The sequence below is a fragment of the Vigna umbellata genome, chromosome 5, assembly GCF_029865625.1.
Source record: "Vigna umbellata cultivar VRB3 chromosome 5, Vumbellata_1.0, whole genome shotgun sequence".
In the NCBI taxonomy this organism is placed as follows: Eukaryota; Viridiplantae; Streptophyta; class Magnoliopsida; order Fabales; family Fabaceae; genus Vigna; species Vigna umbellata.
Window position 1 is genome coordinate 27,317,539 of NC_142169.1, and position 121,896 is coordinate 27,439,434.

Sequence of the window (121,896 nt, forward strand, 5' to 3'; positions counted from 1 at the left end):
ATTTTTCAATTATTCCAAAAAAATATAATATTATAATTTTTTTTGTACTTTTTATACAATGGCCAAAGTAATATTACATATAATTAAACTTAAAAATAATATCATATAAAAACATATGTATTAAATTATCAAAAATTTAAAAATGGAGATAAAAAATTATAAATTTTATAAAAGAAAGGACGAAAAATTACTTCGAAATATCACACGAGGCAAAAAAAAAATCTTGAAGGATGTAGTTTTCGTTCTTTATTTTTAATTTCCACAAAAAGCCCAAGTTCAGGCCCAATTAACAAAAAAAAATCTACAAAGATATGTGGCAGAGGTCCTGTATAAATTAATCATCCGAGAGGAGCAGATCCACTTTGAAGGGTTAGGTTTGGACAGAAACACCAATCCGTTCCAAGGTGCGGTATGGTTTCCCTACTTTCTTTTTTCAATTGTTAGATTCGCCTTTTTCTACTTTTGGTTATCGTCTCTATGAGATTTTCTCTCTAGATGCTTCTTTTCGTCTTTCACAGCAATTTCTGATGTAATAATTTACAGATTTGTTTGTTTTCTGCGATTTAGGTTTTGAAATTGACTGCATGTTTGAAATTCAAATAGTTTTCCATGATCTAATCCCTTTTATTTCAATCTCAATTTTTGTTTGTGTGGCCGTTTTCATAAGTACTTTAAAAATTTCATTTGTTTATATTGTAGAGCTTGAAACAAAAACGATGCCTCGCCATGATGATAAATACAATACACGCCTCTACGTGGGACGCTTGTCTCACAATACCCGTTCCCGTGATCTGGAGCGTGCTTTCAGCAGATATGGAAGGTAATTTTCCTTTTTTAATTATTAATTCTTATCTTTCAAAATATATAGAGAATCATAAACTTGATTATTAAGCAACTCGATCCTTTTAGAAAGGAATGTTATTTGCATGCAAGTTTTGAAATTGCCGTTGTGGATTGGTTGTGGATTCATAGCGATTCTTTATGTTAAAGATTTCAGATGAATAAGTTATGTTGCACTTTTGAGGCCGAAATCACCGATAGGGACAGTCTTGTAAATACAATGTTTACTTGTAAATGACCTATTTGCCTTTTTAATGTGGAACATGTTTTTCTTAGTATTTCATGTCTGCTTATGTGTTTGTCTATGTGGATGATTGTCTTTGTTCTTTGGTACTTCATTTCTTGATCAGAATCGGCAGATGCTATCCGTTGTTCTGTCCTATCATTTCAATGTCTAAATTATTTGACTTTTTCTAATATATGTTTGGAATTGTTTGATTCATCTTTATTGTTTACATTGGCAAGGGAGTTGAGTTAGTGATAGGTTGCCGTCCGGCTGTCGACCTTGTTTTGTGCTGAAACATGGTGATATGCAGGTTTTATCTAAGCTTTAATTTGAGCTTGGATTTGTTTTGTTATTTGTCATGTTATGCGTGGGAACCAAATCCCCTAGGTGTCATGTTTTAACATGAATAATCTTGTTGAAGGTTTCTGTGGTTTTCTCTAAACCTGGAGGTCTGTATTGGGAGGTTGGCCTTGGTGGAATTGATGGAAATTCCTGTCGAGTGTTGACTTTGGCGATTCTTTCTGTAATGTTATTGCGTGTTTTTTATGGAAATGGCAACAATCACAAACTGGTGTTTAGTCCGTCTTTGAGGGGCGTTGTATACAGTTCCAGTAGTTAAGTAATGATGGCCTTACTGTTTCTGGAAACCATTTCCGCAGAGTTCGAGGTGTGGATATGAAGAACGATTTCGCCTTTGTTGTAAGTTTTCATTCCATTCTTTGTCTTTTATCTATTTTTTTTGACTTCCATTTCTCCTCAATGCCTTTGCTCTAAGGTGGCTTTTAGTGTCTGCTCAGAGGATTCGGTTGTAAATGATGGTAAGATTCTGTTACTTTAGTGGATTGTTACTGACAGATTTTGAACAGGAATTTAGTGATCCTCGAGATGCGGATGATGCCAGATTTAACTTGGATGGCCGTGACTTTGAAGGAAGTCGTATTATTGTTGAATTTGCCAAGGGGGTAGGTCAAACATCAAAGTCTCTAATAATATTTTTTTAAAGATTTGCGCTTCTTAATTTTAGTAGACTATTTAAGGGATGTTTTTCTAGTATCTATAGTGTTTGTTGAAAGCACGGTGGTTTGATTTTATTGTGGCATGTATGGATTTATTCCGTTGAGTCTACAATCTAATAATTGGGCTATTATATGTCCTTAGTGCTTCTATTTGTGTACATTTTTCCCTTCGTAGTTATCAGTAATGGGCAATTGGATGATGCTCTCCTTTGTCTGTCTTAAGCGTTTCCTTAAGAACCTCATACATAAATATTCAATTTCTTCTGGAGCTATGCATCTCTAATTTTATTGCTACTGTGCTTTGACTTTTTTAACTAATTTTGGTAGTTTTTTATTGTTTGTTAATTTGTTTTTCACCTGATTTCTTTATAATCAGGGTCCTCGAGGTTCCCGTGAATACTTGGGTAGGGGTCCACCACCTGGATCTGGACGATGCTTTAACTGTGGCATTGATGGTCATTGGGCCAGAGATTGCAAAGCTGGAGATTGGAAAAACAAATGCTACCGCTGTGGGGAAAGAGGTCATATAGAGAAGAACTGTAAGAACAGTCCCAAAAAGTTGAGGTAAGCCCCCGTTTTGTTTCCATACCTCTACTACATTGTGTTGATATGTCCTTAACTTTTTATTTTTTTGATGAGTTTTATGTTTTAAATATTTTATGTCTATTTGAGTTTTCTGTAGCAGCAGTAGGCGTGGGCGGAGTTTCTCACGATCACCAGTCAGGTCATATTCTCCTCGTCGTGGGAGAAGCAGGGATCGGAGCTACAGTCGTGACCGGAGCTACAGGTTGGGTTCTAATAATTTCTAATCCTATTGTTTTTGTTCTGATGCAATAATACTGCAATTTCAGTGTATTAATTAGTTGTTTCACTTGTCCGTACTACTTCTTTGATAAGCTTGTTAGCTGAGTTTTGGTGAACTATTTTTTTGGCCAGTCGATCGAGATCTCCTGTCAGAAGAGCAAGAAGCCCAGTCTCTGAAGATAGGTCACGTAGTCCTCGACCCTCCAAGATAAGGGATCATAGTGCATCACCTGACCGTGGCAGCCCACAGAAGAAAAGTGACATATCTCCCCGTAATGATGATGATAGGTTGGTCACACAGCGAGATGGGTCTGACTTCAGTGATGGTCCAAGAGGTAAAAGTAGAAGCCCTGCTAGCCCTGCAAGGAACAACAATGAGAGGGGGTATGATAGCCCAAAATCTAATGGTCGTAGCCGGAGCCCCAGCCGCAGCCCTAGGGATGACAGGAGCCCCATTGATGAAGATGATGACAACCACCGTCGCTCACAGTCACCACCTTAGATAGTGCTTTTTAAGTGGTCAGGATTGGCCCAGTTTATTATATCTGGATTAAAAATTTCACTCCACTTTAATTTTGACTTGTGCTTATCAAAACGTTTTATGTATGCATGTTATTATTCGGATTCTTGCTGTTAACTAGCTTGTGTCATAGCTAGAATATGGTGCATGACTTAGTTTCAAGGGTTGGGATATTTTAAACCATTATAAATTATTGTGAGGAATTTAAATCTTGCAGGTTTTGAAGGCCTTCAACTTGAAAACTCTCTTAAGGTTTTTTATTTTTTCATCACTTTGATGATTGTGTTAATTAGACAATCGTAACCGTTGAGGAAAAACCTTAGTCAGAGTTGGGATTTTGCACACTATTCGAGGATTGTTATTGTATTTTGAAATCGTTGTTGGGATGTGAAAAGGTTACCCTTGAAAAATTCTATTGTATTTTGACATCGTTGTTTGGATGTGAAAGGCATTACCACGTGTGAACGTTTTCACTCAAAAATCCTTATTACTTATATTGTGTTATTGTTTTTCGAGAAACAGAATTTGGAAGATTACTTTTTTATTTTTATTTCTAGCGTGCAAAGTATTGTTTTTCTATTTAATGTTCTGGTGAAATAAATATGCAAATGCTTATGGAAATCATGTTGCACCTGTGTTATCATTTAAAAAAAGTATTGTTGAATCTGACTAATGTTCTTATTTTTCACATTTTAGCCAGTGTGATTAGAAGTAATTGTTTGAAGGTCTGTTGCATTTTCTATAGTTTATAAAAAATTTACAAAAGGAAAAAATATAATGTATTTTTTAGTAAGAACTAAAATTACGAAATATGTTTTTGGTGAAAGTTACTTGAGAAGGTTTTTATTTAGAGGGTGATGGTATATTGAGTTTAGAATTTAGGGTTTTCGTTTGTATGTCGTTTTTGTTTAATCTCGTGGGGGCTTTACTTTGCACCTCCAACTTTTGTTGTATCTAAATTACTTGCGTATATGTTTTTTTTTGTCTTATAATTATTGGATAATGATACTTTGACAATATCTTTTTAACATTTTAATATCATTTACATGTCATTCTGTGATTGGTTCATGTTGGTATTTATGATTATTATTATTGATTCTGAAGTAATTTTGGATTAATCATAGAATGACACGTAGATGATGTTAAAATGTTGTCAAAAAAATGTTGTCAAAGTATCATTATCCATAATTATTTCATCTATCTATATCACTCAGTTTTTTTACATACACCAATTGAATTTGTGTAACGTCTCAGATTATATAAAACTATATAATCTAGTAGTTCACATTTTAATATAATAGAACAGTTAGAAGAAGACTTGTAGATAAAAAGTCTTAAGGTTAGAGTCATTCCAAAATGGTTGTAATTTAAAACTTTAACACAATAGTGTATTTCAAAATAAACAGAAGCCTATGGATCCTAACAAGGCTAAGCAGCGGTGTCATCTCCCTCCAAGGCCTGCTCTAGAAACACCTCATCTACCTCTGCTCACATCCAAATGGATGATCAATAGAACAGAAAACACACACAAACACAAGCAGAAGGGTGAGTTAGATATACAAAAATCATTTTATAACAATCACACCCAACATGCAAGTTTAATTCATATATATTGGGTCACTTAACACAACTTGTTACACTTTAAACTTGACTTGTCCGAACTTAGAATGATTGTCGAGCTATGGTGGGTCATGCACTCGTGGTGGCCTCTACTACTTTGCAAAGCCATTGTCAATGGGTTTCACCTACCACACTCACAAGGTTAGTCCGTTATCACTCACCTTGGGCCATACTGGAAGCACCCAAGACTAGGACCTCCTGCTACTACTCACGACATGGTTCAATCCTCTCTACTTGAGAATGATTGACCATTGTAGTTTCAGGATAACCCCCAAGACTGAGCTTCCATGCAAATCATTCTAAAACACACCAAGGGTACCACGATGGATCTTCTCCTTGAAGATCATGGAATTACGTCTAATAACATAGGGCACCACCATGTAACCTCCCTTTGAGATCCATGGAATTACGTCCAATAACATAGGGCACCACCATGTGACCTCCCTTTGAGATCCATGGAATTATGTCCATCAACCATACTGTCACTTTGAAACTTAACTCAAGACATGAACAACCAAATACCATAATATTATCACATTGAATCCAAACATATAACCTCACTGATCATACAATATCATAGATACTTTTACACCATTCTAATAATCAAAACATAGTTCAAGGTTATCATAAAACAGGAATAAAAAGAATAAAAACAGGTTCTGGGCAAGTCGTTCAGCGCACCAAACTCGCTGTGCGAATAACAAAAACAATGGGTTTTACTCACTCACATTCGCTCAGCGCACCAAGTGTGTGCGCTATGCTAAACTTCATTCACACAACGCACCAAGTCTGTGCGCTATGCTAAACTAAAAATTTTGCTACACATTATCAATCCCTAAACCCTCGCATAGCGCCCCAAATTCGCTACTTGAATTAAACTAGCATTTTCCCAGGCAACCACCAGTCGCACAGCGACAGGATTCGCAAGGCGAATCTCAAGATAGAGAGCAGCACCCTCTAGTCATTCGCACAACGCACCAGATTGCACAGCGAATGACTCAAACAGAGAACACCCTCTACAGGGACTCGCTATGCTATACAATTCGCATAGCGACTCTACATCATCTACAGAACGCAAATTATGCAGAATTATGCCCTCACACATCCCCTACCATTTCTAGGCCTTTTCTCCAACTTCTAACATCTGTAATTCATGTTTTATACTTAATTAAAGTTATCTAGATGATTATAAACGTTTCTACTACCATTCTAAAGTGGTTTAGACTCAATTTCTAATCTAGAACACCAGAATCAACAACTTAGGGACCTAAATCCAATTCTACTACTTTGAACCTATTTTAGACCAGTTTGATGCTCCTAGCAAATCACAATCAACCTCCCTGTATTGTTCCAACAGACTACAAGAGCCCTAGACTCCTAACTCTCAAATTCACTATCTCACTTCCTTCAAAAATAACTTAACACCCTACCAACACACTTAACTTTCAACATAACAACTATCCCAACCCATTATGATTATCTAACATGCTCAAATGCAATGCACATCACATTTACAACAGTTCACAAGCCTCAATTTCACATATTCACAGATGAACAGTACAATACAAACCTGCCATACACACAACTTAAAATGCAACCCAAACAGCAGAATAATGCATAAATCAATCCATACACCTTAACATATGACAAATTATAAGAAAGTATTCTAGCTCCCCTTACCTTAGAGTTGAGCTGCCCAGCTCACAAGAACGACTCAACAGTGTCGGACTCAGCAAGAACCTAGACAACACCCTACAACCACCACATTGGTGACGAAAACGGCTCTTAGAGCTCAAGATTTAGTAGAGAGTGGGAAAGGGGGAACACAATATACATGCAACCAGTAGAACTGCATGTTCTAGATTCTAAAACAGCGGAGGAGAAGGAAGGGAAACTACTTACTGGTTGGAATGAAGAACGGAGAAAGTGATCTGTTTAAAACGAAGCCCTGTACGCTGCGGGTACTGGGGCACCACCTGATCGAAAAACAAACAACTCAGTGAAGAGATTTGGTAGAGAAAAGGTAGAGAACTTGGAAGAACTGAGTTTTAGAGAGAGTAGGGCTCTGCTAATGAATCAGATGTTCTAAAATGTGTTTTTAAGAAAGAAATTTTGGTTTCATTAACTTAATACCCTATCAGCTTTCTAATCCATATTTTTTTTTTCAGGTTCTCACAATTTCAAAGTTTAAGAATTTATTAGATTTTGAAATTAAAAATTTATCAAATTTTAAAATTTGATTTAAGAATTCATTCAATTTTAAAATCCGATATAAAAACTCATTCAAATTTAACTATGAAATTTACTAGATTTTGAAATTTAATTAAGATATCTTTAAACATTCAATAAATATTTTTTTTGAATTTAAAAATTCAATAAACACTTTGTTTCAAAATCTTGTATTGATATCCCTCTTTTATTCTTACTGTATCTAGATTTGAACATAATAATTTAATATATATGTTAATATTTTAATATTTTACATGTAATTTATTATTATTATAATTTTGATAATAATAATATTATTATTAATTAGTATACTTTAATATAATATTTTAATATTTTAATGTATTATTTATTATTATTATTATTTAATATATGTTAACTAATATAATTTAATCCAATACTTTAATATAATTTATGTTAATATTTTAACATAATTTAATGTGATAATATTTTAATATTTTAACATATAATATGTAATATATCTTAATTAGTTTAATTTAATAAAATTTAATATACATTAATATTTTAATATTTTAAAACATAATATTAAACTAAAACAAGTAAAACACATTTAAAAAATTAAAAAAAAAACAAAAAAGTTCAAAAAATAAAAATAGAAAGATTAAGTGTTGAATTTCAAAATGAGAACTAAATTTGGAAATTGTTTAAAGAATTTAATATGAGATTTCAAAATTCAATTACTATATTAACTGGATTTTAAAAATTAGTGACTTTTTTAACTAAATTTCATTGATTTTCTTAATCGGATTTTAAAATTGGTGAATTCTTCATTCAGATTTTGAAATTATCGAATTTTGAAATTATTTAAGTTCTTTAATCAGATTTTGAAATTCGATAAATTTTTAGATAGATTTTAAAATTGGTAGGTTGTGAAATCTAACTACTTTTCATAACTGGATTTTGAAATTTAGTAACTTTCTAAACCAGATCTTGAAAATGCGATAATCTAAAATAATAAAAATAGATAAAAAGAAAAATAAAATTTAAAACCTTAATGAATAAACACTCTTATACCTAAAAGATGAGATGAAATAAGGAAGAAGAAGGTGAATAAAGAAAGTAAAAGGTTTTACTTTTGTGATGAAAACTCACCAAGTATCACCACATAGAGACGAGAGCGAAAGAAAAAGAAGGATGAAGCATTGAAAGTGATGACTTGAGGGTGCATGGTAGTAAGCTAACAATTGATGTGTTGATGTTTTTAACACGGGCCCACAACACTAGTTCAAGACAAAACCCCCAAGAAAGTTTGGAGTGAAATAAAGCTTTTTCATGCTTATTTTTGGTGTTTGGACATATAGCTTATGTACATACACCATATCAACAATGAGTCAAATTATAATGCAAGAGTAAAATGTGTGTTCTCCTTGGAGTGAGTGATGAATCCAAGGTTTATAGGTTGTTTGACCTAATCACTCAAAAGATCAACATTAGTATAGATGTTATATTTGAAGAAGGAAAAAGTTGGGATTGGGAGCATGACAAAACCAGTCAACACATTACTTTCAATTGGGGTAAAAATACAATACATGATAGTGACAACAAGGAGGAAACAAAACATAACAAATCAGAACTTTCAAGGCAACATATAGTAGAAAATCTGAATGAAGGTAATATTGAAATTAACATTGATAAAAATGAGTCTCATCTTCTACAGAATAATAATTCAATTCGAGGGAGGAATAAAAGATGTAGAAGAGAACCAATTTAGATTATTGATTATGAAAAGGATGTATGTTTACTAGATGAAGATGCAATGATGGATATAGAAGATGATCCAATGATATTTGAAAAAGTTTTAAAAAACAGAACTTTAGGGTTTATGAGATACAATGAATAAAGATACAAAGGCCATAAAAAAACATGTTAATTGTGAGCTTATATATGTAGATGTTTTAATATACACTAGAAATGATGAAAGCATGATGTTAGAATTTGATATTTCAAATCTAGGAAGAATGAAATATTTTCTTAGAGGAGAAATTTTGCAACATTCACATGGAATCTTTGTGTGTCAAAGGAAGTATATCTAAACCATACTGTCACAGTTCAATAAAAATGACTATAACGCAATGAAGAATTTTATTGTACCAAAATTAAAACTATCAAGAAATGATGAAGGAACAAGAGTGGTTGCCACTCTAATCAAATAAGTAGTTAAAAGTCTCTCTACTTAGCTATTATAATACAAGATCTAATGTATGAAGTAAGTATAATTAGTAGATTTATGATTAATCTTACGTAAAAATAATTCACCAGCGGCTAAAAGAATATTAAAATATTTAAAAGACACAACACAGTTTAGAATCAACTACCAGAAAAGAGAGTACTAAAATAGTTATGTAGAAATTGTAATTATACTAAGTGATAATTTGAGAGTTACGATTCTTGTAGGACTGTAGGAAGAAAAAATTTGGGTGCGAGAAGTAGCATCCATTGTTTTATTCTTTCTTTTATAATTTCCACGAAAAGCCCAATTTCTGGGCCCACTAACAAAAAAGGGTCTATGAAGATGTGTGGCAGAGGTCCTGTATAAATTAATCATCCGAGAGAAGCTGATCCACTTTGAAAGAGGTTAGGTCTGGGCAGAAGCACCAATCCGCTCCGAGGTAACGTCTCTCTACCCTCTCTTTCTTCCAGTTGTTCCATTAGCCTTTCTCAACTTTTGGTTCATGTCTCAATAGGATTTTCTCTCTTCGTCTTTCTCATCAAGTTCTGATGTAATAATTTACCGATTGGTTTGTTTTCTGCGACATAGGTTTTTGAAATTGATCGCATGTTTGAAATTTATGTATTTTTCCATAATTCATTTCAATTTCGGTTTTTCTTTCTGTTGAGAGAAGGTCTCTGCGTGTCCGATTTCATAATTACTCTCGAAATTTGATTTGTTTATATTGTAGAGCTAGAAGCAAAAACTATGCCTCGCCATGATGATAAATACAATACACGCCTTTACGTGGGACGCTTGTCCCATAATACCCGTTCCCGTGATCTGGAGCGTGCTTTCAGCAGATATGGAAGGTAATTTCCCTTTTTTTAACCGTCAGTTCTTATCTTTCGAAATATATAGAGAACCATAGATTTGATTATTTCTCTAAGGAACTCAATCCTTTTAGAAAGCAATGTAATTTACATGCACGTTTTGAAATTGTTGTTGTGGGTTCATGGCGATCCTTTATGTTACCGAAGATTTCAGACAAATAACTTCTATTGCAGTGTTGAGGCCGAAATCACCGTTTGGGACCTTCTTTTAGTACCGTGTTTACTTATAAAGATCTATTTACTCTTTTAATCTTTAACATGTTTTTCTTATTATTCCATGTCTGCTTACCTGTTTGTCTACGTGGATGATTGTCTTTGTTCTTTAGTATGTCATTTCTTGCTTATCATCGGCAGGATGTTTTCCCTTGTTTTATCCTTCCAATTCAATTTCTAAATTGTTTGACTTTTTCTAATATATGTTTGGAATTTTTTGATTCATCTTTGTTGTTTACATCGGAAAGGGAGTTGAGTTAATTATAGGTTGCCGTCGGCTGTCGACCTTGTTTTATGCTGAAACTTAGGGTGGTGATATGCATGCAGGTTTTATCTAAGCTTTTAGTTGAGCTTGGATTTATTGTTATTTGTCATGTTATGCGTGGGAACCGAATCCCCTAGGTGTCATGTTTTAACATGAATAATCTTGTTGAAGGTTTCTGTGGTTTTCTCTAAACCTGGAGGTCTGTGTTGGGAGGTTGGCCTTGGTGGAATTGATGGAAATTCCTGTCGAGTGTTGACTTTGGCGATTCTTTCTGTAATGTTATTGCGTGTTTTTTATGGAAATGGCAACAATCACAAACTGGTGTTTAGTCCGTCTTTGAGGGGCGTTGTATACAGTTCCAGTAGTTAAGTAATGATGGCCTTACTGTTTCTGGAAACCATTTCCGCAGAGTTCGAGGTGTGGATATGAAGAACGATTTCGCCTTTGTTGTAAGTTTTCATTCCATTCTTTGTCTTGTCTATTTTTTTGACTTCCGTTTGTCCTCAATGCCTTTGCTCTAAGGTGGCTTTTAGTGTCTGCTCAGAGGATTCGGTTGTAAATGATGGTAAGATTCTGTTACTTTAGTGGATTGTTACTGACAGATTTTGAACAGGAATTTAGTGATCCTCGAGATGCGGATGATGCCAGATTTAACTTGGATGGCCGTGACCTTGAAGGAAGTCGTATTATTGTTGAATTTGCTAAGGGGGTAGGAACTACTTTAATGTTTATGTATATAATATTTTTCTTAAGATTTGGTCTTCTCATTTGTAGTAGACTGTCTAAGGGATGCTTTTCGTAGTTTCTATAGTGTTTATCTATAGTGTCGTAGTTTCATTTGATCTCTTTATAATCAGGGTCCTCGTGGTTCGCGTGAATACTTGGGTCGGGGTCCACCTCCTGGATCTGGACGATGCTTTAACTGTGGCATTGATGGTCATTGGGCCCGAGATTGCAAAGCTGGGGATTGGAAAAACAAATGCTACCGATGCGGGGAAAGAGGTCATATAGAGAAGAACTGTAAGAACAGTCCCAAAAAGTTGAGGTTAGCCCTCGTTTTGTTTCCATACCTCTTCTACATCGTGTTGATATGTCCTTAACTTATTTATTTTTTTTAATGAGTTTTAAATATTTTATGTCAATTTGAGTTTTCTGTAGCAGCAGGCGTGGACGGAGTTTCTCACGATCACCAGTCAGGTCATATTCTCCTCGTCGTGGGAGAAGCAGGGATCGGAGCTACAGTCGTGACCGCAGCTACAGGTTGGGTTCTAGTAATTTCTAATCCTATTGTTCATTTTCTGATTGCAATTGTACTGCAATTTGAGTGTAATAATCTGTTGTTTCAATTGTCATTACCACTTCTTTTCTAATAAGCTTGTAAGCTGAGTTTTGGTGAACTATTTTTTTGGCCAGTCGATCGAGATCTCCTGTCAAAAGAGCAAGAAGCCCAGTCTCTGAAGATAGGTCACGGAGTCCTCGACCCTCCAAGATAAGGGATCATAGTGCATCACCTGACCGTAGTAGCCCACAGAAGAAAAGTGACATATCTCCCCGTTATGATGATAGGTTGGTCACACAGCGAGATGGGTCTGACTTCAGTGATGGTCCAAGAGGTAAAAGTAGAAGCCCTGCTAGCCCTGCAAGGAACAACAATGAGAGGGGGTATGATAGCCCCAAATCTAATGGTCGTAGCCGGAGCCCCAGCCGCAGCCCTAGGGATGACAGGAGCCCCATTGATGAAGATGATGACAACCATCGTCGCTCACGGTCACCACCTTAGATAGTGCTTTTTGATAAGAGGTCTGGATTGGCCCAGTTTATTATATCTGGATTATAAATTGCACTCCTGTTTAATTGTGATCAAGACATTTTATGTATGCATGCTATTATTCAGATTCTTGCAGTTCAACTAGCTTGTGTCATATGGTGGATGAATTAGTTTCAAGGGTTGGGATATTTTAAACCATTATAAATTATTGGTAGCAATTTAAATCATACATGTTTTGAAGCCCTTCAACACGAAAGATCTTAAGGTATGAAGGGACGCTTTTGAGTTTTTTTTTTTAAAAAGTCAATAAAATATGATTTAATTTTTTTATAATACATGATTTGAAGAATGTTTATATATATATATTTAAAAGTCAATAATATATTTTTTTGACATTTATCAATAGTTCCATTTATTAATTATGGTGAAATAATTTAATATGTAAAGATAGCTTTGAATTGATTTAAATAAAATGATTAACTAATTAATTTTTTTCTAATATATAATAAATTTTTAAATAAAAAATGAAACAAATAATTTTAGAAAAAGTCAACAATTAAGATTTTTAACTCGTTTTAATATGGTGAATTTCTTTTTTTTAGACCGATGGACTTGACTAAAATTACTTGAATCGGTACGTTTTGTCTTAAACATTTTTTAATCACGTTTCTAGGATAAAATATAAATTTCTTAATAAAGTGGGATAAATTAAAAGATAAAAAATAATGCAAGTATAATAAATAATACTATCATAACCAGATTTCGAAAATTAAGTGAGAAAACATGTTCACTAGTGTGTGTAAGTTAATATTGATTAATCATCTAAGGCAATTATCGTTGTCCTACACATGTAAATATACAAAAAAAATAGTATTGCACCACAAACCCATTACAAGCGATAAAAAGATATATAATTATGTCAAATTCACATGAGGCAAATTTGTTGCAGTAAATTGATGTTTCATAATCATGTCAACAATTTCTTTGTTCACGCATTAGATGTCATGATACGATGCAAAATGTGCTTTGTGGCAAACAAAATAGTTATCACATTGTAATGATTAATGCAAAATGTGCTATGGGAACACAAATTAGATGATCATGTGATGTTACTACTCTGGGGATCCTGGTGCATAGTTTCATTTGTATTGAAAAGAGTAATCCACATTGCATTGACCAGTGCAATAACTTTTCATACACCAATTCTCATGTCATCACTATTCATGCTCATTAGATTTTCTATTGCAGATTATCATTTTTCATTGTAGAAATGAGTGATTGATATTGCCTCGACTAATGTGATGATCACAATTGAGTGTTTGCTTATAGCATATCGATCATAGTAGAAATCCTCTTTCACTAAAGTTAACAAAATTATTGATAGAAGGACTAACTTACAGAATGGAAAATTTAAAAATTTAAATGTCTCTAAATTTCTTTTAAGGACTTACTTGATAATTCTCACTAGAAAGAATTAGTAATAAAGAAAAAGACTTTTTTTCAATTGATTCTAAACAATACATCCACTTTTATATATAGAAAACAAGAGATCTTTATAAACTTTTAACAATTTTTAGTAATTTAATATCTTATCAACAACTTTTAATAATGTATTTAATATTCAACTAACAACATTCTTCTTCAAACTGATGAATGTATATATATCATTCCAAGTTTGCATGTGAAATCATGAAATCGTCAGTGGAAAGATCTTTTACAAGTAAATCTATTATCTGAAGTCCAAATAGGATGTAGGAAGTAGCGATAAAGCGACTATCCAATTTTTTTTTTAATAAAGTGTCGTTTTATTTTTATGTATTTAATCTTATCATGCTAAGATTGTGAGTAATGTTAATAGCTAATTTATTATCACAATACAAGATCATAGATTCTTCACATGTTACTTTAAAATTAGAATAATTCTCATCTATAATAATTCACACACCCTTATGTCAGCTCAGAATTTAACTTCTGTATTAAACCTTACAACAACATTTTGATTATTACTTATCTAAGTCACCAAATTTCTACCCAAAAATATGTAATATCTTGAGATGGATTTCCTATTTAATAATCCCCTTCCTGGACTTATCTTCATTGAAAGATTTTGTTTACCACTTGTAAATTTCTTCCATTTAGATAATGCATGAACTGACTCACGATACTCACAACATAAACTATATTCGTTCTGGTATGAGGTAAGTAAATGAACTTCCTAACAAATCTTTAATATTGGCCTTATTCACATAATAAATGCCTATAGAAACCCCAGTGGTCTTGCAATCAATCATAATTGTTTGCTTGAGAAGATATTTTTTGAGAGATAAAGATTTCTTTATTTGAGTAAGCTACTTTTATCCCAAAGAAGTACTTCAACTTTCCTACATTCTTCATTTCAAATTAAGTAGCAAGTTTTTCTTCGAATTGACAAAGTGTTATAATGGTGCTCTTGAAATTGGTAATGTGATGGATTTGTCCAATGCAAAACCAAGATGCAATGGCTGTTACAAATTGCTTTTGCTGCCTATTTGTGACAGGTAATATGCTTTTTAATGTGTCACTCTGTTAGTAGAAGGGAAGATTTATGGTATGGATATTTTGAGAATGGAACAAGAAAAATATGCATAAAAGGTTAGATGAAGTGCAGCATTTGATTGGCGGGATGATAGAGTGTGGGACTGAATATTTAAATTTGTAAAAGTAATCTTAAATAATTTGATTGTTAACGTATTTCTTTCAGGTGAAGTTCAAACAGCCATACATAAATTTGTGGTAATGGTATGTACAGGTAATATGAACAATAAATTTTCTTAAACAAAATTGTGAGGTAAACCTACTGTACAAGAGGGAATTTGTTTGCTGTCATATTATAGTTCCAAGGCCGAGCTCATCCTCAATGTCATCGCCATCTTCAAATAGCTTCATAAACCGAGCCTGATCCTGCTCCCTCTTCCTCTTTTGCCAATACTTGTACACAACCAACGTTACCAGCATCAATATGGCTGAGCCCAGAATAGTTAGCAAAACGATAACTGCTACATGCATTTCTCTTTTACTGTGATCTTGATTCTTGGCCGGCGGTGCAGAGACAGAAACTACAAATGAACACATTTTTTCGCAAACATATATTAGCAAGTAATGTAGTAAAGATGCATTCATACGCGAGAAAAATAACTTGGAAAACAACATGAAAAGTTAATTAAAAAGTGCGAAGAACTGGAAGAAACTTGATTTGGGAAATCCCAATAAATCACAGACTCACAAGAACAAAATGAATGAACAATGATGAGAAAAGTATATCTCAGACATGAGATAATAATATCAACGGTAATCAAGACTTGTCCCATTAGGTAGAATCAGACCAAAGATTATATATAATACTTACCATATAAAATTGAAGTTTAAGACAATAAGTCCTACCTCGTGTTTATTAATACCACCAATTAATCCTTCGTCTAGTTGGTTAGGGTAAAAAGGTTAAGATAATTTATTTTTTTGTTTACATTCTTAGCCAAATAATCTTCTAAGCAGGTCATCAATGGTGACATAATTGAGATTACTAGCACTTTTTTAAAAATTACAAAATTGAACTGTAAGCACCATATTAGAGATTAGAAGAACCATTGACAGAAGTTGAATTTGTTTTCTTTTCATAACTTCATAATTGTTGCATTGGCATCATATAACTCACAACTATCATTACACAGTTGTCTGTGAAGTCTAATACCATGATAACTGTAAGGAGTTTTCCAAGAAAAAAGGTAGCAGGAAACTCACCACCAGTAATATTTAAGCAATCTAAGCAGAGAAAACTAGCATTGAATTCGTTTTCCTTGAAGTAGATATATCTTCCATCAGGGGCCGTAAAATCAGAAGGACACAATTCCCACTCGTCAAACACATCGTCATAAAGAATCTTGTCTTCTTCATAGAATCCACATCGTTTACACTTTTTACCAGAGAAATTAGTTAAAGGCTGGAACCACAAAGCAAAATCTCAGCAGTTGCAAATGCAAATTCATACCTAATGATTAAGTGAAATCTCATAAAGTAACGTTTGAAATTACAAAATGCAAAGTCACATGAATTTAATGATTAAGCAAACTAGTCTAACAGTTGTTTTTTGGTTAAACAAGATGAGCCGCCTGCCTAAATTAAAAATAACAGTACTTTGTACAAAGAAGCAAAGATTTCAAATAACTGATTTCTAGACCTTGTTGTTACACGAGCTACAAGATGACCAGTCTCATCATAACCCAATTAGTATCCAACCAGCTCAAATTAACAGAATAACTACCCAGCAGGTATTATTTTTGCAATTTTAACTGTACAAACAAAGAGCTATTGTTGATTTCATCTTAGTTCAGGAGTTGCCCTATGCAATTCTTTTGCCATCAAAATTCTGTACAAGTGAGATTCTTCTACAAACAAAACACACTTCCAATCAGGTCAGCCCCTCTTCTCACGTTGGCCATAAACCAAGCCAGGATCCCAATCCACCTTATAATGTCTCTGTCCTAACTTTTTTTCCGCATGTGTCAGTATTGGTTCTTGGATATTAGAATCAAATATTTTTATCTCTTGATCGGTTCAGTATTTACAACAGTATTCAGACAATCAATGTTACACTACCAAATGGAAACCATGACTGCACAGTTTGCAAGAACTTTGAATTATTCTTCCAGCTTATATCACACTAATGTTCTCTATTAACACGAATTTTCTTTCAATCTATTTCAGAGTCCAAGCTTTGTCATTTCTTCATGTGTACTGATTTTCATGAGTCAGTGAATTCTGCAGTATCTAAAATCCCAGTGGTCAATTGGCTTTGCAGATAAAGTTGAAGGGAATTGGTGATTGATATCAATCGAGCTCAAGTTCAAGCTGTACCCAATATATTTCCAATTTTATACCTAAGCCAAGACTGCATTATGACAGTTCTGCTGGGACACTTTTTACGAGGGAGAATGTTCTTACTAAGTAGTCTTTCTTCAACCTTTCATTTCAGTCAATAAGAATTCAGTATGTATGCCATTACGATTACACAAGCCAGAAGAGATTACCATAAACTCTTAATCATAAAAAAAGCTTCTAAGAGATATGGAATGCTACATTTTGACACATGGGGGACCCTTGTCCATTGTTTCTATTCTTGGATGCAAATACTTTTTACCTATATCGGATTATTTCAGTAGATCTATATGCATTACATAGGCTCAAAGCTGAGTCTCATACTTAGAATTTTGTTGTTCGGGGAACAAACTCAGCATGATGCATGAGTGAAACTGATAGGATATAATATGATAGGTTATAATGGATAATAGGTGTGCAGGAGAGAGAAAACAGTTTAGGAATTAATTGTTCAGTTTAGGAATTAATTGTTGTTAGGTAGTTAGAAGTGGGTTGCCATTATAAGAAGGCAAGGGGTCTGGTAGAGAGAAGAGTTTTTGATATCATATGTATAGGCAGGAACCTTGATCCTGTGGAGGGGGATTATGCTCCCAGTTACTAGTTGTACATGACATTGGTTGATGTGAATACATATTTTCATTCTTTTCTTACCATTTGGGTGCTATTATGTGAGTGTGTGCGCTGTGAGATAGTTAGGTTTCATACCCAGAAACCTAACAATTTGGTCCGACCTGTCGGATCTCCTTAGGAGAGGATTGCCAGATCAAGAAGTGATCAAGAAAGGGTGGAGGCATGGAAGAAAGAGACAATACCTTGGAGAGGAGGATCAGGGAACACAAAATGAGAGGGCAAAACTGAAAATGAGGATGGCAGAATGGAGAAGAAACATGCAAGAAATGAGAGAAATGCTACAAGAAATCAAGATTCACATAAAGGACTTAGAAAGAAGTGAGAAATCTGTCATGAAAGGACAGAAGAGGGTTTAGAAGAAGAGCCGGAGGAAGACAGGGGAGGAAGATAGGGGTGAACAGAATTAGAGGTAGCGGGTAGAATTGCCCAAGTTTGAGGGGCTGGACCTGTTGGAATGGATCTCTCAGGTTGAGAAGTTTTTTGACACCCAAAATGTCACAGAGAAGGAGAGGCTCAGGTTGGCTTACAACTACATAGAGGGAGGCACAATTTATTGGTTCAGGGCCTGGAAAAATAAAACCAAGAACCTTTCTTGGAAAGGGCTGAAAGAGGCATTGATAAGGGGGTTCAAAGAAAGAGATAGAGGCTCTGTTTTTGAGAAGTTAGCCCAAACTGCAGGAGTTACAAAAGATGATGCTGAGAAAGTTGCAGAAGTTTCTGCTACAAGGGTGGATAACGTGACAAAGGTTGGTAGGGAAAATACATCAGGTGAAGATAATGATGGGAAGGTTGTGACTCTTGTTTCTCCAAGTAAAGTTGCAAAAGTTGTTGTTTGTAGTGGAGATAGAGTGGTAGGTTCTGGTGGGAATGTCAAACAATAAAGAAAGGGGAAGAATTGTTGAGGCCTAGGGTTAAAACAGTGGTGTCAAAAAGCAACCTAGTGGAGTCTATTTACAAGGCAAGAGAGAACTTGCTGCAAGATATCAAGAAAGGAAAGAAACACTCAGGTGGAGGAGAAAATTCAAGCAATTGGGAGCAAAAAGAAGAGGATGCCATTGACAATAATGGAGCTAGGAAGGGTGAGGAGACACCAGTTTTTTCGTGGGTGAAAAGAGAAGAGTTGACCACTTATGAAGACACCCAAGATCAAACAACAGGGGCAGCCGATGCTTCTGCAGTTCAAAACACCAAAGGAGCAACAAAAGCACACCCAAACAGCAAAGAAAATGTAGTCCAGGGGTGCAAGACTTGGCATAAAAAATCCAAGAACCTTTCTTGGAAAAATCTGGCCACAATTCTACTAAAGATAGTTGAAGGGAATAGAAGAAGCATTCTATGGGAGAATTGGACAGCAGTAACACAGACGGGGAGTGTGGAAATTTGACATGAGAGTTTGCAAGTGGATGGAGCAGCTGCCAAAAGTGTTGTTGCTACAAGAGCTGATGAAGTCAGAGTTGAGATTTTGAGGACTTCACAAAATTGGGCTAAAAGAATCTAGGAAGAGTGGAAGTCATTGGAGGGCAGCATCCAGTGGGTTCCCTTCATATGGTAACACGATGATGAAGAGGAGCCATGAGATCAAGCTTTCCGGTTCTAACCTTGAGGACAAGGTTGTTTTGCAGCAGGGTGTAATGATAGGATATAATATGATAGGTTATAATGGGTAATAGGTGTGCAAGAGAGAGAAAACAGTTTAGGTATTAATTGTTGTTGGATAGTTAGAAGTGGGTTGCCTTTATAAGAAGGCAAGGGGAGTATGGTAGAGAGGAGAGTTTTTGATATCAATTGTATAGACAAGAACCTTGATCCTGTGGAGGGGGATTATGCTCCCAGTTACTGGTTGTACATGACATTGGTTGATGTGAATACATATTTTCATTCTTTTCTTACTATTTGAGTGCTATTGTGTGAGTGTGTGCTGTGAGACAGTTAGGTTTCATACCCAGAAACCTAACAGAAACTGATTTGTACAGATAATGGACAATATTTTCCGATTCATCAACTTCAAGTATCTGATGAAATAATTCACCAAAAATCTTACATTGAATCCCTCTTACAAAACCATAGAATTGAGAGGAAGCACCAGCATGTACTTATGTAGATAACTTTTTCATATTCCCCGTGTCAATTACATCATAAACCAGTCCCTAGTTCATAACCGCATTTTATAAGAAAAAGCTCCCCTTGACAGTTGCTACATGGTTAATTATAGTGATGCCAAAGTCTTTCAATCACTATGTTGCCAAACCTGAACCCTGAGCTAGAAAATGCCTTCTTTCTAGGTTACAAAGTGGGAACAAGGGGATATGTATCGCTAGATTTAAATAGCCGAAAAGTGTTCAAAATGCCGCAGTGTGATCTTCCACGAGACAATCTTTCCTTAAAAGGTTGACAGTGATAGCTTATCACTTCATACTTCTTGAGAACCACGTTGCTTCCCTCATGTCCTATATACTGATAATAGTGCACTAGTGTAATAGAATTTTCTCAGTTACCTAACTTTGCATAGGCTGAACCTCCACCAAGAAGATCCACACAAGCTAGACATCAGCTACATCACCTTGCTGAGTACATATTCAGCTTCTCAACTGATTCAGTAAATTCTTCTTCCTTATACTACCTTCTTTCTTGTCCTGTTTCTGATGCTAAGCTTTTCCCTCTCATTTCTTGTTTTTCACATCTGATTACCACACATGTTGCATTTTAAGTCTCTAATCCAATGCTAAGGCAAATGAATAAGAGTTTTGGAATCATTTGATGCTGGGTGAGCTCATAGCTATAGGGAGTAACGACACTTGGAAACTAGTTCATCTTGTCATTTGAAACCCATTAATAGAAAATTGAGATATAAAATAAAGCATTGAGGTGAAAGATCTATTAAGTGACTCATACCTTGACTTGTGGCCAAAGGTTGTCATAAGGTTGACGAGCTGGATTACTTTGATACATTCTTTGTGGTTGTGAAGTTTACAAATTTTTGCATGCATCCATCCAAAGTTTGATTTACATCAATTGAATGTTGTTAGAATCTTGTAGATATGTTAGAAGCCTACAGATATAGTAACTGTTGATATTAGGATCTATTTGATTGTGGTCTAAAGATACAGAGTTCATATTCGAAATCAAGAACCTAAGGAGAAGGGAACCTAATCTCCGCGCTTTCCTTGGACCCACTAATCATAGGTGTAAATTGTTTAGAAACCATGTATATTTTTTGGTTTTTGTTATTTTTTTATTGTGTTTCACAATTAGTTGGTGTCATTGTTCACTAAAAACTGTCTAGCGAGCTTTTTCTGGCTCACGATCACCACTGCTGGCATTGCCTTGCCATGCATTGTCTTTGCCAGCCACTCTCTAGTAGTAACTGCACCCTCTAACTAGTTTTTCTCTCCAGCAGCTGGCACACCTTCTGAGCCTGTTTGCTCGTTTGCAGCCACAGCTCCCTTGGAGTATTTTTCTCTAGTACTTGCTATTCTATCTGAGCATTTTTTTTCTCTTCAGCAACCACCATGCTTTTCAAGGATAATTTTGCTTTCTAATAGCCACCATGTCCTGTAAGCACTTTTTCTCTCATGCAGCTGGTGAGCTTTCCAAGAAAGTTTTGCTCTCTGACCACTGCCTCTTTGGCAATACTACTAGTACTCATTTCACAAGACTTCTAGTTGATGTGGATGATATCATCTTGCTGGAAATTTTTTGATAGAGTTCCAACACATCAAGTATGTCCCAAGGATTTGGGAGTCCTTAAGTTTTTTCTTGGTTTGAATGTTGCCAAAATATTTCATTTTGTGAGAGGAAGTAATGTTTGGACCCTGTTGCTGAATCTGGTAACTTAGGATCCAAACCAGTTCAAACTTGGCCGTTCCATTTAAGATCCGTCCAGATTGAATAAAGCCTTATGAAGACGTTCCATCGAATAGGCATCTCAGAGGGAGATTGCTTTATATCATTCTCACGAGAGACGACGATATTTTTATCATTCAGCAGCTGAAGCAGTTTATTTCTCATCCAACTTTGGTTCACTACCAAGCTGCTTGCAGGGTTCTCAAATATATGAAGGGATGCCCAGGTCGGCATTTATTCTTTCCTAGGTCTCTTACCATGCAATTGTTTGGTTTTCATAACCTGATTGGCCAGCTGGTTGTTTGGCTTCTCTACTTACTCTGTGATCTGAATGTCAATATACTTGCACCCTGCTTCTGTATTGCAACAACCAAAGTGTGCCAACACAGTCATATAATATGGATCCTGATAAAAGAGAAGGCCCTCTTGCCCATTTCTTAAGCTCAAGGAAATTTCTTCACTAAGCATCTCCCAAGCATTACATACCAAATTCAGACAGTTCAACATAAAAGAATAACTCCCAATCAGTTATTTCTATGTAATTTTCGCAGTACATTACAGCGACCTGCTATATATAGAATACATCCTAGTTCAAGGAATTGCATATTGCAACAATACCTTTCCATATAAAGATTCTAAAACCCTAATAATGAGAATTAAATTCATTTGATCACTCCTCTTTCCTGTGATCACCTTCTCATGACTTATAAAATAAAACTCAAATTAAAAATAGTGAAGGAAAAGCTCAAAAAGCAAAAGGGGACAAGGAGGAACCTGCCAAGACTCTTCACCCTTAAAAGTATAAGAAACGTTGGTTTTTTTTACATCAGGCAAGTTGGTTTTGTTGTCCCCTTTGCACCGAAAATAGACAGCTGGAGTGGCTTTTAGCCACTCGTGGGTTGTGAAGATTTCAATCGAGCTCAGAGTCACGTCCGCAGATACAACCAACCCTGTGCTACAAACAGTTAGTTTTATGTTTCATGAAACCTATAAACGAACAAATAAAGAGAAAATTGAAAATTAACCTGGGAAATCTGTGAAGAATAATATCGAAGAGAAAAGAAGGAGAAGCGAATAAGGAAGCGACATGAACATGGAGATGGAGATGAGAAGAGAGATCGATGAAGGAAGGTCGGAGAAGAATTCAGAATTCAGATACGAAGCTTAAACGACAGCGTTCAAGGTTGTACACGGATTGCAACTGCTTTATTCGTTACGGTCTGGTTGGCGGTGCGTTCCGAAGAATAATACTTGTATCATAGGTAGCGTACAACACAATAGAATGTTCCGCCACGTCATTACTTCTGAAACGGCATCGTTCTGTTAAGGTAAAGTTGATAAATTCGTAATGATCTTCAAAATAATTATTTAAACTAATCATATGAATGAGTTAATTCTGATTAACTGAAAGTTCAGCGCAAGTACTTTTTAAAAGAAAAAATGTATAAAAATAAATAAATAAATTTAAGTCATGTGCATTGAATTTTCTAGAGAATACCTTCATCTGTTTCCTGATTTTATAAAATAAAATGTTATAGTTATTATTCGTTTAAAAAAAATTATTGATTCTTAATCCACCAAAATCTAGAATAATTATTTTTAGATAAATGAATTGTGTAATTATATATATTAAAAAGATCTTTTAATCGTTCCCTCTAAAACATAAACATAAAATTCCCTTTTTTTTTAAACATTTGTGTAAGAAAAATAAATACATTTGTTTTAATAATTTAGTGGTGGAATTTTATTATTTTAGAGAAGTGGTTAATAATAGAAGGGTCTGAATTTGGATAGTCCATAAGAGAATATACAACAAATTATTTAAGGCACTGCAAGATTCATTCAGAACAAAAGAACCCTAAGGAGTTTAAATAAAGTAGCTCAAGGATCTTGAATGAATCAACCTTTGAAGAAGATGCTAATCACCATTATTATAAAATAAATCTCAATCAACTTCACAAATATTTAAATGAAAACAATGAATGTTTCAGCTGTACAAAAGATCACCCAAACATTATAATATTAGTACCTTAAGAAGGAAACACTTAATAAGGTACAATTCTTAATTTTTTTTTTCTAAGACACGATACCTTTGAATGCGATGGGAAAAACTATAATGAAAACTGAAATACACCTACTAGTTATATTCTTAATTTTAGAACATTATTAAGTGACATTTCACACATTTAGGCTATGTTCACTTGAATGAATTTGGGAGAAAGTGATTCAAGAGATTTGAAGGTAAATTTTTTTATTGTTTATTTGAGTAGATTTGGAGGTAAGTGAGAGCGAATTTGAAAGTAAATTTTTTTAATCTGTCACATCAATAAAATCCTACACAAATTCTTAAAAACTTTACTTCCAAATTCAATTTCACTTACCTCCAAATCTACTCAAATAAAGAACAAAAAAATTACCTTCAAATCCTTTTAAATCCCTTCAATCACTCTTCCCAAATCCATTTAAGTGAACAAAGTCTTAAGATTATTATTAACTTTAAAATCCTATTAAACTACATTTCAGACAATTTGAATTGACCAATATCAAATAATATAAATTGTAAACTTAAAATATCGTTTAACATAATTATCTTAAAAATAATTGTTTTAAAAAAAATTATACTTATTTATTTTTAAAGTTTAGAGACATAAATAAATTTTAATTTTAAAAAACAAATTTAAGGAGAAAATATATATACTTTATTATTGGTTTAAATACGCTTTTAGTTTCTATTTTCTGAGAGAATATCAAATTTGTTTCCTAAATTTTTTTTTCTCAATAGGTTCCAATCTTTTCAAAATTAATGTAATTTGATTATTTCCACTAATGTATCAATTACGTTACATATCACCATCACATTTCAATTTGTAATTTTTTAATTCTCTGACAAAAATGATAACAAAACCGTATTTTATCAAGTATAAATTAACTGTAAAACAAAAACTACTATAGTCTTTTATGAATTAGAATTAATAACTTCTGCATGCTCATTGGAAGTATTTGTGAACTCTGTCATTAATCATTAACGTATGATTTGTAATGTATATTTACACAATAAATCAATTTTTACGCACTGATTTAAATTACTTACAAAGTTATGTTATAAGTGAGTTATTTGCTTTAAATAAGCGATCTATCCAGATTTGAAAAGTTTAGATTTTGAAGATTTACACAAGAAGGAAGGATTGGAGTAAACATCTACTGAATTACCTTTAGGAATTGAAAATCATATATATATAATTGGATGAATTTGAAATGAAGGGTTGAAGTTAGAAATCAAGTTAAGAAGACTTTGGTTTGGAGCTGATAGGCCTTGGTGAAGAATGCTGGCCAACAGAGGTATGTGGCCATTATGCTGCTAAGAGTTGCTGCACCTATCAACATGTTCATCACCACTATCTGCAGTTGAATGGCTTCCAATGGTGAGGCACCTCCCATAATTAGACCAGTCATTGCCCCAGGAAGGGATATTAAACCTACTGTTTTCGTGTTGTCCACCACTGGTGAAAGAGCTAATATCACTGCTCTTTTCACTTGCTCCTGCGTTGCTTCTCGCGGTGTTGCACCAAGCGCCAATGCAGTCTCAACCTGCAAAACAAATTATCCTCAATAAACACTCATTCACTTCATCTAAAACAATTACAACTATTTTACTCACTAATTTAATTATAGTCACCTAACTTCACAGTGTAATCAATACATAAAGCTATATGGGAAACTCATAAATTGGCACCGATAAAGCAGCATTCATATATTTAATAGAGAAAAGTAATAGTTAAATCATGATGTTTCGAAGACGTCAGTTTGAAATATTAAAAAAACACAGAAAAAACATTATGCAAGTGTGTTTCATTTTAATAGAAAACAAATTACAATCATTTAGTCACAAAGAACTTTAGTAATACACGACTGCAAAATCAAGAACTTTAGTAATAAAATATCGACAATTGGAATTTGTGGTTGGTGTTAAAAGAGCTGGATATTTTGACTGACTTCAGTTTTTTTTTTTTTGTGCCGTGTGTGGATCTGTTCAACCTTATGCAGATTTCATCTTAGTGCAGCAGCAATAACTTGCAAGCTTGCAGCTGAATTATTCATTGTGTAATACATAATCAGAAGATGAATCGATAAGGAGGATTACAAGACATACCAAGTTCATTTGTGTTTTGATGTCCTCTCGGAGTCTTTTCATGGTAACACCAGTTACTGTCATGGCGTTTCCAACCATCATTCCAGCAATAGGTATTATATATCTGGGAGTGAAAGGGAACACGCTCAGCAACACAAGCACAAACATGGTCACCGCAGTTCCGGTGAGAATGGAAACCCCAGCCACATACTTTCCTCTAGGCACGTTTTTTGCACGTTGACCTGCAGTGTAGCCAGCAACTATTACCTGCAACAAAAAAGACAGACATTTTCTTTTGTGGGTAACTGCAACCTATACTAAAGACACAAATTTAAACCATCTTAGTTTTGTTTATCAAACTCCTAAAAAAGTTTTTTTTTTCTACCCTTTGGTTTTTCTGGATTTTGCAGACGGATTTCCTATTCAACAATGTCTAACAACCATTTGGGTTATCCCAATTATCTTACATTCGAGCCAAAACTTGTTGATACAAAATATATACATTTATTTGAGATAAACCCAATGAAAGTGACCGTTGAAATTTGTTACGTGAAATTAACCGAAAAGAACTGGATAATGGAGAAAGAACGAAGAGGGACTAACCATGAAAAGGTAAGCTAGAAGGATCCATCCAGCGTTGTCCTGGTTGAAGATGAACTGCAGCACAAAGCCAATGATAGAAAGTTGAATAAATGCCCTCAGAATGGCAACAACCATTTCCAGCTCGAGGCCAAGCTTCTGGTAGAAGGATAAGGCCACAGCGAGAAAGACCACCGCTGTAGCAGCCACCGGCTTCACCATGCCCTTGAGGAACTCCACCAGCCATGACCAATCCGTGCCCTGCTGTAATGTGTGGTTCTGAGAAGCTAGCATGGGTTTGAGGAAGAAGAAGGAATCCATGGTGATGGATATTTGATGACACATAGGGTATAGCTATGATAACATATATGTGAAGGCCAAAGCAGAAAAGACCTTCCCCAGAATGCGAGTCACCATGTGGAGTGAGAGTTCTTAGTTGCGTGACACAGCAGCAGATTCAGCACTATTTTGGCCTTATCTTAGTTTACTTAATTATTCAATTCTACTATTCTTTTCATAATTCACAGTTCTCAGCTACTATCCTTCTCTGCAATATTAATATTGCTTGCTGGGAAATTTTAATGATTTCTGTCAACTTTTACATGTAAAATCTGGTTATTATTCAGCTCAAAATTACCTGGAACAATATATATTTTATAATTTTGAAGCATGTAATAATTTGTCAACGATCCAACCATTTTCTAAATCTGCATTCAGCTGACAAATATATTTCAAAATAAAGTAAAATGGTAAAAAGTAATAAAAGTTAAAGGGAGTATTCAAGAGCATTTTTTAAAGTTGAAGAGTAAATTAAAGATTTAAATCTGAATATTCGTCCAAATTAATTTTATTACGGGTGTGTTTTGGTTTACTATGAAAATGCAAGAAAGGAAACTTTTTAGTAAACATATTTTACATGATATTAAATAAACTATCTTAATTTAAAAAAAGTGTTTTTTTTTTCTTTCAAAATCTTAATTTCAAATATTAGGAACTAAATTTTTTAAGGTGTTTTTTAGAAAAGTAACGGAACGTACGTACGACAAGTTGCTTTCGTGAGGTTTGTCCTTTGTTTTGAAGCGGTTTGGAATGTGCCGTGTTAGTGAAACTTTGACAAAATCTTATGCTTTGGCTCTTACTTTATCGATTAATTAAAATTAATGTTAAGTAAAAAATTATTATAAAGATCAATAAACTTAACAACATAGCAATAATATAAAAAGTTTTAAAAATTTTAGTGTTTTTATTTAAGATTTAAACTAAAACATTTTTTAAGATTTATTTTAAATTATTATTTACTCATAAATTATCATAATTAAATAAGAATATTAGTGTATTGTATAATTGTTTGAGGAGTTATAGATCGGTCAATTCTTATTAAGACGTACCAATAAATTATCATTCGAACAGTTAAAGAATATCAGTTAATAACAAAAACAATTAATTCTAATACTGAATAATGTAAAAGTAAAGTGTAATTCCTAACTATTGAACCGTAATTAAACTATTATTAATCAAAAATTCATTTTAAAATCTATAAATATAAATTTAATATAAAGAAATAAATGATCATAATTTACTAAACACCGAATTAACTTTACTATCAGAATACCTTTTTCATATATTCTCCAGACAAGAATGGACTAGTACCTTGTTCGTATATTCTCCAAAGGTTTAATGTCTCAATAGGTCCCTATTTTTGTTCAGAATTTGAAATAGGTCCCTCTATTTTTTGGTGTCTCAATTGGGTCCTTATTTTTGTTAATTTGATGCAAATAAATCCTTTCCGTCAATTTCATCAAACGACGTTAATGAATGTGTGACGTGGCCTGAGGACAGTATTGACACGTGTAAGGCCAGGTCACACATTCATTAACGCCGTTTGATGAAATTGACGGAAAGGATTTATTTGCATCAAATTAACAAAAATAAGGACCCAATTGAGACGCCAAAAAATAAAAAGACATATTTCAAATTCTGAACAAAAATAGAGACTTATTGAGACATTAAACCTTCTCCAAACGATGTTGGACGAAGGTTTATACTCTCCACTTTATCCCGAAACAAATATTTTATAATAATTGTTTTAATATTTCTTGTTGTTTAAATAGTACAGTGGAGCAGGTCATGCCTAATTTCATATTAAATCGTGGCTTTGAATTTGGGCGTCCATGATCTATCCACGTTCGTAGCTATGGGCGTGGTTTAGGTATTGTACGGCCACATGTGATGTCATCGTATTCTACTTTGCTTTCTTTAATCATACATAATAAAGGTATTGTATTGTGCCAATTACCAAACAATACGTGGCAGATTATTATTTTATTCTCTATTAACAATAAACTAACTCACAAGTTTTGCAATACGTCACTCTTGACATCAGTGTCAATTGTTAATTAGGTGATTAAAGGAGGCCAATTCTTATTTATTTAAATTATTTTAAAATAAATTATTACTATTTGGATTCTAATTTTTAGAATATAAACTTAACTAGAACAGCAAGAAATACTCTGTCCATGCCCTAGAGTAAAATATAAACTTAAAGTATTCCAACTTGTAATACTTTAAGAGCAAATGGATCCTAACAGGTAGTGTTATTAGTACTTGAAAAAAAATTTATAAAAATAAGTCTTTAAATTTATGGATTCACCTTCAATTAATTCTTAAATATATGCTAATATTATCAAATTTTTATGATTTTGTTGTTTCCATTCATAGTTATTGGTACTACATCATCTTAGTTGGAAAAAAAGAAAATGATACACGATACAGCTAACAAAAATTATAGAACTTAAATGAATGGAAATCTATGAAATGATAAGTTTTTGTTTTTTTTCAATAAATAATCTCAGTCATGTCGAATCTTGTTTGGATTATGGTAGATTATTTACTTCAAACATTTTTGTCAATACTAAATTGAAGAAAACTCTTTTGGTTTGTTTTTGGCATAAGTTTAACTTATGCGAAGTGAATTAATATAAGAAAAATGAACATATTGATCGTATCGTATCATACCATTAAACAATGTTGACTTATTTTGATTATGCGGAGATAAACTTTTGAGTCTCTACAATGTTTTTTAGTTCAATTGAACGAAATTTGCAAAATACATTGTTTCTTAACAAGTGATTCTCTTTACACCTCACTTATTTTATGTGCATCTCTAATTTTTATTTAATTTTCATCTCTGTCGTACTTTCAAAATTGACCATTCAAATGTCGATTGAATATCACCACATTTTGAATTTTGACTTTTATTCAGTTGCTGATTAAAAAAATGTGATAGAAACAAACAAGGACAAATCAACTTGCTAAGAAGATCATCAATTTAGTAAGTTTACTTCTAACATTTGATCTCACAGTGTTCTTGGAGCAGAACGACAAACGAAAAAGTAAATGAGGGATCTCATAGAGTGAATTTTTCATTCTTTATGTGGACATGCACATCATTTTCATTTGGATTTACAAACTCAAAATAAGTGGTGGGCAAGAAGACCAAAAGAAAAAAAATTAAAAGGATAAGGAGTAAAGAAACACGAAAGTGCAAGCCATTTAATCAATTTTCCATTTCTAAGTGAAGAAGCAGTTTGTTTAGATGTCATGACATAATTAACCTATTTCTAATTGAAAACGGCACTGACAAAAAAATGCATCGAAATAATAATCTTTCTCAGAAATAGTGTAATAATATTTGTCAGCAATATGGTGTAATAGTGCACCTGGTAATAACAACAGCAATGCCAGCTTCAGCTACATGAACCAGAGCTTTTACTTTTATCGTTATGAGATATGTGTTAGGATAGCTTTGTTTTACTGTTTCTACGAGTTTGTTTTATTTTGTTTGATATATCTTATAAAAAGAATCTACTTCAATACTTGATACTGTGAGAATCTAACTTAAAATTATAATCATATTGCTACCTAAGTATTACTATTTTGAATAGTTTCTTTTTAATACATGTTTTCTTTTTTAGCATATATTTTTATAAAGAAATATTTTTCTTGCATTGACCTAATGTACTATTCAAAATTCATTTTAAAGATTGTTACACTCATTTTCTCTTAATTTTTTCACATTATAACCATAAGTGGTGTTTTATACTTAACTGAAGCTTCCATGTGAAACAAACTATATATCAATGAGAATACAGAAAGATAACAATGGTTTGATAGATAAAGAGATTTCATATCAAATATCCTAGATAACTTAATTAGAAATAAGGTTAAATTAGTAATTGTAATCATATCATAATAAATTAGTGTAGGGTTAAATTTAGTTTAAAATTTATTTTTTAACATGATATTAAAGTTATTTTAGAATGTATTTTAATGAAATTTGTTTTTTTGTTAGGTTTATTCTTCTGTTTGTTATTGGATCCCTTATATATGTTTAATCTCATGCTTGAAGGACTTTTCTTCCTGCATTCCCTTTATTCTTCTTGCACCTTTATTAGATTTTTAATCTCAATTATACCCGTCTATTAAATAATATTAAAATTTTTAATTGATTAATCTCCATCATTCTTTCTTTTTCTTCTTCCATAAGCACAACACGACGTCTCTACCATTTCAAAATCTCCATTTTTCCTTTTTTTTTCTTCCATGATTGTGACACATAAAGTGTATTTTTCTTCTTCTCTAACTGGATTAAATATATTTTTTTTCCTAATGAAAATTGAAATTAATCAAGTTTTTGAATTACTTTAGTTCCTTATCTTTGCTTCAGACCATTTTAGTTCCTTATTTTTAGAAATACATAAATTTATTTCTTATAATCAAATTGATAAGTTTATTTAAGATTTCAAAAAACATGTTTTTTAACTGATATTAAAATAATATCATATATAAACAAATTTCGAGTCTTAAGATTTATTTTTAAGTCAGCGTTCGCCCATGAATAGGCAAAAAAAATCATATTTGAATGCATATTTCTGAACCCTCAGTTTTTAAAATAAATAATGCAAAATGGTCCAAATATTTTTATTAAAAATATGTTATTTTTTGTTGAGAGAGAAACAAAGTTGAATTTTAGGTGACAATAAAATAAAATTATTTTATATAATATAAGGTGCACTAACCAATAAATCTTGGTGGGTATTTCACGAAAATCAGTAACATTGTGTGTCTGTTTGTGTCATGAGATGATTTAAACGGGTCACACAGGTTAAGATGATTGCATACGAAATTAATAGATTTCAAAAATAAAATAATATATTCTTTATAAAATAAATAGAAAGTCTACAATATGTGCAAATAAACATTTTCTCACCATCAAAACTTAGAACCTGTTATACATAAAAATCAATTAATTGTTTCTAATACAAATTTTTTTCCGATCAATCACAATCCGCCTTTTAAAATAAAACAGAAACTACACATTTTTTATTTTATTCCTCGTAAATGAAAGTATTAAATTTCATTTTAATTAATAATAATTTTATATATCGATGTGAAATTTTTATTACATTATTATTATTTTTAAGTCGACAATTTTGTTTACATGTAGTGTGATAATAATATAATGTTGTTTTTAAACTCTGCATTGCATGACTCATTTTGTAGAACAGGAATGTTTTTCTGCTTTGAAGAGAATCATAAAATTTTTACTAGGAAAGATTTCTGAAGCGGTGATCGTTGCAGCAGCAGTACTTGTCTGCAACACACAAAGATGACAACTTGCTGCGGCCAAAGGACAGAGAACAAGCCAATAACACCTGCCACTGTCAAGCAGAATCACACATGGAGGTGGGTTTCTCAATTCTCTCTCTCACGGACCTTCTTTCAAATGGGTTATCTCACTGCCAAGAAAAATAATAAAATGGAATTCACATTGTTTCGAGTGATCAGTGGCATGAAAACGGAAGAACACGATGGTTGGAATGCTCTCGAGTGCCTCAGAGGGAGATTACTAGCAGAGAGACAGGCTTCAAAGGTTGCCAAAGAACAAGCAGAATCATTGTGCAACAAGGTCATTTTCATACATAGTTTCTTGTTTCCTTCAGATAATTTAGATCAGGGAAACAAAATGACATAACTTTCTGGTTTCTGCTTGATAAACTTTATTCTGTGATTTTATTTTTGTCTCCCTAAAAATAAAAATCTTGGATTTTAGCAGTTTAATGAGCTGGAAAAGAAGCTTAAAGAAGAGATTAAACTAAGAGACAAAGCAGAAAGAAAGCTTAAGCTTTTAAAGAAGAAGCTTGAATGTTTCAATGTGTCCACCGCCTCATTGCAAAAATGTCATTCGGGTGAGAAATGTGAACTCTTCTACGGATCATCTTTATGTAGTGAAGCTTTGTTAGAAAATGAAGTCCGCAACCACAATGTTGCACTAGAACATGCACTCGTTCATACCCACAATAGTTCATTCACCACCAAAGATGGTGATTCTCTGTTAACTGATACTTCTAGTTGTAATTCAGACCTCGGTAACTTTCTCCCTCAAATTCCAGGCAAGACGCCAAATCAGAGTTCAGATAATTTGAAGAATGGCGAAAATAGGTGTTCCATTTGAAATTGAAGTCACATTGCACTTGATGAAATTTTGGATGTTTTAGTTGAATTTGTTGGCTGATTTCGGTTGTTTCTACGTTAGGCTTTCACTATGAAGCTCAAAATCATTGGGGAAAGGTTATAATCCTCAGGGTAGCTATGGCTATTATGGCTCAAATCCAAGCCCTGCTCAAGCTTCTCACCTGAAATGATTAGTCAGAATCCAAATCCTAGATTATAGTAGCAGGTATTACATTAGAAAATGTGGAGACATTATATTAGACGAGTAGTTTTTGTCCTTCGATTTAATTTGCTTGTGTTGACTAATTACCAATTTTCAACTTAAGATGTGTTTCGGCCTTTCTGGGTTTCTAGTTTGAGCTCAAAACCACCATGGCACTGCCATTAGTTGCTGTGACTTTTCCAGCAACTTTGACATAAAACCAATCAATTAAGAGTGTTTGAAGTCATAAATGCATAAAGAACAAGTCCAACGATAAAAATTGGCCCACATTATAACTGCATATTGAGATATTAACAAAAAGTGTGAAATTTGTAATAGTGAATGGTGTGATAACTTGATTGGTGTGAGGCAGTAGCTTCCATTTACATTATAAAACTTGAACTTGCGAGCTTCGGCATACTGCTCAGATGGCAAAAAATCAGAATCATTGGCAGGCAAACTTGTCTACATCATGGATACATCTCACTCAATGTTCAAGATTATTCAAATTGATTAAATTCAAAACTTTAGTTTCCCGTGATTGTTTACTTTGCTGGATTTTTTTAAATGATATTGTATTTGTGAAAAACTTTCATTTCCTTTCTTCAAAGTTACTCTAAATGACACTCACCTGTCTAATTTCGAAGTTTTTTTTTTGTTAATTAAGTTTTAAGTATGGATAAGTTTGATTATTTTAAATTGAATCTTTATTAAATCTTTTTAGTCCATTGAGTACTCAATTTTTATGTTTTTTAATTAAATTTGTATAATTAATTTTTCTATTAACGGAGCCGTGTAACTATTATTTTGTTTATGTGCAATACAATAAAAATTACGTACGTGATTAAATTTTTTATATTGAATATATAGATATAATATTGTATTAATAATGAAAAAATATGGACTAAATTCAAAATATAAATAATAATAACAAACGATAAAAAGATAAAAATAAAATATGTATTTAATGTATGAAATAATGTGAAATAACCGAATAATTTTTATTGTTCTCACGAAGTTATTGTGTTTTTTTTATAATTTCATATAAAAAACAAATAAAAGTTATCTATTATGTTTTCAACAAAACAAATAAAAGTTATTCAGATGTTATTATTTGTAATACCACGCATATATGCATTATTTATTTAACAGTAAAAATTAAACAATAGATTTAATTAAAAATATAAAAATTTGAAGTATTTATTAAGGTGAATTTTTAATAAAATTTAAATAAAAATATTTAAATTTATTATGAATTTAAATCAAACTTTATATTTTATATATTTTTAATAAAATGTCATTCACACTATTTTTTTCCATTTTATGATTAAATTCTTAGTAAAATCAAGATAACAATACAAGATCAAAATGTGTAGACAGTAAAACATAAAACCCCTACTTAGATACATACAAGATCAAAATGTGCTCAACGTCTAATTTCTATTTAGCAACAGAAAAACTAAAAGATAGAAACTTATCAATATCAAACTAACGCCAAAACAAAATAAAACTAATCATTAAAAGGGATAGAAAGGGATTAGGGCCCTATGGAATCTACTAGATACAACAAATTAATAAATAAGAAAAGGAAAAAAAAAAGAGGGATATAGAAAGGGACTAGAAGAGCCATGGAATGTACTAGATACAATATTTAATAAATATAGGTATGGTTTTACATTTCATGGTATATTGTATGATCTCTTGTTCCTTGTTTACTGCTAAGATGGTTTGAGATATGACATTGTTATGTGGTTACATTCTCATCATTATGACTTTATTTCATGTGAACATGTTACATGTCGTAGGTCAAATGTTGGTCTTGCTTTTGTTAAGCAAGTCATCATCTTAATTACTTTATTTAGAAGTTAGTGATTATTTAAAAGTTAGTGACAATATAATGACAATATAATGCCCAATAATTGCACAACTACTTAGATATATTAAAATGTTAAGATAAGCTTGTTGGAGGAATACAACTTCTGGAGTATAAAAATTATTACAAAATTCCAACGATATGGTTCAAAATGAAGGTTTTATGGTTACAGTAAAACGACGTTGTTATCGATGTAAAATAATACGTAATTTTTATTCGTTGTAAAATGATTTTTTGTGACAACTTATCTTAATAAAAATAATATAAATTCGTTCAGTTTATGAAGTCAAAGTTAAGTTTGATTTTTCAAAGGTTTTTAATTTTCAAGTTTAAATGAAAGTTTTATCTCTTATCATTAATGTTACTGTTCGGTTGAACTAAAGTACAATAGGAAACATTTATATTAAAGTTTATATTTGTCTAACAATAAATGTGCATTCAATTTAACCAATTACCTAAATTTTAAACCTATATTTATAGATTTTTGGATGAGCTTTTGATTAGTGCGAGTAATGATCTAACTTATGGTTAATGTAATTATTTTTAATATTAATTTTGTTTGCAATTTGACCAATCGATTCACCGACCTGTTCATATGAGACCATAACTTAGTTGATCTTTCATAACTGACTAGACGGTCATACTGTACATAAATTATTTTTATTTCATATAAAATATAATATCATTTTTGTATTATTCATAAATATTCATATTCTTTTAATACATAGAGAAAACACATAATAGATGAAAAATTATAAAATATAATTTTTGTTAGTATTTAATAAATAAAAATAATAATAAGACACGATTGAGAATACTAAATTTTATAAAAAAACTTCAAACTTAATTAAATCTAAAAACTAGAACAGTGTAAAATTACTTAAAGAAATATTTTTTTTAAAATATAAATTTATATAAAAATGGATTTTAATAATAATCCCAAATAAAATTATATCATGAACATTAACATAAATAAAAACTAAATTAAAGAAAATGTACTACGAAGTTTAAATTTAAGCAAAAATTTAATTTCATAAGCTGTAATAAAAAACATAAATCAACTAATCAAATAAAAAATAATAATAATGATTTTGTCATAAATCATTTTCTTTTGTTCATTTGATTCTAGGAAAGTATTTAAATAAAAAGTTACTAATAATGTGCATTGAAATATTTTAATCTTTTTAAAAAGGAAGGAAAATAACACTAAAAAACATTTAAAAAGGCTTAAACACAAAAATATTAAATAATTATGTCATTAGTTTGATTATCCAATTGATACATTATCCACATGAGAGACATTTATAACTATATAGCAAAAATGTGATCCTTCAACAGTGAAAGAAAGCCTATGAATACTGTTTTTCAAGAAAGAAGGACAATTATCCATGGAGGTAGGACCCATTGTAGACAAAAAAAATTCACATTGCATGTCTTTTAGGAGGAAAATAGGTAACATGAACTTAGAAAAAAATGTAGTCCAACACAAAGCTTTAAGCTATGGTTGATTTTGAGATATTATAGATTAAGATTATACTCACTCACCCCAAAATATAGCACAGAGATATGTAATAACAATAAGATAATTAGTATTGCCTACAATTTAGTACAACTTAACAAAACAAAGTTGATATAGATAAAAGTAACATTTCATAAAGAAATATCAGATTATCGGTTCATAGCTTTTACATAAGTTTGTTAGATGCGTTCAATAACGAGTGTGTTTGGATAAATAATTTTAAAAGAGAATTTAAAATGTTTTATCATTATATATTTTGGATTAAAAATTTAAAAGAAATTTAAACTCTAATATTTTATTAGAGTAATCTAATTGCTTAATATTGATAATTTTAAATTTTATTTAAAGAAAATTCTTCATATTCTTAAATTCATTTTTTCATATTTTTTTCTTAATTTAATTTTAATTAGAGTGTAATTGACTTGATTAAAATTGAAACATTGTTAAAATTACTAATTTTTCATGGATGTCGGTTAGAGTATTTTTTACTGATGTTAATAGGAAATATTTTTGTTATTTAAGTTGTTAGATTTTTTTGTAGGTCTTTATTATTTTTTATTTGATATTAATTAGAGTTTTCTTAATAATTTGGGAGATACTTTTTTTCAATAGATTTTTTAATTGTTATTTGTCATGATTATTTTTTTTTATAAATGTTAGAAGTAATTTTTTATTATCAATAAAAATATTTTGTTTCAATAATTTGTTAGATTTTTTTCTATTGTTAATTGGAAAATTTTCCACAGACATTAATTATAAGAATTGTGTTTTTCCTAATCTCAATTGAAGAAAAAATTCAGCTAACGTTGATAAAAAAAAAGTCTCCAAAAGACCTTCAATAACGAACATCATAAAAAATAACACTGATGTCTGTTTAAATAACTATCATCGACAATCTTAATTGAAGTCAATCTCAAGATCTTTGCAAATACCATTAACAAAAATCATTGATAATTAATTATTTTTTATTCATTTTACCGTTTTAAAATAATTTTTACATATATTGGTAATTGAAATATTTTATTCAATTAACAAAAGTACAATTTAGTAAATTTAAATTATCTAAAACAAAATATTGAAATGAGATGATCTTAGCCTTATTTATAAATAATGATTAGAAAGAAATGGAATAGAAGATTTGGCAGTGACATTAGTAGGGGAAATAACAAATGTGGTAACATGAATGGTGTCATTTGCTATGCCTCACCTTTCACACTACAAATAGGACAACACACATAATTATTAACATGTTATATGATACACAAAATGCACCAATTTTACACTTATAGGACTTCACTCTCCACCTTTCAATTCAAATTTCCTTTATGCCTTATTTCTTTCTCTTCCCACAAACATCACCAAAATCATTACATACGTAAACATGTTATGTTTACACAAATTTGATTACCCAACATGTGAAATCATTTCGTACGTAAACTATTATGTTCTAATCATGTGAAATTTCAATACATAAATTTAACACTTCTTTAACTTATACATTAATTCTTTTCCATCTTTCAAATTTCTTGGATCGCATTGTTCTTGTCTTTTTTCCATCAATCCCTTTCTCAATTATTATCATTTTTTTCTTTCACGATATTAACAAAATCCTTCATGAAGTAAATATTGGCTTTGTTGGCCTCAAATGGAAAAGATTTACACAAATCTGAAAACCAATTATCAAGAATTATGGTTGAGGTTTCTAAAATTAAAAATTAGGGATATGAAAGTAATTTGGAGATATGGGTGTCACATAATCATTAACATCAAATCAAAACCATATTATATGAGGCAAGTTGAATGTCACTTTCACAAATAATTGAAACAATGGAAGGATTATACCGAAGTGGAAAAATGGTTCTTGACGAATTAGTTTGAAAAAATGTTAAAAACTTATATTAATTAATGAATTTATAATATATAAATGATTATAAATATTATTAGTTTATAATTAAATTAGATTTAAAATCTATTTCTTAAAATGATAATAGAGTCATCAAAAAATTTCTTTTAATAAAATTTGTTATATTATTAGACGTACTCATAAGTTTCTATCAAATTACTTATTAACGTCTATTTCGCATTCAAAATATAAATACGTGAAAACTTTATTTAAAAAATTTAATTTATAAGACTGAATTTAACTTAAAAAATATATATGATAATAAAAATATTATTGAAGGCATTGGAGTATAATAAACTAGTTAAAGAGTTGTTGGGCATTCTAGTCTTAGCACCTTGGAAATAAAGAAAGCATGATGAGTTGCTTCAGAAAGAAAGACCAAAAATTGACCCATACGAGTAACATGCGTTCTAATAATCGAGCATCCCATGTACTAGTGTTATTCTATTATTAAAAATTTCGTTGCAAAGTTTTTCCTACAAGTTCAGATCTTCCAAACTCTTAAATATGAAATTGACCTCTCACACCTTCAAATCTAAGAATAGATTGTCAATCATTTAAATTTACTTTTAATATTCTATCGGTAAATAAAATATTTCAGGAATTAATTCATATATTCTACGTTTTTTAAATAATTAATCACCTCAAATATATTTCTTCACGAATTTACAACTAGAGAAAATGGATCGTTATAAAAAATTACATGGATGGACGTGCGGCTCATTTTTTAAAGTCTTAATGCAAAATCATTTATATTTATTTTTATGGAGAGTTACATAATATAATATGAACATTTTTCACCGAATAAAATAATATGAACTTATTATTATATTAAGTTATGGTTTTGAAGTCATATGTACGATTTCATTTATGAAATCCATTATTGAAAAAGAAAACACTGTTTAATCTTGTCGTACATGCAGGATTTTAAAGATCAAGAACCATGTGTTTCTCTATCACAGTCTTAATGAATTCCGTTATCCATTGTTTCATTTTTTAATCTATTAATAAATAAATGGCTTGAATAAATTTCAGTTCTGTGACATTTTTGTTTTTAGAATTTAATATATAATTTTAGATAGTCAACATATAATAGTTTATTACTGTAAAAATACATCGAAGGACAAAAACATAAACGTAAAAGTATTAATTTTTTTATTAAAAGCATAATAATAGAAGTGAAAGAAAGAAAAATTAATAGTCTTAAACACAATTTCTATAATCTATTAGGTACCTAAATATTTGGTATGCAAAAACAAAAGTAGGTTTATATTAAACTTATTTAATATGTTTCATCCTCAAAATAATTCTCTTAATTAAATTTTTAATGATTCAATTATTATAAATTAGATTAAGAGTTAATGATTATATATATTGGACATATTAATTCAAACACTTGACTAGTTCAAAATCACAAAAGTTAATCAAAGTCAATTCTCCAAACAAACTTGTTGTGACAAATAAATCAAATCCAAAAATACAGTTATCTTAAGACACAAGTATACTATTAATTTCTTAGAAATTTAGTTCACAATAAATTTCCATAATATGTATTATGGGTAAAAAAATTAAAATTATTTTGATGATATGAGTAAGTGTAGTTAGTATTACTTACTATTTTACTGGCATAATAAAATTTTAACTATGCCATACATTTCCATTTTAATTAAAAAAATTATATTGAACGTTCAAAACTTTTATAACTTTTTAATTAATTTTACAGTTTGATTTTGTCATGATCATCATCATGTCTTCATTTTAAAAAGAAAAAAAAAACAAAATAATTAAAATATCTCGTAGGTTCTATATTTTCAATGGAATCTTTGTTAAAAAAATTATTCTATTTAATGTCTAAATCTGTTATATTTTTAATTGAGTCCCTGTTATAAACTAAAACAACAAAACAGATTTATTTTGTTGTCTAAGCATAATATCACGAACTTAGCAATAAAAAAATAAAATTCCTAAAACTAATTGTTTTACCAAATGACAATGTTTGGTTTCTACACATTGGTTGTTTGATTTTTGTTTGTATTTAATTTAAAAAGAAAAAAATCAAACAATGTAAATTTTTATAATTAAGATTCTAAGCCTTAAATGCTAAATGTAATCAGTTACGTACTTCACTTGACATCAAAATATATAAAGAATTTTGGCACTAAATGTAGTAAATTATTTTTCTAATAGAAACTTAATTGAACTGGTTTTTTTATTGTTCGTGTGGAGACACATAAATAATGACGATACAAGATAACAGCAATGCAAAATCAAACCACATCTACTCAATTTAAAATTATAAAAAATTTAAACACGAAATAAAATAAAATTTGTAATAAAAGTTGAATTGAAAATATCTAACTTTACAATTGACTTAATTCTTAATTAAAGGTGAAATTCATTAGAAAGAAAAAGGTATTAAAATTACCTGAACCCTTGCTTGAAACAGAGAACTTGATGAAATATAGTAAAAAAATAAGAAACGATAGGTCTGAATCAGTGATTCAGTTCAAACATGTCAACTTGGTCTATCTTGTATATATAAAATTTAATTTTAAAATAATTAAAAATAAATAAAATGTGAGGATATGAATTGATGTTAAAACGATGAATAATTTAATTTGGATGTATGTTTTACATGTTTCCATATTGAGTGAGGTTGAGTTGACAAGGCCACCTGCTAGCCTGACTATTCATTGAAAATCTGCTAAATACTATATATATGTTCTATCATGCGTCCTGTTTTCTAACTATTCTCTGAAGAGCACGCATCCAAATTTATTATAGGTGGAACCCATGCAAAACCATCATTCACTTTGCTACTATCCATAACCACAATATATAATCGACAAATCCTTCTATACCCACTTCTCTTTCCATAAACTATTGCTCGCTAACTAATACACCTTCACCAAATTATCATATCACCACTAATATTGAAGTTGACGGAATTTGAAAACCATACTCTGTTGTTTCATACAGTGAATGCATGCATCATTTCAAGTTCCAAGTTGTCTTCATCCGCGTATATACCTTTTCTGATGTCTACAGCTGCACTCTCTCCTCACCCTTCTCAATCATAGCTTTCAAACCTTATACACCAAAAGGGTTGTGTTTATTAGGACATGGATTAGTCTCAGCCAGTTAGGATTTAAATATCTGTTTAAGACAAGGATTAGTCTTTGCCTAACAAAGTTGTATCCAGAAAATAGTATTTATGAAATGAAAATGTTGCAGGGTTTATTAGACCATGATGTATGCTGGTAGGTGAGGTTTTTGACTGCAAAAACAAAAAGAAAATATCAGAATAATACAGATCATTATGCAGTGAGTCGGTGACAGAAAAATGAAATGACCACACAGGAGAAATTGGGTGAATGAATTTGGTACTGTATTGGCAGATACTGGATATGATAAGAGTCCATTTTTCTTTTCCTGGTTAAATTTGTTAGGTTAAAGCCAAAGTGAACTTTGCCATTTTACTTATTTGACCACCCCGGAACATGTTTGTGGAAAAAAGTGTTAAAGGACCACTTTTTGGACATATTTTATGTTGTGTTGTTCAGTTTCCAATTTTTCTTTATCACATATTTACACTTACCTAGATTTTTATGTTTTGTTACAACTCAGACGTATAGGAAAGTATTGCAGAGTTAAACAAAGTGATATGTAGCAGAAATGTGGAGATAAGTATTAGAGAGGAAAAATCAAGTGCATGAACCCATGATGGTAAAGGGTGAGAAAACCCGTGGGTCCTAGACTCTAGATTGGTAAAGTCATGCATTATCACGAAAGTTAAAGCAGGGAAAAGTCGACGTTTACCCAGAAAAATGGAAAGTGGAAGAGGTAGACAAGCAAAGTTACCTAACACTTAGGATTATACCTTTTTAATGTGATGGAACTGAAATCCTAGCCATGAAAGGCTTTTGGAAACCCACATGGCCTCAGAACATTAAAATCATGTGGGACAAATGAAAGGACATGAGTTACATTGTCAGAGTTTGTAGTTTAAATCTCTTTTCATTTTCTGATCTTAGATCTAGTCTCAGTGCTCTCAAGATCCTCTGTCAAAAACATCCAAAACCCCTTTTCTTATCCATTGCTCCCTTTTATCACTCAAATCTTAGACCAACTCTGCCATATCGAAAATTTATGTGCTTTTACAGCTAAGTCTGCTGCTGAAAATTGGCACACAGAGAAGTTCCGAATGCATGCTGCTCAGGTTCAAGGTACATACCACCAAAAGGCCTCAGTATTCTCTGAACTTGCATGAGAGTTACTTGGCTTGTCATCCCAAGGTATACTTCTCAGTTAGTTTGCCCCATACCAATTTGGCTTTTAGCTAAAATTTGTTCTTATCCTATGATGTCTGCTTTTCCTAGGTATATATATAATATAACTTCAGGATAAGAGACCGTGTGAAGCATAAGCAGCTGAAGAAAACTTCTTCGTATTTTATTACTTTAAGGGTCTGAAAAAAAAAGTATGGTTAGATTCTGCTGGAAGCCAGCTTCTGTGGGTGATGATGGAGATGTAAATGGGAGAGTTGAGGGACTGCTATGGTACAAGGATTTGGGAAACCATCTTTATGGGGAATTCTCAATGGCTGTGATTCAAGCAAATAGTTCATTGGAGGATCGTAGCCAACTTGAATCTGGACCCTTGACTTCTGACTATCTGGGTCCTCAAGGAACATTTATTGGTGTATACGATGGCCATGGTGGTTCCGCAGCCTCACAGTTTGTCAGTGACAATCTCTTCGCCAATGTCAAGAGTATGATATGCCCTCAACTTTTACTATAACCATATGTGTGTTTACTGGAAGAACAATATTTTTTTCTCTGATGCTTTTCGAATGAATTGAAGACTGTGAAAATCCATTAGTATTTTCTTGCTTGACCCCAATATTCTGAAACTAAATCCATTACTTGGACCACAACTGCAAAGTAGCATAATTTGGACCATATTTTTGGCAGTGAAAACTGAAATTGTTAATGATTTTAAACGTAAGGACCTATTTGAAAGTCAAATAGAAACAAACATCCATAGAAGTTTAATAAACTCTTTTCTGTGTAAAGCAGGTTTCGCAGCTGAGCATCAAGGCATATCAGAGAATGTTATACAAAGGGCCTTTTCTGCAACAGAAGAGGGTTTTCTGTCTGTTGTGAAGAAACAGTGGCTAAGCAAACCACAGATTGCATCTACCGGTACATGTTGTTTGGCAGGGATAATTTGCAATGGCATGCTATATGTTGCAAATGCAGGAGACTCGAGGGTGGTGCTGGGGAGAGTAGAAAGAGCAACAAGGGAAACAACAGCTATCCAATTGTCTGCAGAGCACAACGTTAACATCCAAATGGAGAGAGATGAAGTTCGGACAAGGCACCCCTATGATCCACAAATCGTGGTTAAGAAACACAATGTTTGGCGTGTGAAAGGCCTCATACAGGTAAAAATTAGAGAGATTCGTAGCATTAAGTGGTTCCTTGTTGATTGTTGAGAAGGTTATAAAAGCTACAAGAAGAAAAAAGATGAGAATTCAAAGTTAACAGATTTGGCCTTTGCAGGTTTCAAGATCCATAGGTGATGCATATCTGAAGAAACAAGAATTTAACAGGGAGCCTCTGCCGAATAAGTTTAGACTACCCGAACCCTTCTTTAAGCCAATTCTTAGCTATGAACCAGAAATATCAGTGCATAAACTTGGTCCTGAAGATCAATTTCTCGTCTTTGCTTCTGATGGTCTGTGGGAGCAACTTAGCAACCAAGAAGTTGTGAATATAGTCAGCAATAGTCCACGCAATGTAAGGTTCCTTTACTTCCAGCAAAGGATATGTGTTTGTGTTCTTTTATCATGCAAAAGTTCTTTCTGAATATTAATGGTTGGTGGTAATTGATGTTGCAGGGTATTGGTAGGCGACTAGTGAAAGCTGCACTTCGAGAAGCAGCAAGGAAGAGAGAAATGAGAGTGTCAGACCTGCAAAAGATAGAAGAAGGAGTGAGGAGACACTTCCACGATGATATTACAGTTATTGTTGTATATCTAAATCCCAAACTCATAGATAATAGCTCTCTATTGGCTTCTCCTCTTTCAATCAGAGGAGGTGGCTCGGCCAATTTTTAGTTCAAACAATCATGCTCTTCCTGTTTACAAAATTGTTACCGAAACGACATAGTCAAATAACATAACATCACACTTCCACAACTGCAGCAGCATGCTTCTCAAGTCCTTCGAGCGAAGCAGTTTGTGATTGATTATTGTTGAAGCTTAAAATATGATCAAATAAATTTCTCAAAACCTTTTCTCAAGATGCTAAAGAAAACAAGCACAAGCGTTATTTGTCTGACATTGTGCTGATACAGGAATTTAAGGAAATAGTAAAAATTTACATCTACAGTTATGACTATAAAGAAGCAAGTTGAATTTCCAACTTTTGTTCCGTTGTTGAATTGATTAACGAGAAATAAATGTGCTCAAATTCATTCCTAGATTATACTCGATCTCCCTAAACGATCATTTTGGTGGTATCTTGGATGGCGATGCTACATTAAATTAAATGCACATGTGTCTACTGCATTTCAAAAATGTCGCGCATAATCTAGTGTAATATTTTATCATGCAAACATTGGAACAAGCGAAAGGCAATGCATTAGAAACAGAGGGTGATGAAATTTCAAAAGCTTTGTTTCTGCAACGTTCATTAAGCTTTCAAGCTGTAGATTCCAAAATGAGCTACGAAGCTAACACAAGAACAAATAGAAAAAAGCTTCTTCAGATAACTTGAGTCTCTTTTATCTTATAGAGGAAGTTATCATCAAACAAATTAAAGACGTATCCAGAATTAATATTGAACTGCTAAAATCTAAATACTGCAGAAAAAGTAAGAGAAAAAATCTCATGAATGAAAATTGAATTTAACATCACAAGCCAAGCTAGAAAGGATGGCATAAGGAGCAATGGACTATTCACTTACAAGAAAAATTCCTACAATTAACTCATTCAGGTACCTCCTCTAGCTTTGCCAGCAATAGCAGCCTTCTAGTTTGAAACCAAACAAAAATAGCAGTCAAAACTATAATATTGGACTTCTTTGATTCCCTTTTCACTGGTAATTAGTACAACAGTGATGTCTATTTCCAGAATAATAGGAGGAACGGAAAAAAAAAATATGTAAAAAATCCTAACTTCATTTGTTAGAGTTACCAATATATAAAATATTATATTTATAAATAAGTATATTATTAAAATCATAAATAAGTATATTATGAAAATTATAAAATAGTCCATAATACTATTAACAAAATTCATAATTTATAAAATGTTCATATAAAAATAACTAACAAATTTACAAATTCATAAAGAATTTCATGCCAATTTTTTCAACTCTTGTCAGAACCCAGAAGACCAAAAGCAATAGAGGCGGGAAAGAAAAAAGAGTAAACAGAGCGCAGCGAGGGCGGCGAGTTCCGGTAAGTGCGAAGGCAGCAGCCGCCGGTGAGTGGGACTGCGGTTTCAAGAATGGTCGTCGTGAAGCTTGTGCCTCGTGTGGGCCTTCTCCTCTGGTTCTGATATGCGAAACAGAACCCTACCAGAAAGATCGACACGGCGCATGGTCCTCGGATCCAGCGAGCACCCTCGCATAATTGCTCCTATCTTCCAGCCTCCGCGTCAGCTCGCTTGGTGATGTAAACTCGCAGGACCGTACGAGTTTGCGAGTTTACTCGCGATTTTAACAACACTGCGCCCAGGTACTACATAATCATATGCGGTTTCTTGATATTCGTCCAATACCTGGCTTTACATAAGTGTTCCCACTGGGTTCATCTAATTATGGATTTTTTATTTCATTAATCACAAACACTCATTTGTGTCCACTTCATTATCCTGACACCACACCCAGTAAGATTCTCAACAATAAGAAGAACTTCACTTGCTTTGTCGATATCCCCTGCCAATGATCATTCCAAGCCAAATTCGATGTATATATAATTGTACAAGACCTATTGTATCAACAAGAGTAGTCTCCAGTCTCAGTACAAACTTATCAACCAACAATTACATCAACTTGATGTGCAAGCAACAGCATTACAAAGAAGCACTTGATGCATTTAATTTCAATCTAGAGAAATCGAGTATCCACCTTGAACCAAGCACGTATGCGAATCTAATACTGGCCTGTACCAACTTTAGATCTCTAAATTACGGCAAGAAAATCCATGATCACATTTCAAAATCCAAGTGTCAGCCAGACCTTGTTCTCCAAAATCATATTATTAATATGTATGCAAAATGTGGTTCTTTGAAGGATGCTAGAAAAGTTTTTGATGCTATGCAGCTGCGTAATGTGGTCTCTTGGACTATAATGATCTCCGGATACATGAAGAATGATGAAGAGAATAATGCCATCATCATGTATATTCAAATGCTGCGATCAGGTTATCTCCCAGACCAATTTACATTTGGAAGCATCATTAAGGCTTGCTGCATTGGGGCAGATATAGACTTAGGCAGACAACTACATGGTCAAGTCATTAAATCAGGGTATGATCATCACTTAATTGCACAAAACGCTCTTATATCAATGTATACGAAGTTTGGACAAATTGCACATGCCTCGGGTGTGTTTGCTATGATTTCCTCGAAGGATTTAATTTCCTGGGCTTCTATGATTACAGGGTTTACTCAACTTCGTAATGACATAGAAGCTTTATATGTTTTCAGAGATATGCTCAGGCAATCTGTTTATCAACCAAATGAGTTTATATTTGGCAGTGTATTCAGTGCTTGCGGAAGCCTTCTCGAACCAGAATTTGGACGGCAGATTCATGGAGTCTGCGCTAAATTTGGTTTAGGGAGGAACATTTTTGCCGGGTGCTCCCTCTGTGACATGTATGCAAAATTTGGATTCTTACCTTTGGCAGAAAGGGCATTTTATCAAATTGAAAGCCCGGATTTAGTGTCATGGAATGCAATTATTGCAGCATTTTCTGACAGTGGTCATGTTAATGAAGCAGTATCATTTTTTCGCCAGATGATGCATACAGGATTGCTCCCAGATGACATTACTTTTCTCTCCTTACTCTGTCCTTGTGGGAGCTTTTTGACACGTAACCAAGTCATGCAAATGCATTCTTACATTATTAAAGTAGGTTTAGATAAGGAAGCAGCTGTATGCAACTCTTTGTTGACGATGTACACAAAGTGTTCAAGTCTACATGATGCATTCAATGTTTTCACATATTTGGGTAAAAGAGCCAATTTAGTTTCCTGGAATGCAATTCTATCAGCATGCTTGCAGCACAAACATGCAGGAGAGGCTTTTAGATTATTTAAGCTAATGCTCTTTTCTGAAAATAAGCCTGATAATATCACCATAACTACCATATTAGGTACTTGTGCAGAATTGGCATCTCTAGAAGTTGGGAATCAAGTCCATTGCTTTACTGTTAAAAGTGGGCTAGTGGTTGATGTTTCCGTCCGCAATAGACTGATTGACATGTATGCTAAGTGTGGATCACTTAAACATGCCCGTGATGTTTTTGATTCAACCCAGAACCTTGATATTGTCTCGTGGAGTAGTTTAATTGTTGGCTATGCTCAGTTTGGACTTGGCCATGAAGCTCTTAATCTCTTTAGAATGATGAGGAATCTTGGTGTCCAGCCTAATGAGGTCACGTATCTGGGGGTTCTCAGTGCATGCAGTCACATTGGATTGGTGGAGGAAGGTTTGCACTTGTATAAAACCATGGAAGTGGAACTTGGTATTGCACCAACAAGAGAGCATGTTTCTTGCATGGTTGATTTGCTTGCTCGTGCTGGATGCTTGTATGAAGCAGAGAATTTTATTAAGAAAACGGGATTTGATCCTGACATTACTACATGGAAAACTCTACTCGCTTCCTGTAAAACTCATGGTAATTTTGACATAGGAAAAGAAGCTGCAGAAAATATATTAAAACTCGATCCTTGCAATTCAGCTGCTTTAGTGCTACTTTCTAATATAAATGCTTCTGCCGGCAACTGGAAAGAAGTTGCGAGACTAAGGCATTTAATGAAACAAATGGGTGTACAGAAGGTTCCTGGTCAAAGTTGGATAGAATTTAAGGATCAGATCCACGTGTTCTTCTCAGAAGACAGTTCTCATCCAGAGAGCGGCAAAATCTACACTATGCTAGAAGATTTATGGTTGCAGATGCTGGATCATGGTTATGATCCTTGCCAAAGGTTAGACATTAGCTTTTGATAGGCTCTCCCCAATGGTTATAATTCTTCCCATATATATGATGATCTTTTACTGATCCAATGAGTCAATGACACTTAATTTTTAGAGTGGAATCTGATCATCATCCCCATTTTATATTATAGTAATACTAATTAAAGGGGAACTGCAATGCAGTGAATCATTACAGATACCCCTAAATTATTCGTTTTCTTCCACTCGCCAATGGCTAAGGACTAGTCGTTTTTGATTTAGCAGTTTTCTTTTTGTGATTTATGAATTCTCATCTCTTACATTTTTGTATAGCGAGAAAATGCTGTTGATAACTTCAGAGTTGGAAAAACATGGGTTTTGATTGCTACGGATGTGGTTGCCCGGTAAATGGATTTCAAAGGTGTGAATTGTGTGATCAATTATGATTTCCCTGATTCTGCCTCCGCTTATATCAACAGAATTGGTATCAGCAGCTATGTTAATGTTGGTTTAGATATGAGAAAAGTATAAGGATTATTTATAGTTAGTATTATTCTCATGGAGACTTTTGTTTCCTATATCCACGAATTATTAATATTGGCTAACATCATGTTTAAGGACAAGTTAAATTGAAAACATAGATCTTTAGTAACCTTGCTGAAAAACAAAAATAATTTTGTTCTCCGTTAATATCGTTGTGGTGGTACATTTTTCTGTGTAAAGCAGGTTTTGCAGCTGAGCATCAAGACTAGACATATCAAAGAATGTTATACAAAGGGATAACCTTGCAATGGCATGCTATATGTTGAAAATGAAGGAGACTCAAGGGTGGTGTTGGGGAAAGTAGAGAGAGCAAGAAGGGAAACAACAGCTATCCAATTGTCTGAGATGAACTTCAGACAATGCACCCATATGATCCACAAATCATGATTAAGAAACACAATTTTTGGCGTGTGAAAGGCCTTGTACAGGTAAAAATTCGAGAGATTCATAGCACTAGTTGTTAACGAATAAGATTTTAGTAATTATTTCTTTTCTTCAAAGTTAAATTTGAGAAGTTAAAAAGCATTATATTTTCTCTGAAGATAATTGTTATCTAACGTTAGATTCAGGAACCAAACCCTTAAGCAAAAAGCCTTAAAAAATCTAGAGTTAATTTGTTTATTTACTTAAGGATAATAAGTGACAATAATTGGTTATGATTGTTGAGAATGTTATAAAAGCTACAAGAAGAAAAAAGATGAGAATTCAAAGTTAACAGATTTGGCCTTTGCAGGTTTCAAGATCCATAGGTGATGCATATCTGAAGAAACAAGAATTTAACAGGGAGCCTCTGCCGAATAAGTTTAGACTACCCGAACCCTTCTTTAAGCCAATTCTTAGCTATGAACCAGAAATATCAATGCATAAACTTGGTCCTGAAGATCAATTTCTCGTCTTTGCTTCTGATGGTCTGTGGGAGCAACTTAGCAACCAAGAAATTGTGAATATAGTCAGCAATAGTCCACGCAATGTAAGGTTCCTTTGCTTCCAGCAAAGGATATGTGTTTGTGTTCTTTTATCATGCAAAAGTTCTTTCTGAATATTAATGGTTGGTGGTAATTGATGTTGCAGGGTATTGGTAGGCGACTAGTGAAAGCTGCACTTCGAGAAGCAGCAAGGAAGAGAGAAATGAGAGTGTCAGACCTGCAAAAGATAGAAGAAGGAGTGAGGAGACACTTCCACGATGATATTACAGTTATTGTTGTATATCTAAATCCCAAACTCATAGATAATAGCTCTCTATTGGCTTCTCCTCTTTCAATCAGAGGAGGTGGCTCAGCCAATTTTTAGTTCAAACAATCATGCTCTTCCTGTTTACAAAATTGTTACCGAAACGACATAGTCAAATAACATAACATCACACTTCCACAACTGCAGCAGCATGCTTCTCAAGTCCTTCGAGCGAAGCAGTTTGTGATTGATTATTGTTGAAGCTTAAAATATGATCAAATAAGCACTGGCGTTATTAGTCCGACATTGCGCTGATAGAGGAATTTAAGGAAATAGTAAAAATTTACATCTGTGGAAGCTAAAATAAAACAGTTATGACTATAGAGAAGCAAGTTGAAATGTCCCTACTTTTGTTCCTTTGTTGAATTCATTAACGAGACATAGATGTGCTCAAGTTCAAGCAAGGGCTGATAGCAGCTAAGCTTAGTAATTCGCATACTATATTGTCCTTCTAAGCATTGCTGTGAGGTCTTTGAAAATGTGAGTAACGATTACAGTCCAACACACTACAGACACAAAATATGCACTTCACTTTAAGATAGTTGCGCAGTTCCCACTCGCATAAATTCCTATACCCACCAAACTCATCCACAAAATTGTGACTGAAGCATAAACCGCAGCTAGGAATTAAAGCTGAGTATTTCACTCTAAAAAAGATCGTTTAAGAAATTTTTATACTTTGTTACAACTTAGGATAACAACGAGTCGGTTACCGGAACTATCTATCTATTATCGATTCCGTCTAAAAAATCTATCATGTTATATGTTCTGTTACTTGTCCCTCGGATATCATAAAATATATATTTACAGGTTTTTTTATATATACGGATGTATATGAATACCTGTATATAGACTATTTAAATATATACATATTTTAAATAAAATTATTTAAAAACAATTCATTACCATATAAATTTAAATAAAAATTAATTTTAAAATATAATTCAAATAAAATTGCACACTAAAATATTAATACAAATGAATTTGGTCTAAAAAAATTAAATGAGTTACATAAAAATATAAATTTAACTTTTATCAAAGTAACTTCAATTACATCAATCTAAATAAAAATAGAGATATTTGACGTTTTTTAATAATTAATATTTTTTTACTAATTTTGATCATTTTAAATATTAAAATAAAATTAGCCAATAATTATTAATAAATTGTAGATATTTGTGATTGGATGTTGTAATACCGGTGCTCACTCGTCAACAAGAGGATAATTAAATATTCAAATTCACTATTCACATATATTTATTTAGTATCTATAGTAGATTTTACTTATGAATAATTTTTTTTTTCATTCCTAATTAATATTACCAAGCTTCACCTTGAGAGTTTCACCAAATTATGGGAGCAAATGAACACCAAATTATGTGAGAATCAACTAGGGTTACGAATAATAAGGTGAAAATTACAAAATAAATCTTAAAACAATCAAAATGAAGGAAACAACTAAACATAAAATAAATGAAGGAAAACAGCTAAAAGAGACCGAGAATGTACAACAAATTAAAAGTAGGAATAAAAGTGAAAAGAAATAGAAGGAGAAGAAAAACTATATTAACATTCGACAAATATTATTGTGTTGTCTGTTCCTTTAGAATTTAACAAATGAAACGAACCCTAATTGGTTTTGCTGCAATGAAGTTGCAATGTTCCATCAAAATTAGCTTGCACCTTCAGGACTCCAACCTCAGCTATGGGTTAGCATATGTACCCACCAAATTGCTTTGCGATCAAATTTTCAATTTAATTAATGGCGGTGTTTGAGAATTTGATAAATAAATCTTATCCTCTTTATTTATGATTTATAGGACCTAATTTAAAAATTAAATTTAATTCTTTTCATAAGATCCAATCTAAAATATCTTATGCACTAATTATTTTACTCTTAATTATAAATATTTTCTGAATTCATTAAATAATAATGAAAAAGATTACGTTTTAAGTTTGGATAGTCTAAATTTCCTGGTGTATAAATAACATGTGGAAAACCTACTTTAACTATTCATATGAATAGCAAACAAAAATTGAAACAATGAATATATTAGTGATCAAAGAGATTAAAGAATTAAAAGTAAATGAATTTTTTTTAAAAAAAATTTAAAGGTGTCTTGTATAGGAATATTTTGCAAAAGAGACCAAATATTATGAACTTTTTCTCACCTCACGAGCCAACATTGAAGAAAAAAATTGTAACGAAAATGTCTTACTAACTTGTGTTTTAAAAGTACTTACTGAAAGACTCCCACACAATATTTTGCATTTCGCCATCATACAATCATTTATACGGACACTCAACCTTCATTTCTTTTTAACAGTTGATGTTCACAATTATATAAAAACCTATTTTACTAAAATTTTAAACCATTCAAAAGATATGAAATATGATAATTATGAATTATAGATATTACAAAAATAAAATTATTAATAAAACTACTTACACGACAGTTAACTACAAACCCTAACATGCTATTATTGAATAAAACTTGAAAGCCACAACTATATTGTGATCCTTAATTTTATAACTTCTAATAAGATCTAACAAATAAAAACTGTCAACATATTTATAACTTTGGAGGCCTTTGATTGAGAATTAGAAGGAAATTCCTAGATTCTAATGGATCTCCCTAGACTATATTTTGAAGGGTATCTTAGATGGCGATGCTACATAAAATTTATTGCATTTCAAAAATGCTATGCAAAATCTGGCAAGGTCGTCTTCTAAGTGTGTGTGTGTGTGTGTATCGCACTATGTAATTGTCGTTGAATTCATTTATACTAGCTAGCATAATACTTTATCCTCCAAACATTGGAACATACGAAAAGCTCAAATATAAATTACAAGGGAGTGATATTAAAACAATATGTAAAGAGTTCCCTCCACATCCAGCCCTACAAATGTGCAACTCTAAATTATGGCAATCAAGTAAACTACTAAACATCTTCATCGGGTTGACTTATCTTAAAGCAACAACAAAGATGATAAAAATTGGAAGCCACAGCCTTCAAAATAAACCCATTTTTAAAACACCCATTAAAACGTTTACACAATCCAGCATCGCCTTCAGGGTTTCACTTCGAATATTCAGCTTACCAGTATTCACCCTCATTTTTTTTCTTGAATGCCAGAAGATAATACCAGGAACTTGAGCTTTAACATTCAGCTGATCCATTAAAGTTGTGCACTAGCTCTAGACCAAACAAATTAACATATCTACACGCACCAAAACATAATCCATTGATCCATTCTCGAGAAACATGCTTCTAATCCATGCGATGTGCATTAATAGCTACAACTCTCATAAGATCTAATCACGATGAAAATCTAAAAATGGCTAATGACGCATAAACACACATTAACAAGTTAAAGAACACTGATCCAAGAAAAGTAATTCCACACACAAGCCACAGTAGTATTCCCATGATCCCCCCCCCCTCTTCCTGGATTGAAGAGCAATTACTACTATAGCCATTGGAAAATCATAGAAGAGAAGTGAATCAAACATTACTAATGACGACATATTAACTAACTCTAGCCCCCACTTCCCCCACAATGCCCAAAAAATGTAAACAGCATATAACAAGTTTATCCAGCGCACATGCCTCTATTTGAGGGCATATTTTCTTATTCAATCATCATTACTCAACGACATATTAAGCAACATAATTTTCCTAAATAGTAGACTGGATCAGCATGATGTTGGATTTAAAAAACTACCTGGTACTACCTTCTGGCACAATGACAAAGGCAAATTTCATAAGCAATGCATTAGAAACAGAGGGTGGATGAAATTTCAAAAGCTTTGTTCCTGCATACCTTCGATCATTAGACTTTTAAGCTGTAGATTCCAAAATTCAAAACTTCCGCAAATTTTAAGATAAGTAACCCAATGAAGATGGACAAAATTACCCCAAAGCTGTCACCTATGAAGCCAATACTAAAATAGAAAACAAGTTTCTTCAGATCACTTGAATCTCTTTTATCTCATAGCTAAAGGCATCAGCAAACATATTAAAGACGTGTCCAGGATTAATACGCTGAAAAGTAGAAATGATGTGGAGGTTGGTCTGCAAATCTTGAACTGCTAAAAACTAAAAACTGCAGAAAAAGTCAAGGGAAAAATCTCATGAATAAAATTTGAATTTAACATCACAAATCAGGCTAGAATTGAACACACGCAACATACAAAAACAAAGGATGGTATAAGGAGCAAAGGATCATTCACTTACAAGAAAATTTCCTACAATTAACTACGCAACCAGTCATTCAGGTACCTCCTCCAGCTTTGCCTGCAATAGCAGCCTTCAAGTTGGAAACACAACAAAAAGAGCAATCACCACAACAATATCGGACTTCATTGATTCCCTTCTCACTGTTAATTAGAAGAAACAGTTCTCAAAGTAATTTTATTTTTCATTGCTTGGAAATCAAATCCTTCATCCAAAATCTAATAAGTTTGGAAAATTGTTTCCAGAATAAATGATATTAAAACTAAAAGAGAGAAACTAGGGTTACGTTTTCTATTGTTCTTTAGTTTTTCATTCTTTCCAACATTTTCCTCAATTACACTAAACTTCGTGTCCTGCACCATCTGTCTGAACAACCATTTATTAGTTGTGTTTTGAAAACTAAACTCTGTTTCGAAAACAGAAATTAAACAAACAAACCCGTAAATTTGTCTCTATATAACTCAAAGCATTGGAAGTGACCAAAAGTTCTTACCGGCTCAATGTTTCCTTCGCCATTACCACTAGCTATAGAAGTTGATGATGAATTCGCAAACCTGGGAACAGAAAATCGAAAGACCTAATAAGACTCCATGCATGGTCGATCTCTTAAGCAGCATGACATGGGAAAACCAAATTATGCCAAGCACCCACCTAAGTGCTCTAGCTTTCCTTTTATCTTCTTCTAGAGGATCAACTTTGGAAGCGGGTGCAAACCTAGCAAGTCGTGCTTTCTTCTTTGCCTCTTCATCTGCAGCTGTAGTAGGACTAGGCATTCCAAATCTGTGAAGCAGGATGAGTAACAGTGTTCATTTTCATTCACAGTGAAAAATAAAAGTTCGTGTCAGAAAAAAAAAGGGAAACTTAAAAGTGGAACCTCTCTGCCCTGGCCTTCCTCTTCAACTCCTCAGATTTTGACGGCTCTGATCCCTGAGAAGCGGGAGCAGTGCCAAACCTACACGTGAAAAAAACACTCAACTGAGATAAAACTAATATTTGATACAGAAAATTAGGGTATATAAATCAATATATGAACACCGACAGAAAAAAAAAAGAGGATAACAACACCGACTATAGAATGTACATTCAAAAACCAAATTGTTGAAAAGGATGGAAATTGACCTTTCGGCTCGGGAATTGCGCTTCTCTTTCTCGGAGAGCTGGACGGAAATGCCGAATCGCTCGGCGCGGCGAATCTTCTTCTGAATATCAGAGAGCGGGGCATCGTTTCCGGCTTCGGGCGGCGGAGAAGTCTTGGATTCGGCAGCCTCCGTGGCGTCGGTATCTTCGGCAGCCTCCGTGGCGACAAGAACTGGATCTGGTAAGGTGGGGTCTAGGGTTTTGTTAGGGTTTTCCGGTGCAGGGTTGGCGTTATTGTTGTCAGTGACTGTTGCCATTGGAAGGGAAAGATCAATCGAATAATCAAGGGAACGAACGGGGAAGCTGAGAATGAAACGCAGCGAAACAGAGTTACAGCTGGCAAGGGATTCCTTTCTCTTCCGAAGACAAAGGGAAATTGTTCTGTCGTTCCTTTTCTAAGTTGCGAAAATCAGCCAAATGATTTTCTATTTATTATTAGAGCCGAGGAGCACGATATATACTTACCTACGCCTACATTTTCATTTGTGTGGGCTACTGGGCCTGGGCTGGAGTAATAAATGCAAAACAATGTCTTTTTTCTTCCTGCACCCCATAATTTCTTAGAGCACCTCATTATTTTAAAAGATGTTGTGTTTTAGTTATTTTTTATTTCAAACAAAAGTCTTTGTATGGGACCATCGAATTGTTTAATCTGTAGCTTTAAGGCGTATTTGACTTTTGTGATTTGATTTTTTGTGCTCATCTCAAAATAAACTGAGTAAGAATTAATTTATAAAATTTATGATTAATGGCATAATCTCTGGTTTTCACTCTAAGTGGGATTTTTTCTTATCTCTAAAGGATTCATCTAAACGAGACGTGGAGTTGCAAGAAATACGAGACTCTAATCAATTCTTTATTAACATACACAAAATAAAACTACATAGGTGCTAAAAAAATTATGATGACTAGTTTTAATTCTTAAATTTGTCTAACGAATTAATTATATATTTATAGGAATTAAAATACCTGTTAGTCATTATTTTAACTTGTTTATATTTTTGTTGTATTTTAATCTTATCTATTGAATGTTTTGATTAAAGATATTTGAACATTTTTTTTAATTTAATTTTTCATTCTTATTTAGTAATATATACAAACAAGTATACCTTTTTTATGCACTTAACTCTATTATTTCATATCATTCATTTCATTCATTGTATATATACTACTAAAAACTTAAGGTGATAATGTAATAATGTATTAAAATTTTCAAATCAAAAATAAATAAATATAAGTAAAATATTATTATTTTTATAATTTCCCAATTTAGTAGTATAAAACTACTAAAATATGACGTACATAAATGAAAACTTACAAGAAACTTTGATCTACTAAAATAAGATATCGTATTCTTCACATACCAAAGATTGTCTGTTGGTTTTTCTCTCAATTAAACGTTGAACCCCCTTAAGGATGTCCTCCCTAAGCTCACATCGTTTAGGTTATCATCGCAAAATAGAAAACATACACAAAGATAGACAACACATATGCAAGATAAGGTAGTGGATAAACAATTCATCTTAATCAAAGAAAGTTCCATCATACATTATATTACACCCACAAGATAAACATTCATCCTAAACATGTCACAAGCTTAGACTTAACCATCCAGATACAGTATGAATGTCGAGCTACGGTAGTTCATGCACTTGTGATGGCCTCCAACAAGACCCATTAAAATCCAAATACAAACACCAACATATGTCATCCACAAGATTAATCCGTCAACACCTATGTTCCTAATCGTTGACCATAGACTAGGACTTCCTGCTACTCTCTATCACATAACAATTCATCTCTACTTGATATTGAGGTTATTGAGAGCGTCACGATAAATCTCAAATTAACATCATACATTCATACAATAACAACAATACAAGGAACCACCATGTAACTCCTCTACGACGATCATGGAATTACGTTCATCAACACCATTCAACTCATTCACAAACTACTCAGCACAATATTCATATGTAAAATTTTCATTCACACAGTGTACCAATACATGAGACGGTTGATAATACATCAAAGAACTAGAAACACGCTTACAAGCCATAAAAAATCACAAAACAACACAATTTTCTTTATAGCACCTTGATACCCATATTAGGCAAGGAAAATGGCTTCAAAACCCTTACCAACATTTCCTGAAGGGTCAAAAACCCCCCAAAATAACCTAAAGAACATCCAAAACAGATATCTAGAATCCTGAAAACCTCCTAAAACTAGTGCAGTGACTCTTAGGGCGTCCAAGCACGGGCCGCATTGGAACAAGGGGTGCTCAGGCGACATGACAACACACAGAACACTTCAAAATTGACTTTTGATGCACTTGAGACTTGTTCTATTGATCAAAGGGATTCTCTAAACATTATAATTATGGAAAAACACATTTATAAGTAGAAATAAACATCCATTTGATCATTAGATTCAATACTAGTGCATCAAACTATTTTTGACACTCCAAAAACACCTAAACTCGTATTTTCACATTCTACACCGAATTTCTAATTAACCAAATAACATATTACAAAATATAACATATAACCCATAACTTCAAATTTAAAATCTAACTAGTTAAAATTCCAAAAATTGAAACTAAACCTATACAAAACTCAACATTTTAACTACTAATTCATTTTATCTTATATTTCTGTTAACTAAGAACCTAATCAAGTTTCAAATGACCATAACATATCCAAAAAAAAACGCAATTTCTCTAGTTTGATCCCCATAATTTGATCATTCAATTAATCATATGTCATGTGAATATTTTTTGTAGCTAGAAAACAAGAAATTATCATGTGTGAATTTGATACTTCATAAACATCGGAATACAATCAAATGTAAAGTGCTAATAAGAAATTTTCCTAAGACGACCAAAATTAGCAAAGAGTGAAGAGATTTTTGCTTTCAATCACTTCAAGTTCAAAGAAATGAAATGTGAAAGTGATCGGTAATGAGTCATTTCCTTTTTAATATTCTACTTTTATTAATAATTATGTACCGTCCCAATTATGGGTACGGCTTCTTCTAAGTAGAAGCCCGAACAAGATATATCTTTTATTGGTTTAACTTTTGGTATTGCTTTTAAGAAGTAGAAGCATGAACAGTTACCCTTAAATTTGAATATATGTTATTTTGTGTTTCGTTAATTGTGTCATTTTTTTGGGTTGACATTCTATCATCAATACATAGCTCATCTTATGAAATCATGCCATGCTCTAAAATATTATGTTTTTTCTTTATCTAATTTGATCGAGTTCCTATTCTACTGAGTAATCAACGTGTGTTCATTTTGTGAACATAAATATTATCACAGCTACAAGTCTGTTTTTAATTAATGTTGTATGGTCTTGTTTTATTTTTTGAATAAAACACTTACCACATAAGTGTAAAATTCTTAAAACATAGTTCTTTTTACATTTATTTTCTTTGGAAGAGAAAAATTGAAGCAGAGATCAACTTGTTTTAGAATTGTAAAATTTGTCGAAACCTTATTGGACCACTATTGTGGTGACCAATACATTGACTTCCAAATTTTTTAATTTTAATTCAATGAATTCGATCAATTCAAACTTTATTAAATATTACTAATTAATAAAAAAATTGTTGTTATATATATTAAATTAAATTAATTGGGTATTCGGTGGGCTGAAATGGTAAGTAATATATGGGTTTCATTGCTATTCAGTGGTCTAAGATTCAAAGTTTATTAAATGTTGCTAATTACTAATAAATAATAAATTTGTTATATATTATATCAATTATATTAATATAATTTTAAATACAGGTCTATATTGTACCTTAAATTGTTGTATATTACATATTATATATTATATATTAGACATTATATTATATATGTTATATATTAATATTAATATTTGACGTTATTTTATTTTGTTAAACTTTTTTAATGTATACACGTGCGTGTCGGTATAGATTTATTTTCTTTAAAAGATAAAAACCGTAAACTTTGCTCTGAGATTGATTGGACTGACAGTATAGGCAATATATGGGTGGCTGCTACTACCTGCACCCCATTTTTTTTCATGCACCCCATTTTTATAAAATACTCATTTTACCTTTGAATCAATGAATGAATCAATAATAAAGTGACTCCTAATTTTCCCTTTCCCATTTACTTGCACAGCATCTACCTCCTTAATTCCTTCTCTCCACAACCCCGTAGAATTTAAACTCCCATTTTACCTTTATATTAAAAAAACCCTAAAATGCAAATCTGCTACCCACACAACGCCCCCACCTCCGGATCCGAAAATAACTTACAGGGTCAGGAATAGAGCCTAGAGGTGTGTGTAAAAATGAAATTCCGGACTACGTTTTAGGATTGGGTCTCTTCTCTTGTAATTGATATCTACAATAGAAATCCCTAAATTTTAAACAAAAAACCTTTTTCTAGTGTCCTTTTGAGGTCTTTCTTTTGATATGGGGATTTTGTGAATGATCTACATTCTTAAAAGACTTAGGAGCAGATATCTTGCCTCTCCTCACAACCTCCTCTGCTAATGACTTCAGAGGAACTGTAACATCCAAAGGAAGAAGCACCTCTTCCAACTCCTGCCAATCAAGATCTTCTGAGTCCCCATCTTCATAGTGTACCCTGTACCACCGAGAATCTTTGTCGTAATCAGTTACTCTACCTGAGTAATATCTTCCCATAAACCACTTTCTCACTTCCCTCCCTTCAAACCATTCACCCAAACCTGAACCCACATTTGTTTCTATTTTGCTCGGACCATCACGGAGAGCAATAGAGCAGTCACTAGGGATTATGTCAGGCACCCCATCAATTACAATAGCAGGTTCTCCAGGTACCTCGTAAACCCCAAATTCTGAATTATTTGACTCCTGCTTAATTCCTCTGCCCTCCATTTCAAAATTTCGTTCGGAAAATCTACAGAAAACAGTAAACAATTAATCATATAGGAAATGATAATATTGTGTCTGCACTCCAAGACTCCCTGGAGATTGTACCTCAGAACATGATTTCACAAAATGTTTGGCAAAATAATTATAAATGAAATGATAAATTTGGTCTACACTCCAAAGCTCTGCGGAGAGTGTGGCTCAGAACACAATTTAACAAAAGTAAGTGTTTTTAAAAACTAATCAAAGAATTAAACAGATCATATAAAACATTCAGTTACTGCGAAAAAATCAAAGCACAAGTGAGACATAGGATATAGAGACAATACAACACAGAGAGGAATATGGCAAAATTAAATATTGGATATGAAAAATACTGACTTTTTTCAAGTTATCAATTTCAATAGGAATAATAATTTATCGGTACACAAACTTATTTAACCCTTTTGTGCACTTTGATCTCGTCGTATCTAGAGTATCATATTCACATTTCAATATATCTACCTTTTATTTGAAGATCAAATTAAAGATGCATATAATATTATAAGTGTTTGGATAAACATCAAGCTTGTCGACAAGTTGTTTTCCTAGAAAAAATAAGACTTCTTCAATTCCATTTCTTTCTTGGATTCATGTAAATGTCATTTCTATCTTTCTATCTCATATCAACCATTAAATCCTGATATAAAGTTCACCTACTATAACCAACTTATTTATTTGAGTTAAACTACTAGCATCTTACCTTATATCAAGAGTTCTTACCCTATTTTTCTTCATCTAAGCACAAACATTTAAATGAGTTTAGGGAGATAAGAAATAAATGATACCATTTATACAAGTTAATTGTTTCACAGTAACTGTTTAAGTTGATTTTTCATGAAAAAATAATTCAAACAGTCACTAGGCTGATGATCTATTTAAATTCAAAATGGTCAAGTACATGAGACATAACTCCAAACAATTTTATAGTTAAGCAGTGGAAACACACGGGCATAAGTGTTCTTTCTTTTTTATTCAAACAAAAATTATTAAACTACAAATAATTATAAAAAATTGTATATATTTTTATTATTAAATAGTTTTTTATTATAAATAATTATTTGAGTTAAAAAAAGTAATTATTCAAAAGATAAATAGTAAAATAACTATTTTTAATTTATAAATTAATTAATTTAGAGAGATTATTGAAAGAGTAAAAATAAAAAATGTAATTGTTTTAATTTAAAATAACAGTTATGAAAGGATAAAATTGAAAAAAAAATGTGTATACCTAAAAAAATACGAATCCTCCATAGTTATAGATAATAGAATACTCAATTATAGAAATGTTTCCAAAATTTTAAAATTTAATCCATTATAAATTTTAACTAAACCTATAATATTAACCTAAAATTATATAAGAAATAAGATCATATAAATCAACTTACACTGCCTTCCTCTTTAACTCCTCAGTCTTTGAGGGCTCTGATCCATGCCAAGCGGGCCCAGTGCCAAACCTACACGTTAATAAAATGCTCACTTGAGATAAACCTAAAATTTGATACACAAAAATAGGGTATATAAATCATTACATGAAAACCGATAGACAAAAGAGGATAACAATACGAACGATTGAATGTATATTTGAAAAACAAAGGAATGGAAGAGGTTGGAAATTGACCTTTCGGCTCGGGAATTGCACTTCTCTTTCTCGGAGACCGGAGCATCGTTTCCGGTTTCGGGCGGCGGAGAAGTCTTGGCTTCGGCAGCCTCCGTGGCGTTGGTATCGTCGGCAGCCTCCGTGGCGTCGGTATCGTCGGCAGCCTCAGTGGCGACAACGACTGGATCTGGTAAGGTGGGGTCTAGGGTTTTGTTAGGGTTTTCCGGTGCAGGATAGTTGTCATTACTGTCGGAAACTGTTGCCATTGGAATGTAAAGATCGATCGAGTAATCTAGGGAAAGAACGACAAAACAGAACAAACGAGGAAGCTGAAAATGAGAATGAAACGAAGTGACACCAAAACGCTGCCAAGGATTCCTTTCTCTTCCGAGGACCAAGCGGAGGTTTTGTTGTGTAGTTCCTTCTCTAAGTTGCAATGAGCAAAATGATTTTCTTATTTATTATTACAGTTGTATGACATATATACTCACATATGTCTTCATTTTCATTTGTGTGGGCTACTGGGCCTGGATAACTAATCCAAATATAAAATACTTTTACTTTCTCAACCCCACAATGTTTTCACGCACCTCCGGATTTCAAAATGACTACTTTATTCTCTGTAAATCCACTTTCAGATTTCAAAAGTTTTCAGAACAAATTTTATGAAATTTTTGAAATAAGATTTTTCGAACAGAATTTTCACAGTGCTTTGATACATTCCAAAATAAGCTTTTCTAAATAAAATTTCTGAAACAAGTTTCTTTAAACGCATATAATGATAAGAGTTTCCTGGAACAATCCATCAGAAAGTTCTTTTTAGAATACATGAAATTCATTTTAGAACGAACTTTTTTTGTGTTTTTTCTTTTCTTTTCTTTCTATGGTATTTTCTCTCTTATTATTTCTTTGCAGCAACAACAATTATAATGATAATAACAATGACAATGGTAACAAAATAATGTGATATAGCAGTGAAGAGTACCTTCCTTTTATTTATTAGTATGGGATACAACAAGTAATAACATGTACAAACTTTTATTCATCATGTTTATTAAAGTTTGTTACTTTTTAAATTATTATTTCGAATTACATATAAACATTTTATATCATCTATATTGCAAAAGAGTGATTATTATAAATTATTTTAGGTAACTATCCTGTTATAAGTTGATCTATTTTACGTAGTCATAAATCGATTTGTTTTTACTGATCATAAATTGGTTTGTTTCTACAAACCATAAATTAACTTATTTTTTTTCAATCACAAACTGACTTGTTTTTATTGGACTACAAACTAGTTTGTTTTTATTGAGCTACAAACTAGTTTGTTTTTATTGAACTACAAACTAGTTTGTTTTTATTGAGCTACAAACTAATTTGTTTTTATTGAGCTACAAACTAATTTGTTTTTATCTGATCACAATCTAACTTGTTTATATTTAATCATAAGTTGACTTATTTATATTCGATCACAAGTTGACTTGTTTGTATCAAGTTATATATAAATAATTTATAACTATGTATAAAGAATATAAAGAAGATGCATTTTTCTAGTTGTCCTTTTTTGTTTTTTCAATTTTACTTTCTTAATGACTACTTTTAAATTTAAATAATAATTTATAATAATTTTTTTTTCAGTTTCATTATAGTAACTACTTTATTGAATTGAAATTATTAGTCATCTTAAAAAATTTATTTATTTCTTTACCAACCAGTTTTTCAAATTTATATAATTACTCATAATAAATAAATTATTTACATAATATTATTTATAATACTTTTTTTATTTCAATAGCTAAAACGTATTTTTATCTATAATTATATATATTACTTTATGCACCTTTCTATTTATTCAATTTTATCCATTTAATTATTATTTTTAAAATTTAAATAATTTGCAGATATTTAAAAAGTTATGTGTTTACTAATTATTCATAATAAAAAGCTATTTTCAATTTTTCTATAATTATATATAAAGAGGATATATAATTATATATTTGATGTAACTTGATCTATTTTAACTTTTAATCTTATTCGTCTCGAACTTAGATTAATTTAGTCGAACCTTTAATTTAACTTAATTCGTCTCAAAATAATGTTGTATGTTAAATTAGAAAACAAATTTTAGTTTAGTAAAAAAAAAAAGTAGTTCAATTTAGTTTAAACAAACTATTTTTGGATTATTGTAGTTTTTAACGGTGGAATTTATTTTACCTACTCCTAACTTAAAGGTTATTTATTTATTTATTTGTATATCATGCTAACTATCACTTTTTAACATAAAAGCTCCTTCCTTATAACCAACTTATTTATTTTACTTATTTGAACTCCTAGCATTTTACATGTATAACAACTTATTACTTTATATTTCTTTTTTCATTATCCAATCAAACTGGGAGATAGAAAAGAAAAGCATAAATTGTTTTTATAATGTGTTTAAATAAGACATTTCCATATTCTCAAATTTATATTTTTCTTACTTTTATGATTTTAATATTAATAATAGTAATTTATATTTTATCATTTTTATTATATTATACTATTTTACTGATTATATTTATTTTATTATAAAAACATAATAAAAATTAATTATATAAATATTATAATATACATGTAAATATAATAAAACATGTATATAGCATCGAATTATATCGTTTTCATGTTATTTTACATTGTTTTTTTTAATCTTTATTCGTATATTTAGACTTCTTGAGTTTTTATTGTCGAAAACTCATTGTCTTAATGGGTTAAGGTTGTATTGTATCTTTGTGGACCCTTTGAATAAAGATGAGGAAGCTAATAATATATATTCCTCTCTTATAATACCAACAAAAACATTAAAGTCTACTATGGTTTCACAATCCCTTTTTTCATATACAATCAATTACCAACATATTTATAATGATATCTAAATTAATCAATAATATATTGATTAGTAATTAAGTAAGTGGTTAATGATTGTAATTCAATATTGGTTGTCAAATATTATTACTCATTTTTCCAAATGATGGTCCAACATGACTTTTAGGAGAGAAAAGTAAATGGAATGGTAATAGAATATAAAAAAGTTATAACTATTTATTAATAATGTATCGCGTTCCATTTATGATTATTTAGCGAATATATTTATAAAGTTTATAATTGGCTAAATTTCAAAATTTTGGAAGCGTGTTTTATTCTGTGTATATAATTCACTGAAAGCATTACATGATCAATCATAAAATTGTTTAGAGTTATCTCTCAAAAGCATTTAATTGATTTCTAATTTAAATAGTGGATCAGTTTAGTAATTGTTAAAATTACTTTTTCATGAAAAAAATCAATTACTTCGTATGAATTATGAATTACTTCTAGGATGAAAGATAGGGATAGAGAAAGGGTTGGAAAGAAAGGACTTTTCAAACAAGACTTTAAGTCCCACCAATTCAAATTATGTTTAGATTCTTAAATGGGTATGAAAAAAATTCAACATTTTTATATTTCATAATGTTAAGACATTTTTTGGTGAAAGAAAAAGTTCTCCTATTATTATATATATTTAGCCAAGATTTGTTGCTTATAGTAAATTTTCAGGTCTTCATAGGCAACTCAATTACCAGAACTAAGGTTCTATGAGAAGACATAACGTCACCGGATTCTCAAATCTCAATGAACCTAATACGTGCCGCCACCCACTATATAAAAAACAATAATTTCGTCACTGCTTGCGACTTCAAACTTCACAGTATAAATTATGCCCTATAAATGCAAACACTCTCTTCCAAGTCAGTGCATTCTGTATTTGCTATTCGTGTCGTGTGTTATTTCATCACTTTTCTTAAAACAGAAAGATATACATAAATGGCAACTTCGTAAGATATATCATATGTTTCTTTACATTAATTCTAGTGTTTTATTAATTATACCATTTCATCTTTTCTAAGCTTGTTTCAATGCATAGCGTGTTAGATGTTCGGCCTCCTGCATTAACTTCCATCTCTGAACCACTCCCATTTTTTGATGGAACCACAAGGTGCCACTCATCACCCCATTGTCCATTATTGTTCTTCTTTGTATAGATATAATAACTTAATTATGAGCGTGTAATTTGGATGGTGTTTGTAGGTTGTACATTTGCTATCTGTGCCCTTATGCACAACGTGCATGGATAACTAGAAACTGCAAGGTTTTTTTCTCACTTGTACCGTTTCTTCAGTTTTCAAGTTCTGCTAAGTCTAGTTCTTCTGATATATATATACAAACTCTCTGGTTCTTAGAAATATCAATGCAAGTCTTGTTTCTTCTTTTTTTGTTATGTAGTGATGATTTGTGAACTTCAGGGACTGCAAGACAAGATCGAATTGGTTCCTATTGACCTCACAAATAGGCCTTCTTGGTATAAGGAGAAAGTGTACCCTCTTAACAAGGTACAGAGACATGATCAGTATTTTTAACTGGAGGAAACTATTTGATTCGGTTGATGGATCATAACACGTTCTTCTTATGTTATAGGTGCCATCGTTGGAGCACAATGACAAGGTTTTAGGAGAAAGTCTTGATTTGATCAGATATATAGATGCCAACTTTGAAGGGCCATCTCTATTTCCAAGTGTAAGAAATATACATCAGTTGTATACATTTATCTGTGTAATTTGAAAGGGAAGTCATGACTCTTGATGAGTGGAAAATTTTAGAATCCTGCCAAGAGAGAATTTGGAGAGCTAATGATATCCCATGTTGATACGTTCACCAGTGGCGTATACTCTTCGTATAAAGGAGATCCTGTACAACAAACCAGTGAGATCTTAACTTTTTTTTTTCTTCTGAATTTAAGTAAAGAAAATGAGAATACAGAATTGTTGAATGGTTTAAAATCGACAATTTGAATCAGGTGCTGCTTTTGATTACTTGGAAAATGCTCTTGGTAAATTTGATGATGGACCATTCTTTCTTGGCCAATTTAGTTTGGTAAGTTGAAATTCTCATCAATCTTGAAATTTTGTTCAGTCGTGTTGATTTCACTATAAAGTTGTATGAAAGTTAGAACCTTCTGTGATCTAGTCAGTCATAGAAGGAAAAAAAGAGATGTAGTCATATCAGATGTAATGAAAAGTTTTGTTATATCATAGTATAATAATTTCCTCATGATTTTAAACACTGTGGTTATGATCAGGCGGATATTGCCTATGTTTCATTTATTGAAAGAATCCAATTGGTTTTTTCTGAAATTTTTGAGCACGACATCACAGCAGGAAGGCCCAAACTAGCCACATGGATTCAGGTTCACATTTCTGTGCAATCCTAAAGACATTGACTTTTTAAATTAAGATTGCATGATTTGGAAATGGAGTGGTCTATTTAAATAAGGCCTAACCATCTCCACAATTCTGATTTGTTTATATTTACTGATTCTAAGTTAACTGTGATTGCAGGAGGCTAATAAGATTGAGGGATATAAGCAGACAAAAGTAGACAAGGAGGAGTATTTGGAAGCTTTCAAGATAAAGTTTTTGGTATTATGAACTTCAACTAGTCAAAACTTTGTGTTGCAGTCTTGCTTTTGCTAGTCTGCTAACTGTTTATGTTTATACTTTTGTAGGCTTAAAAGTGAAAGTGTGTTGCTGTTGCACTGGTATTTAAGATAAAGTGAATAAAGATTTGTTTCAATTTAGAAGATGGTGTGTTGCAGTTACTTTGATTTCAGACTTTTGTATGGGACCATCAAATTGTTTAGTCCCGAATGTAATAAACTTAAGACGTGATCTTTTGTTTCCAAATTAATTTACCTTTAAAAAATGAAACGATTTATAAAATTTATGACTAATTACACACACACAACACAAAGTAAGAAGTTTCTTCATAATTAATATACTACAAATTGATTAATATATTTCCTCTATACCTCTGTTTTTTTAAGTGAAACTGCTATATTCGAGACAAGAACATTTATATACAATAATATTGTAAATAAATTCAGAATTTTGTTTTCATGGTGTAAAACAAATCGTAATTAAAATTTTCTTCGATTTAGGAGGGTGATTAAAAAGATGTCATGTTCCCATTGGAGGTGCTTCTTCCACTTCTTATTCTGCAACTCACAGGAATGAAATTCCTTCCTCTCTTTAAAAATAATCGCTTCTCCACTCCATGACCTAATCAAAACACTATGTTAGCCAATAGTTATAATTCTTGGATACAGGGAACAAAAGTCTCCATGAGAATGAATATATTTTCTCAAATCAAAACCAACATTAATATACCTGCACATACCAATTCTGTGGACATATGCAGAGCCAGAATCAGACAAAATCATAACACAGTTCACTCCTTTCAAATCCATGCCCCGGGAAACCACATCAGTGGCAACCAAAACCCATGTTTTTACAACTCTGAAGTTATCAACAGCATTTTCTCGCTACATAAAAATGTATGAGATCAGGATTCATAAATTACAAAATAAAAAATACTAAATGAAAAAGTCTGCTATAGAATTGGAGTACCTAGGTTGAAACGAATACCGGCGAATAAAAACGATAAGTTGTTGGCCATTGGCGAGTGGAAGAAAACGAATGATTTAGGGGTTTCTGTAATGATTGACGGCTTAGCAGTTCCCCGTTAATTACTATTAGTATAATATAAAATGGGAATAATGATCAGATTTCACTCTTAAAATTATGTGTCATCGACTCATTGGATTAGTAAAAGATCATTATAGATTTTGGAAGGATTATAACAATTGGTGAATGCCTACCAAATGTTAATGTCTAACGTCTGACAAGGAACATAACCATGATCCAGCATCTGCAACCATAAATCTTCCAGCATACTGTAGATTTTGCCGCTCTGTGGATGAGAACTGTCTTCTGAGTAGAAGACGTGGATCTGATCCTTAAATTCTATCCAACTTTGACCAGGAACCTTCTGTACACCCATTTGTTTCATAAAATGCCGTAGTCTCGCAACTTCTTTCCAGTTGCCGGCAGAAGCGTTTATATTAGAAAGTAGCACTAGAGCAGCTGAATTGCAAGCATCGAGTCTTAGTATATTTTCTGCAACTCGTTCTGCAATGTCAACATTACCATGAGTTTTACAGGAAGCGAGTAGAGTTTTCCATGTATTAATGTCAGGGTCAAATCCCGTTTTCTTAATAAAATTCTCTGCTTCATACAAGCATCCAGCACGAGCGAGCAAATCAACCAAGCAAGAAACATGCTCTCTTGTTGGTGCAATTCCTAGTTCCACTTCCATGGTTCTGTACAAGTGCCAACCTTCCTCCACCAATCCAATGTGACTGCAGGCACTGAGAACCCCCACATATGTGACCTCATTAGGCTCAACACCAAGATTCCTCATCATTCTAAAGAAATTAAGAGCTTCATGGCCAAGTCCAAACTGAGCATAGCCAACAATTAAACTACTCCACGAGACAATATCTGGGTTTTGGGTTGAATCAAAAACATCACGAGCATGTTTAAGTGATCCACACTTTGCATACATGTCAATCAATCTATTGCGGACGGAAACATCAACCACTAGCCCACTTTTAATAGTAAAGCAATGGACTTGATTCCCAACCTCTAGAGATGACAATTCTGCACAAGTTCCTAATATGGTAGTTATGGTGATACTGTCAGGTTTATTTTCAGAAAAGAGCATTAACTTAAATAATCTAAAAGCCTCTCTTGCATGTTTGTGTTGCAAGCATGCTGATAGAATTGAATTCCAAGAAACTAAATTGGCTCTTCTACCCAAAAATGTGAAAACATTGAATGCATCATGTAGATTTGAACACTTTGTGTACATCGTCAGCAAAGAGTTGCATACAGCTGCTTCCTTATCTAAACCTACTTTAATAATGTAAGAATGCATTTGCATGCCTTGGTTACGTGTCAAAAAGCTCCCACAAGGACAGAGTAAGGAGAGAAAAGTAATGTCATCTGGCATGAATCCTGTATGCATCATCTGGCGAAAAAAAGATACTGCTTCATTAACATGACCACTGTTAAATCCGGGCTTTCAATTTGATAAAATGCCCTTTCTGCCAAAGGTAAGAATCCAAATTTTGCATACATGTCACAGAGGGAGCACCCGGCGAAAATGTTTCTCCCTAAACCAAATTTAGCGCAGACTCCGTGAATTTGCCTTCCAAATTCAGGTTCTAGAAGGCTTCCACAAGCACTGAATACACTGCCAAATATATACTCATTTGGTTGGTAAACAGATTGCCTGAGCATATCTCCGAAAAGATATAAAGCTTCTATGTCATTACCAAGTTGAGTATACCCTGTAATCATAGAAGCCCAGGAAATTAAATCTTTTGTGGAAATCATGGCAAACACACTTGAGGCAGGTGCAATTTGTCCAAACTTTGTATACATTGAGATAAGAGCGTTTTGTGCAATTAAGTGATGATCATACCCGGATTTAATGACATGACCATGCAGTTGTCTGCCTAAGTCTATATTTCCCACAATGCAGCAAGCCTTAATAATGCTTCCAAATGTAAACTGGTCTGGGAGATAACCTGATCGCAGCATTTGAATATACATGATAATGGCATCATTCTCTTCATCATTCTGCATGTATCTGGAGATCATTATAGTCCAAGAGACCACATTACGCAGCTTCATTGCATTAAAAACTTTTCTAGCATCCTTCAAAGAACCACATTTTCCATACATATTAAGAATATGATTTTGGAGAACAAGGTCTGGCTGACACTTGGATTTTGAAATGTGATCATGTATTTTCTTGCCATAATTTAGAGATCTAATGTTGGTACAGGCCAGTATTAGATTCGCGTACGTGCTTGGTTCTAGCTGGATACCTGATTTCTCTAGATTGAAATCAAATGCATCAAGTGCTTCTTTGTATTGCTGTTTCTTGCACATCAAGTTTATGTAACTGTTGGTTGATAACTCTGTACTGAGACTGGAGACTACTCGTGTTGATACAATAGGTCTTGTACAATTGTATACACATCGAATTTGGCTTTGAATGATCATATGGACAAGGGATATTGAAAAAGCAAGTGAAGTTCTTATTGTTGAGAATATTACTGGGTGATATGGTGTCAGGAGGATAATGAAATGGTCACAAATGGGTGTTTGTGATTAATGAAACAAAAAATCCACAATTAGACGAACCCACTGAAAATACTTATGTAAAGCCGGGTATTGAACGAAAATCAAGAAATTGCATGATTATAAACTAGTACCTGGGCTAAAGCCTCCATCTTGATTTACCCATCCCTATCTACGTGAGCTAAGGAGTCAAAAGCCATCAACCACCAGAGTTTGATGTTCTCTTGTCAGAAATTTCATTGTCGACAACAATGATATAAAAATAGACACCAAAGGGAATCCACAAATCCAAGAACACCAGAGCCACGACAGTAGGAAAAAATGTTACGAACTTTGTTTGATCAGACAGACAAACAGACATGAAATGTCAGCCAATTCATCACCAAACCATGTGGAGAGATTGTCTCTGCAGGAACCAAACGTAATTATATGATTTGTTCCACAAGACATTGTTTCATAAAAATCATACGCCGTCATCTATAATGGCCAATGAGAAACCCGTTAAATTTGTTCAACTAACAAAACTATCTAATACTTATTAAATATTAATGCGTAAAAGATGAAAACGAGCAATGTCACATACTGTCAAAATATCTTCCTAGTAGCTCGTCGGGGCCATTTTTCAAACAGTTGGTATGCAAAATAACTGCACTGTAAAATTAGAGATCAGGTAGTGTGGAAAATAATGTCTGTTAGTCTGTCTAAACTTTTGAATTTGCCACTAAAATGACGGGTGAATTCTGATTCAAGAGGTTTAACTAACTGGAACGTGCTAGTGGTGAAAGTTGAAGTTACGAGTTTTCATAAAAGGAAAATAAATTGCGGGAACAGAACACGATAAGAGGGAATTACAGAGATAATGGAAAGCGGGAAAGTGCAAGATGGGATAATAAAAAAAAGATGAAGTTGAAATTTTTGAAGGTTCAATGAAGACAGAAAGCGGCAGTACCTGAACTGAAACAGGGTGACCCATCTTAAATATGTTGTTTCTTCTGACCCTGTTTCTCTCAGAAGAAAAAAGATTAGAACTTGAAGATCATAGTTGCTTGCAGCAGCAAACCCTCTTTCTCTTTTTCTTCTTGTGAAGAGCGAAATCAGATCTTGCCAAATGCTATGGGAGGGTAGTTTGAATTACAGGACCACCAGCTTCTGCTAATGTTAGGACTTGCCACTTGGTCTGGTAACAATGGCCATCTTCAAGCAATCAAAACCAAATTAACCTAGTCAACGATGATGCTGCGGTAAATCAATTTTATAACTTGCGAAATATTAAAAAATGGTAGAAAATGGATCCTTATTAATGTTTGTATGAATAAAACAAAAACAAAATTAGATGATAAGGATGTGGTAGAGAACTCACAATTTTTTAATTTTACTCGTCTTTATTCAGGATATTGATTCAATGGTGTCAGTTTTTGTAATAACAGATGCCAGTGTGAAAGAAAAACACTGATCACTGCTACCGATTCCTTAAAATGCAAACTCACTCCAACTGAACCTGGATGCAATTCTGGACACATTTTCTTCCTTCTCCCAAACTTCTCAAACAAACACTGCAACACATCCATGGCAAATGCGTAAGTTACTTCTTCATTCTCCGTCGTATGAGATTTATTCATGAATTATTAATTGAAACAGGTTCTGTCACTCCTCTTCGTCATTCAGCGGCGTGCAAAAAGCTCGTATTCCCCCCCTAACTTCCACCTCCAAGCCACCTCCTCTTTTCGACAGAACCACCAGGTTCTTCTTCTTCTTCCTGATTTTTGTGCGGATTACTATGTTTTTTAAATATTTGTTTTGAATTTTGTTACAGGTTGTATATCAGTTATCTTTGTCCCTATGCGCAGAGTGTTTGGATCACTCGGGACTACAAGGTCATTTATTATTTTAAGTAATCTACAACTGCTACTATCTTTGGTATTCGATTTACAAGTGAATACTTCATTTGTACTTTCTATAAAATGTCATACATAATAAAAGGTGAAGATGCCAAAAATAAAAAATACAAATACCACTGCATTCTTCTTGCTTAAATTATTAAACATCAGAATCTGATGTTTCAGATATTAGTTGCGCCGCTGAGATTGACTTAGGCCATTTTTGCTGCTACTCTAGAGGATCAATTTTTAATTTACTCTTTAATTCATGGTATTCTGTGAGTCATAGGTTGTTGTCTTTTATAATTGGTGATTGATTTGGGTTTACTGCATGCAGGGACTACAAGACAAGATCGAACTGGTTGCCTTTGATCTCCCAAACAGGACTGCCTAGTATAAGGAGAAAGTCTACCCAGAAAACAAGGTGTTTGTTTAACTTGCTTATTGAATGAGGAAAAATTATTAGTCCATGATCGGGTATTCAATTGTGATTTTCTGCTGATGTTATAGGTACCATCATTGGAGCACAATGGGATGGTCTTGGGAGAAAGTCTCCATTTGATGAAATACATAGAGGACAATTTCGAAGGTCCATCACTGATTCCCCAGTGTAATAACTACATATCCTTTCTCTCTTTGCCTTTCTATTTATCGTTTAGCAAGGAGTTGTCTTGAGAAGATCTTTTTTCAGGATCCTGTCAAGAAAGAATTTGGTGAGCAGTTGATTTCTTATGTTGATACTTTCTCCAAAGAGCTGTATTCATTGAAAGCAGATCCGATACAACAAGCCAGAAAGTCCGGTTTTGGGTATATAAATAGAGGAAAGTGTTGTTGGAGTCCGTATGAAATTAATTTTCAGAATTGGTGATTCTAATCAGGTCCTGCTTTTGATTACTTGGAGAATTCTCTTGGTAAATTTGATGATGGTCCATTCTTTCTTGGTCAATTTAGCTGGGTAAGTTGAAATCTTGAAAATGTTCCTTTTCAATTGACTGACCTATCCTCCTGCAAGAAATTCTAGCAAAAAAGCGCATAATGATGCGATGGAACAAAGTATTAAAGTAGTCATGGCTCAAGTTACAAGATAAATGGTATGGGCTATGATTATATTCTCCCGTATGATTTTTAAATGCTTGTGATGATCAGGTGGTTATTGCCTATGTTCCATTTGTTGAAAGATTCCAGCTCTTCCTTTTTGAGTTGTTCAAACATGATATAACTGAAGGAAGACCTAAACTTGCATCGTGGATTGAGGTACACTAGAAGCAGTTCTATGTAAATTATTTTCCAGTTCCAAGGAATTTGTACCGCTATATGTTGTTTTATGTTACTGGTTTGTTTCCTATCATAATCATCAATCTGAGCTTGAAGAGAAAACCTCATATGCTTTGTAACAAGTGGAAACAGAATGTCTCTGATCTTTCTCATGCCTTTGACAATGGAGCCTCAAGACCAACTGCTTCAAACTTGCTGGTTACAGAAGATATATTCATTTGTGAAAATATGTTTCTTGTGCAGGAAGTGAACAAGATTAATGTGTATACACAAACAAGAGGTGATCCAAAGGATATTCTTGATCTTTTCAAGAAACGGTTATTGGTATCTAAACAACATTCACACTCTTCTCAAGATTGAGTTTTTGGCATAATTGTCGTTGATTTCTGCAATTCTTCCTATTGTATTTGCTACTGTGTTGAACTTCCTAATTTTGTGCCCTGCAGGCTCAACAGTAAAAGCCAGGACATCATCACCTAAGATTTAGATTATTGGCAATAAAGTTTTATGTGTGTGCATAGGACTTTTCTTTTGGCCGCTAGAGTCGATGATAAGCGTTGGTTTGAATGCTAGAGTTGCTGCAAAAAAATTGATTTCAAGGTTTAGGTGTTTGCGTCGGCGCTTTTTATGATGAGTTGCATGCATGGTATATCCTATGATTGTTATGTTTGGATGTGTAATATCTTATAAACTAATTGTTTTTATACTCTCCCCACCACGGAATTGTCATTATGCTGTTTTATTTGAAGTAATATATAAACTTTCGTATAAAGTATATGTATAAAAAAGAATAGTGTGGTGAACTTATGGAGATTAGTACGGAAATAATAATAATCAGTGGTATGTTTACTTCTTTTTTTTATAATAATAAAATTATAGTTATAAAAATAAATTTAAATGATTTTTACAGGATTGTTTTTTATAATAATAAAAATTATTTTTAAAATAATAAACTACAGTAAAATTATAGTTTTATTTATTTTGTTGATAGTTTTTTTGTTATAAATAGTTTATTTTAATTTAAAAAATGATTACATTTTTTAAAAAAAGCTGTCAAATAAAAAATATAACTTAAAAGATAAAATTAACAATGTAATTAATTTAGTTTAAGAAAGTGTTACTTATTAAAGAATAAAATTGAAAAAAACAATTGTATACATTAATAGAGTGAGTCCTCGTATATATAATAATAATAATAATAATAATAATAATAATAATAATAATAATAATAATTTATGATAAATTTTTGTACACTAATAGAGTGAGTCATGATAATAATTATGTTATCTAATTAATAAAAGATGTAAACTCATTTTTGGTGAATAAACAGATTGCTCGATCATATCTCTGAAAAGATATAAATCTTGTGTCATTACCAAGTTGAGCAAACCCTGTAATCATGGAAGCCTAGGAAATTAAATCCTTCGTGGAAATCATGGCAAATACAACCGAGGCATGTGCAAGGTGCAATTTGTCTAACTTACAAAACTAACTAATTTACTTGTTAATATTAAGGCGTAAAAGATGAAAATGAACCATGTTGCAGACTGCCAAAATATCTTCCTAGCAGCTCTTTGAGGCCATTTTTCGAACTGTTGGTATGCAAAAGAACGGCATTCTAAAATTCAAAATAAGTGTGGAAAACAATGAATGTTTGTCAGTATAAACTTATGAAAGCCAATCACGCAATACGTTACGCCAAAAACAATGAAGAGGTTTCTTAACCTCGTTCACCAAATAATATAGTAAAAAAAGATAATACCTGAATTAATTCCTCCTTTTACATTCCCCACAAAAATGACGGGTGAATTCAGATTCAAGAAGTCTAATTAGCTGGAGCATGCTAGTGGTGAAAGTTAAAGTTACGAGTTTTGATAAAAGGAAGAGAAATTGCGGGCACAGAACATAATAAGAGGGAATTACAGAGAGAATGGAAAGTGGGAAAGTGTAAGATGGGATAAGAAAACAGAGATGAAGTTGACATTTTGGAGGGTTCAATGAAAACAAAAAAAAAAACATTACCTGAAGCGAAACAAAGCGGAAGATTTCAAATATGTTGTTTCTTCTGACCCTGAACTCGAAGATCACAGTTACTTATAGCACCAAACCCTCTTTCTCTTTCTCTTCTTGCGAGGACGGAAATCAATTCTTGCCAAATGCTATGACAGGGCAGTGTTTGGATTCAAGGGTGAGTTTAGAATAAGCCAGAAGCACATCATACAAAAAAAAAAAAAACCCACGTAACTATTGCCAAGTTTTAGAACAGAGAAGGTGGCTTCAATTTGTTGTATAGAATGCTCTTTGATGCTGCCGTGTAGGAAATATTAAAAAATAGTAATGAATAAAATAAGTGATGAATAGGAGAATCTCACTCCTTATTCATGTTTGTATATATAAATTAAAAATAAAATTAGATGGTAAGAGAATTCATAATTTTTTTAATTTTAGATCAATGGTGTCAGAGTTTTCTAGAAGCCTGGGAGAGACAGGTGACAGTAGGAAAGCAAAACATTGATGACTGCAAGCGATTCCTGTACTTGATGTGGTCCTATAAAATGCAAACACACTCCAATTGAACCTGGACGCCATTCTGTACACATTTTCTTTCTGTGCCCAAACTTCGCAAGCAAACATCACAACACATCCATGGCAACTGCGTAAGTCACTTCTTCATTCTCCATCGCATGAGATCTGTTCATGAATTATGATATGCAACTACTTTTAATTTGAAAACGATTAACTGTTTCTCCTCTTCCTCATTCAGCGGCGTGCAAGAAGCTCGTATTCCCCCGCTAACTTCCGCTTCCGAGCCACCTCCTCTTTTCGACGGAACCACCAGGTTCTTCTTCTTCTTCTTCTCCCGTATTTTTGTGCTGATTATTATATTTTTTTAATATTTGTTTTGAATTTTGTTATAGGTTGTATATCAGTTATATTTGTCCCTATGCGCAGCGTGTTTGGATCGCTCGGAACTACAAGGTCTCTCTCCTTTTCCTCTTTCTGAAATGATCTATTCAGTGTTCACCTTCGTTTTAATTAATCTATTACTGCTATTATCTTTGTTATTTAATTTACAAGTGAATACCTTCATTTGTCCTTTCTCTAAAATGTTATACATAATAAAAGATGAAGATTTCAAAAATAACAAAATCAAAACACCACCGCCTTTTATGTAGAACTAATATGTAGAACTAATATTCTGATGTTTCAGATATTACTTTGGCCACTGGGATTGTCTTATGCGATTTTTGGTGCTACTTTAGAGGATCATTTTAAATTTACTCTTTAATTCATGGTATTCTGTGAGCCATAGGTCGTTTTCTTTCAAGATTGGTTATTGATTTGGGTTTACTGCATGCAGGGACTACAGGACAAGATCGAACTGGTTCCTATTGATCTTCAAAACAGACCTGCCTGGTATAAGGAGAAAGTCTACCCAGAAAACAAGGTGTTTGTTTAACTTGCTTATTGAATGGGGAAAAATTATTAGTCCATGATGGGGTGTTCAATTGTGATTTTTTTTTCTTATTTATAGGTGCCGTCATTGGAGCACAATGGGAAGGTCTTGGGAGAAAGTCTCGATTTGGTCAAATACGTAGATGTCAACTTCGAAGGTCCATCTCTGGTTCCCAGTGTAAGAACTGTATATTCTTTCTCACTTTGCATTTCAATTTATGGTTTAGTGGGAAGTTGTCCTCAGAAGGATTTTTTTCAGGATCCTGCCAAGAAAGAATTTGGTGAGCAGTTGATTTCTTATGTTGATACTTTCACCAAAGAGCTATATTCTGCATTGAAAGGAGATCCAATACAACAAGCCAGTAAGCACGGTTTTGGGTTTATAAGTAGAGGAAAGTATTGTTTGAGTTCGTATGAAATTAATTTTCAGAATTGGGGATTTTAATCAGGTCCTGCTTTTGATTACTTGGAGAATTCTCTTGGTAAATTTGATGATGGGCCATTTTTTCTTGGTCAATTTAGCTGGGTAAGTTGAAATCAATAGTCTTGAAAATGTTCCTTTTCAATTGACTGAATTATCCATCTGCAATAAATTCTAGAAAAAAAGCACATAATGATGTGATGGAACAAAGTATTAAATTAATCAAGGCTCAAGTGTAAATAAAGTATAAGATTAATTATATGGCCTATGACTACATTCTCCGATATGACCTGTAAATGCTTGTGATGATCAGGTGGATATTGCCTATATTCCATTTGTTGAAAGATTCCAGCTTGTCTTTTTCGAGGTGTTCAAACATGATATAACTGAAGGAAGACCTAAACTTGCAGCGTGGATTGAGGTACACTAGAAACAGTTCTATGTAAATTATTTTCCAGTTCCAAAGAATATGTACAGCTTTATATTCTTTTTATGTTAATGGATTGTTTCCTATCATAATCAACAATCTGAGCTTGAACAGAATGGTCCTGATCTTTTCATGCCTTTAACAAGGGAGCCTCAAGACCAACTGAATCAAACTTACTGGTTACAGAAGATATATTCATTTGTGAAAATGTTTCTTTTGCAGGAAGTGAACAAGATTAATGCGTATACACAAACAAGAGGTGATCCTAAGGATATTGTTGACTTTTTCAAGAAACGGTTTTTGGTACTGTAAACAACCTTCACACTCCTCTAAAGATTGAGTTTTTGGCATAATTGTCGTTGATTTCTGCAATTCTTCCTATTCAATTTGCTACTGTGTTGAACTTCCTAATTTGTGCCCTGCAGGCTCAACAGTAAAATCCAGAGAGTCATCATCTAAGATGTAGATTATTGGCAATAAAGTGTTATGTGTGTTTGGGACGCTTCTTTTGTTTGCTAGAGTCGATAATAAGCTGTTATAAGCATTGGTTTGGCTGATAGAGTTGCTGCAAGAAATTAGATTTCAAGATTTAGGTGATGTATATGTAGCAGCTTGGCTGGTGTTTGCGTGGCGCTTTCAATACTAAGTGGCATGGAATTATCCTATGATTATTGTGTTTGGATATGTAATTTCCTAACTAATTAATTGTCTTTTTTATATTCTCCCGATGGTGAATTCTGTCATTATGCAGATTTATTTGAAGTAATATATAAACTTCCCATCTAAAATATAATTATAAAAAAAAGTTATAAAAAAAACAGCACGGTGAACTAACGGAAATAGTAATATTTTAAGATAATAGTTTGAAAATTACAATACCTTATTTATACTTACTTCCAAATCTTATTTACGCTTATTTTAAGATAATAGTTACTTCCAAACCTACTCTCACTTATTTCCAAAATTCACTTAAATAAACAACAAAAATTTATCTTCAAATCTTTTAAAGTTCATTTAATTACTTTCCTTCAAATCCATTCAATTCCAAAATTCACTCAAATAAACTTATTTCCAAAATTCATTTAAATAAACAACAAAAATTTACCTTCAAATCTTCTTAAGTTCATTCAATTACTCTCCCTCAAATCCATTCAATTCCAAAATTCATTCAAATAAACAAAATTTATGTTTGAAGATGTCAATTGCAAGGATTCAGCTCAAGTTCATATTGGGCTACGAAAAAGATATTTAATGTTCAATTAAGCAGCTGAAAAATGCAAAATGCATAAAATGGTCCTTTATATATATATATATATATATATATATATATATATATATATATATATATATATATATTACCACAGAGCTGAATAAACTGTACAAGAAGACCAGCATAAAGAAGCAAAGGCAGGAAAATTGTCAAGATAGAAGGCACAGGAATTATGAGTCCAGCAATTTGTCTTAAATAAAATTTTGGACAAAAGGAAAAAGGTGGAGCAACTATCTTAGCTCCAGACATAATAAATGGAAGCGGTTTTGAGTACAGGACTAGAACAGAATTCCAGAATTATGTTCTATTTTTGGAACTGTACTATGAACTGAAAGAACACCACCAAAGGAGAACTGATATTAACATCTATAAACCTATACCTTATAGTTGAGAAGCCCATTAAATAATATACTTGAATATTTCTCCAGATTTTGTTGTATCCACCAAGCATGAGCTGCATATCATAGCCCCCTCCTGGTTCTAGGAGGAGTACCCGGAGCAAGGCGTGAGTTTTGGACTGTGTGTGTATTGGGATCATATTTTTGTGAAGCAAGGTAAGACAAAGCCGTTACAACATCAGCTATAACTGGACGCATGTTAGCCTGCTCCTGAACACACATTGCTGCAACAGCAAGGGCTTGGTATAGTCCTCTCGGAGGATATTGACCTTGGAGTGTTGGATCAGCCATTTGAGAAAACTTTCTTCTATCCCTAAACAAGGGTCTAGCCTGCAGTTAAATCAGAATGGTCCATCCAAAGTTATGACTCAAATAATTAAGGAGCAAGGACCAACCCATGTTATGAAATATTCTAATTTCACCACTATGAGATGTGCAAAAGCCAGTTCAATCTGAGATATGCAACTAAAAAGTTTCACAACTTTAAAAAAAATATCATCTTGAAGAGACTTTTCCTTCAAGAGGACATTTTTTTTTATGCCATTGACCCTGGCTACTTTTAAGTTTAAATGAAAATATACTTAAAGATGTTTATGACACTCAACCAAAAGCCTTTTCACTCAGCCAACCTTAGGAGATGAGATAACTGTAGGAGTGTCTTACCCATGCAACAAGATTCTGCTCTCCAGCAGATTTTGAATTGTCAATTGCTTTCCTTCCGGTAATTATTTCCAGAAGAACTACACCAAAGCTATAAACATCTGATTTCAGAGTCAGTTGACCAGTCATGGCATACTCTGGAGCACAATATCCATAAGTCCCCATAACTCTTGTTGATACATGTGTGTTCTCCCCAACTGGGCCAAGCTTAGCCAAACCAAAATCAGATAACTTTGGGTGATACCCTTCACCAAGCAAAATGTTAGAGCACTTTAAATCACGGTAGATGACAGGAGGATTAGCTTTGTCGTGTAGATATTCCAATCCCTTGGCTGCACCGGCAGCTATTCTCATTCGTGTATTCCACTCTAGTCGTTTCTTGCCAAGAGGAATGTCTGCAAATCAAACATATATGATCACTAACAACATGAAGATGATATTCAATTTACCGAAATGGGGAAAAACTTGCGTAGTTGGAATACAAATACCATGCAAGTGGTCTTCCAGGGATCCTAACGGCATAAATTCATAAACTAGAAGCCTTTGATCTCCATCAGCACAATAACCAATAAGGTTGACAAGGTTTGGATGATGAAGTAGACTTAACATCAGCACTTCAACAAGGAATTCCCTATTTCCTTGGAGCCCATTTCGGTCGAGTTGCTTAATGGCAACAACCTATATTGAACACAATAAAGGATGAAGCTTGTTAGAAACTGCTACACAAAATGTATGCAGAGTTTCATGTCAGCAAAACTTAATCTATTGTTCTGGCTGTCAGAAGATATATCTGTGCAGATGAAGAACATTGACATAGGGAAGAATCACTCGAATTCTCAGCAACTCTCCTATTTTTCATAAACAAATAGAAAAGAGATTCACCTGATTAATACTTTCCAGACGCCCTTTGTACACTCTACCAAAGCCTCCCTCTCCCAGAAGACACTCAGCTCTAAAATTTCTAGTTGCAGTTGCCAACTCGCGAAATGAGAATGTCTGTGCTGCAATGTGATCAGGGTTCCCATTTTTTGATGTATCTTTTGAATTTGTGGATGTATTTCTCTTCAACTTTCCTGCATTCAAGCAACAAGAAAAATATTTAAGGGCAGAAGCACAAGCTACAGCAGGGTTATATTTGACTTCAAAATACCATCACATGTTAAAGCAATCTCATGGAATCACAAACTGATTCTGCATGCATTACGCATCATTTTGAATTTACCATCAACATTACAAATTCAAACTTGCTATATATACTTTGTAACTGATGAAATCACCAGACTCAAAGAAAACAAGTCTAGTATTGTTCAGAAAACTAACAAGATAATTTCAGGTACATGGAATATTATAGACTGAAACTTGGTGCAGTAGCACACACCATCAAGAAAATGTATCCAAGACAGTAAGAAAAAAACATTCTTAAACGACTCAACACAGAGATCAAAATGATAACTCATTCTACAAATCCAAATCACACTAGCACTAAAGGCTTTGGTTAGGATATATATAACTGAAAACAACATATTACTAGATCGTACGTTTGCAGCTTCCACCCCTCCTACTCTCAAAATCATTCGTTTTGCTATTAAATAAAAAGATTGCAATCATTGACCACGTCAAATCCCAGCTACCTATACTCATAAACTCTAAACACCAAGAACAGCAATCGGGTGTACCAAACACATAAAACGCCCTCAAATTTTATTTCTTGATAACCCCAAGTAAAACAAGAGACAAATTTGTGCAAGAAACAAGTGTCTAGCCCCAGAAACTACCTTAATTAAGTGAAAGAACAATTGTCTCCAACAGGGTCTCACTATCATACTTCAATTTTCTCCCTCTTTTCCAATATAGAAAGAAAAGTACCTGGTGTGGCTTTGATCTGACCAACGAGACTGTCCTGAACTTCCATCTTATCAATCTTGTTCTTAGTGCCTGAATATCCAGAACAGGGAATCCAACCCATGTTTGTTTCTCCTTCAATGAACGCAGCACCGTGATCAGAAAGAAAATGAAACGGCAAATAACTCTCTCTGGACCCGACCCGACCCGACGACACGGTTCTTGGGCAGCCAACTGCAACAAAAACAACTTAGAAAACAGCCTTTGTTCTTTCTCTCTCTATGTTTACTTTTATCATGTGTCTGTGTCTTGTGTTCTATATTTTCTGTTTTTATATTTCCCTAGTGTTTTAGGTTGAGTTCATTAATTTATTCATTGCCTTCTCTTTTGGTCGGAAAAACACCATGATTGGTTCAAATGCGCCTCACTGGATCACCTCCAAAATCAACTCCAAAACCAATCTCATAAAAAAATTATATATGTTTCCCCTTTTTGTCTAAACATAAAATAATTGCTTTGATATTAAGTTAATTTCTGTCATGCTTGGCACTTCTATTTGCCCTCTACACACCGCTTAAGATCTACAACAAGAATCTATAAAATTAGATGCTTTGTGCTTTTGTTGGAACAATTTCCTACTTGCCATTTTAATGAAAAAGCAATAAGGTTCATTTAATTTCAACATGTGATGCAATTTAAGTCTAACTGAATGATAAAGAAAATATAAGATTAACTTGGTAAAAATTAAAATGAAAATGGAAAAGTTATGAATTCAATTCTTCTATTAATATTTAAAAGATAAATCATTTAAAAGAAAAAAAAAATATAGATTCAACTCCTTTACTAAAAAAACTATCATCAGACATTTAAGGATAAAAAAAATCTGAATGATAAAAATTTGGCCGCCCTCACAGTTCAACTTTAGGCACACAAATGAACAAGGGCTAACAGCTGTAGACCTTAATTAAAGACATTCCTATAATTATTACAAAATGGGGTCATGTTTTCTTTCATTCTATCCCTTTTGGTCAATAATGGAAGTAATTCATTGGAGGGAAACAAGATTTTGTTTTACCAAATGCCCTTTTTTTCCTTTTCAAAACCATATTCAAGAGGAAAATTAAGAGACTAGGCCAAGCTTGGATTCTTCTTTTTGTCCTCTCACATTACTTTGCTTCATAATTCTCATTATTTCTATGCCAATCATTTTATTTTTCTACCTTTATTCTTCTTGTTTTACATTCATTCCATTCACGGAAAAAGGAGTGTAAGATAGTTACTGCCACATTTAATTCCCTTAAGAAAATAATGAAAATATTTCAGTATGGATAGAGACTTTGCTTCTAAAAAATCTATTACTCGGAGACAGCTGGTAGTAAACCCTCTCTACTAAAGTGCCATCTGTTTTTGCAATGCAATCATATATATATATATATATATATATATATATATATATATATATATATATATAGATATATAACTAAAACAGAAATGAATTATACTAAAAAAAAATAACAAAAAAAATCACCATTATTTATTTCTAAACGTTTCTAGTTAATTATATATCTTGTATTTCTTGGACGACTTATATAAATAGCTCTAGGAATATATGTTTTGACAAATTTCTTTTGATTAATAATATATATATTTTTAATTTTGTATTCTTAATATATATATATATATATATATATATATATATATATATATATATATTAAAAACACATATAAGTATAAGTTACTGTTTTGCACTTCAATTTTTATTTTCTTTGGTGGATCATGGTTGTGGCAATTGCCATTTTAGTTCTAAATTATAGCTATATTAATTGAGATGGGGACAATGGGTTTTCTAAGATGGAAATAGTTAGTTTCTTACGAGTAAGAACATTAATATGGGCTTCAAAACAAACATGCTTATACACATAATAACTATGAGAAACACTTTTTTTTTTTTTTTATGAAAATGCATCAAAAGCTTATCATTCAAGATATCAGATATATAATATCATATGTCAAAATGTTGTTGAACATTTCGGGTCAAGATGAATTATTTTTATCCAACAATGTCAATTAATTGGGTGAATCTAGTTTTATACAAATAAAACTAAACTAAGATATGTTATAAAGTTTTGAAAGTATACTTGTTTTCTATTTATCAACTTTGTAATTAATTAGTACTATCATCCATATGATTTATAAATAAAAAGATCATTCGTTTTTACTAATAAGCAAAAATTCTCACTTAACATAAATATGTCACTAATATTTCTTTCTATATAGTTAATGAGAAACATATATTTGTTTCCTACATATAATTTTTGCAACCAGTATAATCATTCATGTGCTTTATAAGCAAAAGTCTCTTCTTAATTTTCTGCATAAACAAAAAGTTTTTCTTAACTTAACATGTCACTATTATTATGAATACTTTTGACATTTTATAGTAGTCCTTTTGTTAATATGATAATTAATAATCACTGTATCTTCTATTAAGAAATGTTATTGGGTGATTATGTTGTTATAACTCTCAATTTACGTAATGTTTCAAATCACTGAAAGGGCTAGATGAAAATAACTTTTCTGTTGTGAGGGCAACAAATTGAACTCTCGAAACGTATTAATAATTCATCAATTTGTCATTTTTTTTTCTATTTTCATGTCTCTTATTTATGGAAGTAATGGTAATTAATCAAAATCATACCAATTCAAAGTATTTAAGTAAAAAAATATTAAGACCAATTTGGTATATTAAGCGTCTACACATATTAACAACAAATAATTAATTGAATTCTTCAATAATAGAACAATTCTAAATATTTCATAAAACTTTAAGCACGTATTTGGATTGAACGTTGGAAACAATATAAATAAAAGGTATTTGATCTTCCAGCATAACATATTAAGTTCCACTTGATTTTCTCTTTTATAGTTATGAAAAAAAAAACATGAATAATACATAGGTGCTTATAAATGAGACAATAAACCCCTTTATAGAAAAAGTAAACTTTATCGATTACTTTTTCTAAAAAAATATATATATATTTCTAATTTGGCCTCTTATAAAAATAGAATATTGCATATTGTATCTACACAACTAATATTTCATAATACTTATGTTGTTAGACATACATATAATTAATTACCATTTTAATATTTTATATATTCTTATAAAACTTTATAAATGTATATGTTAGATTATGAACTCAAATTTGTCATTATATGTCTTGAGCATGTTCAAAAAGATTTTGTTCATTGATTACATATGCAAATAGAATCAAAACAGGTTTTTATTGCATTAATCACAACTAAACATAATAATGATAGCTAATGCTGACAAAATTAAATGACATAGACTCATCATGAAATATATAGCATACATATTACAAGAAGGTGACATGTCCATATCTATTTTCAACTGGTTCTTACTTGATCTCAATGAGATCAATATAATAACCTTAATATACAAAATGTAATTTCGAAATAATAAACCACATATCTATAAAATCAAATATGTTCAAAAGATAATGTATGCATACATAAAATCAAACATAGAACACAATATATAAAAGTGACTAACTCCAACTAAACTAAAGATTCCTCAAACTCTAAACTACCCATAACATGCTCATGAAAGACCTTGGACATAAGTCCCTTAGCAAGAGGATCTACTATCATGAAGTTTGTCCCTAAGTATTATATGAATATCTGTCCACTATGTACCCTTTCTTTAACAATCAAGAACTTGATGTCAATATGCTTTGACTTGCTCGAGCTCTTGTTGTTGTTAGAATACAATACGATATTGTCACAATATAACTTAATTCCTTTTATAATGAGCAACCTTGTAACAAAGTTCTTCAACCATATTTTTTGATTTGATGTCTTATAGAATGCTACAAATTTTGGAGTCACAGAAGATGAAGTTGTAAGGGTTTGCTTGACATTGCACAAATAAACTATGAAAGTATAACCTAAACTTGTCTTGGCATCCTGCAAAATCTTAATCAGAATACTCAGTAATCTTAATCAGAATACTCAGTAATCTTTAACTGGTCTAACCTCCTGTATGTGAGCATATAATTCTTTGTTCTTTTGAAATATCTCATAACACTTTTAGTTGCTTTCCAATGATATATTCTTGAATTGCTTAAATTTATGTCTAAGACACTATATGCTATATTTGTACACTTACATAATTAAGCATATATCAAAGTCCCTATAATTGAAGCATAAGGTTCATACCACAACCGCTAGTATAGAGTGTTCTTAAAATTAAATATATATTTTTTAAAATTTGACGAACTCCATAACAGTTGTTCCTTACACAACTGCTGCCAACCCATATATGCTCTTAGTTATAAATATAATTAATTACATCACTTTAATATTTTCACTAATAATATAACGGTCTAACCCATTTAATTCTTTATTTTATATATATATATATATATCAGGACATGAGTGAGTGAAGCATGATTTCAATTGTTCACATCGAACTCTATATTCTTAATTGAATTAACTGATATGAACCATGGTTTGTTTGTGAAGTGGATTTTTTCTTTTGGAAAATGTGAAACTGTCATTTTTCTTTCATATGTAGGTGATGACTATTAACATGTATTGAACAAGAAAGTATCACCTAAACTATTACATATAAGAAACAAATCGATCTCCATAGCTAATACTGTATATATATAATACAGATTACCAGCACATAAGAAAGTATCAACGAGCTGCCCTAAACATCTTTGTCTCAGTAGGTATTGCATTTGAAATTGTCAATATCTTGGTCTTTCTTATCAACTTCAATTATTGGATATAACAGTAATGAATTTTCTCAATTATTTCTGATGCCTGTGGCACTGTCATTGAGTCATACTTGTTAACTAATTGAAGTGTCTATCAATCATGCTTTATCTTTACAAAGAGAAGCCTGTGAGTCTCTCTCAGAGGCCACATTTCCTGTGTTCTTGAGAGGCATATCATGATTGTGTTTTCCTTCATATGTGGTCACAAATGATCTCGGGTCATCTATTGCTCTCTCCACGTGTTTACGAACGTTGCACTTTACATTAGTACATCTGTAGTAGCTTCTGCAAAACAAAATTATTTCACATGTTCTAAGAAAACATTATTAAATAATCAGTAGTAATTTGAACAGGAACTCAAACTCACGAGTCCTTAATTTCAAGGAATCTTGAAGCAGATAATTTAAATTATAGTTACTTTGATGAGAACATGAAGTATAATAATAAACCTGGGATATGGATTGCCCTTCACCACCTTCTGCCCGTATTTCCTCCAGCGAAATCCATCTCCAAGTATTTCAGAATCAGTGAAACTTTGCATCACAATCCGCGGCTCTACTAAACCTTCCTCTGATAATGCTACTTCATTAGATAGATTCTCATTTTTCCTGAACAATGAGATTCAATATATAAATTATCTTCTGACTAAAAATGGTGAATGACGAGATAAAACAATATTAAAATTGTACTAACATGTTACTTGATGAACAGTAACTGTTTTTGGACAGGATGCACAGGAAGGATGGCCTGGATCATGTTACCCAAAATGTTATGAACTTAGTAAAGGCTTTTTATAGGATCAAGTATGTTTTTTGAATTTATAGAACAAAATAAGAACAGAACTTTTTTAGAAAGACTAAAACTTTACCCTATATTAGTATGCTTTTATGCATTGATTCATTGCACACACTCAACTATTGTGTGGAATTCTCATATAACTGCTTAACCAACGATTTATCTGACATGTTATTGCAGACTATGGATGAATTAGTTAGGAAAAGAATTAACCTTCTTTTACTTCTGGGTTCATCTTCGTGTGCCTCATAACCCTTGCTTCCTTCCTCACATTCCCCACTTAGACCACAGGAGTTTTCCGTGCTTCCTCCACCAGCATTAGTCGCACCAATATTTAGACCAGAATCATTAGGCTGTGGAAGTTTGACATAATAATCTGAAAGCACAGATAGTCCTCCTCCTGTGTTCTCAACTCTACTTTCATTGCCTTCATTCCTCTCGCTGTGACTATTACTCCACATGTCTTGAACCATTCCATCAGACAACACCCCCGAACCTTGTGTCCCTGTTGCTGTGTTTCTTTTAGGTAGCTGTGGCTTCAAATGGTTATGTTCACCTTTATAAACAATTTCTGCAATCTGCCCATCAAATGATCTTTCAACCTTCTTTTTCACTGGACAATTAGGATGTGTGCACTTGTAATAACTTCTGGGGTACTCACTCCCTTTCACTTGCTTCTGACCATATTTCCTCCAGTTGTACCCATCATAAGAAGGTCGATCACAATTCGCTGAGGATGTTAAAGTCTTCTGCTCTTCCTCTGTGTTCTGCTGCACCATCTTACTAGCTTCGCTGATCTCGTTTATTTCTGCATGCGGGGCAATACTCTGATCAAGATGTGAACTCATGTTGGTTCTAAACTTTTCATTGATGGAATGTTGAAAATTGGCCTCCATTAACTGCCGTGTTTGCCGCTGACCAGTGCTGCAATTTCCCTTCTTCAAAATGAGAGAAAGGTGACAATTGTATAATATTAATCATCATAAAATTCACCGGGTCACATAACCTTTTTCAGAAAAGTGACCTTAAAACTTTGAACTAATGTTCACCACTAAATATGTTATTTACATTACTAACCATATTTGCCAAAAGAGACACAGTTGTCTTTGACACAAGTTTTGCCGTTGGTTTGTATATGAGGGACTGATTGTGGTCAAGTTTTGCAATCTTGTCAGAAGAGTTACTGAGTGCAGCTCCAAAAGTATCAGCCTGAAATTGTTAAACACCACTTATGTTGGAAGCAGCTAGGAAGAAGAGAGTTTTTCCAAGTGAAACAAAAGTTCACCTGACAAGAATCAAACCCTGTATGGGGGTGATTCAATGATGCAGGCTTGAACCTCACAGTCTTGGGTCTAATGGCAGAAACTGTAGCCTGAGAAGATGCAATATCAGGAGAAACATTGATTGCACCAGCTAAAAGCTCTGAGAAAGATTTGAAAGTAGAACAAGTAGGTCTTGAAGCAACAGGTTTGGCAATCACCACCCTTTCTGCTTCCTTAATATCCATCTTCAAATATGTCTCTCTTTCGCAAAGTCTGTTCACTTTACGAGTGTTTCTGTTTGCAATAAAAACAAAACCATCACCCTTGTTTCAATAACTAAATTAGCAGCAATTTCTAACGGTGGTGGCTTCAGTTGGCCCTAGACAAAATCACATCGTTACATATTACAAACTCAAGGGCTTAATCACGGTTCCTAGTCCGAAACAAACTTTGTTTGAAAATGATTATTTCACGGAAACAAAGTTGTGATAACACTACAAAAAACATTAATATTACCGACGGATTTTTACCGACGGATCAATATTCGTCGATATATCTTAATTTTCGACGGAATTACCGACGGTATTTTTTATGTGCATTACCGACGGATTTACCGAAGGCTTTTGGCCGTAGATAAGTGACATGCGCATTACCGACGGATTTACCGAAGGCTTTTGGCCGTCGGTAAAAAGAGCGGGATATTTCCCGCCCATTATTTCGTGGATGACATTACCGACGGATTTACCGAAGGCTTGTGGCCGTCGGTAAAAAGAGCGGGATATTTCCCGCCCATTATTTCGTGAATGACATTACCGACGGATTTACCGAAGGCTTTTGGCCGTCGGTAAAAGAGCGGGATTTTTCGAAACCAGCGTCGCATCCAGTGCCAATATATGTGGGTAAAAGAAGTATTTCTCCTCTCATTTCAATCAGTAAAGAAATCTCCACCGTGCTCTCCACCGTGCTCTCCACTGTCACTGCCCTCCACTGCCGCTGCCCTCCACCACCGTTGCCCTCCACCACCGCTGCTCTCCACCACCGCTGCTCTCCATCATCGTTGCTCTCCACTGTCACTGCACTCCCGCCTCTGCCCTCCCGCCGCTGCCCTCCCGCCGTTGCCCTCCACCACCGCTTCCCTCCACCACCGCTATCCTCTACCACCGTTCTTTCCACCACCGCTGCCCTCTACCACCGTTCTTTCCACCACATTGAAACGATTAGAAACATTTATCTTACAAATCTGAGAATTGCAGAAAAACTCTCCATGATTCACTATAATTTTAACTATTGAAAATAAATTGGTTGTTTGATACTTTGGAAACTAGTTTGTTACTCGCGTGATGCCGTTTTGGTGGTGGAGTTCGTGGAAATGGAAAAAAAAATTTACATAGCGACGAAGGAAGAGGAAGAAGATGAACCAGGTCGCGACATTTACCGACGGATTTACCGACGGCCAAAAGCCTTCGGTAATTACCGAAGGATTTACCGACGGCCAAAAGCCTTCGGTAATTACCGACGGCCAAAATCCGTCGGTAAAGTTTACCGACAACGTTTTTACCGACGGCATTTTGGCCGTCGGTAAGCCGTCGGTAAATGCTAATTACCGACGGATTTTATACATTACCGACGAATTATGCCCGTCGGTAATTTCAATCATTCTTGTAGTGTAAGAATAGAAAAGGGAAACGTTGAAGACTATAGATGAAAAGCCAAAACTATCTTCCCACCAACCAAAACAAGGTTTTATACTGATAGAACAGTGACAATGGGTTCCACCAAGAAATGTAAAAGCAACGTTTAGAAGAATTGAGACAAGTTTCATCAAATTGGACCACGTTCTTCTGTATTCCTCACGGGAATGCCCCATGCATTTATAATCAATCGTACTCAGTCGGGGAGAAAAATATGTTTTTTTTTTCAAAAGATAAAACTAAATTTTGCATAAATTAAAAATATAAATTTTAAAAATTATGTTATTCTTTTTAACTTGATTTATGTATAAAATAAATTAAGATTCATGCAGGTCGTGTAGTTTATCTATACTGTTTTTGCTTCAAGCTAGGTTTTATTTTCATTTTAACTTAGCTAACTATTGAAATACAGAAAAATTTACACATTGCACTGTTTACTTATTATTTACCTCTTTTATACAGTACAACAACTCACATGTTTTAGTTTGGTCTAAGAAGAAGGAGAGTAAAAAGAAAGAATAAATAAATAATAAGATAATTGCTTTGGATATTTGATAATATATAAGAAAATAAATGAAAAGAAAAATTGTTATTTATTTTTCTTTTATTTGTATATAACGTTATATATATATAAAATTCAGAATAAGTTTTTTCTTTTCATTACTCTCCTTTTCTTCTCAGATTGGAGAGAAAGTAAAAATCACGAGTCTTACAATAATTTTAGTCTCTTATTTTATGTTATTAAGAAAATTAAACAAAAATATTTTCCTTTTTCTTTTTTCATTTTGCACTTGATCCAACATATTAAATATGCTTCCCTTTTTTAGTGAAAGAGCACAAACATGATACTTGGATTCTGAAAGAGTTGGAAATTTTGACAGGAAGATTTACGGTACGTTCGTTACAGAGAAAGTAATAAAGGGAATAGTAAAGGGAAAAAGATAAGAAATTGTAAGAAAGGAATGGAAAGATAATTCTTTTTAATAACTCATTTATTAATATTAATATTATTTCTTATTTTTTATTATTATTATAAAAGGGTAAAAGAAATTCAAAAAATACACTTATATAAAAATTTCTCTCTTATATTTTAAGTAACACACACACATGTGTGTGTGTGTGTATATATATATATATAATATATATATATATATATATATATATAAGTTATTAGTAATTTGTTATGTAAAAAACTTCTATCATTTTCGTTAGTTATTTAAAAAAATATGTGGATTATTTTTTATTCAACGACTTACATGAACACCTATAAGTAATTTTTTATAAGTAAAATTATTTTTAGAAAAATATTCTGTGAAAAGTTAAATAAAAGTTAATGAAAACAAAATTGCATCACAAGTTCAATTAAAAATAATCTCTTATAAAGAAATTTAAATAAGTTACATCATAATATATAAAGTTACATTAATTTAATCTTTTTAAAGAATAACTTAAATACTTTTTCAATTGTTAATTTTTTTTATCATTAGCTTTATTTTATCAATTAATTTAAAAATTAATTACTAACAACACGTAAGGGATATTCGTGAGCATATACATATTCATTCATTGAGAAATAATTATAATCTAGACACTTATTTACTTACAATATTGTTTCTTAGTTTTTTTTCTCCTATTTCTTTATGATTATTTTTTTATTTTAGTCTCAATGTTATTAATTTGATGTTTTTTTTTATAAAACTGATCAGTATAATTTCTTCCATCAAATTTGCAATAATAATTATGTCCCGTGTTGTTCCATTAGTAAGTTAACTTTCACAGTCAGTTATTCCTTTTTCATGTTCAATGTTACTATTCTAACGTTATTAGCATTGGTTTGACTACATTGACACATTTCTTTTAAAGTGAAATCAAATTGATAATATTAAAACTAATGGGATAAAATTAAAAAAGAAATATATTAATAAAATAAAAAGACTACTAAAATTACAAGTACATATTAAAGATACTCCTTTTATCAAAATATGAATTTTATCTAAAAGCATAAGTTTGAAATTTCTTTTTCTTTATAAGAATCCCTAATTCCTTTTAACACCTTTTGATGTATTATATGAAAGATTTTTTCACTTACAGTGTTGTTTTCTCTTTTATTCTTATTAATTATTCTCTCTGTGTGACATAATAAATCTTTGATTTTTTTTGTTTGTGCCCAGAAGTTTTGAAGGAATTTGAAATTGTTTTTGTTGGGTTTTAAAGTGGCCAAACTTGAAATCTATACCCTGTTAGGAAAATTGAAGTCACAAACATGAAACCTGGCATTTCACTTATTTGTGTAGTCCTTGTCGGTCATAAATCTCCATTTTCGAAACTCACAAAAACTCAAATCTCCATAGCTTTATCTCTATATTAGATAGCCATGTGATAATGTGTACCAACAAAAACTTTCTACCAAACATGTTAAAAGCTTCCCTCTATTTCTAGTGTGAATTCATCAAGGGAAAAAAATGATATGATAAAAGAGAGAGAGAGAGAGAGACATGCACTTTCGTAGATTTTTAGAAAAGAGAAACATTGCCTGTAAGAATATACCATCTTTGATTTAGTCAAAGAAAAATTAAAGCGACTTTCCAAAATATAATTTCTTTACCTATTTTCTTTCATCTTGAACAAACAAAAAGAGTGAAAGTGTTTCTTTTTTTGTGTTTAAAGTAGTGAACGAAAACTTTTCAACTTTTCCCAGACTCCATTTGCGTTTTTAATTCACATCAAAAGTTCCACGCCTGTACAGATGGAGGATAAAGTATCACCTGGCTCAGGAACACTAATTTCAATCCATCTTTATGTATTGATTTTTTTTTTTAATTTTAAAAAGTTGATAACGATTAACAAACAGTATATGATAAATAACAGCAAAAAGGTATGTAATTTTGTACTGTCTAATGAAATTAAAGAAAAAAAAAGTGATTGAATATATATAGGAAGAGGAGTCTGTGTAAAACAGTCTTGTACTCTTGATCTATATGAAACCCAGAAAAATCTGAGAAAACCAGATCTTGTAGAATTTTACATACTCTGCGTTGTTAATGTAAAGAATGACTTTTGAAAAGTCCCAAATCAAGGTTAATTTGTGCCAAGTTTTGCCTTAGTTTGAAGATTTGAAAGGGAAAAAAACAAAGAAGCTGATTGTATCTTCCTTCTTGTTTGTATCTTTTCTTTTCATTCCTTTGTGTTTGTGTAAAGGGGTTCGTGGCTATCACTAGAAAACAAAGAAGAAAAGAGTAGAAAACTAACCAGAAAGCTTAGAAAAAGCAGCATGCCATAAAAGGATGAGGATTATTTTGGCTGAATTTTCATTTCCAGCTTTATGAATAAAACCTGAGTTTAACTTTTCCTGCATAAGGCTCATAATATCACAACAAAATAAGCCCAATATATACATAAAAAGAACGAAAAAATCAGTTCAATAAGGGTAATGTGTGAGCATCAAAAACAAAAATACGAAACCTGGGTTTCACAGGCAAGATTTTCTTCTCTAGATCCAAGCAATAAACCAGCAAAAGTAAGGACCTTGAAGCAGCTTCTTCTGAGGATCTTGTTCTGAAATCTCAACAGTTCTAATGCATGAATATTTATATTGTAATGCACACAGAAACCAGCAGCACAGAGAGGGAGAGAGAGGAGGGAGTGGTTTTTGATTTGAAAATAAAATCCAGAATCTAACTGCTATGTCTGTAATGCAATGCACCCTTTTCAAAAATTAACCACATGCTCTGTGGTTCTTAACAGTGAATGTTTAAAAGTATAGTTGCATTGCATTTGCATGTTTATGTTTGTTATGTTTATTGGGACATATGAATCTTGGGATTGGTGGTTGGCAGTGGAAGCCAACCTCCAACGTTGTACGGACAACTAACTGTCTCAGTGTCCCTCTTTGACCATTCGCTACGCGGGTAAATGGTAAATTGTTAAGAAACAGATAACGAGAGAGAAACAACAAGATATCATGTCAAATGAACTGTTACAGATATCAGATTAGATCCCACACCGAGTAGTTCAACTCTTCGACTCCTCTACTGTTACCGTTGCAGACACTTTGCGCGAAAGCATAGAACATGAGTTAATAAATATATCGATCCCAATGTTTTTTTTTTCTCTTTTATCTCATAACATCCTGTTGTTGGATTATTTCGCTCACTTTCATCTTGTCCACACTACACTAAATAAATAACATAAAATATATTATTTACTTGACAATTCTTTTCGCTATTTTAAAGTTTTTAATTAGGTTTTCTTTTTTAAGAATATTTATGAATTTAAGAAAACGTGACTAAAACTATAATAGCATGGCAAACGTGTAATATATTGATCTATCATTTACATATTGGGTAACGTACGCGTCATTATTTTTATTATTATGTTTTTCAATATAAGTAAATAACTAATTGTTATGATTAAAAAAGTTAGATCTTATTGAAAATCTGAAAACAATGAGATCATATAATAGTGGAACAAAAAAAACTATATTATTGTCTAAACCTTTGATATTTTGAAGACTTTTAGGATGTGTTATTATTGTCTTTTGCTAAAAGTTTTTATGATGATTTTATTATTCTATTATTATATGTTATTATTATTATTATTAGGAAATATGTTTCCAAAATTAATAGGTTGAAGAAGTAATTCGGTGAGTCATTTTTCATGAAAAAATTAGGAGTTGTTAACAAAATTATTGAAATAAGAATCATCGAGAGAGAAAAGAAAAAGAAGTTTTGGTTGTCACAAGAACACTATTAGAAGGGTGTTGTGGAAATTGTAAATGGAAAATGTGAAAGTAGTGAGCACTCTTCTTACTACTCATTTTAAACTAAGTGTTACATAGAGTCCCTTAAATGAAGCTGAGAAGGCATATATGAGCAGAGTTTCTTATGCATCTACAATAGGCAGTTTGATGTATGCAATGGTATGCACGAGATTAGATATTGCACATGTTGTTGGTATAGGCAAACGATTTTTTGTCAAACCCAGATAGAAAGCATTGGAATTTTGAGAAATGAATTTTAAGATATCTTCATGGTACTGTTGATATGAAACTTTGTTTTGGAGATTATAAGCTTAATTTGGTGGGCTATTCAGATTTAGATATGACTAGAAACATTGATTCAAGGAAGTCTACTTCAAGCTATTTGATTAAGTTTGTAGGGGAGTTGTGGCTTAGCAATCAAGATTGTAAAGGTATGTAACATTGTCTACTATAGAGGCAAAGTTCATTGTCATTATTGGAGCATGCAGGGAGTTGTTATGACGAAAGAAATTATTACAAGAGCTTAGCTTTGTGCAAGATAACTATCCATTATTTGTTGATAGTTAGAGTGTTATCCATCTTAGTAAGAATCCAACTTTTCATTCTAGATCCAAACATATTGATGTGAGGTATGGATACATGATGCTTTGGATGCTAAGTTATTGGAGTTGGAAAAGGTTCATACAAATGGCAATGATGTTGATATAATGACTAAAGAATAGCCAAGAGGAAAATTTGAAGTTTGTTGTGAGATCATCTATTTGGTGGTTATCACCACATAGTTGTGTGAGAGAGATTTGTTGGGTCTTGAATAATGGGCTCCCTTCCTATGTGGAGAAAAGACTCAAAAATTGAGAAGTCCATGTCTCACTTAACCTAGTGGAGAGGGAGCTAGAAAGTAATTCAAAGACAAAAAAAGTTGAGTTAGAATCCACTTAAAACCCTAACATATTGAGAGAGAGGAAGAGGAAAACATTTGTTCACGTATTTCACTAAGTTTTTATTGTAAAATTGGCATTATAGATCATGTTGAAAATTTGACAGCACGTTCAGGACATCCTATTCTTCATTATGATTGTTCAGATCTCTGACACGAGGTCTGAATTTGGAGAAATTGAGTTTGCACTACAATTGTGTATATAGGTTTTTTATCTTCATTGTTCTTTATTTGCAAACTTGTTGCTCTGCTTTTTGGTTAGATGTTATAGCATTACTTTGTGCACTTGATTAAGATTAATTTGTATTCTTTAATGATCATAAAGGACCTATTTCTTTGATTTGGACAACTTGTAGTGTTATACTTTTGCTTTGAAGGGTTTTCCACGTTAAAAATCTTAGTGCATTTGTATGTGATTTTGGTGATTTTTTGTTGTTATATAGATTAAATTTGTGTTTCTAAATAAGAATATTATTGTGTAATTTATTTTTGAAATTTAAAATATGTTTTCTCTATTTAAAAAAGTTATTTTTTATTTAAATGAGTTTATATGATAAATTTTATTTAAATATATTTTCTTATTTCTTATTTTAAATTATTGTTACATTAATTTTTCTTTTATCATTTTATGTAATTCAATACAAAAAAATTTTAATTATCGACAAATTTACTATTGATAAAGCCAAATTTACAGTTGGATTTTACTGACAAATTTTGAAATTTAATTACCGATAAATATTTCTATTAGTAATCAATTTGTCGATAAAGTAAGGTTCATTAGTAAATTAGAATTTGTATTGCAAATGACTATTTTTGTTGGTTTTATATCTCATGGTGCATTTAGTTAGTAAATTTAGTTAGTAATTTGTGATTCTTATTATTGACAAATATTTCCTTATGTCAATCCACAACAAAATGAGTTGTAAATTTCCTGCCAAATTTTAATGGGATTTTTTTTATATTAAGAAAAGATGGGTGAGAAGAAGAATATGAAAAAAAAAAGAGAAGGAGAGGAGAGGATAACACATGATAAATATTGTTCTCACCCAAGAGACTTCTGCAACAGTTGACAATTCAGGTAATTTACAACTCAATTAGACAACATTATTCATAAAAACACAAGAAACTTTTTTTTTGTATTTTTATCAAATAGTTGGTGTGCAAGCAATTTTAACATAGTGTGTTTACTTTTTTTAATGACTAAATTTCATCCACCTCATTGTCATGCATTCACAATTATCCCAATTTCAATTGCATGTTAATATCGACTCATAATTATACTCAAATCTTATTCCTAATATCTTTGAACTTATGATTACTCATCAAGTTCTAATCCCTTGAATCTTCAACAAGTAAAACATGCATTGAATTCAAAATTCAAAAATTACTAATAAATCAAATTGTATTTCTAGATTTATGAAATATTTCTTAATACCTCAATAACCACAAATCAAGCCATGAGATCAAGTTACATTAAACATTAAGTTTGAAAAATAAATATAACATGAATTAGAAAAGTAAGTATATATATAAACTTTCCTTAATATTCTTACACTGATCTCTCATGTAACTCATGTATAAAGTATAATTACAATAAATCTCACATTACAAACAAAAACAAAAAGAAAGAAGGGTAAATTATATCAAAATTAAGATAAATATATAATTCAATCATACCGATAATTCAACGTACTACATCTAATTATTTTTAAAACAATAAATTAACAAGTGAGCATAAACTCAAGAGAATACAAGATAAAAAATAATAAATAATACTACTTCTATAAAACAAGACAAGTTCATTATGTAAATAACTATACATACACAAATATGTATGGGGTGCTGAAACTCACTCTCAACTCCTCATCAATTCATGTATTAATTTACACAATTTAGATAATAAGTGAACTAAGTACTTTTCATTTTTAATTATAAGTTCATATAAATACTACAAATCATATAATAACTCAACATACCATCCAAAATATGTAACCTCAACAATCTAAATAACCATAACACAAATCCATTTAGTGCATTTCATACAATTATTTAGATACTAGCTGAAATAACAGACTTAATATTTACTAATATATATATATATATATATATATATATATATATATATATATATATATATATATATATCACCACATGAATATATAATTGAAATAATGGTATTGCAAAGAAATTAATAATGATTATTTCAAAGTTACAACTGGTCAATTGATTTTGTTATCCTTACGTTTAAGTTACTCTAAGAAAATATTAATCAGGTTTATGTAGCTTTAGTCGCTGAAATAATTTCTTTGACAATTAAATTTAATAAAAACTTACTGGAATTTTTTATAGTTACAAGAAAAAGTTGAATAATTCCTTTTCTGTTGAGAAGATATGTCGGAAACAGTAACTTTGACCATATCATTGATAATTGTGCGTCTCAAAGTACTAGAAGAATTTTTTTTTTAAAGCATTACTATTTTTCTTTTGTATACTAAATTTAAGAGTAGAATATAAGTTTTTGTCAATGAAAAATAACTGAATATGAACAAATTAAATTAAAATATACTATATATATATATATGTGTGTGTGTGTGTGTATTTAAGTTTATTATATATGTGTTTATTGGTAAAGGTGATTAAGAGATAATAATCATATAATAAAATTAGATTATGAAAGAGTGATGAAAGATGATTTGTTTGGAATCAAAATTAGGGTTTACAAATAGCATTGGGTTTGAGAGTTAGTTGAGGGCATTGAACGTTAGATGAGACGGAAAGTGAACGCGTCCGAGTGTTAGCTGTGTATGTCCCACAATTTTTTTTTTTTTTTGTCTTACTACAATTTTTCAAGTTTTGGTTTCAATTTTTTTAAAACTATCTATGTTTATTTTAAATATTTTAAAACATATTATTTTTCATCCACTAATTTAAATATTGTTTTTACGAACGTAATTAAATAACATTTTAAAACTGGAGAAAATGTATATTCTTTTAAAAATTAAAACTAATTTAACTAAGTTTCAGAAGATTAAAAATATTTTTATCAATAATTTTAATTCATCAATGGTTTGAAAAGTGTGATTTCAGTATCATGCTTATACTTTTGTTGATCCAATTGCATTGAAAATTGTACGAGAAAAGCCAAGGTGCCTCACAGAAATATTTAACGTAGTCTCATTATTTAACTATACTAGTTGTTGAAACTTGTAACATCAACACTTATCTCAAAATTTTCCAAAGAATAGAAATCTTGATAAAAATAAATAGTTAAAGTTATAATACATTATTGGATAAAATTTTTAACGAAACCAATCTTTTGGCTGTTGCAAAATGTTATAAGAGGACGTATTCATTGAATGTAATTGATTGGCAATGACGCAGCGAACCCAAAAGTTTTGATATGAAAGTTTTGTTTTGGCACATTCAACTTGACTCATGAGTTCTAATAATAGACTGGAAGAAAAGCAAAAGGTGAGATACCATTATACGTTGAACATGATTTCAGAAAACTAGTTTATTAGTGTTTGTTTTTTCCTAATTATGTTCAGAAATTAATGCTATACTATGAGTACATAAGCATTGCATGTTTTGTCGCTTGCATGTGACTGCACAAATCAAAGAGGATCCCAATACCCCATTTTCTGCCTCCAATTGCACAACACAACCTACTTTATTCACTTCAAATTACTGTCAAACATGCAAGTGTAAAACTTTCTTTCCATTTTCTCACCACTAATCTTTCTTTTCAAATGGCCCCAACTTTATGGTGTTGTATAAATTCTTAGTGAAAAGGTTGAATATTTTTATTGTAATGCAGAAAGTGAGTCCAAATAAAATTGTGTTAATTTTGTTCTCTCTCTGTACAGTAGTAGGGCGAAGTAAGTACTGGTTTCTAAAAGTATTTACCTTCTCTATGCTGTCTTTTTGCTTTTGTTCCGGTGGAAAGTTCCATTTCGATTTTTTAAAATTAAATTAAAGGAAAAAAATTGTTAGGTTCACCTTCAGTTTAACTGGTACAAAATCCAAACACACGTTAAATAATCTCTTCTTCCGCTTTCGGTTGACGTTTATGTAAGATATCTTATCAATCTTAGGACTAACATATAGTTACGCCTTAGCATGTAGTGACGGTTGATTTTTAGTCTATTTCGAAATAGGGTTAGAGGTGAAAGTGATTGTTTTGGAGGTTGAAGAAGACATTGAGGAGAAGCGTGGATAAGATGACAGCTAAGATTGTTGATAGAGTTAACTGTGTCGAGCCAGTGACATACTATAGCTATTATAAAAGTCTTCCATGATGATTTATCATTAGTTATATGTTTAAATCCGAGTACAGAAACATTCTCGTTTTTGTTTACATCATTTAACAAAACCTTTTACAACTAATATTCAGTTCTCAGAACTTTATAAAATTAAACGTTAGTGTGTACTGGAAAACTTCAACAGGGTTATATGTCCATTGCCAACGCAATGAAACTCGGGCCTAGTAAAAAAGGGAGACAACTTCAACACAGTTATCATAATTAAAATTTCACTAAAATTACACTCATTCAGACCTTAGATGAAAACTATAATTGGAATTTCCAAAACAATAATTTTGTTTGAAAAACATGACTAAAACACGAGAAAATGCAATTATGTTTTGTCCAAAAAAAAAAGGTGGAACAAAAAAGGAACTCTTGATTGTTGGAATAAAATGCAGGGCACGATCTATCTTGCACCACAAAAACTTGAGCAGTTAAGAGCTGGTACCGTGCCCTCTCTTAATGTAGCAGCTGATTAAACTTACTGGCTCGCAAACACTATGACGACCAGCTCGGCCAGCTGCGATGTACCAAGAGGACTAGTATGACAGAATCATTGAGTATTTCTACAAACTGATACCATTTAGATAATATTGATGAAAAACAAAGCTTTAATCCAAACACTATCAGATATATGAAATGCGAATTCCTGTTAACAATAAAAGAGAACTCCTATGATTTGAATCACCATAATATAATCCAAAACAGAGTCAACCAAGGAAACATGAGTGGGAATTGTGAAATCGGGAGGCAAAGAAGAAATTAGTACAACAGCATTAATTCATTCGTATTTCATATTTCAGTTACAACACAGTAATTATGAGCCAATCTTACTGAAGCTTATTGCTAAATCCTAACCAGTCAGCAATTCTATAGGAATTAACTGTTGCTGACAACCATTAAAAAGCATAAAAACCAATGTCATTATTAACTGAATTAAAATAGTGAATTCCCAACCGGGAAGAGGTTATATCAGATTTGAACACCTCATGTATCATTATTTATCCAAATAATACCAATAGAGAAGTCCACCCTCTTTGGTTCTATATCTGCAAAATTTAAAGCATGCAATACATACATGCATGCAAAGAATGAAATACTCATTTGTGTGGTATGATTTTATATCTTATGCAGCAACGGATTGCTTCTCCTCATAATCGTAAAGATTAAGAGCTTGTAGCAACTTAGGCCAAGATTCTGGGATCCCTCCTGGCAAATCAAACTCCAAGAGTTTTCCTCTGCTACGGTAAAATTCTTCCACAGGCTGACTCTGCAAGCATGATAGTTATAAAATTAATACAAATGAATTGGGAAATTTAACGAAATAATAACACAAATACCTTTTCACTGTATATTCGAAGCCTTTCTTTGACCACTTCTTCGGTATCATCTGAACGTGTAACGAGCTTTGACATACAATGTGCAGGAGGAAGAAGTGGAGCCATGACCATTCCTGGGCGCCCATTCTCACCCTTAATGCTGATGGAAGCAACATTAAAATTTCCTCCACATTGATCGCAAATTCTTCTACCAAGGCATTTGGCAAGCAGTGCTTCTTCTTGGATCTTCAGATTGACTACCAAGTCAATGTCAGTCACTCCTTCCAATATTTCCTGTTCACACAGATGTTAAGCACGTTTTTATTGCATTGCTGTTGTTAACAAAGTATGGGGAGGACAGAAAATATAGCCATTGTTTGGCTACTACAAGCACATAAGGTAATCAATATAAAGACGTAATACTCACCGCTTGCTTTATTGTTCGTGGAAACCCATCAAGAATAAATCCCGATTCACCTTTTGCTTCCCCATCAGCCAGCCTCTTCGACAATAGACTCATGACGATTTCATCGGACACCAATTTACCTTGATTAACAATTTCTGATAGCTGTAAAAAGACCAAAAATAGAAAATCAAAAAGTAAAATAGATGGCTGGGTAGATAAAAAATAAATATACTACCCTCCTACAATTTATTTGGTCAAAAACTAGGCTACTTTAGAAGTTAAAGCCGTGTTATCTTCAATTCATACCCAACAGCTTCCAATAAACAGATAAAAAATAGGGTACACCACATGATGCATTGAAATCAAAACCACCAAAGGTATGTATAATTAAAACCTCAAAAAAGAGATCAATAATAGTAAACAAAGCTCATACCTGTATGCTTAAAAACATGGAAAATAAAAATGAGAAGAAACCAAGACTCAAAATTCACGGATTCAGAAGACAAGAAGGCAGACTTTACTTATAACCTAGTAAAATAAATAGCATATATCCAACCCCAACAACAGAATAATCCTTTACCACTGTCAAAGAGGCGAATGCAAGAAACTAACAAAATAAACTATTTAAATTTCATAGATCGCGGCTCAGATTGTCAAAATAAAGTTAACCAACAACAAAAATATGCCACAAGTATTCAGTTTCCAGTCTTGCAAGCTGTAACAATAAGAAGCCCAAAAAAATAATTCAGATCCACTCAAAGCGTGACTCAATTTAATATCCCTGAGTTTGCACTATCATAACCATATGTTTCTCAAAAACAACATCACTGAAAGGGGACGAGCCACAACCTTTGGATCTCAATTCAGCCAACTGAGTGCATCGAATTCCAAAGTTAGTTAATACCAGAATGCACAACCTAGGACCAAAGGGTCACAGAATAACATCACTGTTTTCTCAATGAGCAATGACATCACTACTGTGATTGTAACTAACAAAAGCATAGATTCTTAACATCATTTCACACTAACGCATTAGATTTAGGTTTCACAACGCGTGACATAACACATCAACGTCAGAAATTCAAAGTCAACGAAATCGATAAAAGGGTTTTGAAATCCCCAGAGAGAGGTTGAGACCTGGGAAGAAAGGGGGCCGTTGGAGGCGAGCTCGCTACGGACGAGATCGCCGGTAGCGATATGAGGAACGCCAAGGAGGTTGCAAAGCCGACTGGCGTAGGTGCCTTTTCCAACGCCGGGACACCCCAGGAACACCCACTGGACATTCCTCTCCTTCTGCGGCGGCGCGTGAGACAGGAATCGCGCCGCGCAAGGGAGGTAGGGGGTGCGCTTTACGAGGCGGGTTATGGCCGCCATTGGAAACCCAGCTAGAGGCACAAGAACGCAGCGGTATTCTTTACAACGCTGATTGCGCACTCAGCAATGCATCCTTCTTAAATAAATTTCTTTTCTTCTTTTCTTTCTTTTTCTCCAACTGTTTACCCTATCTTTCTTTTTCTTAAATAACTTATTTTCTTTTTAAATTTTAGGTAAATTGTGTTTGTTCTGTTAGGTTTTTTTTTTACTATGACAAATGTTTATTTATTTATTTCCAAAATTACGAATATGAGATTTTTTTCTGAAAATTTACAAATAGGAACAAGTCTTGATAACTCTTGTACTCATGATTTTGGTGTTAATAATAAAGTCATTAAGATGAACAATAACTTCAACTTTAATTAAATACAAAAAAAAACACATTGAAATCGTGCATAATGCTGACTACTTCCTTATATTTTCCTTATATTTTTAATTTAACTAAAGTGATATTTATCTTTTAACGAATTTGGTATTTTTATTTTTATATTGATAATGGCCTTTGAAATAGAAGTCATATTCATAACATACAACTTCTATTTCTTACATTATTTTTTATTTTTATAGAAGTCCCAGGAGGAACACGAATTCTATTTTGCTCATTTCAATTTTTTTAACTATTTTGCATTTTCTAAAATTTTGATACACCAATATTTTTTAAACTATTTCTAATAATTTGTTTAATTAATTTTTATAATCACATATTTTTTAATTAAGATATTTATTTTAATAATTTATTTTTTTTATGATCTTTTAAATCTTAAAATGTTTTTTCTAATTATTTGATTTAAAAAATTAAATATTTTAAATTTATGTGTAAATATTTGTTTTTTTAGGTAATTTTTAATAACTTGATTTTTTTATATTATATTATTTATTAATTAAAATATTTGTATGATTTTTTTAAGATAGTTATTATAAAAATAATATGTAAATTGTCACTCGATATTTTATTAAGAAATAAATTTGGGAGAAATATTTAGAAGATCCGCGTATTACTGGGATCTAAATGGTTTGTCCTAATTATTTATGTTGCAAAAAATTGACACGTGGATAAAAAGAATTAACCTTTTATCTTTTAATCTTTTGAAAATTATATATTTTACACTAGTAATCATTATATAATCTATCTATTTTTCTTATACTAGTAACTAAATGGATAACTTGTTAAGAAAATACAAAAAAGATTAAAATTGTGAATTTCTTATTAGACAAATGATTTGTGTCCATATGTTTGATTGAGCCACAGAACATGCCACGTTAGTTGTTTCTCTCACTTGAACCAATAAGTTATTTTCACTTTGCTATGCAACGAGGGACAAATAGAAAGAAGGAAAAGTCTTCAATTGTTGTTCTGCTTCCTGAGACCGTGTTCCATGGCATGCTCTCTTTCTGCAACTCTTGTGTCAAATTCTCTTCACCTTAACAGAATCACAAGTCACTGTTGCTTGCATCTTCATCCCACCCTTTCACTGCACCAAAACCTTCCAATATATTCCAAGAATCTTCCCAAACTCTTAACAACTCAAAATCATGCAACGACCACACCCTTTGCTTCTGGCACTGCAGGCAAGTTTTGTCTCAATCTTTACTCTTTTCCCTTTCTCAAGTAAAGAAAAAAGATAAGTTTCTCAAATAGCATCTAAAAAGATCATACATTTTCCCGTTCTGAAGAAGCCATTTGTCAATTTTGATTGCACTGAAACTGCTGAATATATATATATATCATCGACCAATATGAGATTAATTTAATTAGAATGCACTGTCTGTTTGAATATATAGTCCTGTAAATCTTGTAATAATTTCTTTATAGTCTATAACAAGTTCTAATTAGTTGACAGCGTAAATTGTAAAATAGATATGCATGTATCTCACTCAAACTCTTGAAGGTTAACTGTTTCAATGGGTGTATGCGAACAGGAGTAGAGTCTCCCGTGTTGAGTGATGATACCACAAGTTCTCTGGATTCTGTAAAAGTGTTTGATTTGGAAGGAAACGGGATTCCAATTTCTGACTTGTGGAAAGATAGGAAAGCCGTTGTGGCCTTTGCACGCCACTTTGGGTGATTTTTATCATATTTACACAACATAAGTTTTTATATGTGGTAACTCCTGTTTATCAGTTGCTGAACAATAATTTGTGCTCCTTTTTATCTGTAAATTTGCAGGTGCGTGTTGTGCCGCAAAAGAGCTGATTATCTTGCATCCAAGAAGGTAAAGTTTTCTGCTATTTTATTTCTCTTTTCTCCTGTTTTTGTCAATTGTTTTATGTTCCAATAAGCTTCCACCGTAACTGAAGACTCGTTTGATTACTGCCAGAAGTTAGGAGGTTGCTTTTAGAACCGAGTCTTAGAAGTTTATTTTGGTTCTTTGCTTTTGAGTTTATAGTATGCACTAGATATCCATCTTTATTCAAAATGCTGATTCAAACACGATTCATGGTTTTTGTTCCCTTTCATGTGATAAATGTTTGAACTTTGGATAGCTTCCTTTTGGTGTAATCTATATTTTGCTTCACTAGTTCTGACGGAAAATATCCTTACCATGAGATGGAAGGTCAAAGCATGAGTCATTTTTCTAAAATATAGTTTGCAATGGAAAGTTTTGGCTTGAGGAATCACATTTCATGAGAAATGTTTAGTGGTAACATTTAAATATTTCTATTTCACCAAGATTTGCATGCCTAATAACATGGATATGTTCTGCCAACAGGATATAATGGATGCATCTGGTGTGGCACTTGTGTTGATTGGACCTGGGAGCATTGATCAGGTATATCAGAAGAAATTATGGTGAATGTCTGTACTTTTTAATCAGGTCTGTTGGGTTAGATTTTATTTTCTTCTTTGGATGCTGAATTTTCTTGTACTGATCCATCATTTTATTGGCAAGGTTAATTAAGCTTAAGTCCTCTTAGAACATTGTTTTCACAAGCTTCAGTTTATAGTAAAAAAGATTCTTGCTCGATTATCTTCTTCAATTGGAGTCTGGTTTGTATTTTAAGTGGAACCACTACTGTCCAATAGATATAATTCTCATTGCAAGACTCCCAAGTATTAATTTCTTCTTTCTCTTATCATCTGAATGTTCTGGAATGTGTTGCTAATACCATATGTTGGTACAGGCCAAATCCTTTGCAGAGCAATCAAAATTTCAAGGAGGTGCTTTGCAGATAACCTTAGGCTTGTTATAAGTTTCGTAATTTATACATCTCATAGCAGCACTTTGACATGACTCTGTTACCTCTTCTAGAAATCTATGCAGACCCCACACACTCGTCATATGAGGCCTTACAATTTGTTTCTGGAGTTTTAACCACATTTACCCCCAATGTAAGTCACACGCCTCCAGATCTTTTATTAAAAATAATGCATAAATCACCAGTGGCCGAATGGCATATGTTTATCTATTGAGGTTTTTGTTAATTGCACAAAGAATATTCCATGTCAATTTCAGCTGTTACACTGCAGGCAGGTCTTAAGATAATACAGCTATATAGGGAAGGTTATCGACAAGATTGGAAGCTTTCATTTGAAAAGGATACTGTTACCAGAGGAGGCTGGTATGTAAATAAATTATCTTATGCTGTTTTTTCCAGATTTCTAGTCTATATCGCTCGTATGGTGTGTTATGATATACTAGACTCTCCCTTGTTAAATTAATCTTACTACATCTTCCAAGACATTCTGAAATACAATAGATATATTATGAGATATATTTCCTAGTTTTTCTAACAGATTCTAAATCATTTCTCCATGTTTACCCTTTGGTGCATAGCTGAATTCTCTTAACATTTTCTCTGCTTTTGAGATTGTGGCAGGAAACAAGGAGGAATTATAGTTGCAGGCCCGGGTAAAAATAACATCTCATACCTTCACAAGGTATGATATTCTTTGCTACTTGTTAGCTTAACAGCAAATAGCGTCAATCGACATAATATTCATGGCATATAAACATTTTTCTGATATCATTGTGTGGAATATGTTCATGAGAGCAGGACAAAGAAGCAGGAGATGACCCAGAAATTGAAGATATCTTAAAAGCATGTTGCTCGTGAAGAAAGAAAGAGAAGGAGCCCTTCTTTCTCTGCTTTATGTATCCTGCTTCCTGAAGTGTTAATCATATCAAACATACGGCATCGTACATCATATGTAAACTGCTTCTTATGCTGAGTGGGTTTTCTTGAGTTTCGGTTAAAAAATAACGTTATTACCCGCAATTTATCCAAAGATAACTCAAAGTTTGGAATCTAATACATTGGGCTGTTTAACCGAGGATTCTGTCGATTATTTCAAAATCTTGTATATAATAATTTTCCTTCCATTTCACAAGGTGAAACCTTCGATTCCGTTCTTTCCACTGATGGAATGGAGGAATAGGTTCATTGAGCACTTTATTTCATTTTCCAGTTTGCGATGGAATGTGCTGGAGTTCTAAAACAGACTTCCATAATCACTTTCCAGTTTCCGCTTTTTAAATTAGATTTATTTGTTTGACCTTTATTCATAATTGTGTTAAAAAACGTGGGAGCCGGTGTTAATTTTACACGTTCTAGAACAATATTTCTTTTTCTTTAATTCCTTGAGCTTCTCTTAAACTTGTGATGCTGAATTGAAATATCAGTATTACAACTTAGGATGACAGGTATAACTGGACATAAACATTGAGAATAGCTAATTACACGATTTGATTCGACGGCACTTGGTATCATTCATTATTTTACAGCTATTTTGATTACAGATACATGGGAAGCTATAAGCACATACATTATATACAGAGTTAGGAGGGGGGAAATGGCACATCTTATCTACTATTTGTACAAAATTCCTGTAAGTTGTAATGGAACTATTCAATGCTTACTTCCTGTGCAACCAACTGTATAATGATTTTCTGGTGACCTTCAACCTCACTAGAATTGCAGGTCTCCTGGTCTGAAACCCCGTTAATGTGGGTAATGCATCCTCTCCTGGTAGTGCTCCTATTTTGAGATTTGCAAAGTTGGGGTGCTTTAACTTTGGTGTGTCACTTAGCGCTAATCTGGTTCTGGCAGAAAAAACTTCCAGCCCCAATTCGTTTCTAAGAAGTTTTATTATTGCCTCTTGCACTTCTAATATGCGTTTATTTGGATTTTCGTCTACTTTAGTAGCTCCTATGACGATCAAGATATCATCATTTATTGAATGTCCTGCGTCCACAAATGTCAGCTATAAGTTATATTTAGATACATACATATATATATATATATATATATATATATATAGATATATATATATATAGATATATATTCTTTTGGTGTTTCCACCCGCTTCCTTTCAAAGTTCATATGAAGATGAATACTTATATGGCTAAAATTTCACATTCATACCTAAACTGTAATTCTCTTTGATCATACGAAGAACTGCAAGAACAACCAAACGAGCTTCAACCTGTTCACAACGTTGGTTTCATCACAAAAAGACTTTTAAGAATTTTCCAGATCAAATGTAACTAACAAAATATTGCTTATTTTATAAAATTGAGAGCAGTAACAGAAACAAGAAGGAAAGTAAATGAAATGAAATGCTGCAATCTGAATTATTCATTTGGTACTTATAGTTGAACAAACTTTAGCTTTTGGTCCCTACACATAAAAATCAGTCATTTAGTCTGCATGCATACTTTTTTTAATCTCTTTTAGTCCTATGACTTTAAACCGTGGGAACTAAGAGATTAAAAATTACATGTATAAGGATTAAAATAATATTTGTTGGGATTAAAATGGATAATTTTTAAGCAAGATCAAAACGTAAAATCTTATGCCAAAAAGATTAAATGAGTAATTAAACCTACATTCTATTATTGACTGAAATTCATATAAGGCTCACTAAATCATGATTCATGAGTTCCAATCGCAATTTAGTGGGACTCACATGAAATTCGCACAATACTTAAGAGCATCTTGAAAAGATAGTTCGCTAGCATTTCTATTAACAAATGTCCTTCAACCGTGCTAGAGTTGAGACAGTTTCATGAAAAATATTAACTGAGGAATTTATAGGCACCTTTGTGAGACCTTGAACATCAATTGATAGGATGTCAGCTACCCTCTTTAGCAGGTGAGCAGCAATTTTTTCAAGAAGTAGACTTTGGGATCTCTCTAATTCAGATTTATTGCTGAAAGAAAATTCTCCTTGCATCTCTCTGTTATCTTGTATCACTCCTTCACACCATTCCTCAATCAATTCTTCCAGATAGCAGTCATTGGGTTTATACCTGCAATACATAAGTTATTTAGTTTGCAACTGAAGCGATGTTGGTGTCAAATGATATTCTGGTCATTCCCTTCAAAGTACAAGATAGTCCTGGACCACATCCTTCTGTTCAATCCTTTGTATGCTACAATGTTTGGGAACTCGTTATATTGTATACCAGGATGACAATGGAAGTAAAGAATTAGAATCAGAATTCCCTCTTCTTCCTTGGACAACGAGGGATTCCAGTTCCTTTTAAATTCAAGGATACCAAAGAGGATCATGGTATAGGTATCACTTCAGTAAAGCATATCGTCTCATCTTCAATTTGGGTCACGCCAAACTCAATACCAAAAACTAGTTTATGAGATGAAGGTTGTCCTAGTTTTTATAAGGCTCTACTTTGATAATATTTACAGTGGATGTACTAAACACCTTTCTTATGCATAATATTGGACATCTGTAGCATGAAGCTTGTATGACCATTTTTTATATTGAATTGGGAAAGCTGAGGCCAGGCAGGCTTTTGGACAGGCGAAGATGGCCCAGTATCATGTCTATGATAGGGGGCTCTGGTTCCATCTTGAATTTGAAGTGAACCTAATGTAAACCCCAAAAGCTAGCACATTAGATGGGGGTTTCCCGAGCCTTTATAAGCTCTAGTTTGCTATACATATATAATTGATTTGGGATCTGAACTTCCCAAAAACAAACTTTTAGCACCAATTCACTATGGGAGAAATTATAACCAAGCAAACAACAACTGATAAAATCAATCAGGGCCTAATAGAAAAGAAACAATATTGAATAGGATCACTCATACCAAAGTTAACATTATGAATGTAGCATCAGCGGTAGACTACTTTATGTATGCAATTAAGTGCATATAGAGCTTGAAATAACATAAACCTTGCTGGGCATAGGTAATTCAGAATTATACTTGAAATTTGAAACCATTGAGAAGTGATCTCACAAACATCCAAATGTGTTAAAAAAGTTATGGACATATGATTTAAAATGGAACAAACAAGGTCTACATGGACACACATAACTTAGAAAAGATAAATTGTCCAACTTATCTCTGACGTGAGTAAAGCTAACATACCCTGCCTTTCGCATATCCTGGTATATAGCCAAGCATTGTTGCACCTCATGTAGGGAGCCATATTTACTGCGGGCCTTCAGAAGTGTGTTGTATGTTATCTGAGAGGTAATTAACAAAATCAATATAGATAAGATGATAAAGATGAAGCATACAATGTTAATTTTTCCCTAGATCACAAGAAAGTTTTCATTTCCCTTATTCTCAGAAATTTACTGTATTATACATTGTCTGTCATTTCCTTTTCTGTGAGTAGATATTTCAACCATCCTACTTATATTTTAGTTGGCTTTTATGGATGTAGAATGGCCGCCTTATCCAAGTTGCATTGAGTTCATCGATAGGGCTATCTAAATTTACCATTTTGTGAATATAACAACTAAAGTCACTGGGCACTTACCAAATTTGGTCTTATCTGGTAGCTTTTCATTTCTTCATATAATGCTAATGCTTGCATAAAATTCTTACTTTCAACACAAACCTGTGAACCAAAAGGCAAAATTCCATTGTGTCAAAGACCATATAATTTAAAGATAGTAAAAGATGTCCCTTGAAGTGTACAGGTAATTTCATAAAATAAAATGTGTTCATTTTGACAGAATAACTTTTGACCTTAATGGCTGTCGTATATGCAATAACATCAGGTTTAATTCCAGCATCAGCCATGTTCTTCAAAATCTGCATGGGAAACATGGTCATCTCATCAGAGAACTAAATGCATGACCATGATATGAATAAGCTAAGAACAACAATATTTACTCTCTGCACATCAATATTCAGGCAGACTATTATTTCACAGTAATTATTTGAAGTATGATTTTTATGGAATATGACATTATGACTTCATGGTAATAACAGCATCGACAACAAAGCTTTATCTCACTAGGGGAGGTCAGCTGGAATATGATTTCATGGTAAGTTTCCAAGAATGGTCCCATAATCACTTTCCATGTTTACAATTGAAACATGACAATTTTGAATTTCCTCTATCGTCTATCTTGCAGCTATAATTTTGCCTTGTAAATATTGTACTTTTTAACATTTTGGAGAAGAGTTTTCCCATTACCTGCTCTATTCTATGCCTCGGTGGTTTTAAGTACATAATCTCTTAGCTAAGCTGATTTATCAAGCTAAAAAATTGAACTAATCGATCATATTAAGATTAAAAAATACTTTGAAGCTGTTCTTTTAGTGCAAGTGATCCATAAAAAATTACAAATATGATAAGAAACACATGACATTCCCTGTGGCAGTGTTACCAAAACATCAATCCTGATACAATTTGACTAAAAAGGTTTCCAAAAAAATTATGCAAAATAGATGCAAATATATAATACTTTAGATTAATTATAGTTTTACCTCAATGGCACCCTCCACGTTTGCTGATGCTCCACAGATATCTATCAAAATTGACCAGCTAATTTGATTAGGGGAAAGGCCTACTGTTTCCATCTCTTTGATTAATGCTTTTGCATGGTAATAATCAGTACCACAGGCCTTCAGTAAAATATTGTATGTTGTTGTAGTTGGTGTGAAAGGGAACCTCTCAGCAAAATTCAAGATGTGTGAATTAGAAATGCCATTTGGCATAGTAGTAACATTATGCACAAGTCCCGGTCTTATATTGTTGTTGCAGTCTTCACCAAATGAACTTGACATCTTTTTTCCCTTCCAAGAATTGAAAAAGCGAAAAGCCCTGTCATATTGGCAAGCTTCAACACAGGCATTTAAAATGATGTTGAAACACTGAGTATTAGGCTCGCAGCCAGCCAAAAGCATTTCTTCAAATAACTGAATTGCCTGCTCTACAAGCCCTGTATGTGCACAGGCATTGATTAATGATGACCATGCGACAATATTAAGAGAAACACCAGCAGAAAGCATGTCTTGCTTGATTGTTAGAGCCATCTGCCATAACCTCGCATCTGCGAAGACCTGAAATTGGTGTGGGGAGATGTCAAATGTACTATTTTTGTTACATAGTTCTTCAGTGAAAAGAGCTGAACGAGAAGGTTGTAGATTCCATGCAATATCAATGAAATTATGGTGATGTTGAGTCTACAATAATATACCTTTATAATTGTGCTGTAGGTAAAGACATCTAATTTTAGCTGTCCCACTGATTCCAAATGCTTAAGTTCCCTATAGATGTCTTGAGCCAGATCAACTCTTCCAGCAACACAGCATGCTTTCAGTAGGATGTTATAAGATGTCATATCTGGTTTTAAACCAAGATTCTGGATTTGTAGAAGGAATTTAGCCAATATGCAGTATTTGCTCAGATGAAGAAAAACTTTAATGCTCCTGCCAACTCTTGGCATGACAATAAAAGCATATGTTGTCAATTAATATATAAAGTTATGCAGAAGAAATCTAATTAGTCTTCTTTTCTTATTTTTAAGGGATATCAGATGAAAATAATATAGACATAACTCGTTCGATGTTATCCAACACATTAAAAATTATTGAGAAAACAAGAATTGTAAAGACAAGTGAAGTGTTCATTAAAAATAATATATGCATGGATGCGTATCTCTGTTCTGGAGTTCTGCCTTTTTATTCTTTGTGTGTTCACATGTGTGTTCACATGTGTGTGTATATGTGCATATGACAACTATATTCGAGGGAAACAAGGGTTACCTGCATATTTTGATATAGATTTAATGTGTAGCTAAGATCATGAGCATTCACATTCATGAGGCTGTTGAAAACGTATATATTTGGAGTGATCTTCTGATTAAGCAAATCCTGCACCAGAAATTGTGTAAGTGTATGCTATAATATGCATCAGAGAAGTGAATAAATATTACAAAAGCTTGTATTGAGCTTGTAAGCCAACATCATAACCACTAGCTCGGTATTTATCTATCAGAACAGTCATATTTGATATTTTGAAATTCTAGGAGAGTGCCATTTTAGGAAACATGTGAAGCCAAAATTACCGAGTATGCCAAAACATAATCAAAAATTAATTACAGTTTCTGTATCCCTAGCCTGAGGAGATAATCTCTCTCCCATTGTCATTGCATACCTTTTGACAAATTTAGGGGATGTTAAGTGAAATAAAAAATTTAAAACTAGATAGACTATCCCCATATTATCAAGAGCATAGCATAACTATACAGGGTTCATGTAGGCACGTAGTTCATCCTTTTATAAATTACTATCCCTTTAAAGGGAACTAAGTACTTTATTTGTTGTGCAGTTTAAGAGAACCTGGTACTTTATTCGTTGTGCAAAGAATTCAATATGGTGTGCAGAGCTTCGGAGAGAATTCAGTTACTATGGACTATCCTATAGAATTCATTATGCTATTGTAAACAATAGTGCATCAAATTCACCATATATAGTAAAGGCTTAATCAATGAATCCAAATTAAGTTCACATAAATATAGAATATGATTTGATCTCTATATGCTGACATAAGTTTGAGATGTTCAATGCACATTTTTCAAAATATTAGCTTTATCGTTTTTCTAGTAGTTATGATTGTATATGAAAGGAACTTGGGTATTATGGAGTTCCTAAGTCCATCATTGAGTAGTATGGAATGCTCAGTGGAGTATGGTTTCCCCTCTTAATAGTTAGTTTTTGAGGGTAGTATCCCTCCCATAATACTTATCACGATAGTACTAGTTTGTTAATGAACAAATGGCAACCCTAATGTCATCTCTTCTCATTTCCCATGCAACAGCATTCTTGTGCTTGAATGCTTTCCTTTACTGCTTCATATTCAACTAAACCTTGGTGATTAACATTTGAGTAGGAATCAATAAAATAATCCTCATTATGTAAGACATTTGTGCTAAAAGATTTACTATTTATCTGGGCTACAATCTCACAACCAATTAATTCTTCTAAAACCTTTTAATTTAAAATGTCAATTAATCCAATGCAGTGATCATAACCACTAATAGCATAGCTCTACATTTAACAGGAACAAGAGCAAAAGAGCGCATAAACATGGGGGTTGTAGCTTGTAAGTAACTGGCACTGTATGCTACACCTAGGAGAATAAATTAATAATGCAGAACTCATATATGTACCAGAAAATATAAGTATGGTTTTGAATTGCATTAAGACAAGTTGAAGTGAGTCAATGTAAACTGCCACAGAAAATACCTCATATATGTACCTAGATTTCATGTAATCACGACATAGACCACAAGCATCAATTATTGCCCGGTATATGTACATATTGGGAGTATCCACATGTTTCTTCGATAGCTCATATGTTTTCAAAGCAGAAATCAAATCCCTCCTTTTTCCAAATTCTGATATAATACTGCAGAACAATATCTGTGCATGGGGAAGAAGACATGCATACCTGAAAGAAGTGATAATATCATTCTTATCATAGGGAAAGTCGACATATATCGACATATATTGAATTCACTAGTTTAGATTAGAAGATATAAATTAAAAATTAACTTCACAAAAGTATAAACAGACCATATATTAAAAATCAAAGACAACACATTCAAATGGAATCAAAATGCTCTAGAAATTGAAACAGTGTCTTTTACAACAATATAAAACCATACCTAACAGCTAAAATTGGTTTCCGACTAAGAACACAGCGTTTAATTACGTCAGACGGCTGAACAAGTCCCCTGATTGATATCTTGAAACCTGAAAGAAGAAATTAATGAATTTTATTCATCACAAGTCACAACAATGTCAATCATTAGGAAGCTGCTCTAATATTTTCTCCCCGGAAAAAGGAGTTCACTCAATTGATATTGATATATTGCCACCAGTTGTACTATTACAACTGGTTGTGGCAGTAGTAGTACTAAAGCTATGGTTTTTTTTTTTATCGACAATGTTAGTTGTTAGTATTTTTGTTAGTAGACAGAGTTAAACTTACACCTTCTCCCACCCTCCCTTTCAAACCTACCAAACCAATCTTATATTTCCAAATTTTTAGTAGAGAACCCACAACCTCTCTCACACTTTACCACTAAATCATCCTTATATCTCCCGTGCTAAAACTATGATGGTGGGAGTGCAATATACACTTAATTGATACTAATTTTCTGTATCTCTTTTAGTTACATCATATGACATATCATATCTACATTTCTCTCCCTTCTATTTCTATCTCTCGAAGTGTCTCGTAGCGTTCATACATAATTTTTCATTACTCAATGAATGCACAGCATAAATGCTAGTTAAGATATAAATTACACAACTAATAAAAATTTATGCTAATTAAGATTGCAGGAAAATTATTACTTTTTATACATAACCAAAAGCGATACTAGTAGAGACAACTCCACTCAGAAGCCAATGATCAAACGTCAATCCTTAGTCAAAGAACACAAGTCTCAAATTACTTATGTCAACTACTTTGGGGTGATTATCGTAAAAGTGGACAAATTTGCATGTGTATTTATGAGGATAGATTATATAAGATAAGATTATGAGGTGGATCTACACTACTTAGAAAAGGAAGAAAAATAAAAAGAGAATGGAGCCAAAAATAATTACGTGTGAGAATCTCCATTAGTTCAACAGCCTCCTCAATTTGGCCGCACGTGACCAAACGGCAACACTCCTTCGCAATGGCATCAATCGAAGAGCCATTAAGATGAGAAGCTAGAGAAACTGCGCGATCCTGCACTCTGTTGAGAGTGTGAACAACACTCCTTACCTTGTTCCCTCGAATTCCTAACAGAACCATCTTGGCCAGAACCTCAGCATCGACCCCAGAATCAATGGCATCCTCATCGAACACTTCAAATTCCTCAACGAGCTTGGAATCGGCGCTGAGAGAGAGGGGGGCTTGGAGGGCGCATGAAATGTTCCAAGAGGAATAGAAAGGAGCGAGCTTTGGAATAGAGTGTTTAATGGAGAAGCGATAGGGTGCTGCAGAAGAAGAAGAAGGAAAAGGGGTTGTGACAGAGGAGCCAAGGATCACGAAATCTCTCATTATTGGTGATGATGTTGTGATTCTTGGCCAACCGTTTGGTTTGTTAGGAAACTGTGATGGAAGGGTTTATATGGGTTTTGGAATTTGGATTGGATTGAATTTTAAAGGAGCATGTTTTTTCAACATTATCGTACCCACAAATTCCGTTTCCCTTCACGCAACCCACATTATAATTTTGCCTTCTTCTTCACTTTTCTGTAGAAAATATCTAGGAAGCATCTAGCTCATCGACATTACTGACAAGTTCCTTGCAGATTTTATTTTTTGGTTTTTTCTCGACAGCCAGATTTTTTTTTATTTGTTAGAATTTATTTAAAATGATAAAATCAAGTGCGACAAGTAGAATAACAAAACTTAGAAAATTGTTTTTAATAAATTTTAATTAATAATAAATAATGCATATGGTATTCAACATTGATCTTAAAAAATTAGCACGTGCTCCAGTTTCAGTTAGACAATTAAATTAACTTAATATAACTGAAATTGAAAAAAAAAATTGATAGTATATTTTAAGTACTTAAAGTTATTTCAACTGAAATTCAAACAACACTTAGTGCTGTATTTGAGATAATTTTAGTTAGTTCTCACTTTAAATATATATTGCATAAAAAATTAGGTATGTAATTTCATTTAAAAATTGATTTATTACATTAATAGAATAATATAATTTTAATAAAACTTTAAAATATGAATAATAATCTAATGTTATCTTTATCCTTCAATTTATGTTCCAGCATAAAATGTTTTCATAAGCAATTTATATATAAGGTTAGGACCCCTGAAAGAAAATTAAACTTTTGTTTGACAAAATTTGAGATCAAATTTGATTTTAAAACTTTCAACGCGACACCCACATATAATAAAGATTTTTTATCATTACAATTACCGCATTTTAAGAACTATTTTTTTTTTCAATTGATTTATATAAGTTTGGTTTTCTTTATATACTTCAGTTTTGTTTATCATTTACAAAATATAATTCATATTAAAACTTACATCTGTTTTCATTATTGTTAATAAATATATTAAATTTGATACAAAAAACATATGAAATGAGACAATAAATTTAATGCATTTATAAATAAATAAATGAAAAATACTACACCACTATATGTTTTGAATCCTGGACCATCACCTCTTTGTCCTAGATCTAGGACTTAATCCCAAGAGTGAAGAAAACACACACATATATATATATATATATATATGTGTGTGTGTTTTCTTCACTCTTGGGATTTTGTCCTAGATCTAGGACTTAATCCCAAGAGTGAAGAAAACACACACATATATATATATATATATATATATATATATATATATATAGACACACACACCAATATAGTAGGTAGTGCCCCTATTATAAACCTATGAGACTTCATAAATCATCTTCATCTACAAAGAGGAAACCATAATATTAATACAAGTTTTGTTTTGCACCCAGAGGAAAAAAGTTAGAACAAATGTTATCTAGATGAAGCTTTGTATTTGTATTAAAATGGGAGCTTCAATAATTATTCTTTTGACAAAGTTAACCTAAAATTACAGTCCTAAGTAAAGTTAAGCATCTATAAGAGTCTACTTAATTGTGTTTATATTTGTATAAATTCGTGTTATAAAAAATTTACTTGTATAATTTATAAACATTTGTATTTTCATAACAAAAATTTACTTAATTCGTTACACAAATACTGGATTTTAAGTTAAATTAAACTTAGTATGCAAGATAATTGATATATTTTGTGGATAAAACATGTTTAAACCAGGGTTTTCCATGGACTTTTGCCTAAGTATCCAAAAGAGGAGTTATCAAAATTGATAAATAACAAACAAGTGGTTATCAAGTTCACAATTGATTACCCTATAAACAATTACATAACCTAAACCCAATTCACTAATTGTCATTTACCATTCCGTCCAAGTCCAACATTTATCTTGTCTTCACTTTGAAGAATTTTTCCATACCAAAAAAATGGTTAAAGCAAGCACATAATGTGATCATTTTGTTCTATATCCATATCTCACTTCTGCATGGAGGAAAACCATCTGAAAATAGATTAACCATGAAAAGCCAATGACAAATCGGAGGAAGAAAATTGTTTCAAGTGGTTGAAGCAACAACACCAGAGAAGGAAAGGGAGAACCATCGACTTGAATCGAAAAGGATTTACATTTTCTGTGAAATAAAACTTCATTTGATTGGTATTGGTGCAAGAATGGTGTACAGTAAAAGAAAAGTGACAATAATAATTGCACCCCCTAGAGTGAAAGTGGGACTATTCCAGAATCTGAGGTTTGATCTCTCTGTTCTCTTAATAGGATCAACCTCCTCAGAAAGAGGGTATTCTGAACGCCTTGGATTCCAACTCACATACTTATCTGAAAATTTGGAGAAGGCTTTTTTGCCCCCTTGCTTCTTCAATTTTGACCATGCCTTGTCCCAGTCTGTTGAAGATTTATCACCTGACACATTCAACCATAACCAACAATTACAATAACTTGCAGTCACTTCTGCACTTTGTTTAATGGATTCAATTCTTCTGGAAACAAACAAGTTGAAGAGTAAAAGTTTGATTATATATTCATTCTATTTCCTTTCTTTGTAATGCAGACAAATTCTCATTGTACTAAATCCTGGCTAATTATCAGAGAAATGAAAACTACAACGATTGAAATCCAGATCATTTTGTTTGTACAGAAACTGACGAGACAAAATTTAGCTATTGATCTTTTAGGTAATCTATGAATGTTTTTAACCTAAAACTAACATATCGTCACTTTTATGTCAGTAATTTTGATCTAAAATGCTCTTCCCGTTACTTGATCAACAAAAACAGAAAGAGATATTTTAGCTTCAGATTAAAAAAAATCATACATTGAACTTCTCTTACAACTACATATTTGTTTCTATTTTGCTCTTAAAGTACTATCATACATGTTCATCATCACTATAATTAGGGGAAAATGAAAAATGGTGATGGTAGAAGAATAACTGTATACCCTTATTATTGTTATCGTCTTTCGGTTGAGATTCCTTGGAACAGAGAAGCTTGAAAGGTTGGTATCGTGAAGAAGAGAAACGATGCGATATGAAAGGTGGTGACGAAAGATGTGAATAAACATCCATTTGCATGCAATTGAATTTCAATTTGAATTCCAAAATTTTTCAGGTGGAAGCCAGGAAAAAAGATCGTCACCTGTTTCTTATCCTTTCATTTGGATCTCCAAATTCATCACCTCCTCACAATTGTTCTTCCTTTTTTGTCCCTCGACCTCCACAACCTTCATCTATAAATTTTATATTTTTATGATATAATGTTGTAATTTTCAACATAAATATTTTAGTTAATTTAATTGAACATAATTGTTTATATTAATAGAATGAATAACTGAAAATTTTAATAAAATAAATTTATAAAATAACCTTTTGAGATGGTTACAAACATTATATCATTATATGATATAGTCTTTCTCAAACAATTATACAATATATCAATTCTCCTATTGTTTATGGTATACAAGACCCCTCTTATTACATTTTGTAATATTGTCGCAAGCAACATATAACTAAAGAAATTATTTATATAAATGATGTATCATTTTGTAATATTTATTTTCTCACTCTATTGCATTTTTGTTATTATTTCTATTAAAATATATTTTTTCATTCTATTAATACAATAATAAAGTATTTATTCGATTAATTTTTTAGTTATTTATTATATTAATATAATTAACTATAAATTATTTAATTAA

General features: G+C 32.4%; 18 protein-coding genes, 1 long non-coding RNA gene and 2 pseudogenes across 40 annotated transcripts; 10 read left to right on the plus strand and 11 right to left on the minus strand.

The window, feature by feature from the left end:
• Nucleotides 1–310: 310 nt before the first annotated feature.
• On the plus strand, nt 311–3,523 carry LOC124831939 (serine/arginine-rich splicing factor RS2Z32-like). 4 transcript variants are annotated; one of them, XM_047306047.2, is made up of 7 exons: nt 311–404; nt 700–820; nt 1,726–1,765; nt 1,933–2,028; nt 2,459–2,646; nt 2,765–2,869; nt 3,019–3,523. In XM_047306047.2, the coding sequence occupies exons 2-7, from the start codon at nt 717–719 to the stop codon at nt 3,386–3,388; spliced, it is 903 nt and encodes a 300-aa protein (XP_047162003.2). In that variant the 5' UTR covers nt 311–404; nt 700–716; the 3' UTR covers nt 3,389–3,523. The 4 variants fall into 4 exon arrangements, with proteins under 4 accessions (XP_047162003.2, XP_047162017.2, XP_047162012.2 ...); XM_047306061.2 differs by having other exon boundaries at nt 2,768–2,869; XM_047306056.2 differs by having other exon boundaries at nt 337–409.
• Nucleotides 3,524–9,791: 6,268 nt separating this feature from the next.
• On the plus strand, nt 9,792–12,715 carry LOC124831974 (serine/arginine-rich splicing factor RS2Z32-like). Of its 4 annotated transcripts, none has more exons than XM_088091792.1 (7): nt 9,792–9,882; nt 10,174–10,294; nt 11,203–11,242; nt 11,407–11,502; nt 11,651–11,838; nt 11,952–12,053; nt 12,207–12,715. In XM_088091792.1, the coding sequence occupies exons 2-7, from the start codon at nt 10,191–10,193 to the stop codon at nt 12,571–12,573; spliced, it is 897 nt and encodes a 298-aa protein (XP_087947918.1). In that variant the 5' UTR covers nt 9,792–9,882; nt 10,174–10,190; the 3' UTR covers nt 12,574–12,715. The 4 variants fall into 4 exon arrangements, with proteins under 4 accessions (XP_087947918.1, XP_087947919.1, XP_087947920.1 ...); XM_088091793.1 differs by having other exon boundaries at nt 11,955–12,053; XM_088091794.1 differs by having other exon boundaries at nt 11,958–12,053.
• A 2,531-nt stretch (nt 12,716–15,246) lies between these two features.
• Nucleotides 15,247–23,180, minus strand: LOC124831921 (uncharacterized). The gene is made up of 4 exons (XM_047306026.2): nt 22,971–23,180; nt 22,720–22,895; nt 16,339–16,537; nt 15,247–15,656 (listed from the first exon to the last, which is right to left on the minus strand). The coding sequence occupies exons 1-4, from the start codon at nt 23,038–23,040 to the stop codon at nt 15,424–15,426; spliced, it is 678 nt and encodes a 225-aa protein (XP_047161982.1). The 5' UTR covers nt 23,041–23,180; the 3' UTR covers nt 15,247–15,423.
• Nucleotides 23,181–25,151: 1,971 nt separating this feature from the next.
• Nucleotides 25,152–27,111, minus strand: ALS3 (aluminum sensitive 3). Its single transcript, XM_047306013.2, has 3 exons — nt 26,678–27,111; nt 26,096–26,341; nt 25,152–25,533 (listed from the first exon to the last, which is right to left on the minus strand). The coding sequence occupies exons 1-3, from the start codon at nt 26,996–26,998 to the stop codon at nt 25,222–25,224; spliced, it is 879 nt and encodes a 292-aa protein (XP_047161969.1). The 5' UTR covers nt 26,999–27,111; the 3' UTR covers nt 25,152–25,221.
• A 5,112-nt stretch (nt 27,112–32,223) lies between these two features.
• Nucleotides 32,224–33,506, plus strand: LOC124831813 (uncharacterized). 5 transcript variants are annotated; one of them, XM_088091949.1, is made up of 5 exons: nt 32,224–32,398; nt 32,501–32,621; nt 32,769–32,901; nt 33,076–33,154; nt 33,249–33,506. In XM_088091949.1, exons 1-5 carry the CDS (start codon nt 32,322–32,324, stop codon nt 33,259–33,261), a joined length of 423 nt encoding a protein of 140 aa, XP_087948075.1. In that variant the 5' UTR covers nt 32,224–32,321; the 3' UTR covers nt 33,262–33,506. The 5 variants fall into 5 exon arrangements, with proteins under 5 accessions (XP_087948075.1, XP_087948077.1, XP_047161866.1 ...); XM_088091951.1 differs by having other exon boundaries at nt 33,106–33,154; XM_047305910.2 differs by having other exon boundaries at nt 32,769–33,154.
• Nucleotides 33,507–42,387: 8,881 nt separating this feature from the next.
• Nucleotides 42,388–44,969, plus strand: LOC124831900 (putative protein phosphatase 2C 38). The gene is made up of 5 exons (XM_047306001.2): nt 42,388–42,958; nt 43,043–43,434; nt 43,742–44,109; nt 44,228–44,464; nt 44,566–44,969. The coding sequence occupies exons 2-5, from the start codon at nt 43,146–43,148 to the stop codon at nt 44,782–44,784; spliced, it is 1,113 nt and encodes a 370-aa protein (XP_047161957.2). The 5' UTR covers nt 42,388–42,958; nt 43,043–43,145; the 3' UTR covers nt 44,785–44,969.
• A 1,070-nt stretch (nt 44,970–46,039) lies between these two features.
• Nucleotides 46,040–49,718, plus strand: LOC124831870 (pentatricopeptide repeat-containing protein At3g53360, mitochondrial-like). 4 transcript variants are annotated; one of them, XM_088116756.1, is made up of 3 exons: nt 46,040–48,885; nt 49,187–49,274; nt 49,580–49,717. In XM_088116756.1, exons 1-2 carry the CDS (start codon nt 46,616–46,618, stop codon nt 49,233–49,235), a joined length of 2,319 nt encoding a protein of 772 aa, XP_087972882.1. In that variant the 5' UTR covers nt 46,040–46,615; the 3' UTR covers nt 49,236–49,274; nt 49,580–49,717. The 4 variants fall into 4 exon arrangements, with proteins under 4 accessions (XP_087972882.1, XP_047161922.2, XP_087972883.1 ...); XM_047305966.2 differs by lacking the exon at nt 49,580–49,717 and having other exon boundaries at nt 46,040–46,409; nt 46,562–48,885; nt 49,187–49,268; XM_088116757.1 differs by lacking the exon at nt 49,580–49,717 and having other exon boundaries at nt 46,040–46,409; nt 46,997–48,885; nt 49,187–49,268.
• LOC124831890 (putative protein phosphatase 2C 38) lies at nt 49,686–50,767 on the plus strand. The gene is made up of 3 exons (XM_088116760.1): nt 49,686–49,824; nt 50,130–50,366; nt 50,468–50,767. Exons 1-3 carry the CDS (start codon nt 49,756–49,758, stop codon nt 50,684–50,686), a joined length of 525 nt encoding a protein of 174 aa, XP_087972886.1. The 5' UTR covers nt 49,686–49,755; the 3' UTR covers nt 50,687–50,767.
• A 2,685-nt stretch (nt 50,768–53,452) lies between these two features.
• Nucleotides 53,453–56,424, minus strand: MOS11 (Protein MODIFIER OF SNC1 11). 4 transcript variants are annotated; one of them, XM_047306828.2, is made up of 6 exons: nt 55,985–56,424; nt 55,740–55,817; nt 55,517–55,645; nt 55,359–55,419; nt 54,866–54,925; nt 53,453–54,734 (listed from the first exon to the last, which is right to left on the minus strand). In XM_047306828.2, exons 1-5 carry the CDS (start codon nt 56,257–56,259, stop codon nt 54,899–54,901), a joined length of 570 nt encoding a protein of 189 aa, XP_047162784.1. In that variant the 5' UTR covers nt 56,260–56,424; the 3' UTR covers nt 53,453–54,734; nt 54,866–54,898. The 4 variants fall into 4 exon arrangements, with proteins under 4 accessions (XP_047162784.1, XP_047162783.1, XP_087972885.1 ...); XM_047306827.2 differs by having other exon boundaries at nt 54,866–54,938; XM_088116759.1 differs by lacking the exon at nt 53,453–54,734 and having other exon boundaries at nt 54,870–55,008.
• Nucleotides 56,425–60,323: 3,899 nt separating this feature from the next.
• LOC124832605 (uncharacterized) lies at nt 60,324–62,993 on the minus strand. Its single transcript, XM_088115354.1, has 3 exons — nt 62,556–62,993; nt 62,323–62,391; nt 60,324–60,923 (listed from the first exon to the last, which is right to left on the minus strand). Exons 1-3 carry the CDS (start codon nt 62,798–62,800, stop codon nt 60,425–60,427), a joined length of 813 nt encoding a protein of 270 aa, XP_087971480.1. The 5' UTR covers nt 62,801–62,993; the 3' UTR covers nt 60,324–60,424.
• A 3,318-nt stretch (nt 62,994–66,311) lies between these two features.
• Nucleotides 66,312–68,269, plus strand: LOC124832582 (glutathione S-transferase L3-like). The gene is made up of 10 exons (XM_047306821.2): nt 66,312–66,388; nt 66,478–66,549; nt 66,642–66,702; nt 66,857–66,943; nt 67,029–67,127; nt 67,211–67,313; nt 67,408–67,484; nt 67,690–67,797; nt 67,949–68,029; nt 68,116–68,269. Exons 1-10 carry the CDS (start codon nt 66,378–66,380, stop codon nt 68,119–68,121), a joined length of 705 nt encoding a protein of 234 aa, XP_047162777.1. The 5' UTR covers nt 66,312–66,377; the 3' UTR covers nt 68,122–68,269.
• An 87-nt stretch (nt 68,270–68,356) lies between these two features.
• On the minus strand, nt 68,357–72,690 carry LOC124832585 (pentatricopeptide repeat-containing protein At3g53360, mitochondrial pseudogene; annotated as a pseudogene). The gene is made up of 5 exons (XR_015779851.1): nt 72,549–72,690; nt 71,734–72,005; nt 69,017–71,574; nt 68,777–68,931; nt 68,357–68,668 (listed from the first exon to the last, which is right to left on the minus strand). The product of XR_015779851.1 is annotated as a pentatricopeptide repeat-containing protein At3g53360, mitochondrial pseudogene (transcript).
• A 10-nt stretch (nt 72,691–72,700) lies between these two features.
• On the plus strand, nt 72,701–75,499 carry LOC124832584 (glutathione S-transferase L3-like; annotated as a pseudogene). Its single transcript, XR_015786756.1, has 10 exons — nt 72,701–72,840; nt 73,027–73,176; nt 73,238–73,339; nt 73,413–73,473; nt 73,814–73,900; nt 73,987–74,086; nt 74,136–74,276; nt 74,355–74,431; nt 74,623–74,730; nt 74,995–75,499. The product of XR_015786756.1 is annotated as a glutathione S-transferase L3-like (transcript).
• Nucleotides 75,500–76,095: 596 nt separating this feature from the next.
• On the minus strand, nt 76,096–77,075 carry LOC148198039 (uncharacterized). The gene is made up of 2 exons (XR_015779728.1): nt 76,514–77,075; nt 76,096–76,369 (listed from the first exon to the last, which is right to left on the minus strand). It is a non-coding gene; the product is annotated as an uncharacterized LOC148198039 (long non-coding RNA).
• A 171-nt stretch (nt 77,076–77,246) lies between these two features.
• GSTL3 (Glutathione S-transferase family protein) lies at nt 77,247–79,777 on the plus strand. The gene is made up of 10 exons (XM_047306830.2): nt 77,247–77,408; nt 77,516–77,590; nt 77,670–77,730; nt 78,113–78,199; nt 78,287–78,385; nt 78,467–78,569; nt 78,657–78,733; nt 78,942–79,049; nt 79,278–79,358; nt 79,481–79,777. Exons 1-10 carry the CDS (start codon nt 77,398–77,400, stop codon nt 79,490–79,492), a joined length of 714 nt encoding a protein of 237 aa, XP_047162786.1. The 5' UTR covers nt 77,247–77,397; the 3' UTR covers nt 79,493–79,777.
• A 672-nt stretch (nt 79,778–80,449) lies between these two features.
• On the minus strand, nt 80,450–83,774 carry CDL1 (Protein kinase superfamily protein). Its single transcript, XM_047306829.2, has 5 exons — nt 83,250–83,774; nt 82,266–82,456; nt 81,872–82,061; nt 81,387–81,778; nt 80,450–81,053 (listed from the first exon to the last, which is right to left on the minus strand). Exons 1-5 carry the CDS (start codon nt 83,347–83,349, stop codon nt 80,787–80,789), a joined length of 1,140 nt encoding a protein of 379 aa, XP_047162785.1. The 5' UTR covers nt 83,350–83,774; the 3' UTR covers nt 80,450–80,786.
• A 4,068-nt stretch (nt 83,775–87,842) lies between these two features.
• TTG2 (WRKY family transcription factor family protein) lies at nt 87,843–95,785 on the minus strand. 4 transcript variants are annotated; one of them, XM_088114977.1, is made up of 8 exons: nt 95,241–95,785; nt 95,028–95,127; nt 90,111–90,381; nt 89,903–90,034; nt 89,039–89,760; nt 88,724–88,777; nt 88,480–88,638; nt 87,843–88,315 (listed from the first exon to the last, which is right to left on the minus strand). In XM_088114977.1, exons 3-8 carry the CDS (start codon nt 90,330–90,332, stop codon nt 88,129–88,131), a joined length of 1,476 nt encoding a protein of 491 aa, XP_087971103.1. In that variant the 5' UTR covers nt 90,333–90,381; nt 95,028–95,127; nt 95,241–95,785; the 3' UTR covers nt 87,843–88,128. The 4 variants fall into 4 exon arrangements, with proteins under 4 accessions (XP_087971103.1, XP_047162806.1, XP_087971104.1 ...); XM_047306850.2 differs by having other exon boundaries at nt 89,039–89,763; nt 95,241–95,782; XM_088114978.1 differs by lacking the exon at nt 88,724–88,777 and having other exon boundaries at nt 95,241–95,780.
• A 6,755-nt stretch (nt 95,786–102,540) lies between these two features.
• On the minus strand, nt 102,541–104,955 carry LOC124832590 (adenylate kinase 1, chloroplastic-like). The gene is made up of 4 exons (XM_047306831.2): nt 104,641–104,955; nt 103,525–103,665; nt 103,119–103,391; nt 102,541–103,048 (listed from the first exon to the last, which is right to left on the minus strand). Exons 1-4 carry the CDS (start codon nt 104,875–104,877, stop codon nt 102,905–102,907), a joined length of 795 nt encoding a protein of 264 aa, XP_047162787.1. The 5' UTR covers nt 104,878–104,955; the 3' UTR covers nt 102,541–102,904.
• A 1,228-nt stretch (nt 104,956–106,183) lies between these two features.
• Nucleotides 106,184–109,150, plus strand: LOC124832592 (Thioredoxin superfamily protein). Its single transcript, XM_047306835.2, has 9 exons — nt 106,184–106,446; nt 106,798–106,939; nt 107,045–107,090; nt 107,589–107,648; nt 108,001–108,037; nt 108,129–108,208; nt 108,347–108,438; nt 108,697–108,757; nt 108,874–109,150. Exons 1-9 carry the CDS (start codon nt 106,254–106,256, stop codon nt 108,931–108,933), a joined length of 771 nt encoding a protein of 256 aa, XP_047162791.1. The 5' UTR covers nt 106,184–106,253; the 3' UTR covers nt 108,934–109,150.
• A 364-nt stretch (nt 109,151–109,514) lies between these two features.
• LOC124832591 (Tetratricopeptide repeat (TPR)-like superfamily protein) lies at nt 109,515–118,190 on the minus strand. Its single transcript, XM_047306833.2, has 12 exons — nt 117,702–118,190; nt 116,753–116,840; nt 116,331–116,535; nt 114,849–114,956; nt 114,281–114,445; nt 113,568–114,143; nt 112,821–112,886; nt 112,609–112,689; nt 112,212–112,309; nt 110,918–111,128; nt 110,242–110,302; nt 109,515–110,061 (listed from the first exon to the last, which is right to left on the minus strand). The coding sequence occupies exons 1-12, from the start codon at nt 118,141–118,143 to the stop codon at nt 109,733–109,735; spliced, it is 2,430 nt and encodes an 809-aa protein (XP_047162789.1). The 5' UTR covers nt 118,144–118,190; the 3' UTR covers nt 109,515–109,732.
• Nucleotides 118,191–120,172: 1,982 nt separating this feature from the next.
• LOC124832581 (2,3-bisphosphoglycerate-independent phosphoglycerate mutase) lies at nt 120,173–121,399 on the minus strand. The gene is made up of 2 exons (XM_047306820.2): nt 121,141–121,399; nt 120,173–120,603 (listed from the first exon to the last, which is right to left on the minus strand). Exons 1-2 carry the CDS (start codon nt 121,271–121,273, stop codon nt 120,332–120,334), a joined length of 405 nt encoding a protein of 134 aa, XP_047162776.1. The 5' UTR covers nt 121,274–121,399; the 3' UTR covers nt 120,173–120,331.
• Between the last annotated feature and the right edge of the window lie 497 nt (nt 121,400–121,896).

What these genes read in the sequence shown, in the direction of transcription:
- LOC124831939 (XM_047306047.2), top strand. Translation starts at nt 717, where the DNA reads ATGCCTCGCCATGATGATAAATACAATACACGCCTCTACGTGGGACGC. An exon ending in GCTTTCAGCAGATATGGAAG is followed by an intron (nt 821 to 1,725) that starts GTAATTTTCCTT and finishes CCATTTCCGCAG; the next exon opens with AGTTCGAGGTGTGGATATGA. An exon ending in AGTCGTGACCGGAGCTACAG is followed by an intron (nt 2,870 to 3,018) that starts GTTGGGTTCTAA and finishes TTTTTTGGCCAG; the next exon opens with TCGATCGAGATCTCCTGTCA.
- LOC124831974 (XM_088091792.1), top strand. Translation starts at nt 10,191, where the DNA reads ATGCCTCGCCATGATGATAAATACAATACACGCCTTTACGTGGGACGC. An exon ending in AACAGTCCCAAAAAGTTGAG is followed by an intron (nt 11,839 to 11,951) that starts GTTAGCCCTCGT and finishes AGTTTTCTGTAG; the next exon opens with CAGCAGGCGTGGACGGAGTT. An exon ending in AGTCGTGACCGCAGCTACAG is followed by an intron (nt 12,054 to 12,206) that starts GTTGGGTTCTAG and finishes TTTTTTGGCCAG; the next exon opens with TCGATCGAGATCTCCTGTCA.
- LOC124831921 (XM_047306026.2), bottom strand. Translation starts at nt 23,040, where the DNA reads ATGTTCATGTCGCTTCCTTATTCGCTTCTCCTTCTTTTCTCTTCGATA. An exon ending in AGGGTGAAGAGTCTTGGCAG is followed by an intron (nt 16,538 to 22,719) that starts GTTCCTCCTTGT and finishes TTGTGGTTCCAG; the next exon opens with CCTTTAACTAATTTCTCTGG. An exon ending in TTGCTTAAATATTACTGGTG is followed by an intron (nt 15,657 to 16,338) that starts GTGAGTTTCCTG and finishes GTTCATTTGTAG; the next exon opens with TTTCTGTCTCTGCACCGCCG.
- ALS3 (XM_047306013.2), bottom strand. Translation starts at nt 26,998, where the DNA reads ATGTGTCATCAAATATCCATCACCATGGATTCCTTCTTCTTCCTCAAA. An exon ending in TTCTAGCTTACCTTTTCATG is followed by an intron (nt 26,342 to 26,677) that starts GTTAGTCCCTCT and finishes TTTTTGTTGCAG; the next exon opens with GTAATAGTTGCTGGCTACAC. An exon ending in TCAAAACACAAATGAACTTG is followed by an intron (nt 25,534 to 26,095) that starts GTATGTCTTGTA and finishes TTTGTTTTGCAG; the next exon opens with GTTGAGACTGCATTGGCGCT.
- LOC124831813 (XM_088091948.1), top strand. Translation starts at nt 32,322, where the DNA reads ATGACAACTTGCTGCGGCCAAAGGACAGAGAACAAGCCAATAACACCT. An exon ending in AAGCAGAATCACACATGGAG is followed by an intron (nt 32,399 to 32,500) that starts GTGGGTTTCTCA and finishes TCGAGTGATCAG; the next exon opens with TGGCATGAAAACGGAAGAAC. An exon ending in CAGAATCATTGTGCAACAAG is followed by an intron (nt 32,622 to 32,768) that starts GTCATTTTCATA and finishes GGATTTTAGCAG; the next exon opens with TTTAATGAGCTGGAAAAGAA.
- LOC124831900 (XM_047306001.2), top strand. Translation starts at nt 43,146, where the DNA reads ATGGTTAGATTCTGCTGGAAGCCAGCTTCTGTGGGTGATGATGGAGAT. An exon ending in TCTCTTCGCCAATGTCAAGA is followed by an intron (nt 43,435 to 43,741) that starts GTATGATATGCC and finishes TGTGTAAAGCAG; the next exon opens with GTTTCGCAGCTGAGCATCAA. An exon ending in GTGTGAAAGGCCTCATACAG is followed by an intron (nt 44,110 to 44,227) that starts GTAAAAATTAGA and finishes TGGCCTTTGCAG; the next exon opens with GTTTCAAGATCCATAGGTGA.
- LOC124831870 (XM_088116756.1), top strand. Translation starts at nt 46,616, where the DNA reads ATGATCATTCCAAGCCAAATTCGATGTATATATAATTGTACAAGACCT. An exon ending in GGTTATGATCCTTGCCAAAG is followed by an intron (nt 48,886 to 49,186) that starts GTTAGACATTAG and finishes ATTTTTGTATAG; the next exon opens with CGAGAAAATGCTGTTGATAA.
- LOC124831890 (XM_088116760.1), top strand. Translation starts at nt 49,756, where the DNA reads ATGCACCCATATGATCCACAAATCATGATTAAGAAACACAATTTTTGG. An exon ending in GTGTGAAAGGCCTTGTACAG is followed by an intron (nt 49,825 to 50,129) that starts GTAAAAATTCGA and finishes TGGCCTTTGCAG; the next exon opens with GTTTCAAGATCCATAGGTGA. An exon ending in TCAGCAATAGTCCACGCAAT is followed by an intron (nt 50,367 to 50,467) that starts GTAAGGTTCCTT and finishes TTGATGTTGCAG; the next exon opens with GGTATTGGTAGGCGACTAGT.
- MOS11 (XM_088116758.1), bottom strand. Translation starts at nt 56,259, where the DNA reads ATGGCAACAGTCACTGACAACAATAACGCCAACCCTGCACCGGAAAAC. An exon ending in CGCAATTCCCGAGCCGAAAG is followed by an intron (nt 55,818 to 55,984) that starts GTCAATTTCCAT and finishes TTTCACGTGTAG; the next exon opens with GTTTGGCACTGCTCCCGCTT. An exon ending in AGGAAAGCTAGAGCACTTAG is followed by an intron (nt 55,420 to 55,516) that starts GTGGGTGCTTGG and finishes TTCTGTTCCCAG; the next exon opens with GTTTGCGAATTCATCATCAA.
- LOC124832605 (XM_088115354.1), bottom strand. Translation starts at nt 62,800, where the DNA reads ATGGCAACAGTTTCCGACAGTAATGACAACTATCCTGCACCGGAAAAC. An exon ending in TGCAATTCCCGAGCCGAAAG is followed by an intron (nt 62,392 to 62,555) that starts GTCAATTTCCAA and finishes ATTAACGTGTAG; the next exon opens with GTTTGGCACTGGGCCCGCTT. An exon ending in GAGTTAAAGAGGAAGGCAGT is followed by an intron (nt 60,924 to 62,322) that starts GTAAGTTGATTT and finishes TGTTTTCTGTAG; the next exon opens with ATTTTCCGAACGAAATTTTG.
- LOC124832582 (XM_047306821.2), top strand. An exon ending in TTCTTGGCCAATTTAGTTTG is followed by an intron (nt 67,485 to 67,689) that starts GTAAGTTGAAAT and finishes GGTTATGATCAG; the next exon opens with GCGGATATTGCCTATGTTTC. An exon ending in AACTAGCCACATGGATTCAG is followed by an intron (nt 67,798 to 67,948) that starts GTTCACATTTCT and finishes CTGTGATTGCAG; the next exon opens with GAGGCTAATAAGATTGAGGG.
- GSTL3 (XM_047306830.2), top strand. An exon ending in GTCCATCTCTGGTTCCCAGT is followed by an intron (nt 78,386 to 78,466) that starts GTAAGAACTGTA and finishes GATTTTTTTCAG; the next exon opens with GATCCTGCCAAGAAAGAATT. An exon ending in AACTTGCAGCGTGGATTGAG is followed by an intron (nt 79,050 to 79,277) that starts GTACACTAGAAA and finishes TTTCTTTTGCAG; the next exon opens with GAAGTGAACAAGATTAATGC.
- CDL1 (XM_047306829.2), bottom strand. Translation starts at nt 83,349, where the DNA reads ATGGGTTGGATTCCCTGTTCTGGATATTCAGGCACTAAGAACAAGATT. An exon ending in GTCTGGAAAGTATTAATCAG is followed by an intron (nt 82,062 to 82,265) that starts GTGAATCTCTTT and finishes TGTTCAATATAG; the next exon opens with GTTGTTGCCATTAAGCAACT. An exon ending in AGCAGAATCTTGTTGCATGG is followed by an intron (nt 81,054 to 81,386) that starts GTAAGACACTCC and finishes ATTTAACTGCAG; the next exon opens with GCTAGACCCTTGTTTAGGGA.
- TTG2 (XM_047306850.2), bottom strand. Translation starts at nt 90,332, where the DNA reads ATGGATATTAAGGAAGCAGAAAGGGTGGTGATTGCCAAACCTGTTGCT. An exon ending in TACTGTTCATCAAGTAACAT is followed by an intron (nt 88,639 to 88,723) that starts GTTAGTACAATT and finishes CTCATTGTTCAG; the next exon opens with GAAAAATGAGAATCTATCTA. An exon ending in AAGGGCAATCCATATCCCAG is followed by an intron (nt 88,316 to 88,479) that starts GTTTATTATTAT and finishes TTTGTTTTGCAG; the next exon opens with AAGCTACTACAGATGTACTA.
- LOC124832590 (XM_047306831.2), bottom strand. Translation starts at nt 104,877, where the DNA reads ATGGCGGCCATAACCCGCCTCGTAAAGCGCACCCCCTACCTCCCTTGC. An exon ending in ACGGCCCCCTTTCTTCCCAG is followed by an intron (nt 103,666 to 104,640) that starts GTCTCAACCTCT and finishes GTCTTTTTACAG; the next exon opens with CTATCAGAAATTGTTAATCA. An exon ending in TTCGAATATACAGTGAAAAG is followed by an intron (nt 103,049 to 103,118) that starts GTATTTGTGTTA and finishes TCATGCTTGCAG; the next exon opens with AGTCAGCCTGTGGAAGAATT.
- LOC124832592 (XM_047306835.2), top strand. Translation starts at nt 106,254, where the DNA reads ATGGCATGCTCTCTTTCTGCAACTCTTGTGTCAAATTCTCTTCACCTT. An exon ending in TAACCACATTTACCCCCAAT is followed by an intron (nt 108,209 to 108,346) that starts GTAAGTCACACG and finishes GTTACACTGCAG; the next exon opens with GCAGGTCTTAAGATAATACA. An exon ending in ACATCTCATACCTTCACAAG is followed by an intron (nt 108,758 to 108,873) that starts GTATGATATTCT and finishes TCATGAGAGCAG; the next exon opens with GACAAAGAAGCAGGAGATGA.
- LOC124832591 (XM_047306833.2), bottom strand. Translation starts at nt 118,143, where the DNA reads ATGAGAGATTTCGTGATCCTTGGCTCCTCTGTCACAACCCCTTTTCCT. An exon ending in CCTACAGCACAATTATAAAG is followed by an intron (nt 114,144 to 114,280) that starts GTATATTATTGT and finishes CACCAATTTCAG; the next exon opens with GTCTTCGCAGATGCGAGGTT. An exon ending in CATATACGACAGCCATTAAG is followed by an intron (nt 112,690 to 112,820) that starts GTCAAAAGTTAT and finishes TTTGGTTCACAG; the next exon opens with GTTTGTGTTGAAAGTAAGAA.
- LOC124832581 (XM_047306820.2), bottom strand. Translation starts at nt 121,273, where the DNA reads ATGCAAATGGATGTTTATTCACATCTTTCGTCACCACCTTTCATATCG. An exon ending in AGACGATAACAATAATAAGG is followed by an intron (nt 120,604 to 121,140) that starts GTATACAGTTAT and finishes TGAATGTGTCAG; the next exon opens with GTGATAAATCTTCAACAGAC.